Source organism: Dipodomys merriami, unplaced genomic scaffold (assembly GCF_024711535.1).
Source record: "Dipodomys merriami isolate MVZ:Mamm:240054 unplaced genomic scaffold, mDipMer1.0.p SCAF_667, whole genome shotgun sequence".
Taxonomy (NCBI): domain Eukaryota; kingdom Metazoa; phylum Chordata; class Mammalia; order Rodentia; family Heteromyidae; genus Dipodomys; species Dipodomys merriami.
Genome location: NW_027206254.1, coordinates 307,269 through 451,447, shown reverse-complemented (window position 1 = coordinate 451,447; position 144,179 = coordinate 307,269). Strand labels below are relative to the sequence as shown.

General features: G+C 41.1%; 2 long non-coding RNA genes across 3 annotated transcripts; both read right to left on the bottom strand.

The window, feature by feature from the left end:
* Positions 1 to 31,685: 31,685 nt before the first annotated feature.
* On the bottom strand, positions 31,686 to 108,615 carry LOC138815758 (uncharacterized). 2 transcript variants are annotated; one of them, XR_011368452.1, is made up of 4 exons: positions 108,543 to 108,615; positions 97,774 to 97,978; positions 83,544 to 83,846; positions 31,686 to 31,809 (listed from the first exon to the last, which is right to left on the bottom strand). It is a non-coding gene; the product is annotated as an uncharacterized lncRNA (long non-coding RNA). The 2 variants fall into 2 exon arrangements; XR_011368453.1 differs by lacking the exon at positions 31,686 to 31,809 and adding an exon at positions 56,018 to 56,127.
* Positions 78,187 to 82,308, bottom strand: LOC138815757 (uncharacterized). Its single transcript, XR_011368451.1, has 3 exons — positions 82,221 to 82,308; positions 80,846 to 80,977; positions 78,187 to 78,450 (listed from the first exon to the last, which is right to left on the bottom strand). It is a non-coding gene; the product is annotated as an uncharacterized lncRNA (long non-coding RNA).
* Positions 108,616 to 144,179: the final 35,564 nt, after the last annotated feature.

Genomic DNA, 144,179 nt, shown 5'->3' with positions numbered 1-144,179 from the left:
AATATAGAGCTCATTGTTTATGATTTGGGTGAAATTCAGCAAAATGAAAAGCATGAATAAGGGTTTGGTTTCAGGAAGATGATGAATTTCAGACTAAAAGACAAATACCTTTAAATGTATACTGAGTAAATATCAAACCTTTATATTAGTGTGGAACAATTCAGAGTGTGGAGTTTTATTTGCAATAGGAAGTCAACTTATTGAGAAGGATCAAGGGCCAGCAGTGGTGGTAAACATCTGTAATCTTAACTGCTTACGAGACAGAGATCCAGAACATCCACAGTTTAAGAGTATCTTGGGCAAAAAGCTAGCAAAACATCATCTGAACCAACAAGCTGGACATAGTGGTAAACTAATTATGATTCCAGCTATGTTGGAAATATAATTAGGAAGATTATGGTCCAAGGCCAATGGTGTCTCATAAATGAGACCCCCCTCTAAAATACAACTAAAGCAAAACACAACTGGAAGCATGGTTCAATTGATTAGACATTTAAAGATCACACTAATATTTAGGCAATGAAAAAATAAAAAATAATGAAATAGTAAAAAGGGCAAGATTGATTTGGAGGGTGTTACAATAATCCAGCCAAGAGAAGATGACAGTTTGAAAAACAAAAAATGATAAAACAAATTGTGGAAAAAAACAACAAAGGGAAAAAAATCCCATAGTTACAGTAGCCACACACAAGCAAAGAGAATATCAAGCAATATTTCTTGCCAGTAATTTTTCTACATATATGTTCTGACCTGGTTGCATTTATTTTGTATATGTAATTTAAAATGATTTGCTTAAACTTTACAATGTAGTTTTTTCTTGCTTCAAAATGCTTTTTAAACATAATCTTAAATATCTACATAATATCTTGTTAGTAGCTGGCACTGCTACTTAACTACCTTCTGATGATATTTCTGAGATGCACAAACATTTTGCTATTTAAAGCTACATTAAATTTTTATAACTACATTCTCAGGCTTGAATGCCAGAAGTGTAATTACTGGGCTAGAGGTTATGAACATTGAAAATGTTTTAAGAATGTTTCTAAATAGCTTTGAGTTTAGACAACATTGTTAAAGATAAATAATTAGATTATTTTGAGATTCAGGCAATAGTAAGTCTGGGGTATCAAACTCTTTTCAAATAAAATGCTCTTCTTTATTGCATTAATAATATTTAACATATGAATTATTTTGTTAATTAAAGTAGAATAAACTGTCTGATAGCAGAACTCTAGACATGACCATGAAGAGAAATAAATGATGGGGTCATTTACGAAGAGTAAAAGGTTTATGTAGTTCACAAGTCTGGTGGTTTGAAAGCCCAAGATCATGACTCTTGCATCTGGTTGCATCACGTGCAGAGACAGAGAAAGAGCTTTTATAACAATGCCACTCCCTGTAGCCACCTGCTGATCCACTAATCTATCAGTTTATAAATGGATTAATCTATTCACGAGAGATCTGAATTCATTGATCTATGTGTGCATCACCTCCCAAAGGTCTTTCCTCTCAACATCGCTACACTGAGGCCTACATTTCCCCATGAGATTTGGAAGGGCCAAACCACATCTAAACCATAGCACGTGATAGGTACTATGTGTAGGCTATGTGAGAATGCGCTGGGAAGGCTCTGGTAGGAAAACAGAAGTTGTGAAGTCAGTTCGGATAGGCAGAATAGACTTTATCAGTGAAAAGCTGACTTTGGAGCACAGGCAGCCATTCAGATATGTATCTAAGGGCCTCTAGTTGGAAAAAAAAGTGTCAGGGATCTAAGCAGCTCACCTGTGACGTCAAGGAAAGCCAGTAGTTTTGTGTGGCTGAAGTAGAATAGGCAGGAGGGCCAAGTGGGAGGGACTGAAATCACAGGTAAACACACAGCCCTTAAGCCATTGTAAGAATGTTGGATTTGATTCTGAACAAAATGAGGAGCTTTTTCAGGGTTTTGAGCAGAGCAATGGAATGATCTGATTTGTGTGTAGATAGAGTCACCCGAACTGATTGGTAATAGCTGGTGAACTGGAGGCAAAGGTAGAACCAGGGAGACAACAAGAGTCTACTGCAGAGAGATAACAGGAGTCTACTGCAGGGAGACAACAGGAGTCTACTGCAGTGACCAGGGCGAGAGATCAAAGTGGAGCTGACCTAAGCAGTAGAAGTGAAAGTCATGAGGGGTGGGTCAATCAGATCCTTTCCTCTGCCCCATCCCCCACGCACGTCCCTAGAAACTGAAAAATGAATTCACTCCTCCTATCAGCACAGAGCCAGGAGGAATGGAACAAAAGTTTTGATATTCTTAGGAAATGGAGGCTGTAAAGTCAGTGAAAAGTAAATGGACTTCAGAGTTGGTCATCTCTGTCAGATTGGGCATTATCGTCAGAGAACTAAGGAGAGTGAGGATACTGAGTAAAGATCTCAGGAAGAGAGAATTGAAAGGAAAAGAGGAGAAATCCATATGGAAAATCCCTAAAACTTCAGACCTTTTAGTGTGATGCAATCCACCCTCTCCCTTTTAATTCTCTGAGTTTACCCCTTAGGGACTTTTGGTAATTATGACTGTGGGAAGGAGGAATACTGATAGCTGGAAGGTATTAGAAGCCAGCGGCACTATAGTAAACATCCTACTGTGCATAGGCCAGCTCTCCACGATAAAGAATTCTATAGTTATTGTGACAAGCAGTTGGAAGATAGGTTTGATTTTCCTGCAGGCTTTACCTGGAGTCTTTCTCCTCCATTTAGGACATAGGGGGCACTAAGGAGGTAGCTGGGCAATATTCATAGTGACACAAAAGAAGGAAATTAAAGATGTGTAAGTTATACTTTGCAACAGCCAGAACGATCTTGATAGCCTGTAAAGTCTATTTTATTATGTAACAATATTACTTTAATTGCCTTAAACTATGGATGAGTACGTAAGGCAGAGGCTTAAAAATAAACCAGAGGAATAACTCAAGACTTTAAGCACCATAATATGGATATGATGGAGAAATAGATTCTACATGTAAGATGGCACCAGTGCCACATCCTCTGAGACTGAAGAAACCCATTGGGTGACAGTAACCATAATCCTTGCCAAAGGCCCATTTTCAAAATACTTTGATATCAACTACCGTTTTGTACAATGGTCTCTAAAGTAGAGTTCAGACATCTCAAGGAGTCTGAATAGAAGCACAACTTCTATTTATTTATCTGAAATAAGAAATGGAGATTAAAATTCACCATTAACATATGAACTGATACCAGGTTCTTTGTTGGTTCATCAGAGGTTTATGTAACTCACAGACCTCACAGCTTTCATAAAGTGAGGTGTCATGAGTAGCACCTTCTAGCACATTCTGACACTGTGTCAGTAAACATGTGCCTGTGACCAGAACATTGTTTTTACTCTCCAGAGTTTCCTTGGCTATGTCATGGCAAGACAATTAAAACAGCTTTTGAATTTTAAAATGAATTTATTTCTGCTATAAAAACACAAGTAGTCCTTATCATTTTTACTAGGGCAAGTGGCTAATAGTTAAGTCAGCTGCTATTTTTAAATTGCTAACATTATTTTTTCACAAGGTTGAGTGAGAAATTACTTGTTTTTGAAAGAAATGTGTGTAATGAAGAGAACTTTTAGAAAGATATTTGAAAAGGTTCCTTTGTTAAGTGGTTTCCATGAAAAAAGTAAAAAAGCTATCTGAAAAAGTCTCTTATCTGTGCAATTATAAAAATTAGAGACAGTGTTTGAATATGCTCAAAATCTTTCACACAGATAGTTTTAATAGATTTAGAGTTTCAGTAGATCCTTTTTTTTCAATAAAAAAGTGCAGCCTCTTTCAAAATTATAAGACAAAATGGTCTGATATTAGGGAAGATGAAAATGTAAGCACCAAATCTCAACAAAAAATAAACCATTTATGTAATTAGGAACAATCCTGAAAATGATGGAACTTTAGTTAGCAAATTCCCAATGGGTTGTAAGCTATCTCTTTCATTTGATGGTGATTAAAACCAACTGAATAGTTATAAGCCCAAACGTGGGATCACTGCATCATAAAGCAGAAAACCAAGATAAACAAGCAAAACAAAATACAACTATAGAATTGTAATAGGTTGTTTATAAAATGAGTACATAATTCTAGCTTGATATTTATATTCTTCTCCCATAAATGTGGACTTTGCTTATGTAACTTGCTTTAGTAAAGGGATCATTAGGAAATATGACATAAACACTCTTACACGAAGTCAATCAGCAATGAGACAATCACATATCTACTAGAATGGCTAAATTCAACACATTGGCCATTTCAAATGCTGCTGGGAACACAAAACAGTACAGTGATTTTGGAAGACAGCTTGGTAGTTTCTTACAAAAGCAAACACAATCATACCAGGTCATCCAGCAATCACCCTATTTGCTTTTTATCAAAATGAGCTGAAAATGTAGATCCACACAGAAGTCTTCATATGAAATTTGCAACTTTAAGGGAGAATCTATGCAACAGAGACAGGAAATGATCTGTATAACTTGGTGATAAGGAGGGAGGGGAAGAGGGAGAAAAATGAGGGGAGGGGTAAGAAGTTACACAAGAAATGTAATCACCTTACTTCTGTAACTGTAATCCCTCTGTACATCATCTTTGTTAGTGTTATGCTCACCTTTGGTCCTCAACTCTACCCAGACCTGGGCCCCCTCCCGTTCCTGGAGTTCCCTCCATAGAGCTGGCCCCTCCCTCTCTCCGCCCAGACCCACCTGAACTCCCATCTACCTCACTTCCATCTCAGACCCTCCTGCTACCTGGATGGTGACAGAGGCCAAGTGCTCCCTCTTGGGGGAAATATGGCTCCTCTAATAAACCTTGTAATAATCCTTCTCCTGTGCCTGCCTGGCTCTGTGTGGTGCCCTGGGATGGATGTGTGGGATCCTCCTTCATTGGTGGCCCATACGGGGATAGGCTCCCCAGTGGATTTGCTCCCCCCTCCATTTCAAAATGGGGTTCGACTAGGTGCCCTGGGACCCATCCTGAGTCACCAGAGGACCACCAAGGTAACTTTCTCCTGACCGAGCGTTTTACCTGCCCATCCAACACCGCTAATTAAGTCCTACCTCCAGGTGAGTCAACCAGTAACCGGAGTTCTGGGTTTCCAATTTCTGTAGTTCTGTCTGTAAGGCCATCTGGGCCTTCGTGGGCTTACAAAGCCCCACTCCTGCCCTCTGACCAAAATCTTGGCCAAGTGCCCAGAACTCGCTGCTAGGGCCTACTGGAAATGTGAGGACATTTCTCACTGGTGGGACCCCTTCTATTATGAGCCAAATAGCACCACAGGGGATGCTCTGTGGCAAGCACTCGGCTCTTGGTCACTATACTATGGGAAGGACACTAAATTTCTTTACATTAAGGCCACCTGGGTGTTGGAGGGTTGCTTAGCCCCCATCAGAGTCAAATTTGGCCCCAAATTTAAAACTCCACTCCTGTGAGCACTAGGGCAGGTAAAAGTCTCTCTGTCTCTCTCCTTCCCCTTACACTCTTCTGCTTGCTGTACCAAAATTAGCTGCTGGTAACCTCTCCTTTCTTCCAACTAAAGGTATTCACAAGTATTGGATATGCTAAATACCTTGGTCAAGCCCTGGAAGAATGTAGCCAGCAATAGTTTGCTTATACTCATTGAGATAAAAAGAAATGGATGAGTTTAAGTCTAAACTGTCCCCCCCCCCAAAAAAAAGTCAACAAGTTTGGATATTACCAAAAGTGAATTAAATTCTGTTAAATCTTCTCTCTAGCATTGAGCATGTGGTGGATGCACCATCTTGGCATCGTGGTGATTCAGCTGCTGTTTCGCACCAACTCAACTTGATTCTGTAACCTTCCTCCCCCCAACCTGACCTGTGGCTGCCTAGAGGCTGCATGTCTGTTCATGTCTAGTCTCCTGTTTACTAAGATTCTTGTTGTTGGCAAAGTTTTGTATTTTAAACTGACCACGTGGTTTCATCATAATTAGAAAAAGTAATAGCACTAAAATTTCAAAACTTTAAAATGGCCAATTTTAAAATCTAAGCGAGCTCTATAATTGTGCACAAACATGTCTGTCTATTTGTCTATATGTAAATAGTTAAGGTTTCAAGTTTACCAAGTATTCTGCGTACTAAAAGATCTTTGCCAATGGAAGCTGTGATTTAATCTAAATTGCCTTAAAACTTTGTGACCTGACAATAAGCCAAAAAAAAAAAAAAGGCTGTTTTAAAGGCCTTGGGAAAGGAGTTTAAAAAAAGACAGTTTCCTTTGCCAAGTAAATAAGATTGGTAATTAAGTTGGCTGTGATTTATGTCATTACTATATCCATCTATGCTAAGGGTTAAATATTGTACCTCTGACATGGCTAGTAAACTAAGGCTAAGGGTTTAATTCTCTGTTTTCTCCCCTGTGTGCCCATCAACTCTCTTTAAGATCAAGGGACCAGAGTAGCTCAAAATACAGTATGGCCTGTGAATGGGAAATGCCCAGGAAACAAAACAAACCAGTGGCACCAGCGTACAAAAGCCGGTGTAAACCAGGTCTTTAACCAATATGTATAGAATTTTACAGGTAACCAACAGGAGGTGTGACAGTCCATATACACTGGGAGATACCACAGCCTTGCCCAGACCTTGCCAACCTTGTTCCATCACACATGACCGAAAGCCTGCTGATTTGGGGTAAACATTCTGTAAACATGAATCCCCATTAGTTAGACCATAAAGGGTATAGGAGCAAAGGATATAAATTGACTTCTATACTATTTTACAATTGGTTGTATTTCTAAAAAAAAAAAAAAAAAAAAAAAAAAAAAAAAAAAAAAAAGAGATGCAACAGTGCTAGTACATTAAAGTTTCAGGCAAGAAGAAAAGGGGGTAGCCCAGTGTTTCAATGAGGCATTTAACTGCAAATTAAAAGAACTTTACAAAAAGGGATTAAAGTGGCATCCTAAAGGTTTATTTCAAGGTAAAAAAGATAAAATAGGATTATTCCAGTTTGCCATTAAAGTTTTTTGAAACAGTTTCCAGCAAGTCCACAGTAAAAGACAGGACAAGTTTGTCAAATGTAACTTAATATAGTTCCACGTAAGACCATGCTTATAAAACTACTTCCAATGACCATCTTTGTTGCTTTTAATTGGAGTAAGAGTGGCTGGCCATTTGTAAATCTCGTTCAAAGCCAGCCTGGACAGACAAAAGTACCTGTGAGATTGTCATCTCTAATCTGCCAGCAGAGTGCTCAAAAGCAGAGTTGCTTTGGAGTTCAAAGTGGCCAAGTGCAAGCCCTGAGCTGGAAAGCTGAGGGACATCACTCAAACCCTGAGTTCAAGTCCAGAAACTGACCAAAGAAAATGCCAAAGGTACATTTATCCCAACATAAAAAAGGCACCCCGGGGATCCCAACATCCAGAGGCAATTACAAGCAATTGCTTGGATGACAAAATTGGTATCAGATCTTGAGTTACTTGGCCCTCCAAAAAATTGATCAAAGCAGGAGGTCATGGAAAGATAGTTTATAAACATGCCTATCACTCATGTTTGTCTAACTGGGCAAAACTAGCCAGTCATCTGTGATAGTGGAGAGTAAAAGCTAAGGTTATAAAATATAAATCTCAAACCCCCAGTATCTGCTCAAAGTCCTAATTAGCAGTAACTTTTGAGCTGGTTAAATTCATCTGTTGAAAAGCGATCATGTCCCTACTGAGATCTGTCTAAAGGCCTACACAGTTAGGCATTGTTGGGGCCAATAGAAATCAGGTTCCTCTGCCAGCCAGAAAATGCTTTTATAAACCAGGTGTTAAACAGGCTGCTGCTGTAGCCCAAGAAAAGGCCTGCACATTTGTTAAAAGTTAAAAGTTGTATATAAGCCACAAACAGGCTGCCCAGAGGCAAAGGGCACTACTTAGAGTGCCAATCAGCTGCAGGTTAAAAACATATACTGGGTTTTATTTTAAAAAACTCTGACAAGTAAATGTTAGTCAACTGTTAATGAGTTATTGGTAAGCTCTATCTCATTGATCTCCTTGTTGGTTTAATTGGAAATAAAAAGGGCTTTTGTAACAAAGACTTCTTTTATCACAGTTCAAAGCCATCCTGGGCACAAACAATCCCTCTAAAACTCCATCTCCCAGCACAGAGCCAGGCTGGAGGCATGGCTCGAGACTTAAGTCTAAGTATCCAGATGAAGGCTGAAAGTGGCATTGTGACTCTTAAGTGGTAGAGCACTAGCCTTGAGCAGAAGTGCCCAGGGACAGTGCCCAGGCCTTGAGTCCCAACTGTAAATGCCAACTAGGACAACCTATCCCAGCAACAGATGCTGAGACACCCACCAAGACAAAGTCAGTCCTGACAATGGAAAACCATGGAGAGGAGTAAGAGGAGATGACATCCTAAATGGAGACACTTTATGCTCGCCCTTTCAAAATTAATCAGAGCTGGGAGATCAAGAGAAATAGTTGCTTGCCCACCTAATGTCCATACCTGTCTACCTTCTAACTGGACAAAAAGTTAGCAGTCTTGCCTTTGTTGCCTGATATTTATATTTATAGTAGCTTCTGACTGGTACTCCCAACCAGTCCATTATGCTACCCAGTTACTCAGAAGACCCTAGACACCCCCTTCCTGCCTTCCTGCCCCGAGTACAGTTATTCCACCTTCCCTGTAATGGGCTACAACTGGGCTTATACTCCAAATGGAACATTTCTGGCCAATGTGTGTTCTCCTATGGCATTCATGTTAACTGACCTTGTCACCTTGTCAGCTTTTTGCTTGTTTTGTCAGCTTTTCGCCTGATCTTTCCAAAAGTCTCTTTCAACAGGATAACATCTCCTGCCCAGGATAGCACTTGGGAATAAGTCAAGGCCATCCTGTTCCTACAGGCAACCAGAGACATCACTTACACTGCCCTGCCTTGCCCAGCATAGACCTAGAGATCCTAAAGATCCCCTCTCCAGGGATTCCTTGATGCTCCTAGTCCAGCAGGAAGTAGCCAAAAGAGCCCAAGACACCTGTTGGCTCTGGTACCTTTATATATCTCTGCTACCTCCTCCTCAGGCTACTGTGAACCTAATGCAGGAAAAGTCTTGCTCTTCCTCCCCCTCCTCCCCCTCCTTCTCCCCCTCCTCCCCTCCCCCTCTTCCTCCTCCTCCTCCTTCTCCTTCTCCTCCTCCTCCAGGATGCCAGGAGTCTGGTACCATGATATGTCTCCAATCTGAGACCAAAAAGATAATTTCAGGTCTTTGATAGCTCTTTCTGGAAATCAATCCCTCCATGGCACATTCCTCTCTTGGGGTACTAACATCAATTTTTGCCTTTTATTAATCGTGTCTTACATTTTAGAAAACTATTGCCATGGAAAAAGGAGGACCTTTACCAACCAAACTGTCAAACAGATGCTTCATGGACAGTACCCAGCCCAGCAACAAAACAGAGACCCCTGACTACTTCGCCCCTTAACAGTAAGAAGTGGCTCCAGAAGAAATAACTTCCACCCATTACCGTCCCCCCCCCCCCGTGCCTGGTACCCCCTATTTTTATTAAACAACAGAGAGGGGAATGTTAATGTTATCCTCACCTTTGGTCCTCAGCTCCACCCGGACCTGGGCCCCCTCCCATTCCTGGAGTTCCCTCCATACAGCTGGCCCCTCCCTGTCTCCGCCCAGACCCACCTGAACTCCCATCTACCTCACTTCCTATCCCCCAGACCCTCCTGCTACCTGAATAGGGATAGGTGCCATGTGCTCCCTCTCCGGGGAAAATATGGCTCCTCTAATAAACCTTGTAATAATCTTTTTCCTGTGCCTGCCTGGCTCTATGTGGTACCCTGGGATGGATGTGTGGGATCCTCTTTCAATCTTGACAATAAAATTTAAAAAGAAATCTCAAGTTTACTTCAGTAGGTGAATGGGTAAACAAACTATGGCCCATCATACAGTGGAATGTTCTTTTGCTGTTAAAAAATATTTTTTTAAGTGATGAAAAATATAGAAGGACCTTGAATAGGATGGCAAGTAAAAGAAACCAGTCTAAAAATGTCTAAAATATTATATGATTCTACATGAAATTCTGGGAAAGGCAAACCTATAGAAGCAATATTTAGATTGGTGATTGTTTAAGATGCTGGAGGAGGGAGAGAGGGATGAGTAGGTGAAGGATGAGTAGGCCAAGTTATGTTTGGGACAGTGGACCTACTGTGTGTAATACCATTATGGTGAAGATATAGCCAAACCCCATAGAACTACAAATCCAGGGAGAACTACAATGTAAATGATGGGCTTTTGTTAATGATAATATATTAAAATTGGTTTATGAACTATAACAAACCTGTAGTACTAATGTGAGGGGCTCATCTAGGGAAAACTATGGAGATCAGGGTGAATAGAGAGTGGTTATTTAGGAACTATGCTTTCTGACCAATCTTTTTGACAAACTTAAAAATACTGTATAACTTGCAAAGGAGGGAGCAGGGATGAGAGAAACAGATGGAGGAGGTAAGTCTGTTTATTGTATGCATTTATGGACATTGTCAACTAACTGATGCTAATAAAAAATGGGGAAAAATTAAAATCTGTTAGCTTTTTCAGTTGATCATACATTTGTATTTGCCTCTCTTAATGCTGGTAGTCTGGAGACTGTGTGAATGAATCCAAGTTAGCTTTGTAGAGAGAAAGATATGCAGGTTGCCACTTTCTACCTTACACCATCCTAGACTATGCAGCCCAGCTAAGCTGCCAGTTAATTGGAATCACATGAATGAACAGCATATGAGCTGTGTGCGGCCTAGCCTAACCCAAGTTTCTGGCACAGAATTATAAACTGCAAATGGTAGTTGTATGAAATCACTACATCTTATGGTACTTTGCTATACAGCAAAGGCTGTACAGAAATATAGTCAATAAGAGTTCTTATAGTGAGAGCAAATGGAAATATGCATTGTTAAATTTTAACTTATTTTCCCTACATTTCATCTTTTCATCTCTATCACATTGAAACATAACAGAACATAAATTTGTATCATAAAACAATTAATATACATATGATAGAAATGAATCTTCAAAACATTTGAAGGGATACCCCATGCAGGGGCCTATTGTAGTTCCTTAGAGTGCTCTTTCTGTTGACATTCTAATGGTCCTTAATATTTAACTAGGAGATAATATGACAGACGTAAATGATTTGTACTGGCTTGCAATTATTTTACCTCAAACATAACTTCAGCAAAGAAATGAAATCTAGAACTGTTTATCTCAATTAGCATTTTTATTTTTTATTTACAATTACATGGGCAAGATAATCAATTAGCATTTTTAAAAACAGGCCTGTTGACAATCCCATTGTCTTTATATTTGTAAATTTGTCACTGATTGCAACTCAGTGTGAGAATTAGAATGAAGTTCTCAAACTCAATCCCCAAAGCATCTTAATGCTTTGATGTCCAGTAATACAAGTTTTCATATCCCATTAATGTCACCGTTCTTCTAAAAGTATTTTTGTTACTTGACTATTCTTCTAGAGATACACTGATCTGAAAGAAAAAGAAAAATCTCAGTATGAAGTACCATCTTCCAACATTAGTTCAAATGGATCTAGTCGTTCCAATTTTTAAAAATGTTTTTTTCTATAAGCAAGACTACTAAATAGTATTGCTTTAATCCTAATGTGCTTCATTTAGATAAGAATCAATTTTCCTATTCTTATTTTACAGCTGAAAATACAGAAATACTCTCCCAATAAAGGATTTATGCAAACAGCCCAATGCATGGATAGTAGATTTCACAAGGGGAACCTGGCCCGACATGCTAGTCAAACTTCCTTCATGTATAACTCCCCAATCCTATAACATAGCATTACAGGATTGATATATATTATTAATTATTTTTAAGTTTTAATTTCTCTACATAGAAGGTAGATTCTTGCTTTAGAATACAGGTATAAAAAAAGCAGCAGAAAGTAGCCTCTGTCTCTTCTAAACAATGGCCGTTTTAATAACCTAGACACAGAATGTGACAAATATTATAATGAAAGTCACACTAGTTTAATTACACTTCATGTTGCTGGCATTACAAATTAGACTATTTATTTGCGGCTATTACAGTTGGGAAGTGCTGCCATCAAATTTTGAGTTAGATGGAACAGGAGGGAGTTGGTTTAATTGAAAAAGTTTCTATTTTAAAATACAACTGTTCTCTATTTACTGGGTTTAAACATGAGGCCAATATCTACTGCTCCTCCATGACTTCCTGAATACACTTGATTTAATTAAATTGGGTAATGAAGCCTATATCCGGAACAGAAAATTCAAATTATGAAGGTACATGGATATCACCTTTATTTGAAGAGGCCTAGCCATAGCAGTTATATGTCAATCCATCCTCAGATAATACAATATTCTCTGAAACCAAATATTTGCCCACATGATCTGATTGAGTTAAACTAGCTGGAGACTCTTTTTTTGTTTGTTTGTTTGTCTGTCATAGGTTTTGAACTCAAAGCCCGGGTGCTGCCCCTGTGCTGGCTGTCTACTTCTGGGCTGCTTTCACTGTCATCTTCCCTTCTTAGTGTAAAGGAAGCTGCTGTTGCTTGTATAGCCTATATCCCACATATGCTCCCCTGCTCCCCCCGTGTCATAGGTTCTTCAAGCCTCCAACAGTGGGGTGACCCCCAAGTGCGTCACAGAGTGGGAAAGCAAACAACACTGGGTTCTCACTGTCTAGGGGAGAACTGAGGAACCTAGTTCCTCTGCTTGCTGGTCTCAGTGTTCACAGACCCTCATCCAGCTGCCAATCCCCCTGTGGGGAGAGTGAGGCTGGTGAAGTTTCATAACTCACAGGATGGAGGCTTGAGGCGGTCAGTCCTGGCTATGAACAAACACACATGGGATATAGTTCCCCTGGGAACTGGCCTCAGTGCTTTCAGGTCGTCTGTGAGGGAGGAGGCTATGGGTATTAAATGATTTGGAGAGTGACAGGGCTCAGACTTGAGTGACAGTACTCTGATCCACTGAGCACTCAACACATGCATCAGGGAGACAATTCTGGAAACTTTTGCCCAACTTCCTGTGTTTTTCCTATTTTTTTTTCTCCTAGTACTTTGAAAGTTTTAGATCCTTGGTCCTACATTTAGATCCTTGATCCAGTTTCAGTTGATTTTTGTATAGAATGAGACAGAGGTCGAGTTTCAATCTTTTACATGTAGATAACCAGTTTTCTCCACACCATATGTTGAAGAGGGTATCTTCACTCTAATATATGCTTTTTGGCTTCTTTCTCAAAAAAAAAGTCAGATGTCTGTAGCTGTGGATTTTTGATCATTGGATGATGGTTTTTCTTCGATATTATTAGTGGAGATTTACAGATTCTTAAGCTACCTCTGTCTGGCTGTATATTCTTTATTAGATATGCTCTGTGTGTGTGTGTGTGTGTGTGTGTGTGTGTGTGTGTGTTGTGGGGCCTAAACTCTGGGCATGGGCGCTGTCCCTCAGCTCTTCAGCTCAAGCTATCCTCTACCACTTGAGCCACAGCAACACTTCCAGCTTTTTTTGCTTCTGTGGTTCTGAGGAATCAAACCCAGGGCCTCATGCCTGCAAGACAAGCACCAACCACTGAGCCACTTTCCCAGCCCCTAGATATGCTTTTTAATTTTTTAAATTATTTTTAAGTAGTTGTAAAAAGGAGTTGCCATTTAATGAAGCAGTTTATGAATGCAATATATCTTGATCAACATCACTCCTTTCAACATTCTTACTTCATCTTGTTGGATATACTTTGATCCAATATATGTGATATTTTTGACACACAAAATCATTGTGAATCAGATTGAAGACACAACTAAGTCAGTTTTGGGGTTTTGAATTCTCAGAATAGATAATCTGTGTCTCTGCTCAGCACCCTAGAAATGCCAGGCAAATGTCTTTGTTGTCTCTTTTGGATGATTGTTTTGTAATTGTTATATTGAAAGTGTGGCTCTTTGATGCCAGCTTTATGTTGAATATTTTCAATTGGCTACAGTTCATTATAGAATTTAATATTTACTTCTTGAATACTGCATCTCACAAATATTAGCTCAAATTTCCCAGGCTCAGCAGAAAATCTCAGAAGAATAAAGAATGAAGGCATGACAATCTCCTATTTCTCAAGGCCTTGGCTTTCTTTTTTTTTCAATACTGCGGCTTGACACGCATGCCTCTAGCACTTTTTGCTTTCAGTTACTTTGTAATATAGAGCTTTGAATTTTTGCACAGGGCTGGCTTAAAACCAAACCATAATCTTTCTCCCCATGTCTCCTGTGTACACAAAACCAGGTCTTTTCCCTTGGATTGACCAATGAGGATTCTTTCCTTGTGCACCTGTTGCTGGATTGTGTTTTCTCGAGAATTCTGATTACTTCAATTAAGGCATCATTTGAAATTATCTATAAACCATACTGCCAGAAACAGAAATATAGAATTCATACCTATTGATGAAAAACATTGAAAATAAGCTGAGGAAAATAAAAATAAGCTAAATACTAACAAAACTTTTATAATATACATATAACATAGACTAATGAAATCATGAAAGAATATGTGTCAGATGTATATGAATTAATATAGAAATACCTTCAAAACACAAATTATATGAGAAAAGCTAGTTATAAAACTGTATGTACAATATAATTTTGCAAGGACACACTTATAGAAATGTGCAGGCTAAGATCTAGATAGCTGTATCCCTAAATTTAAGGCATTTTATTTATGTATATTTTGTTTTGTTTTTGTAAAGAGTATAGCACTAATTAATTTTATTAAAAACCATCACAAGTATAAAGGAACCAATGATATAAGCAATTTCCATAAGTCAGGTGCTAGGCTCATGTCTGAAATCCTCGCTACTCAGAAGGTTGAAAGTTGAGTATCGAGGTTTGAAGCCAGTCTGGCTAGACATGTCCAATAACCTCTTATCTCCAATTAGCCCAGAAGTGGAGGTGTAGGTCAAGTGACAGAATGCCAGCCTTAAAATAAGCACAAGCATAAGGCTCTGAGTTCAAGCCCTAGTACTAGCACATAGGGTGGGGTGGGATGGGGAAGTAACTACTATAGTGTCTAATACATCACAAAGACTAAAATCATTTCACTTGTATGATTGTTTTTGTTTAAAAAACAAAAGCAATTGATGCCTAGTGGATTGTAGCATGATGTGATGATATGTTGATGGTTTGTGATATACTACTCAGACTAGAGACCATATTTGTTAATCAAAAACTCTCATCTCCCAAATTGTCATTCCTAGGTCACTTATTGTACTTGCTACTTTCAACTATTGGTAAAAGAAAAAAGTAACCTCTGATTAAATGACTTTTTAAAAGGCTGAGTTACACAAATAAAATAGTATTGCTATGATTTTGAGTTTTAGCATTTGGAGTGGTCAAAGTTGTGTTCTTCTTCATTGTGAGCCTCAAACATGAATATCTTGTATGAAAAATACTACCAACTTATTGAACTTCAGAATCTTCTCTCTCAAGTACCTCCAGGAGCTCCTATTCCATGAAACACCTTTGAGATAGCACTTCCAGAATATATAGAACAAGTACTACAATATCCACTTACTGACTCTGAAAAAACAATGTGAGTTTTGTTTCTTTTTTTTTTTTTTTTTTTGCTGGTCATGGAGTCTAAACTCTGGGCACTGTCCCTCAGCTCTTCAGCTCAAGGTTAGTGCTCTACCACTTGAGCCACAGCACCACTTCGGCTTTTTCTGATTATGTGGTGCTGAGGAATTGAACCCAGGGCCTCATGCATGCAAGGCAAACACTCTACCACTGAGCCACCTTCCCAGCCCACAATGTGAGTTTTTATAACCAGATTTTCATGATGCCTAATGGAGAGAGTGTTCTGGTTTGTTTCTTATTTGTCTAAAACAGAATCCAAGTATAAACACTAGCTTGTTTTGTGAGTGAAGGCAAGAAAACTTTCCTATCTATATCTTAGTGTACAAAATACTTCTCTGGTTCAGAATTGATTAATGGGTGGAAAATATGATGTGTCCAGAGCTGTTTCCTGGCATCAAATTACCTAAAAACCACACAACAAAGGGAAGGCATGGAAAATCAGAGAAGATGAGAACAAGACTCCTGATGTCCCTATTCCTGCTGACTTGGTTCCACACAACGAAGGAACCTGCTGATTAGGAAAAATGTACTGCCATCTGTAATTAGATAGAAAATAAATAAAATGAAAGTCTTTGTTGAAAAAGTTTGGCTTTGTGCAAAGGAAAATTCAGTGAGTTCAGAAGATAACAAAATAAAATACACAATTCATTAAGTAATGGCTATATACAAGACACTATGCATCTCCTTTCTTCACCTTCTACATCTACTGATTATGTAATGATCACAGACAACTGTTGACATTCTTCATCCTTTTGAAAATATATCAGTCAAACTTGGAAGTTTGCATCAACTATAAAACAAGACAACCCTTTATATCCTGTTCTTACTGATCATTAGCACCTTTAGATATAAACTGAGGTACATTTTTGCTGTAGATAGTACATTAGGAAGTGGACAATTATAAGCCTGAGATGTAGGATGGGGTCTTGCAATTTAGACAGACTGAAATGGCTTCCATTTACAACGTTTTTAACATTAAGGGTTAGCATAATTTTGCTCCTATATACAGACAATGCTAGACTTACCCAGGTTTAATTTACAGTTTTTTGGACCTTGTGATTGTGTACAAGTGATATGTACAAAGTAGAAACAATACTTTGAATTTTAATCCTTTTCTGGGCTACCAATAAGCAATAGGCTAGTATCTTGGAATTCTTGGTAACAATAACAAGTCATCACAACTAGGTAGCTATGTGATAATGAAGGTAAACTGTAGACTCTGTACCCTGCATTACTGCTTTGCCTCAATATTCGGATACATTTTCAACTAACAATAATTTAGATACCTTTTCAACTAACAAATATTTTTAACTTTCTTTCTTTCTTTCTTTCTTTCCTTCTTTCCTTCTTTGTCTTTCTTTCTGTCTTTCTTTTTTTGCTGGTCCTGGGGCTTGAACTCAGGGCCTGGGCACTGTCCCTGAGCTGCTTTTTTGCTCAAGGCTAGCACTCTACCACTTGAGCCACAGTGCCACTTCCAGCTTTTTCTGTTTATGTGGTGTTGAGGAATCGAACCCAGGGCCTCATGTGTGTGAGGCAAGCACTCTACCACTGAGCCACATTCCCAGCCTCCTATTTCCAACTTTCAATGGGAATTAACACAGCTATGATCAATGAGTATTTATAGGTGCAATTAGTCTTGAGCTTGACTTATTAGTCTAGATTATGGGGAAGCAGGTGACTTTGTTTCTAAGAGTTGTCAAACAATGATTTTAAAAAAAACTAGGAAGAAAAGACATCTTTGATGATATCCAAAGACTTCTTTATATAAATTGATAAATAGGTTGGATGCAAGTAAATAGAAGCTCCTCTGTTTGAAATTCTATAGTGGCAGTTTTTATCATTTGATTTGGGTTGGTTTAATTTTTTTTCTCTCCATTTTTTTTATTGTGAAAATACTGTACAGAGGAGTTACAAATACATGGGCAAGACAATGAGTACATTTCTTATCAAGCATTGTTGCTTCCTCCTTTGTTTCCCCTTCCTGTCCCTTCCCATCTCCCCCCCACACACCCCTCTGTCTTCCCCTGGTTTGATTTTTTTTTTAATTAATTTATTTTTAGTTTTTTCAGACAAGGTCTCACTTCAAACTCACTCAGTAGGCCCCTTTCTACCATGACCTTTTTCTTCTAAATTACACAGAAAGCAAGTGAGTGACGGTTTGGATTTTTAAATATGATCCTTTACATTAACTATAAAAAGGCTAACTACAATGTTTCCTGGACCTTGCTTCTGAATGGTGTGATACACTGAAGGCATTGGTGAGAAGTTAGAAGGCTTATCAGCTGTATCCAAGAAAATCTTGGCTCTAATAAGGCTGAATTTGATCATCCAATTAATAATATGTAACAGAACTTAGACTATGTGTCCTACTGTCCTATATTTGTTAAAATTGTTCATCTGTGCTCTCTTACTATCCATGAAAATGACAGTGAAATATAGCTATCCATTAACCAAAAGCAAAATGTGATACAGTAATGATGTCTGAAGCTTCCTGCAGGGCTGGAGTTTTTAGAAACCATTAACAAAAAAAAAATTAACCCTCAATGCCATCATCTGCTGATAGGTGGGCAAAAAATCGCCATTATAAAATAATAATATTAAGTCATGTGTCACAGCCTTTAGCAATTTGCTTAAAGCCATTTTCATAAGACCAGTATTACCATTGAAGTTTTCCATGGACCAAAAATAACAGGCTTTATCAACCGATGGCATCAAAGGAATTAGAATATTGAAATAGCTCACTGAGTGGATTCCAACTTTAAATTAAGGCTTCTGGCATATTTGTTAGTGTGCGAAACACTGGTAAAATCATTAGTTAATGAGTTGGAGTTGAAGTGGAGATAGGTTCTATTAATCACAAGTTCTAGGCTACTTGTTCCATCCTTCACATCTAGAACAAGCAACAATATGATGAATTATTCAAAAGCAGACTTGGGCCATATTTGTCAAAGTGTGCTTTGAGGCCACACAGAAGAATAAACCAGTATTCTCTTAGCGGAATAGAAACAAACAACAAAGCCTATCAACATGTTCAAATCTAAGACTTACATTATCAGCTTAATTGTTCAATGCTCAAGTTATCAGTGAGCAGGAAGGCATCAAACCAAGGAGGAAGTTCAGAATCCTCTGCGATGCTTCCTTCCTGTATTTCCCATAATTCTAGATCACAATTAGCCAAGAACTTGATGGCTTCCTCCTGACAGGGGTCTACACGACTCCGAAACAGATATAAATGTGGCCCGAGCACATCCAAAGGCCACAGCCCCCTGCAGAAGAAGTCACACAGGACGGTTCTTCCCAGCATTATCATCTGACACTTTCTTTTTGCAACATACCAAATCATTCAGTTAAAGTAAAGACTTGCTCATTGTCTTGGATTTTTCCTCTAAGGGGGAAAACTCATAAGAAGATGACTTCTGTGTTACAAATGATGTGATTTTTAGCAGAACACCTCTGAGTCTTTGTTTCTTTATAAGTAATGAGGTAGGAGGACTAACAGGTTAGAGTCCCCAGTCACTAGCCCTACTGTGAGCTGGGACTATGTAGTTAGTGGCAACCCATAGCAAAATGCAGTAGTGCTTTCATATTAAACAGCATTGGTAAGTCAGGCTTTATGACCCAATGCATGACAGGTTAAATATAAATATAAATATATATCCTTTCATTTTCTAAATTTCTAGCATAATAATCTTTAGAAAAAGTACAAAAGACTGAGTTCTAGAACATCTGCCACCTTCCCTCCTTTGACAGTAGAAGTATGGTTAATGACATACGAAACAGCTATAAATCATTTGTGTCTTTCTGTCATCTCATATAGTCACAAAACTCAGGATTCTGTCCCAATAGGGAAATTGATCTCTTTGGTTCTCCAACTGTTGAAACTTTAGGCAGACTCACTTGAGGAAAAAGTCATAAAATTCTCTTAAGCTTATAAGCCTAGCTACTTGGATGGAGAAGGTATGGTTCAAGCACAATCCATGCTAGCTAAGCTGGCTAGCATCTAGACCAGTGGCTAGACACAGTAGTCTGTATCTGTCACCCCAGTGATACGGAGAAGCACATATAGAAGGATCAAAGTCCAAGATGGCTGGGCATAAAAGAAGATCCTAGTTTAAAAACATAACAATTATCAAAAGGGCTGACAGAATGGCTCAAGTGTTAGAGTACCTACATAGCAAGTGTGAGGCCCTGAGTAGTGTTGAAAGGGAAAAAAAAAAACCAACAAAAACCTTCAACTCCCTTAAAAAAAACATAGTATAAAGCACATGTAATCGTATAATCCTCATTCAGACAAGATACCATACCCAAATTTCTTATCAGATTTTAATACATAGAAATCCAGTTTCTTATAAATAAGTGGGTGAAAGACTTAAAGAGAAACTTCTCTGAAGAAGAAAGAAGGATGGCCAATAGACACATGAAGAAATGTTCAACATCCCTAGACATAAAAGAAATGCAAATCAAAACAACATTATCACCTCACTCCAGTTAGAACGGCAAAAATCAAGAACTCTAACAACAACAGATGCTGGAGGGGATGTGGACAGAAAGGAACCTTACTTCATTGTTGGTGGGAATGTAAACTTGTTCAACCACTTTGGAAAGCAGTATGGAGGTTTCTCAAAAGACTTCACATAGAACTCCCCTATGACCCAGCAATCCCACTTTTGGGCATTTACCCAAATGTTTGCAAACAAGACCACACTAAAGCTACCAGCACAACTATGTTTATTGCAGCATTATTTACCATAGCTAAGATATGGAACCAACCCAGATGCCCCTCAGTAGATGAATGGATCAAGAAAATGTGGTATATATACACAGTGGAATTCTATGCCTCCATCAGAAAGAATGACATTGCCCCATTTGTTAGGAAATGGAAAGGCTTGGAAAAAATTATATTAAGTGAAGTAAGCCAGGCCCAAAGAAACATAGGTCCCATGGTTTCCCTTATTTGTAATATCTAGTATATGTATGAGTCAAGCGGAAAAGGTCAGATAATGTGATGTCAGGAAAATGAACCCTTAGATATGTATTTTAATGTTTTTTTCTTTCATGCATGTGTTTCTAACGCATTTATAAGATTATCTCTTTGTTGCTTTGTATATCTCTCCCCCACAGTATAACCCCTGCTTTCACTATATTTGATGTCAGTATAACTTGTGGAGGAGATGGGGAAAAACCAGTTGTTTAAGGATACAGGTGGACCTGTTGCAACAATGAGAAGTACAAGTTGTCATGTCCAAAACTAGCTTTACAACGTCGGTGGGGGGGGGGAAGGGGGGGAAGGAGAAGGATTGGGATTGGGGGGGAGGGGGAAGGCTGGGAAGGGATGTGAAGGGTAAACAAAGGAGGAGGCTGCAATGCTTGGTAAGAAATGTACGCATTATCCTGCCCACGTAATTGTAACTCCTCTGTACAGTATGTTCACAAATAAAATTAAATTAAATTAAAAAAATAAAAATAAAAAATAAAAAAACAAACAAACAAAAAAAGAAATCCAGTTTCTTAAGTCAAAACCCTAATAGAATAAAAGTGCATATGGTGCAGAATGTGAGGGGAAAAACATGTTCAACAGGGAGCTACATACATCCTCATAAGGTTATTGGTCAGTAACTCCCAATACAGAGAAACAGCCATGAACATACACTTGTTCCTCTCTCTCTAGATGACTGGCTGTCATCCTTACTGTGCTCTGTCTCCTGAAAAGATTTTCAAAATTACCTGCCAATAGGAACTTAACTACCCTAGAGTAGGGGAAATAGTATCTCCCTTCCAGAAGTTTTAACAGGAAATTGCCTTGGAAGAGTGGAACGGCCTCTATTTTCCTATAACACCTGGTTCACATCCTTGACAGATTGAATTTTCAATAAAGGGAGAGTTCATTAGTGCTTCTCTGAAATGGGCTATATTTTTGGGCCAATTTTCCTGGACTTGGCAGCCCATCCTTGCTCAGCATCTTCCAGAGAAGCAATCCTGCCACCTCAAGTGGCCTTTGACAACCAGTGCCAGGAAAGATTCCTGACACATTTAGACTTTGACTGGGCTCAGGGTTCTCAGCATCCTGAAGCAAACTTTCCATCTTCTCTCTTGTTTGCATTACTCCCTAGGAAGGCTCAAATTAGGCAGGCATCAATATTTTGATGTGATGATACAATAAATAGTCACAGACAGAGCTTGTAATTGCATTTTTCAAAATGTTAGGATTTGAACGGTAAAAAAACAAAGAGAACTAACCAAATACCACAGTAGAAAAATCAATAAAGGGCCTTGACAAAGATGTACCACATAACAGTCTCTAACAGAAAAAATCCTCCATTCAAGATGCCTAAAACCAGGGGCTGGGCAGGTGGCTCAGTGGTAGAGCGCTTGCCTTGCATGCCTGAGGCCCTGGGTTCGATTCCTCAGCACCGCATAAGCAAAAAGAAAAAAGCTGGAAGTGGCGCTGTGGCTCAAATGGTAGAAGACTAGCCTTGAGCTGAAAAGCTGAGGGACAGCGCCCAGGCTCAGAGTTCAGGCCCCACAATTGGACCACCCCCCCCCAAAAAAAATGATGCCTAAAACTGATTTTGCTTCCAAGGTCTGCTATGGATTTCTGATCTCAGAGAATAATATCACAGTCAGACCCATTTGCACAAATAAGGAACCAAAAAGACATCTATGCTGACTTCCTTCCCGTCAGTCATATCTTTCTCCATGTCCTGAGATTCAAAATATCTTAATGTTTAAACTACTTAAATTTGAATCCTTTCAGTTTCACCATCAACATTTTTCTCATCTCTAGATACCAGTAAAAAACTTCTAGGTTGTTGTGATAATCCACATTGCTGTCACACACACACACACACACACACACACACACACACACACACACACACACACACACACACACACACACACACACACACACACACACACACACACACACACACACACACACACACACACACACACACACACACACACACACACACACACACCCCTGATAGAAATCAACCAAGAGAGGTTTAGCTGAGTGCCAGTGGCTCATGCCTATAATCCTAGTTACTCAGGAGGCTGAGATCTGAGGATCTCAGTTTGAAGCCAGCCTGGGCTGAAACGCCCAATTAACCACCAGAAAACTGGAAGTGGTGCTGTGACTCAAAGTTGTAGAGCACTAGCCTTGAGCAAAAGAGCTTAGGGACAGTGCCCAGTCCCTGAGTTCAAGCTCATGTAACATTGATTATATACTGTTCCTAATTCATTTTTTTTCAAAATTTTTTAATTTTATTTTATTTGTGAACATACTGTACAGAGGGGTTACAATTACATGGGCAGGATAATGCGTACATTTCTTACCAAGCATTGCACCCTCCTCCTTTGGTTTACCCTTCACATCCCTTCCCAGCCTCCCCGCTCCCCCCCAATCCCAACTGTTCCTAATTCTTATACCACGAAAAGACATTGGAACACTTTGGTTTCATCTTCAATATTCCATTGAAACAATTGGGATTTGTAGCAGCCCAAATACTTCCTATCTTTATTTTCATCATTTTTCTCTTATTTTCCGTAACTTTCTTGTAAGTTCTGGTTATTTTTATTGACCCAGTTCATTATTTCTTTCTTCAACTGTCAGCAATCTGTTCCTCATTCATTTATTGAATTTTTAATGTCACTTGTTGTGTATTTTAGTTCTAGAATTTTCTTCATATTGTTTTTTACTGATAACACTTTTCTGTTGAATGTTTTCATTTTATTATTAACTTTGATTTTTTTTTTTTTTTGGTCCAGTCGTGGGGCCTGAACTCTGGGCCTGGGCACTGTCCTTCAGCTTTTCAGCTCAAGGCTAGTCTTCTACCACTTGAGTCACAGCGCCACTTCCGGCTTTTTTTCTTTTTGCTTATGTGGTGCTGAGGAATTGAACCCAGGGCCTCAGGCATGCAAGGCAAGCGCTCTACCACTGAGCCACCTTCCCAGCCCAACTTTGATATTTTTAACACAGTAGCTAAGCTATGTGTTTGACACCTCTGGTACTTACATATTATCTGTATCTTCTATAGATCAATTTCTATTGTTTTAAGTGATATTTGGTCATCTGACACTTCTTGTAAGTTATTTTTTTCATTGAATGTTAGACTTTGTTCTATGAAAAACTAGAGCTTATTTGAGGCTAGCGACAGATATTTCTTCATAAAGGATAATGCCATATAGTAAAGCCACATAAACACCTTAACTGAATTTGAGCTGTATTTGTTTGTTTGCTTATAGTTGTGGTACTGGAGATTGAACTCAGAGTTTCTCTCATGTTAGGTAATCTATATTCCCAAGCCCTATTCTTTTCATTTGTTGTTGTTTTGCCACAGTACCCGTGCTTGAATTCAGGGCCTATGCACTGTGCTTTAGCTTTTTCCACTCAAGACTAGCACTCCACCACTTGAGCCATAGCTTTGTTTTCCTGGATAATTGGAGATAAGAGTCTCAAATGACTTTTCTGCCCCAACTGGCTTCGAGCCTTGCTCCTCAGATCTCAGCCTCCTCAATAGCTAAGCTCACAGGTGTGAGCCACTAGTGCCTGGCTTTGTTTGTTTTCCTTTTTTTATTATTAATTAATGTTGAACCACATCCTAAAAGAGAACCATGGATTGTAGTCTTTATTTTTTATTACTTATTTATTTTTTAAATTATCCTTAGATAGTTATACAAAAAGGTGTCATGTAACAAAGCAGCCTATAAATACATTGCATCTTTATTTGTTCTTAATTTTGTGATATATTCAATGAATTCTTTTTTTCTTTCTGCCCTCTTTCTCCCTTCATTCTCCTTTCTCCCCTGGGTCCCACATCCCCTCTTGGATGTACTCATTTCCTGGTATTGCTCTTGTTAGGCTTTGATCTAGTCTTTCTAAAAAATTCTATTATTTGAGCTTTTCATGGAGTCTAGTATACTTCAGTTAATGAATTTGCAATCACTTGAGAATCGCCTAATATACTTACTTATAGATTTGTAGGCACATTCTAGCTACCACAAATGAGGGAACCTATGTAACCTTTTTTCCTCTGGGTTTGGCTTACTTCACTTAATATCATTTTTCCCCAAGTCTTTCTATTTTCTTACTCTAAGAGATGAGTAAAATTCTATTTTTTGAGATGCAATTTTGCTAACTTGCCTGGGCTGGCCTAGAAAATGAGAAACTCTTGCATGAGACATATGAGTAGCATTGTTTTTGTTTTTATGAGAGCTGATCTATGCCTTGTGTACTTAAATGTTTACAATGTTGTCCCCTAGGGGTCCAAGTTGGATGCCTAGTGTTCTTATCAGTCGAGTGACTACAGTATTGTCCCATGAAGGCTTAAAACTATCTTCTACCACTCATAAGCTTCAAGTACAAATGCTTTAAGGAGAAAGTAGAAATTCATTTTGGCCTTACCTCTTTGTAGCTATCTTCTGCTTACAAAGATTGCCTTGGTAGCTAATGTGTTCTTTCTGATTTATTTTTAAAAATATGTTATCTATTTTTCTAATTGTTCTTCACTGGAAGATTTCAGATAAATAATTGGTCATAATTGCAGATACATGTCTGATTTTGAATATGTACTGCTTATTTACTCAGAGGCCTTGTTAACACTCTGAGTTTTTTTTCCTTAATTACATTTTTTTTTCATTTCTTTTATGCTTTTCTTTTTTCTTTTTTGCCAGTCCTGGAGTTTGAACTTGGGACCTGGAAACTATCCCTGAGCCTCTTCGTGCTCAAGGATAATGTTCTACCATTTGAGCCTTAGCGCTATTTCCAGCTTTTTCTGAGTAGTTTATTGGAGATAGGCATCTCACAGGAACTTTCCTGCCCCAGCTGGTTTTGAACTCTGATCCTCAGATCTCAGAGCCTCCCAAGTAGCTAGGATTACAGGCATGAGCCACTGGAGCCTGGCTATACTTTCTTCCTAATCTCTCCCAGATTGTGAGCTCTGTGAGCCAGCAGGGTACTAGTTGATTCACCATTGTGTCCTTGGCATCTGGCATTCAATAAATGTTTTTAATGAATGAATATAAGTTCTTCATCTGAGCATTTTGTAAACTAATCCTTACCCTAACCCTTACCTCCACTATATGTAATATGTATCACTGCCCCAATTTTAGAGAAGATATAACAGAAATAAGAGAAGTAAGCAATTCTCAAGGACACCATATACTTAATGTCCTGTGACATCAACCCATATGCTTTTGCAAACTGTTCATGCACCCAGCTTTTAATTTTTCAAGATGCATGCCATTCCAGTATCCCTCAGTTCCTATTTTCCTGTTTCTTTTTCCTCCTTCTTTGCATGTTCCATGCCTTTTTGAGGTCTTCAGTACTCATATGCATTTTATAAGGAAGTGAACTGGAAAATTAAAGACAAGGAGGCACATTGGCTGGGCCGGGCTCTAGCACCCAGAAGAGAAGCAAGGCCTCATTTCCCTCAGGCCATTTATTATATAGCATACATAATTCTTATATAGTGAGCCAACTGTACTGATACCTGGATACATTTGTTAAGTTTTATTTCATTTCGTTTTTAATTATACTTTACATTTTAGAGCAGTTGTAGATACACAGAAAAACTGAGCAGAACTTATTGAAGGTTCTCATACCAGTGGTACATTTATTACCATCAATGAACCCACATTGACTCATTCACTTTTATCCCCCTATGTGAAACCATCTGGGTGGGATTGTGTGCTTGCCCAGGTTCAGCTACCTAGTGTTGAGTCCTCTTTTGACCTCCAGTTAAAACACAAAGTCTCTGCATCTTGGTCAGTGTTTATTCTGTTCTTACCTTGCTGGCATATAGTTCACTTACCCCTGAACTTTGGACCAGTCTAGCATATTGCAGTATTTGTATGATCAAAGTAGGCAATTAACTTTAACACTAGATTCTTAAGGGAAATCAAGGACACTCTCTGGAAGCTATAAATGCTCACATTGTCACACTGAGTGTGAAATCTATGTGATGTTGCTCTGCTCCATGCTCTTTCTTACTGCCCACCCAGCAAAAGTCTGCTCATGGCCACTGCATCTGTCAAGCCAATTGCAATAAGCTACCTCACATAATTTTCTTTTTCTCTTTGGCACCTTATCTAGTAGCAGACTGTCTCAAGTAAAGTCATTAATGCTTTCTGAACTTCAGTTCCCTCCTTTAAAATGTGTGTCAGACACTTACTGAAAAACTTACAAAGTTAAATATATCCAAAGGTGTCTATGTAAGATTCCTAGTAGATATGCAGAAAACATCAGAGATTCCCTTTCCTGCTAAGGAAAGTTGTTTGGAGGGTAGGTGTACAACGTGGGAGACAAAACTATGTAAAAATGGTCCATTGAAAAGGGAACAGTACCTCAGTGCTAAGAGAAGAAAGAGAACTAAAAGATTGCTGGAGTAGAACAGCTGGTTGATTTGGAAGCTGCCAAGGAAAAGTAATAGGAAATGTAAGCACGATGCATCATCTTGCCAAGGGATACTTTATTAATCCTGCACACTTACAGGAAAAGAGAAATGGAGCACAAAATGATTACTCAGCAGGATAGATAGACAGGTACACAGCTAAGCAGAGACTACATTTCCATCTACATTAGAAAGAAGGCAAGGCTGAAAATTTGGACAGCTATCAAGGTAGAAAGGACTGATTATTAAGAGCAGGAATTCAGCAGCCACAAAATAAAGATATGTCAGGACTCTCACTGGACAGTGAGACAGTGAATAAGCCAGTCTGAAAGGTTAGGAGTCTGATGAGTAAGGCACCATTGAATGTCTGGTGGAGGAAGATGGACTTTGTCTTCCATCAGTGATGAGCTAGTAGGAAACTTTGAATTGGCATGTCACCTGCTAACAGAGATACTTGAGCAGCACAGTCTGTAGGAGAAAAGGCTAGAAGCTATGGTACAAGACTGGAATCTTTATAGCTGTTCTGGTGTGAGCTCATAAGCCTTACTAAATGGCAGCAGCAGATAGATTTGTGTTCATGCTCTGTCTTCTACAATATTTCTGTGACCTCTGCCTCTCCTGGACTCTTAACACCATTGTATAGCAGTACACAGTTCATATGTGCGCAAATCTTTTTCTTAAACTTGATGAGCATTAAAAAAAATCTATTTTAAAAGAATATAATAAGGGGCTTCATTCTGGAGGTGTATTTTCAAACCATTGTAAGGGATTTAATTGAAAAACCTATTCATACCCCTTCCATCACTATTGAAGAGAACCCCAGATTATAATAAAATTAACTGTCAAGAATGTAACAGAACATAAAAACTGGTGCTGTTACACTCAGAAGAGTATAACTATGACATCCAGTGTGATTTCTCTTGTTCAATAAACAAGCCCAATAAAGGCAGAAAGAGGCAAATTTGTTAGTATGACTTAGTGTTCAAATGGGTGAATTAAAGGTCACAATCATACAGATATCTAGGGACATAGTCACAGTGCCAGGTATGACTCTCTGTGTAGAAGCAAAGACAACAATGGTTCTGGAAGACCTGTCCCCTTGACCTTCCCTTACAAAACAGCCATAGCCTTTCACCCTACCTGCAGTATAAACTAAACATATGTCCATGTGCCTCTAACTGAAAAGCTACAACTGGGACATTTCTGGCACAGAAAAGGACCCTGTGGTCATACACATATGAGGTATCTCCCCAAAGACTCATTTGCATTGAGGGTTCCCCATACAGCCATAGAGGGGGGACTTTTGAGAGATGACTAGATCATAAAGCTGACGTCCTCAGTGGATTATCATTTTATGGATTCATAATTTGATAGCATTTTTGGAAGTTAAGGAAATGTTAGGAGGTGGGGCCTGGTTGGAAGTCACTGAGGGTGTGTCTTGTCCTCTGCCTTTTCCTTTCAATCTCTTTCAACTTCCTGGCTACCATGAGGAGGAAAGTTTTGTTCCATCTTACCCTCTCCACTGTGGTGTTCTGCCTAGCCTTGGGCACAAAGCCACCGGTCCCATTGGCCAGGGGCTGAAACTCTGAACCCATGAGCCAAACTAAAGATGTCTTCCTTTTATATTCTTTCTCTCAAGTGTTTGTCACAGTAGCAAAAAAGTCTAACTGATCCAAAGGAAGTTCACCTACTTTGAGAGACAGGTAGGCCCAAAGGAAGTTTACCTACTTTTGGAGAAAGGTAGGCATTTATGAGAGTGAGCAGATTCCTAGGTTTAGAGACTGGTGAGAGGGCTGGAAATAGGAGGATCACTTGAAAAGTGCAGGCAGTTTCCATTGGAGTCCTCCTCCCCAAAGGTTTGTTTCTGGAAAGCTCTATTCCTTATGCTTTCTTAGAAACAGATTAGATAGCAAGCTTTTCCTTTGGCTTACCAGAGACAGGAAAGAGGGTCATGGGGACACAGATCCCCTGCTCTCTGTCCATTTCTTTAAGGCAGGAAGGGGTGCATTGGGAGAGAAACAATAGGATAGTTTGAGTTGTGTCCCCTCAAATAACACACTGAAACTCTTAACAAGAGGCTCCTGTGGAATATGAGACTTTATTTTGATTAGTAGAGGTAACCTCATTCAGATGCAATCCTGTTGGATGATGAGGAATAGTAGTCTAATGACTGGTGTCATTGTGAAAAGAAATTCAGGCAGATGGGAACCTAAGAAGTCACATGAAAATGGAATCAGAGGTTGGAGCTGTGCATCTATAAGCCAAGGGACATAGAAGAACTAATGGAAGTTGAAAAGAAACAGCTTGTATCTTCCCCCCACAGTCTTCAGACAGAGCATAGCCTAGCTGACACCTTGATATTTGGACTTCTAGCCTTCCAAACTATGAGACAACATATTTCTTTTTTTTCTCAATTAATTTTTTTTATTGTGAAAATACTGTACAGAGGGGTTACAATTACATGGGCAAGATAATGAGTACATTTCTTATCAAGCATTGTAGCCTCCTCCTTTGTTTCCCCTTCCCATCCCTTCCCAACCTCCCCTCGCACCCCCAATCCTCCCCGCGCCCCCCCCACCAAAGTTGTGAAGTTTGTTTCGACATAACGACTTATACATCTCATAGTTGCAATGGGTCCACCTGTATCCCTATTTAAATGATTTGTTTTCCTCTTCCCCTCCACAAATTATACTGACATCAAATACAGGGAAAGCAGGGGTTATACTGTGGGGGAGGGACATACAAAGCAACAGAGAAATAATCTTATAAATATGTTAGAAACAATCCCATGAAAGAAAAAAAAACATTTGAATACATATCTTAGGGTTCATTTCCCTAACATCACCTTATCTGACTTTTTCTGCTTGACTTAGACGTATACTAGATATTGCAAATAAGGGAAACCATGGGACCTATGTTTCTTTGGGCCTGGCTTACTTCACTTAATATAATTTTTTCCAAGCCTTTCCATTTCTTAACAAATGGGGCAATGTCATTCTTTCTGATGGAGGCATAGAATTCCATTGTGTATATATGCCACATTTTCTTGATCCATTCATCTACTGAGGGGCATCTGGGTTGGTTCCATATCTTAGCTATAGTAAATAATGCTGCAATAAACATAGTCATGCTGGTAGCTTTAGTGTGGTCTTGTTTGTAAACATTTGGGTAAATGCCCCAAAGTGGAATTGCTGGGTCATAGGGGAGCTCTATGTGGAACCTCCATACTACTTTCCAAAGTGGTTGAGCAAGTTTATACTCCCACCAACAATGCAGTAAGGTTCCCTTCTGTCCACATCTCCTCCAGCATCTGTTGTTATTAGAGTTCTTGATTTTAGCCATTCTAACTGGAGTGAGGTGGTATCTTAATATGAGACAACATATTTCAAAGTCATCTAGTTTGTGGGTAACAGCAAAGGATGCTAACACCCCAACATCCTTCCCTTCCCTAGAGAGACACAGGTATGAACAAGGACATTGAAGAAGACCACAGGGCTGATTATGACTTGTGCTCTTCAATACCTTGGAATGCTAATAGAGCAAGTGCAGCACTTTCTGTGTCCTAGAGGGAGATGTTTTCCTCTAAGATCTCAGTGATTTACATTCCTGTCAATCAGTACATTTTGCTGGTAGAAGGAAAGGGATCTTTGAACACCTGACCAGAACTATTATTTTTTGCCAGTCCTGGGCTTGAACTCTGGGCCTGGGTGCTGTCCCTCAGCTCTTCAGTTCAAGGCCAGCACTCTACCACTTGAGCCACAGCACCACTTCCAGCTTTTTCTGCTTCTGTGGTGCTGAGGAATTGAACCCAGAGCCTCATGCATGCAAGGCAAGCACTCTACCTCTGAGCCAACTTCCCAGCCTTGACCAGAACTATTTTTAGAAGTTCCTCAAAAATTGGTTTGGTATGGTGAAAAAATTAAGAGGTGGAGCAGATGGAATGGTAGGTGACTACAAGCCAGATTTTCATGGTTGTAGACAACTATGTAAAGATAAGGGGGAAGTAAGGAAATCCCCATAGTCAAGAAAATTCCAGAAAAAAAGAGAGGAGCTACATAATGGAGTCTGCTGATATATTTAACGCTTCCTTTCTTCTTGGGGATTTTTGTGCTTCGTGTAAATTGCCAAGGGAGAGATGGTATTACCTAGATCCCCAACTGGTATCATATTTTGGAATTGATTATGTTACTTGAGTGATTCTCAGTATAGCGTGAGATTTGAGCTCTTTTTTTTTTTTTTTTGATTAGTGGTAATGGATTTATGTTGACTTACTCTGTGGTCTGCCCCAGTATTGATGGTCAACACAATCTTTCTGGAAAGAGTGGGGGAGGGTCCCAGTTATTTATTAACTGACCCACTTGGGAGCCTTAGCTCTGATATCACTCTCTTCAGACTCAATATTAGCTCTCAAGAAAGCCTCTCAGCCACCATTTGCTGAAACCCAATCTGTTCCTAAGTGCTTCTCTATTATCTCACCTAATTGTCATCACCAAAGTGGATTATGGGATGTCCTTAATCATGTTATATGTGTATAAATCTCTGAAATGCAGAGATCTATAGTAAGTAGCTCAATAACCAGGGCTGAAATCCAGCTGTGTCCCACTGAGGGGAAAAAGACACCTTTAGCCACTGCTGTACTTTGTTCAACGTTGGCTTTATTTAACTTTTGTTGTCTGGTTCAAATGCCTCTCTCTTACTCTGCAGCTTCCTTCACTGGCTCTTGTCTTTGTGGGGAAAAGCTCTTTGGCACACCAGGCAGGCCTTCAGAATTGCATGATTCTGTTGAAGGAAAAAAAAATCTGAGTTAGGAATTAAGTTACAATCAGACTTCAGCATGAATGTGGACAAGGAAGTTGAAATCTAGAAATCTGGAGTCTCTAGAACTTAGCCAGGGTGACCTTTCACCCTAGAACACTCCCCCGCCCCTTCTATAGTGGCAAGGGACAGAGTCCCTGCTTTAGAAAACCGTCATTTCATTTAGAAAACCTTCTGAAGCTGGGTGGTCCGAAGTTCATGTCTTTAATCCTAACTACTCAGGAGGCTGAGATCTAAGGAGCGTGGTTTGAAGCCAGCCCAGGCAGGAAAGTGAGACTCTTATCTCCAATTATCCAACAAAAAAGCCAAAAGTGGAATTGTGGCTCAAGTGGTAGAGTGTAAGCCGTGAGCAAAAAATGCCCAGGGACAGTGCCCAGGACTGACCACACACACACACACACACACACACACACACACACAAACACACACACACCCCTTCCTATTCTCTACCTCTCCAACTCCTGCTGGGCATTGGGTAAATCTTGTGTCAGGAATTGCCCCTCTTGGTAACCTGCCCTCCCATTTTCTGATGGGTCCAGGGTTCTCCCTGTGATTCTACGGCCCCAGTGCCTTCTTCATTTACAATGCTTACCCTCAAGGTGATTTCCTATGAGTTATCAATGCTCAGAAGCAATCTTATGCCTCTAAGAATTTCCAGTGCTACAAAATTCTTAGTGTAGGGTAAATACATAAATGAAGATGGAGAGCCCACACCTTCATGGGGAGTGTAAATGTAGAATTTCCATCTGGAATCTAGAGAGGACCAGACAAGTTCTACTTCTGGTTCTAGAAACATGTCACACCCCCCGCACCTTGCCTTCACCTCTCAGACATTAATCCTTTCCCCGTCATTCACACCAGTGATAGCAGACTTCGGAGGAGGAGATTGGTTTTCTCTCTAGGGGGCTGACAGCCCATGACCCTGTGTCCCAGGTTCCCAGAAGCAGGAAGGCAGAACTACTTCAGAATTTCACTTGATAGGTATTTCAGGCAATAGTGACTAAGGGTGCTCATGGTTAGAGAAACAAGGACCTGAGAATGCTTCCTCCACATTCCACAGCACATTAACCTGGTTGATGTTGAGTTAACCCATCTGTCAGGAGAATAACTTGGAGGAAGTCTGAGAAACTTGTGTCAGCCCTGAGCTGATAATGCTGAGAAGATAGATACCAAGAACAGACGTCTACTCCCCACAGAGATTCAACAACGCAAAAGGTAATAGAGTGTGCATGGATGGGGCTGCTTTGCCTTGCCTGGCCATGCCCTGTTCAATCTGCTAAGGACTCATCTGTGGTATCCCGCCAGGGCTTGGATGGAAGCCAGGATCTGCTGCAAACAATGAAGTCTGTTATTTTGCCCACTTGAGGTATCCTTCTTAGCAAACCCTTACCCACAGGTCACCTCCACCCTGCACAGTTGGCCAAGGGCAGAGCTGGAACCTCCTGCACACACAGTTGCAGGCTTCTGCGGAGAGCTTCTGTCCTAGGCTCTCTTTGTTCCCTTTGTGTGCTCCCTGTTTACCTTTTACCCAAGAACCCACTACACAGTATGTGAAGCAACAATGAGGGCAGGGATTGGTGCCCAGACAGGCTGAAGGTTAAAGTCCTTGATCTTGCTCTTACCCAAGTTGTTTGTTCTCTCTGGGCTCTGTTTTCCTCATACAAGCAAGGAAGATAAAATTCCCTACCTTGCAAGTTGCTGTCATGATGAAAGCTATGATGAGTTCTAAGGAAAGTCGTAAACTTCCAGGGCCTGGGTCCCCACCTAGATCAACTAAAGCAGAATCTTGGGGGGTGGAGAGAGCAAGACCTCACTATTTAATTTTCTCTATGTCCTAGATAATATGGGTTGTGGCTGTGGGACTAGAGAGAATGTCTAACCTGGAGGACACTGCTTTCAGATTAGAACACCCTGCTAATAAATGATACCAATGTTAATATTATAGGACTGCTGTTCTTAATCTCACTTCTTCTGAGAGAGGAAGGAATATCCAAGTTGTACATCACAAGTGCATGTGAATGATAATTCGTAGTCTCTAAATTGTGTAATAATGGCATATCTTGTTCTCCTTCTCCTCTTCTTTCTTCTCCTCCTCTTTTTCTGTCTCTTCTTCTTTCTTCTTTCTTCTTTTCTTCCTCAACAGTACCAGGCCTTGAACTCAGGGCCTGGCACTTGGTCAGCTTGCTTGCTCACAGCTGGCACTCTACTACTTGAACCATACCTCCAACCCGATGCGATGACTTGATACACTCAGCTCTAAAGAGCTCAGCTCTTTAATATGTGCTGTGCTCCTCACATCCTCAGGGCATGACCTCTAGCTGGACACACTTCATCATCTTGAATCCATGCCAATGGGAACATTTCCAGTTAAAACCCAGTGCCCTCATTTCCAGTACTGATGGTCTCCTGGGAAGTATCTGTCAACTTTTGTACCCTAAGTTACCTTTGCTCTGCAATGAATAGATGAATTATAGTTGGTTCTAGCAGGTCAGCTAACAAGTAGTCCTGGGCTGGTACTTTAGGCAACGGAGGCAAATGCCCTTGGTGCAATGAAAGGGCCATAAAGTTGGGCTGGACACCCCCTAAAGTTACTTGAGGGACTGGTGTGGAGCTATTCTTGGATACTTTAGGGCCTTACGATGACAAGCTTAATTAGGGTGAAAGGAGAGGAGATTAGTGCTGATAACCGAGATAAGTACACAACCCACACACTTCTCTTTAGATATCACTTCTCTTCCTTTTCCAAACTAAATATACATGCAATGTATGCAAACACACACACACACACACACACACACACACACATACACACACACACATCAGGGCAGACTACAGATTTCTATTTCCATCTATCCTCCTTTAGGAAGTGAGGAATACTACCATCAGCTTTAAGTCAAATATTTCAAGATCTCTCAAATCTATCTACTTCTTGCCTCCTAACCACCCAGGGCTGGGTCAAAATCATTAGGGGGCTATGCATGAATGTCTGTGTCCAGGCCCCAGCTTCCTACCAGGTCCTTCACAAAGATACCAGAACAATGTGTTCTAATGCCATTCTGGCTCCCTTTACTCCACAACTTGGATGCCTTCAGTTATTTCCCATCATCCTTTGATGCACTCTCCAAGTCTGGATTATACCTGGTGGCCACCTTCTCTTCACCTCATCCTGGGCTGCCTTTGTCCTCACAGCTCCAGTCTTTTCCTTGTTCTTGTTCTGAGAACCCATTCTATCACCCTGGGGCACTTTCTGGATTATAGGTAACTCTCAGAAGCCTTTAGTTTTCAGCTTCAACTTTACTTCCTTAGGGATATTTTCCTTCCCACTCTATGGAGAGCTCCAAATTCTGGAGCTCCTGTGACACTCGAAGTTTCTGCTCCTCATACTTCTCAAACTTTGTCATAGCTCCAGAATGTGAATGCCATGAAAGAGGAACCCCTCGTATTATCCATCAATCTGGAGTCTCTGGTAATGTGTTTTGACTGAACCCCAAAAGTACTTAGCAAAGGCAAGGTAACCTTAAAACAATGAAGTTAAGCAAGGAGATTTTCAGGAGAAAGTTATAACAGACTGCCTCTTAACAAAGCAATCAGAAATCTAATAGTTACCCAAGAAACATAATAATTATGAATAAAGTCCCTGCAATGTGTAAAGTATAATAGATTTTTATAAGAAATGTGCACTTTGTTGATAATTGACATCTTTTTCAAAATAGAGAGGTGAATGACTGAGGAAGGACCTTAGAACTATTATTTAACACCTACAATGTGCCACGCATAGACACCCTTTGAGGTAGACACTGTTATTATTCCCTTTTTGTGAATAAGGAAACTGAGAGGTAGAGGAAATCAAGGAATTTCCCCTGTGGTGGAATATTGAAACCAGGCAACCATTCTGAGACAAGCACCATCTCCTTGGCACCCTGTGGTACTGCCTACCACCTACAGAAATTTAGGATTTTCCACATTTGGAAGAAAATATGACAGGCTAGGGTATACTTTATGTTTTGTCTTCCTGTGTCAACAAGTGGAGCCATTATTAATGCCTGGGGACATGGAAAGGGAGGGCTTCATTTCTTAATTCCAAGGGGCTGGTCACTAAGTAATTATGGCCAAAAGCTGATACAAAAGTATTTCAATTGAGATGGTGCAGTCTTTGACTTTATAGATTAAAAACCCTGTGTTACTTTTTCCATCCTGTGATGAAATAACTTTCAAAAACAAAAACAAAAGAGGAAAGATTTATTTCAGTTCTTGGTTTCAGAGGGTTCAGTCTATATTTGTGTAGCACATGCTCTCGAGTAAAACATCATGGTGTCACATGATGGATCACTATGATAAGAGAGGGGAGCTATTTATCTCTTGGTGGATAAGAAGCAAAGAAGAGGAAGAGGGACCAGGAACCAAGTATAACTTCCAAAGCCATTCTTCTAGTGACATTTCCTTTCCAACTAGGCCCTTCCTTCTCAAGTTTCTAGAATATTCCAAAATATTGTCACCAACTGGGGATTCAGCATTCAACTCATGAGCCTGCAATCAATACTTTACATTCATACCATAACAGACTCTGAGATCTGTAGCTCCTCAACTGATTTGTGATCCAGAATTGTGCCAGTCCGAAAGAGTTCTGTGAGTTTGGCAAGTTATTATCAAGTGACATAGCCCCAGTTTCTCTTGGCATATGGATCCAAGGAGACCCTCATCATCTGGCTGTTCCCACCCCAACCTCCTGGCCTATGAGAGTTACAGAGTGCCTGGACTCTCATCTTGAAGTGAGGAGCATAGAGGAAAGCTATTTGTAGGCCTTTCTTCTTCAGTTAAATTTCCTGTAAGAGGCATCAGCTGGTTTTTGCTAGTTTCACTGGAGCTTGTATCATCAGCTTACTAATTGTTAAAGACAAAAAGATGCTCAGAGAGCTCAGCTGTCAACAATATATGATGATTACTATTTAATGTCATGATGCTATCCTCCTGCTTTGCAGGCCTGTCCTGATTTGTTTGAAACATACTGACTTCCAGATATACAATGATTTACTCTATCTCCAAACTTGGTGACAATTCTGTCATAATTAACTCTTTTCCAACTTCTTGAACCTGAGAAAGAGTTTATTACAAATAGTTCAAAAATGCTATGGACATTTTCTTCTTTTGATAGCACACCTCTTTGAAATGTCAGACCCTTCATATGAGCTTTTTCATTTAATGCTCAACATGCTTATTTATACTTACTTTTATTGTGTCCGCTTTCTAGATAGGAATACAGAGCACACACACAAGGCTGCTTGCTTTTAATTGACCAACCTATAAAATAACTCACAACTAGTCAGGAGAACAACTGGACTGTAAGCTGACTTCAAGTTGATGACTGCATGTTTATTGAGTATGCTGTGCTTTCTAATTTACTTCCTTATATTGTTTTCAAATTTTAGTTATGGTTTTATCTACTGTAGTTTTAGCCATCAATATTTATGTGCATGCTTGTTAATATTATGGTCCTGCTTAGCTAGAACATATTTTTCAGAATCATTTAATTTCTACCACAACTATGCATACTGAATTCAGACATGTGAACTTCGGTGTGTTTTGCTTTTCATGAGATCAAATTATTCTCCTTCTCATATCAGTGCCTCAAAGTTGCTCTAGAACCAGGCTATTTTGGAAATTAAGGAGAGTTTTTGAGAAGAAGACAGTGTCCTTGATAAATATGGGATTTCAGGGGAAGGAATACACAGGGTTTGGATTGCTTGACAGATGGTACTTCTGTCTTCAAGTAAGATGAAGTAATGCCCGAAAACTCTTTGAAGTGATTTTATTTTGCTATGAAAATTAACCATATCACATGATAAATTGGACCAATCTATCCTACGCATCTCTTGGAGCAAGAGCAGTGCAGAATTTTCTTTCTAAGATGCTAGCAGGCTGTGGCAACACTCAGATGGTTGTTTATCATGTGACAAGAGATCAGCAATGGTGGTACAATACAATACCTGGGCTAGCTTTGGTTTCACTCTGACTAGTTGTGTGACACTGAGCACATTACAACTCTTTGAGTCTTCTCTTGTTTCTTAGAAATGAGTCTGACTGTACTTGCCCTCCATCCTGACTCTTCTAAGGGTTAAAGGAGACCCCATGGGAAGGTTGCAGGTGCTCAATACATGGTTCGTGCTCACCAAATGTGGAATCTAGACCTGACACATTATCAGGGATGACTTAAGAACACCCTGGTAGGATCTATTTTTCCTGTAAGACAAACCATTAATACAAGCACACAGCTAAATCATACCCCCAAATCTCTAGTTATGTAAGAGAAACACATTTTCTATCACTTCACAGAGTCACAACAAAGCAAGTAACTGGAACACCAGTGATTTGAAGATATTTAGAGACACAAGGAGACAGTCTCTAAGAATCATTGTTTTTTTCTCTAGATTTGAGGCTTGGGGAGTGAACTATTTTGAATCTTCTGTCTTTTAAAGTTAACTTAGCTGGAAGTGGCGCTGTGGCTCAAGCGGTAGAACGCTCGCTTTGAGCTGAAGAGTGCAGGGACAGTGCCCAAGCCCAGAGTTCAAGCCCCACAACTGACAATAAAATAAAATAAAATAAAATAAAGTTAACTTAGCTAAATTTTGGAAAGTTAAGCTATTTAAAATTAAAGGGAGCAGGGGCTGGGAAGGTGGCTCAGTGGTAGAGTGCTTGCCTTGCATACATGAGGCCCTGGGTTCGATTCTCCAGTACCACATAAGCAAAAAGAAAAAAAGCCGGAAGTGGTGCTGTGGCTCAAGTGGTAGAGCACTAGCCTTGAGCTGAAGAGCTGAGGGATAGCGCCCAGACCCAGAGATCAGGCCCCATGACTGGACCCCCCCCAAAAAAAAATTAAAGGGAGCAAAAAAAGAAGAGATAAAGGTGAACAATCATTTGGTAGCCGGACAAAAAGTCATAAATCACAGTAGTGATAACAAAATAAAATCTCTCTTCTTCCCTCAGGACAGTGACTATTATGTGGATAGAACCCAGAGAAAACATGTTGACAGGATTATTTGCTGAATAGAATTCCTGTAACTAAATCAAAAACTATTTTTATGGGCCCTTTACCAAGGCATAAAAATAATTTTGTTATTACAGGCTCAATTTTCTGGTAAGGATTTTGTAAGAGAGTTTTATTTATTTATTTATTTTGTTTTTTTTGAGAAAGTGTCTCCCTGTGAGCCCAGGCTAGTTTTAAACTCACCATCTTGCTGATATTCCCAAATGCTGGGATTACAGGTGTATACCATTGTGCTCAGTGTTGTGAGAGCCTTTTATAAATGGCCAATTTTGTCTTTGGAAGACAAATGTTTATAAGTACACTGAGGAATCAGTTATAATCTTCAGGGAATGCATGAGTCTCAGATTGAACGTTTCTTTGTTTTTTGAGCTGAGAAATAGGAACCACTCCTATGTGTCTTTGCTAATGTGCAGGCAATAAAAAATGCACTGTCAATGATGCTGGGTAGTGTTGTTATGGATTGTACCAGGCTTGTCCTTCCAGACATTTGCCATCTTTCTGCCTCTCAAAGCTCTGAGGCTCCCTGCAGGAACCCATAAACAAAATCCTGACCTTCAAGTCTTTTTCCCCAAGAGGTTGTTTTCATTGTCTATGGATTACAATTCAGTAGAAGATAGGGAATGATGGTTCTGTTGAGAAATATTTGTTTAAAACATAAAGCAAGACTGGAGATGGAGGTGATGGCCTATGACAGTGACAGAGACCCAAGACCACTTATTTTAAGTAGCAGACACAGTGCCAATGGGTACCACAGACCATCACCAAAGACCACTGAAACTTCTCTAAATATCATGGCAGGTACTGGGCTCTCTGTTAGGAAAAAAATGCTTAAACCTCTGCTGCTGTTCTTTTATCCATTAAGGAAGAATTAATCAAGTGCCTATTAATGAACAAGTCTTATGCTGGTTACCATGGTGATCAGAGCCAGGCTTAGGGTGAGATACTTCTCCCAGGGGACACAGAAAACACACAGAAAGTAGGATAACCCCTCAATGCAATATTTTAAGAAATCACAATTAATGCAAAACATCCAGGATGGATTTGTACAATTATTACATGCTAAGAAACCATAGTACATTGAAAGTTTTGAAAATCTGTGATGAAAAAAGGTTCAAATTTTCTAATAACAGAAGTAGTATCAGAAGCAGGTTAGGCCATATTGGAACCTGAGACAAAAAAAATAAAGGAAAAGAATTGAAAGGAATAAGTAAAGGAAAAGGGAAAGATAGTTATCTTATCTTTATTTGAAGTCTTTACATTTTTTTCCTCATAGATTTTTGTATTATAAAGTTTCACATTGAATTATTATTTTATTTGGGGATTCTCTTACATTTAGGGTATGTGGCCTGACGCTAGTCCTACCTGTTCTGTTGAGGTAGGAGGAGTGATCTTGCCCTCCAGGAGTTAAAGTAATGCATGTTGAGTAGCCCTTGTCCGAAATGTTTGAGATCATATTTCACATTTTTTTCTGGAGTTTTGAATATTTCATAGAAATGCTAAGGTGAGGATGGGACACAGGTTTAAACACAAAATTTATTTATGTGTCATATATTCCTTATGCACATAGTCAAAAGGTGATTTTATACAATTTTTATAGTTTTGTACATAAAACAGGAAGTTTTACTTATAATTTTTTTGATGGTACTGAGGTATGAACTCAGGGCTTTGTGCTTATTAGGCAGGAAATTTACCATTTGAGCCACATCTCCAGCTCTGAAACAGTTTTATGGTGTGAAATTTCCCACTATATATTTTTTAATGCTGATAACTCAGAACATCTCAGACTTTAGAACACTTCAAATTGCTGAAGGGTTTTTTGCCTTATAATGTAATAGGATTGCAAAATTCTTTATAGCAATTACTATATTACAATATAAAATATGATAACTGCAAGAGAGAGACCATGGATAAATGTCATTGGTGCTAAGACGAAGGAGAATCATTTCTACAGGGTATGGGTGGGAGGTTGGTTGGAGGAAGCCAATGAAGACTTTGTAAGAGGTTGTATTTACACACAACCTCACCATGCTCTAGCTACAGATTAACAGAGAAGAGAAAATGGTCCAGAGACCCATTCAGGCTTTTAAGTGAAGAAAGAAACATGACTATATCAGAATAAGGGAAGGGAGCACACAGGCTATAAATGGAGATGGTATGACACAAGCAGGTATTTAAATGCTGCATGTCAAGGAGTTCTTCCCATTGAGAGCAGGAGGCCTTGTAGGGATGGATTTATTTTATAAGCACCTTATAATATAAGCATGACCCTTCTTTACATTTCTGTGCATTGTGTGCAACAATTGAGTAGATCATAATAATGAATGGCAAAGGAGGTATCTTAGAGCCAACAAGACATCTTTTTTTTAGTTCACCATTGTCTCAGCTCTGGCCTTTGACTCGGCCATCAGGATTCTACAGTGGTGGGGATGTCTACACTAACGACAAAAATCTTCCTGTAGATAACTAGATTGTTAGCAACCAAATTTACACAGAAACAGAGGTGAAAGCAGGAATTCCAATTAACCAGCTTCAGAAAGAATTTTCAGGAGTTTCGGTTTGGTTCTTTGTTTGCACAAGCTAGATCATTCTTCTATGATGAATCTATAGGAAGCCAGCCTGGAGAAGCTGCGTGTGTGGCTGGAGAGAAGGTGCCCCTCCCATCAGCATGAAAAGGGGAGTGAGATGTCATTACTAGAAATCACTTCATCCATAAAAAGTCTAAACTGAACCATTTGTGAATAAACCATGTCATGGCAACCACATTTACAACATGAACAGCACAAACCCTACAGATCGTGTTTTGCTAAAATTAGTCCATAATCATATAATTTTAATTAGGAGGGCAAGAAATAAGCCACCTGCAGAGGAAGTCTATGACATTTCATGTCCCTCAAGATATTTGTGTTTCTTTTCCTGTTTTGCTGTGGTATTTACTTTTGACTGGATGAATCTGATACCTACATTCTGTAAAGATTTTTACCTTACCCAGAACTTCTACTTCCTCAGAAAATCAAATGATCAAGTTATCAGGCCAGAAAGTCTATATTTAAAAAGAAAATGGTGAAGGTATAGTAATTGACTTACACAGAATGACAAGAAATGGTTTTCCATGGAGTTGGAGGCTATGAGCTCAGAAGGAGAACATGGAAATCACTTGGTCCAGTGACTCTCAAATGTTTTCCAGACACTTGACAGCAGTGGAGTTCTCTCCCAGGAGAGGCCTCTACTCTCTCAAGTGTACAAAAAGAAGATGAAGAGAGCTACCCCAGCCTAAGTGGGGGAAGGGCCTGGAAACCTCAAATCACTGAACCCCAAATGAAGCCAAACAAAAACAAAAGGTTTAGGTGATTGGTCCTGAGCCACACAGATGTGAAGGATGGTTTAGGACACAGATCCTGACTCCAGGTTCCTAGATTTTCCCTGCTGTATCCATAGACAGATTGTCAGATTCAAATGGAACCATTTCCTATATCAGTGTGTGTGTGTGCTCATGTTTATGGAATTACCCCCAATTTGGCTAATATCAGTGCTCCCCAACAGTTTCCATAACAGGATCCTCTTTTTACATCTGGAAGAAATACCTGAATAATGGCCAGAGGAAACTGGCACCTGGGATTTGAGCCAGGTTCAGCCACTCTGAAGGGAGAAGGAATGTTGCTCTCCTTATACCTGTGACCTGTCCCTCAGAGGAAAACAGAAGAGGAAAAGACTGGTTTGATCACATTTGCACCACTCCCTCAGTGGCCCATTATTTCCCATTTTCTTTCTCTCTTTTTTTCTTTTTCTTTCTTTCTTTCTTTCTTTTTTTTTTTTTTTTTTGCCAGTCCTGGGCTTGTACTCAGGGCCTGGGTACTGTCCTTGAGCTTCTTGTGCTCAAAGCTAGCATTCTACCACTTGAGCCACAGAGCCACTTCCAGCTTTTTCTATGTATGTGGTGTTGAGGAATCGAACCCAGGACTTCATGCATGTGAGGCCAGAGCTCTACCACTGAGCCACATTCTCAGCCCCATTATTTTCCGTTTTCTAGCACTTGCTTGGGTGCAGACCCACTAACTGGAATGGCATTGTGATCTCAGTAGTCATTCGAGTTCTCTAATAGTAAGGCATGGAACTGTGTTATTTTTCACCCTACAAAATTTTCCAAGCACATTGTGGGGTGGGGGTGGGTAAGTTCCCATTCCAAAAGCTATGGTGGAAATAAAAATTAAATAAAGTTGTGAAGTGTGTATCTCATCAAGACTGTCAGAGAAAGACTAACAAGGTATAACTAGAGCACGGACAGGCTTCTTAGAGAAGGGACCTGGACTATCTCTTGAGAAATGAATATGATTTCAACCAGTAGATAGAAGGGACTTGGCTTCCAGAGGAAGCCACAGGCTGGGAAGTCACTGAGGTGAAAAGGGAAAGGTTTGCTGTGTGCTTTACACGACAATAGTGGCCATAGAAATGCTTACTTGAGAAAGAGAGGTGAGGTAGGAAGATTATAGAAGGCCTGGACCACCAGGGAGGCTAGACTTCATCCTATTTCCCATATACGATGTTAAACACACACTGGATACAAAGAAATATGGTAAGCATTAAGGATGAAAATGTAAGATTATGTTGGAGGTGGAGAAGAGATTTAAAGAATATGTCATAAGTGCTACTACATCTATGTAGTGTACACACACACATCGATACACATATATAGATACACCCTATAATATGGTGGGGATAGCATGCATGCAGGACTATGGAAGATTTATTGGATTACCCTATGTAATATAGTATTAATAGGGTAATAAATCCAATATGTAATGTACTAAACCCAGAGGGTTTCGAGGCAGAAAGCCTTATTCTCCCATCCACATAAGGAATGTGCTAAGCCTCGTGATTAAATCTTCAAATATCTGACAATTGCTATCCTACTTCTAATAAGTCTTCTTTAGAAAGATATATAGGTATATAGAAATATAGAGAGAGATATATAGATATATAAAGAATTTTCGCTAGGAAGTTCCTGCATAATCTAGGAGAGAGAATGAGGACAAAGGCAGAAGGGAAAGTAAGACATTGCTGGGTTTCTCAGGTCCACTTGCCAAGCCATTCTACTCACAATGGAGTCTACTTCACATCATTAGCCTATGAGACCAAATGTAAGTCTATTTCTGTACCATCTGTGCCAGAATCCAGCTAATGATTGATATATTCCAGATGCTTTCATGGGAACTTCTCCTATCCCTGTAATAATGAACTGTCACATTATCCTCTCAATCTTAAATAAATAAATGAGTCTTCCTTCTAAATATACTCCTTTTAATCCCACCCCTTCATATTTTCCAAAAAAGATCTTTAACCAAACCCCCTCCTCTCCATACATATTCTTTGTCTCCAAAGAACTAAATCTTTCTAAAGAAGACTTATTAGAAGTAGGATAGCAATTGTCAGATATTTGAAGATTTAATCATGAGGCTTAGCACATTCCTTATGTGGATGGCAGAATAAGGCTTTCTGCCTCGAAACCCTCTGGGTTTAGTACATAATATATTGGATTTATTACCCTATTAATACTATATTACATAGGGTAATCCAATAAATCTTCGATAGTCCTGCATGCACTCTATCCCCACACATATTATATTATAGCTCAGAGATAGAAGGAGAAGGATACTTTCAAGTAATTAACTGAAGAGTAGTCTTCAACATAAGACTGAAAGAAGACTGGATAATATTCTAAGAGTGGGGGGCTGGGAAGGTGGCTCAGTGGTAGAGTGCTTGCCTTGCATGCCTGAGGCCCTGGGTTCAATTCCTCAGCACCACATAAGGAAAAAGCCGGAAGTGGTGCTGTGGCTCAAATGGTAGAGCGCTAGCCTTGAGCTGAAGAGCTGAGGGACAGTGCCCAGGCCCAGAGTTCAGGCCCCACGACTGGAACCAAAAAAAAAAATATTCTAAGAGTGGGAAGGCTTAGGGATGCCTTTTGTTTTGGATATTAAGACAAAAGTAATTCCTGCTGACAGCATGGGAAAGGTAGGAATGTAGTTCAGATCTGGACTGGTAAATACAACTTGTGCCCAAAATCACATGTCACAAAAATAGTTCGTTAATAAATGTTTATGAAACTGAAATTTGAGGAGATTTCAGGAAAACATTCTAGCAGGATAACTAGAAAATCTACAAAGCTCTCTTTTTTCCCCTAGTCCTGGGGCTTGAACTCAGGGCCTGGGCACTGTCCTTGAGCTGTTTTGGCTCAAGCCTAGCATTCTACCACTTGAGCCACAGCACCAATTCCAGTACTAAGGAATTGAACTCAGGGCTTCATGCATGCTAGGCAAGCATGCTACCACTAAGCCACATTCCCAGCCCCTCCACAAAGCTCTCTAGCTATCTTTCCTTCCTCTTCATGCTCCTTCTCATTCATCATTGTCATCATCATCATCGTCATCATCATCATCATCATCATCAATTACATCATAAGATGATCAGTTTCCAAAAGAGATCATGTTGGAACTACAGAGCATCCGCATTTCCAGTTGCCAAAAAAATTAGTTTCCAGCTGATAAAGGTCTGGATTAACTTTTTTTTAACTTTATGATTGTGTGAAAACAATACATATTCAGAAGAAAAAAATCATACTGTGAATCTTGAATCTAATCTTTTCCTGAGCTAGGGATTTGCAATCAAATCCTCTCTGGCAATTTAGGGTGGACATATCAGGATGTAACTCCATTATAAAATAAGAAAGATGTGGATAATTTAGTGTTTGTGTGGTTTGAAAGGGGGGTAAGAGACAAGAGAATTTAGAGATGATAATAAGATAATAATAGAAATTAGGGTCATTAACAGACTTGGCACATGGACCAGGTTGCTAGATAATCATCTAGGAAGAAAATAAGGACAGCTAAAGGATGGACAAAAGGCAGCATGAGAAATGGTGAGGTTGTGAGGGAAGTCCTACTCTGGCCCAGAGAGGAGAAGCAGAGCCTGGAGAACTCAAGATGCCTTTGTTCTACAGAGGGAGTGGAGGATAGGAAGGGTCACCGCGAAATGAAGGAGGAAAATAAGTGTGTGGAACTGTATACATACCACGCCTGTTTCGTATAGGTTTTCAACACATAGGACCAACAGTTTTTCCATGTTTTAAAAACAGTTTTTTTCTAAATAACAGCACAACGTTAGCAAATAATAATATACAATTTTATACCAATGAGTAAGGATTCAAAGTTATGACTCTTAATAACCTCCCAGAACCCAGATGCATTCTGAGAGGCCTTTTAAAGTGGGAGAGAAGCGAGTTCAGATGTAGCCAATTTATCATGGCCGTGAGTACACCCCAGGGAGTGTGTCATGCATTAGAACAAAGCAAGCCTTTCATTTCACATGTGAGAAGAAAAAACAAAACAAAACATTGTCTTAAGAGATGAAGGCCTGGCCTGTGACTTTCTTTGAATATTACTACCACAGTGCATTCAGTGAATCAACAAAAACTATTTTATTGCAGGCCCTGGTTAGTTGTTCAGGCCTAAGAGCCATTTGTTTGTCTGTCTGGCAATGATTTGAACATACCTGAACTCCAACCTTTAAAAAAACAAAAACCTGTAAATAAATGATTGGAGTCTTCTAACAACTCACCATGATGTGGAATTTGATTTAATCTAGGTCTTTCTTCAAGTATCCAATAGAAAAATGGACTTTGGAATCCGTCTTGAAGGTTGGTGTCCTACTTGGCAGAGAGGAACATATCAGCAAGTCAATTAACTTCTCTGTGCTCCAGTTTCCCGATCTCCAAAATAAGATATGAATATCACCCTCAGAAAGTGGGTTTTGGGGATTGAAAGGGATGATGGAGGCCATCGATGAAGAATCAGTTTCTCCTACCTCTCAGTCCATCCCAGAACAGTGACCAATAAGAGACTCCAAGCTGCAAAGGGTTCATGAGAGCTCACTTCTAATAAACCAGGCTTGCCAAACTCCTTAGGAGTAATAAGAACCCTCAACTTAGACCTAGCTTTAAGAAGAAAAATAATTTCTCTTTCAACTAATGTGAATATATTTAATATTTTAGATAGTGATTAGATTCACTTTTAGAATTGTTTTAGAAAAATCAAATGGTAAGAGTCAAAATGGTGACATGTGGGCTTTTGGCACACATGATCCCATACCATTTTCCGAATGTTCTTTCTTCTCAGAGACAAACAAGAACCGTTTCATTTCATCTCACACTTTCCCATGTAAAACGAGCTGTGTGACGGAGCTAATGGACTCCACAGAGCTATTTCCTGTTTGGTTTTCCATTTCTACTTCAGTGCTGCCTAAGACATTACATTATTCCCGGTGTGAGCTCTAACCAGTACTTACAATTTTGTTATGTAAACTTACATAACCAATGACCCACATAGGCATCTGCTTCCAGCCAGTTGTGTGACCTAAGGCAATTTAATTATTTTCTTTGCTCTTCAGTTGAGAAAATAGGTTGAATAAGTGCCCCCACTGTTTTGAAAATTAATTGGTGGGAATGCTGTGCACAAATCAACTAATTAAAATTAATTGTTGGGAGGATGATGTATACAGATTTCCTAGTGGACAGTCCCCTTCCCAGTTTCCTATAGTGATACAACATAGTAATAATTCAGATTCCAAATATGCAACAGCTCACATAAGTGCTTTCTGCACAGTAACCAGATATTCTCATGGACTTAAAGAACACTGAACTCTGACGATCCCCATTTGCAGAAGAGAAAGCTGATGTACAAACAGGTGAGGAAACTTTCATAAGGACACTTAGATGCAAATAGCATCAAGTCCATAGTTCTTGAGGATGGACTTATTTGTTCTATGGCATTTTGGATGATTTCTTATATCAATTTTTGATTTGTAAATTTTCATTAAAGAAAAGATCTCTTTCAATAGAATCAAAACCCAAGACATTTTAAAACTTCTTTTGGTTTGGTCTCTTCCCAGATAATAAATACCAGATTGAAACGGATCACCTTATCCAATCACCTTACACCACTTTAATGAATCTCCTTTTAATTTAAACAAGGTTTCAGAGAAAAAATAAACAAAATAAAATAAATCTGTGAGTCTCAAATGAGTTGTCCTTCATTCCTAGAGAGCCTACTTCTTCTTCCTCAAAGTTTTCCTTCCTTTCCTAAGGCCTTCCTACTCTACTTCTCATATCAAGGTAGGAAAAATTCTGAAGCAAAGTACTCAGGTTATTCATCTCATTGTATTGCATTCAGATTGTCCCACAAGCGGAACAAGCAAGCCAAGCAAATGTGAGGCCCTGAGTTCAAGCCCCAGTAAAGCACAAAAAGAAAAAAGAACATTGCCTCCAAGTCAAATGAATAATGCATCTCTGTGAACAGGCAACCTTGACACTCAGTAACAACTTCTAACAGCCCACCTTGCTTCTCCCTCTTACAGCTTTTATTTTATTCACAAGCTGTGTGAAGGATTCATTAATCTTTTACTGCCTTTTTGTCCCAGGGCTTGCCTACTTCATAGTGAGGAAGGTGGTTTTAATTTCCCTTCACTGGAGGCCATAGTCTGAGGTAGGAGTGGTTACCTGGGAAGGCTCTCAGCACCATGGGGGTGGAAAAGAATGGACGTGGTGGAGGGACAAATGGGCAGAACTTAGATGTCACTGCTGGAGGTAAATCAGAGAAAGTATTGTGCCAGAGAAAGACTTGGAGCTCTGCTAGACTGGGAGTCCTTCAAGAATAACTTAGAGATTTACTGAAAATTAAAAGTTAGGCCAGCCATGGTGGCACACACTGGCAATAAGGAGGATGAGGCTATACCTTTTAAGCCAGGCACTGGTGCCTCACACCTGTAATTCCAGCTACTCAGGAGACTGAGATCTGAGGATCAAGGTTTGAAGTCAGCCCAAGCAGGAAAGTCTATGAGACTCTTATCTCCAATTAACCACCCAAACCAAACCAAACCAAACACACACACACACACACACACACACACACACACACACACACACACACACACACACACACACACACACACACACCTCAGGAACAGTGTTCAGGCTCTGAGTTCAAGCCCCAAGACAGGCACAAGAAAAAAAATAATATGTCAGGACTACTGGAAAACCATCCTTGTTTGATTCTTTGCTGTTGTACGACAAGCTGCTATTTTTATCTCCTCTCCTTTATTCATTTACCTTATGATCAACATTTCTTTCTCTTTTTTTGGAGGGGGGGGTCCAGTGATGGGGCCTGAACTCTGGGCCTGGGCACTGTCCCTCAGCTCTTCAGCTCAAGGCTAGCACGCTACCACTTGAGCCATAGCATCACTTCTGGCTTTTATTTTTTTCCTACTTATGTGGTGCTGAGGAATCGAATCCAGGGCCTCATGCATGCAAGGCAAGTGGTCTACCACTGAGCCACCTTCCCAGCCCTTATGATCAACATTTCTAATTGATATTCTTTAACAACAATATCCAACTGATACTTATTTAACATTAAGGATGGGATAGGTATTTGGAGAAGAGACTGAAAAAGATCTGGGGTTGTAGCTTAGTGGCAGAGTTTATGTTTACCATACACAAAGTACTAGATTTAATCCTCAGAATACTCTAAAAAAAAAGAATAGACTGGGAAGCTTGAACACTTCCCTAGAGACCTTGAGGCTCTTTCCTGGAGGTGCTGAGTTCTCCTAGAACTGCCCTACTGGGTAACTTAAAAGCAAGTGTGAGCCCCACTTAGTCCAACTAGCTTCCAACTGAGGAGACACAGAACACAAGAAGAGTTAGTGAAATCTCCAGCTACAGCAAAATTCATGAATTTGGAGAGATTGAAATGCCTTAAGAAAGTATACATTTACAAAAAAGGAAAGAGTTGGGCCCCAGTACAGCCTGGCCCGGGAATGTAAAGAGCCTGTGCTTGAAGCGGGTAACTGGTCACTGTCAAGTCTTCCAGTGACACTTTAGAGGAGACATCATGAGCCAGGCTCTCCTCATGGAAAGCAGGCTGTCATCAAAGAAAAATTACATTTCCCCCCTCATTTAATTATGTGGGTTTTTGCTAAGTTAAATGCACTAAAAGGCTGAGAGCCAACATCTACAAAGGAGAAATCCCAGGCTCCTCTGTTTTCTGCCAGTCCATGCTTCCTTGAAAACAGACACTGGGCAATGGAAAATGTGGTAAAAGTTTTAATGTGCATGCTAGAAAGAAAGATACCTTTCCTTTACATTGGCCAGACATGCCTGGCAAGGCCAAGACCAGCTGAGTGACAAGTCATTTGTGCCGAAGCCAGGCAAGCTGTCCAGTTTAGCAAGTAGTGACTTGGAAACAGAAAGGAGGAAAGAAACCTTGTTGAAGATATCTTTGTTTCTGGGGTTAGAACAGACAGATTGATGTGTGTATGTTTTTTCTTGTTTGGTTTTATTTTAGTTTTTGAACTGACAGGAAGTAGGTCATCCACCTGCAAAGAAATGTTCTGAAGTAAATATCCTAAAGCATGCACTCTATTTCATATTAATGCCTGGCTCACAATGGGAGAAAACAGAAAGTAGTAAAAAAAAACATTCTCCATCAAGTAGGAAATATTTGCTCTAAAATTTCCAAGGGGATGCCAGTTCTTTGTGAAGCTGACTAGAGAGGGAAGCAGGAAATCAGGCGGCCTAAGACTTTCTCTAAGTTTTGGTCAGGCTTTTTTTTTTCCTCCCTAATTCAGCAAGAAAGGAATTTATACATTGTCCTTCCCTTGATACCAAAACTGTGTCTCCAAGTGGGAAACGTGGTTGTAGGTAAAGGAGGGCATTCTACTCTTAGCTTTTGGGGAAACAATTTCTCTATGTGGAGATTAGAAACTCAGGTGTTCCCTAACAGATTGTGAGTAGCATACATGCTGAGAGTACATTCAGAAAAGTGAATTAGGTAGACATGTTTGCATCTGCTTGCTGGTGAGTGGTGTGTTACCATAAAGTTCCTGTCTTAATATCTGGAAAACTCAAGGTATTTCAGAGTTTTTACAAATGTTAAAGGATCTGAAAAAGACTTCTCCAACATTAAATTCCCTCTTCAACTCTTAGGCCCCTTTAAATGTGAACAAGACGACCCTTGTTCTGGGGGAAAAAAAAATCTATCCATTCCTGCCAACACACACACACACACACACACACACACACACAACTGTTGGGCAAATAAATCTTTCCAGAGAAAATAGATTCCTTTCCAATTCAGTTAACTATACTGAGCTAGAAAGCAAGAAATGTTATTTTTCCAAGATGAAGGGAAAACAAGATCTTTCCTTGTTTATCCTGTCTAGCCCATTTCAAAAGAAGATCAGTTTAATGCCTCCATTAAAAAAATAATCTCAAGTGTTGTTTATCAGAAGATGCTTGGTTCCTTGCAGTATTAGAATCAACACATTTGAGCTCTGGTCTTTTCCCATTGACTTGCAATGTGCATGGCAGGGCTGAATTCCCTGCTGTTCTGGAGATGGTCCAGAGGTAAGAATTGGGAAGGGCAGAGAGAGGGGACAGAGTCTGGCAAGTTGGATTCTTTGCTATTAGTCAGACTCGCCGTTGTTAGTCTATGTTCTTCCAAGTCATTGAGCACGAAAGATTGAGCTTACAAATTGATTCACACTTCACTCAAAGCCATAGACATTATCCAGGTATACTTCCGTCATAGTCCCTGTGATTTGAGGACCTGGATCATCCCCTTGAATAGTAAGAAAACATGGAGTCATGAAGGGGTTGGCTGAGGAGACTCTATAGAATCTACATTGGATGCCATGTTTGTCTCTTCTCTGGCACCTCCTTTAGAGAGTATTGGAGTCTCAAGTCCAGACCACAGCTACAAAATCTAAGGTGTGAAAATTTTACCTTTCTAGCTCTTCAGTATGAAAACAAGCTGCACATTTATAGGATGAAGATGTACTTGCTGCTCAGTAAAAATCAAATGTTTCTTCATGGTAAATCTGAGACTAAATTTCTTTTCAAAAACCTTCTAAAATATTCCCTATATAATTACTTCAAAGAGATGCATATATTTCAAATGAACCTGAAGAGAAGGCATCAGGTCATACTCCTGCCGAAAACAGGAATCCCTTATCATGTGGGTGGAATACTCTACATACAAGCTATTTTAGAGAAAGAAAACAAGTGTTACTGCTACTTGTCTTGCCCAATGTGTGGGTGCCATAGCTTGTTTTTCTTTCTTCTCAACCTCCTTCCAAATGGATCTCAAAGAGAACATTCTAATAGATAGCTGCTGGGTCACAGGGTCACCTGAATAGAGCCAGATGGAAAAGTTGGCTCACTTTCTCCCATCTGTTATGTGGCTAGTACAGTTTGGATCTTCCCAGGTGCTTGGAGGGGGTGTGATGTAGTTCAGAATTAATATTGTGAACCCCAAGCAGCAGAGGCAGGAGACCTGCAAGCCCATCATTAAAACTCTTCCATGAACTCTTGGGCTCAAAGGACTTTAAGGCTTTATTTAGCCTGTCTCTAAATTTTTCCAAGGTAGAAACTATTGCTATTACTAGTGATATCTTGCTTTTGCATAACATTTTACAAGTTGTTTGCTGTTCAAAAGACTTTTATAATTTGACCATCTCTAAACCAAACCCTTATAGTTTACCTGTGGAAATTTTTGTTCTCAGAACTTAGGCTTATTAACTACAAAATCTGATCATTTGTTTCTTATTTCTCTTTCTTTTCTTCCACATGGGCTAGGATTCCTAACACTGAAGTATTAGCTGTGATTTACAGTGGCTTCTAACAGTGAGAACACTTGATCTATTTCCTACTTAACAAGAATGCACTTAAAGATTCTCCATTAAATATGTTTACTGTGGGGGTTAGAATACAGCCATCATCCATTTAAGAGAATTAAAGAATCTTTTTCTTCTTTCATTTGCTAAGTGTGTTTTAAAAAAATTTAAAAACAAAGAATGTATCAGATCTTTTTCTGCATCAATTGGAAGTATTATGAGTTTTAAAAAAATTAATTTACTAATGTTCTGAATTCCGTTGGCAGAATCCTTAAAGATGAATCATTCACTAATCAAGTTAAATAATTTTATACCATACTGTTGGATTCAATTAGCCAATATTTTAACAGATATTTTTTCATTGACTTGCATAAGAGAAAGGAGGTTATATTTTTTTCTTTGAAAATACAGTGTTCATTTGAGTGTGTCAGCATCATTAAATGAGCTTGGCAGTGCCCTTTGTCTCTTTTGGAAATTATTGTTGCTAAAGTACTGCACAGAACTTACCTGAAAGCCAATTTAGGCCGATTATGTTCTGAGAACAGAAATGACTGGTTGTACTTGAATCTCTTTAAAAATTATTGGGCTAGTCAAGATCTCTATTTTCTTTGCTACTTTTGACATTTTCCATTTTGTCTGGCCTTCAAAACTGTTAGCTTAGTATTTTAATATCTTATAAAAATCAGATTTGTTAGAAAGAGAGAGAGAGAGAGTCTCAAACCAATCAAATATCCATTTGTTATTATGTTTGTTAATAATCCTTTATCCCCCAAACACAAATGGCTGGCTTCTGCTCTAGTATATGAATAGGCAGAAAAGGAGTACAAGAAAATATGATTGGTGTTCAGAAGCCACCTTTATAAAAGTGAGAATAGACACGCATGGAGGGATGGGGGAGGAGACAGCCCTCTACTTTAACTGAGACCTAGCAAGGGAAGTGATAAACAGAAGGACTCTGTGTAAAGCGACAGAAATATCCCTGCTTAGAAAATGGCCTGCAATTTGGGACCACCAATTAAGAAAAAGGCCTTCCCTTCTTAAGCTGACTGCATGGTAGGGTAGCTGAGAAGAGGAAGTTTCTGGCCCCACCCCCACCCCTTTGCTGGCTTGGCAGGGTACCCTGTCAGAGCCAAGCTATACCATCACCATTCCAAAAGAGGAGGGGTAGGGCTCGGCACAGCTCCTTTTATTTAAGGTCACTTTAACAAGTCATTAGAACAGATCCTGCTTGGTTTTAGGACATCTGCTATGTAAAATTAACAAAGATGTCAATCAAAAGGATTATAATCCAGAAAGAGAAGGAAGACAGCTTAGGTTATTTTCTGGTGACTTGCATATTACCAAAGTCCCAATTAAGCATTTCTGATGTCCTAACATTGTTTTCAAATATCACTAGTTCCCCAAGAACATTATGTACTCTGAAAAAGGGCGTGTTTGAAAAATAAAAACAAAAACCACACGTAACATTTTGGTACCGTGTTCCTGTCCTACTTTTAATTGCAAAGTTTTGTTTAAGTATAACATACATGTAGAAAAGTGCACAAAAGGAAGTGGCACTGTGGCTCAAGCGGCAGAGTGTTCTCCTTGAGCTGAAGAGCCGAGAGACCGTGCAAGCCCAGAGTTCAAGCCCCATGCCTGACAAAAAAAAAAGTGCACAAATTCTAAGTTTATAGCACTGTGTAATTTCACAATACGAATATACTCAAATAAGTAGCATCCAAGTGAAGAAAGAGAAACATAGGTAGCACTTGAGAACTCTTTCCTGTCTTCCTCCAGCCACAGGTAGATACAGCTTTGCCTCTGGTGAACTCTTCATACGTGGAACCACTCAATGGGAGCTTTTTTTTTTTTTCACCTATCTGAGTTCTTTTCAAGTCTCCTGTTTGTACATATTCTTGCTGTGCAAGAAAATCCTTGTACATTGACCCTTGTAAGAAGGTATGGCAAATTATTTAATTCATTCTGGACATTTGGGTCACTTTCCATTGAGACCTGGTATGAACAATTGACAACTTATTTGGTTATCATAGACCTATTTCCGTTAAATGCTACACCAAGTGTAAAAGTGAAAATCAAGGACTTATAAATTTTCATGGCTACAGGGAACAAAAAATAACGTTAAAAATTTATTTTCTTGCTTGGAAAACAAAGATGCTGAATAAGTCAATTAGAGGCCATTGAATACATCATACTAAATCACTAGTCAGTGAAAAATAAATAAGATTGATGAATGTATGGGTAAAGAATTTGGGTCTATGCGATTCCAGAAACAGCTGGTTCATTTTACTCTCTGCCTTTAGTAAAGCTTAACAACTTCTCAATGAATGACAAGGTGATACTCCAAGGATGTACCATCTAATAAATTGGCATGATTGACTTCAAACTGTGGCAGGTGATACGGCTCACATTTTCCAGAAAAGGGAATTCAAGAGAGTTGCCATCCCCACCAGCTCAGTACTCAGAACACTGAGTGCTGTCAAAGCTGAGGAACACGAACACGTGTGGCTCCTGACTGAGCTGAGGCTGTTTCCAACTGGCCTCCCACAGGGCCTCACAGGAGGCCTGACACGTGACCAGGAAGGCCGTGGGAGGAACTGCAGCCTTGAGGTGGGAGGGATTCTATTAATACCTTTGCATTTTGACGTCCTTAGTCTCTAGAGTACTTGGAAGAGCTGATTCACGTGCATGCTGGCTTACTGGGAAATGTTGTTTTGAAGATGCCCCTTCACTTGTTTCTTGTGACTCCCAATGCTCCTTATAGAAGGCAACTTATAGATTTCTCACCTCTGATGATTTAAGAAATTGATGCATTGGTGAAGGGGGTAACCCTCTTTTCTCCTCTATACATCACACACACACACACACACACACACACACACACACACACACACACACACACACACACACACACACACACACACACACTCTAAACAGGCTGCCTCCATCCCGGTGGCTCGTAGTCTTCTATGCCATGGATCCCCTTGTAGAATCGTCTTCTCAGAATACTGGTCTAATGTGTTCAACAAAGCCAGGCACCTGTGGCTTGCACCTGTAATCCTAGCTACCCAGGAGGCTGAGATCAGAGTTTAAGGCCAGCCTGGGGAGGAAAGTCTTTGAGACTCTTACCTCCAGTTAATCACCAAAAAGTCAGAAGTGGAGCTGTGGCTTAAGGGATAGAACACCAACCTTAAGCAAAAACAGCGAGAGAGCAAGATGACCTGTGTTCAAGCTCCAATAACAAAAACAAAACAAAACAAAAAAAGTGTTGAACAAAATACAAAGGAGATCAGAGAAAATTGAGCATATAAAATATAGTTATTCAAATTGTGAAAATGAAAACAAAATTAAATATGTGATATAGTCCATAGCCAGTTCTCAACATAGGCCAATAATTAACATAACTTCAAAGTTATGATAGTATTCACAATATTGGAAGATATCTCAAATGATGTAATGTGATATTAAAACATTTTCTTTTCCAAGGGGATACTGCTGAGTCTTCTGTGATTTGTTGCTTACATTCATAGCTGAAATAAATTGAAAGTTTCCCATTAGAAGTTAATAAAAGCCTAGATGTCCCTTCTTTTTCCATTTTCAATTCACGTCCTCCCACAATTCCATCTCAAGCCTCTGAAATCTAGTCATGCTTTGATGACTCAAAGATGGCACCTGTGCTAGGAATGCACATGTACGTAGTCATTCCTACTTCTTGGGTCCCTGAAGTTCTTTTTATCTTCTATCTTTGCATTATCATGTTGTATTTTACTATTTCTGATATGTGCTTTTGTAAGCGTGCTTGCAAGCTTTATACAAGTAAAAAGTGCCTGGCATGGTTGGAAGTGAAGTGCACCAAAAAAGAAAAAAAGTCTAGTAAAAACATAACACATGGAATTCTAGCCCCAGTACCAGCACACACACACATGGGGGGTGGGGAGACTTTGTTGAATAAATACTTGAATAAATGTCTATTTCACTATTATCAAGGAGCTAACAGCAGTTTTAGATAGCTGCCCACTTTTTACGTCTCCATGACCCATTTAGATGAAGCCATTTAAATGGCTTCAATCAGAAGCATTAGTCCTAGGATGTCTGTACTGACATGGATATGTCATCCCTGAGCTTGGCAGAGTGGTTCCAGCTATTCTGATTGATATGTAAGTCACATATCCCCACCAGCCACAAGCTGAGTAGGCTGGGTGGGCAGGTGTGGCCTCTGAGTCACTGGGAAGATTCTGGGATGCTTACTGACCCCACAGCTCCCACGTTGAACTTCCTATTTCCTGACACGGTGTCCAAAATTCTGCCATCGTTATGTAATCATGACCTTGGGTTTTTCTGAGATTCCAGGTAGTGAATACTTTCTTAATTTGGTATCTATGTATGGCTTCGGGAAATGGAGCTAGAGGAGATAGGTGATAAGGACAGAGACAAAAAGAAATGGAAGGAAGACACAGCTAGGATTTCTACCTGCTGTGGTTCCTTTTGCAAAATAACACCTTCTAGAAATAATGCCTCAGCTCTTTCAAGGGTGCCCAGATAGCATGGAGAAGCTGAGGGTCCGGACTTACCACACATATTCCTTTTCTTTGGCGACTTGGAGATGTATGCATAAGATTACTATACTGAAAGAAATTAATACATCCATCATCTCATAGAGTTACCTATTTATTGTTTGTGTCACATTTGTGAGTATGTGTGTGATGGTCACAGGGCTTGATCTCAGGGCCTGGGCTCTATCCCTGAGCTTTTTTTTGCTTAAGGGTAGCAGCACTCTACCACTTGAGTCACAACTCTATTTCTGGCTTTGAGGTGGCTAATTGGAGATAAAATCTCATGGATTTTCCTGCCTGGGCTGGCTTCGAAACATGAATCTCAGGTCTCAGCCTCTTGAAAAGCTAGAATTACAGGTGTGAGCCATTGAGATCTAGCACCACACATATTTTTTAACTAATACTTTCTCTCCTAGCCATACAACCCCTGAAGACTGAAGAACCAGGAAAGGAGATCAGGGCAGAGTGTACTGGACAACAAAGGCTCTGTAGTCTTGGCCCAGTGCCCCCAGCCCTCACTGCTAGACTCTGTCCTTCATCTGAGGAAGACCTAGGATCTGAGGAAAAATCTTCTAGATGAGACTTAGAGACTTCAAAAGAAAGACAGTACTATATTTTCCTGATCCCAAATTAGAATGTAGTTTCAAACATATCTGTACATTTCTTTACCTGTACAGTCTTAAAGAAAAATTGCTTTGGTTTATACAGAATAAATCCTTACTAATTAGTGGAGTAGCTTCAGTGGTCCTGGTTCAGTAGAAAACGGTCAATCAACTCATCTTCCTTGTCAAGACCACTTTGGGTGATGCTGCTCCTGACCACTTACCCCATGGCCACATGCACAGGCTGGTCCCAGGAATCTGCATTTCATTTGCCTTCTATGATCAGCTTGAATGAGTGATTTGTTGTGTTTCCTCTTTTCTTTCTTATTAAATACTGGCTTTTCTACCTGCTGTGGTTTGTCCCCTAAGGGTTCTTGAGTTGGGAGCTTAGTCCTTGGTATGATGATGGTGGGAGGGGGTGGAACTTGTAAGAGGAGCTTGGTAGGAGCTGATTGGCTATTTGGGATATTGCTCTTAAAGGAATTGAGTTCTCCTAAGACCCTGGTTATAACATCCTCTGAAGAATGGGCTGCTTTTAAAAGACCAAGACGGGTCCTGCCCTATTCTGTGGCTTTCTGCCTTGCTGTGTGTGTTCAGAGTACTGTGATGCCTCACCAGAGCCCCACAGAGACTTGTAACATGCTCTTGAACCTCTAGAACTGTGAGTTAAGTAACCTCTTCCCTTCATATAGTGGTACAGCAATGAAAACAGATCAATGTACTACCTAATATTACACTTATGATTTTGTGTTCCTTTTCATCAAAAGGACCCTCATACTATGTACATTTCATTTTCACATAGTTGTATGCACAGGTTCTTTGTGCACATAATTATATAGAAGCGCTCAATTTGTGGGTTTCTTCATAACCATAATTCTTAACAAACCAAAATGTTCTCTGCATGATGTCCTTAGAAGCAAGTAATGAGATTAGAAGAAAGAAAGCAAGTTAGCAGGGATTTCTATTTCAGAAAGATGGTACATATTCTGACAGATTCCTTAATCTCTCTAGCACTTCACTGAGAAATGACCTGACATAGAATTGTAACCTCTTTGTACAACTACTTAGTAATAAGTTTTAAAGAGTGGGGGGGGCTAAGAAATGTATGATAGCAGCTTACACATTCATTAGAGTTTTTGAAAGCTTCTTCTCATTGGCTCTTCATAGATACCTGCTTAGGTTGTACCATAGCTCATTTTATAGATTGAAAAACCCAAGCATAGATACATTAAGCAAAGTTCCCAGGGTTACATCTAATCTAAGCTTATTGACACAGGCCCTCTGGCTGTGCCCACAGTTTGTGCCTCTCTGCTCCATCGTCTGTGCAGGATCATCATTTACGCTTGCAGACGGCCCAGCAGCATAGACACAGATCGTTATTTTGTTTTCTATTGCCAAATGCTCCCTAGGCCTCCCAGAATTTTTGTTTAATAAAATCAGGCTGGCTTCTCTTTCCATTTCTCCCTTTTTCAATCAGGAAAGAGAGACAAATATCCTTAGGAGTCCAGAGTCATCTGTCATCTCATAAAGGATGTGGTGGGCTGCTGACTGGTGTTCCCAGAGACATTGGTTCTAAAACCCTAGAATTTTTAGAGAGGTGACTAAATTAAAGACCTCAAGATAAGATCATCCTGAGTGATCTGGTTGGGCCCTAAATAACCACCAAAAGAATCCTTATAAGAGAATGACAGAGATGGATTATACAGACACAGAAGAAGACAACATGAAGACAAAGGCAGAGATGGGAGGGAGGCAAGCCAAGAAATGCCAAAGAATTCTAGTAGCCTCCAGAAGCTAGAAGAGGAAAGGAACTGATCAGCCGCCCAGGCTCTGCAGCAAATATGGTTCTATTGATCATTGGAGTTCCAATTTCTGGCTTCTGGAAATATTTGTACATTTGTGGTTTTATTTTGGTTTTTTAAGGTATCAAAGTTACAGTAGTTTCAGTAGAAATAGGAAATAGGGGTCAATAGATAGCAGTTGATAGGTTAGGTGTAGCCATGATCATAACTGCCATATGTTATACATTTGCTGTGTATTGGGTATACTGTGTGCTTCCTGTTTTATTCCAATGAATGGAGAAATTGAGGTGCACAGACATTAAGAGACAGACAGAGGATTTAAGACCAGGTCTAACTCAAGCTTCATTAACCTAAAATGATAGTTGAACCCAACGATTCTCAATGATTAAGATTCACTTCTTAAACTTTCCCTCTTTGCTCACATGCCCTCTGACATTCAGTTATTTCTTGATTTACTATTACCACTTTAAAATATAGGATACAAACTATTTCTAGCCCATTTTCCCAGGGAAGAAACTGAGCCCGGGAGAGATCAAGTCACTAGCTGGAATTTGTCCTGCAGAGTTAGGCCCTGGAAATTGCTTTTCCACTCTGCTTAGGTGAATGTCGCATCTTAGTCTCTATTCAATAAAGAAAAACAGATGACTTTCTCTTTTTCTTAAAATGGCTTTTAGTTCCTAGACGAGATGCACAATTTTCTGTGCACAAAGGTTTATTAAACCACTATAAAATGCAGCGGCAGCCAGTGCTCTGTCTCAGAGGTAATAAAACCATAAATGATTCCTGTTCAAGATGAAGCTTGTAATATTCTGTTGCCAGTGAGTTGCCTGCATCTTCTTGCTTTAAAAATGTACTTCTCTCTCCACGGAAACACCAGGTCACAAAAGCCAGTCTCATCTACATTTTTACAATGCTGTTTATCATCTTCCTGCATGCAGGAGATAGAAGTGGTAATGAAGCAACTAAATTGGATTCCACTGAGGATTTGTCCCGACTCAGAATACTTTCATAATCCATTCAGAACGCCTCTGATTTATCATTAAGCCCTCTGAAGCCATTTGGGGGGTACCAGCTTTGCAGGGATAGGACATCTTTTGTGTGCCAGTTACTAGGAATTATAACACAGTTGATGAAGCATGACAACACAGAGACCGTTGGATTTGCAACAGATTAAAAGAGAGTGTTATGGAAGTCAACAGCTATTAAGTCAAAAATGGCTATGAGCAGAAAGAGCCAGCAGGAAAACAAGGAAATGTGTTCAATCCTACTGCAGACACCTATCCTGCAGTCTCTGGGTACAGATGACATTAGTTCCTACACCACAATTCCCTTTACCTAACCCTTCAGGTTTTAACATCTGTTTCCACCCACTCCCTCTATACAGAGCAAAGAGTAGGGGTGGAAGGAAGATTGGTGGACAATGATGGGTGGTTAATTTAGCCACATGATGGACAGAGTTATGTGAAGAAAAGGGCAGACAGCATGTTATTTAATAAGGTTTCAGCTGAACTATAAACTATGAATCATAAGCTTGTTGTACTCAGAGATGCACTTGAAGGTGTTCTAGGTCAGCCTGTCCCCTTTTCACAGTTACATAATGTGCCCAGGGAAAGCGGGTGAAGAGGGCACGGTAGATTGTTGCAGCATCTTTGGCAATGTTTTCTAAAATGACCAATGTGCTCACCTTGTGATCCAACCATTACACTTGAATGCTTCTATCCTAAGAAGAAAGGAAAAAAAATTCTAGCATATAAGAACTATTTGCAAAGATATTCATTGCAAAATAGTGTACTTTTTAAAAAAAATCTGTATTTGCAGTAATAAGCAATGTTTAAAGAAAGTGTGGAATGTGTATGTTATGGGATGATATGCAGTTATAAAACTGAATTGCGGGGCTGGGAAGGTGGCTCAGTGGTAGAGGGCTTGCCTTGCATGCATGAGGCCCTGGGTTCCATTCCTCAGCACCACATAAGCAAAAAAAGCCAGAAGTGGCACTGTGGCTTAAGTGGTAGAGCGCTAGCCTTGAGCTAAAGAGCCGAGGGACAGCACCCAGGCCCAGAGTTCAGGCCCATGACCAACAAAACAAAACAAAACAACAAACAAACAAACAAACAAACCTGAGTTGCTCCAGGCACCAATGGCTCACACCTGTAATCCTAGCTACTGAGGAGGCCGAGATCTGAGGATCATGGTTCAAAACCAACCTGGGCAGGAAAGACCATGAGATTCTTACCTCCAAGCAACCAACAAAGAGCCAGACGTGGAGGTGTGGCTCAAGTGTTAAAAGGCCAGCTTTGAGTGAAAAGCTAAGGGACAACACCCAGACCCAAAGTTCAAACCTGAGTACTAGCACAGAGAGATTTACATTTTTTTCACTTAATAAACTGACCCTACAGATTAGTAAGTGAAAAAAAATCAATTGTAAGAAATGCATGCAATACTGTATAGTCAAATCTTTAATTACTAGGCCTTAGTGGCTCCAGAAAGAGTGTCACCATAAAAGTATAGCTATAATGTAGAAGGAAAGGAAGTGGGTGCCATAAATTGGGTTGGTTTCACATCACAACTCTGTAGAGATGAGAAGGACTTTGTGTGTACATATCCTGCCCAAGATTCTACTGCCCTGGGAATCCTCATGGAAGTAAAAATTCCTGCTAGTTTCCAGAGAAACCATTGAAAATTGCAGTTACTTTGATCTGTTAGAATTAGGGATAGGATGAAGGAAGTACTTCAGAGCTGATCTTTCAAAACCCACATGCCATGTTTCACCCCTACAGAAACTTAATTTCACCTACAGAAACTTAATTTCCAGAAGGCCAGGATAGGAGATGAAGAGGAATCTAGGAAGTACATAAAGGCACCTCAAGACATCTGTCCACTCTCTTCCTTCTTAAAAATGGATTTGAAAGTTATTGACATAAAAATATATGTTCCACTTCAATAACCAAGAAGCAACTGTAGTGGCCATGCAGACTTAACATTTAGTACCAGCCACTGATCCATAATAGGATACATTTAATTTTAATCACAACCTACCTGGGAGGTCTTATTATTGCTATTTCAGGAAATATTATAAAAAATCACCACAGAGCTAGTTAGTGATAGAGCCTAGATTCAAAAACCTGGACAGTCTAAGTTTCCTTGTCCGTATGGGTAAATAAGAGATAGAGCTAGCCATGAAAGGCCACACTCAAGAACTCAAGGGAATTCTTTGCCTGTCTGAATTTCTCATTTATCTAGTTGTTCTACTTCTCAGAGCTCACCCACCTTTGTGCCGTGGTTATTGAATTGGCCATTCCCTTTGGGTTGTTCCATGTATTTGGAGAAATGATTCTGAGAAATGGCTCTATCATCTTTTTGTAAATTTCCTCATTCAGTTCCTTTCCTGCCCATAGAAACAAGTTCCTTTCATAAGTACAGAACTGTGCTGACCGTTTCCTTAGAAGACTATATGAAAGTGGCAGAAATCTCATTCTCCTTGACTATCTTCTTAGCAAGTACCACTTTCCAGAACTGTCTGTACAATTGGCTTGCCTCTGAAATCGCTTGCCTGGAGAAAGAGGAGATAAAGGAGACAGGCGTGTAAATATTCTTTTCTCAAAGACAACTTGTTCTCTGTCTAAAACCTGGTAATTAAGTCTTTCTTCCCTTCAAGAGTTTGGATGTTAAGGGGGAAAAAATTCTAAAATGCAAGGGTCAGTTCTGACACTCTGTAATAGTGTCTTGAACTAAGTCCCTCAACTTTCTAAACGTCAGTTTGATCATTTGGAAAACGGGATCATGAATGGCGGCCTAATTTTGCTTCATAAGTGTGTTGTACTAATCCAATGAAGAACACGTCTAGCTTCACACACACATACACACACACACACACACACACACACACACACACACACACACACGTTAAAGGCTGGGACAGAATGGAAGAGAAGCACCCCAGATTGAGAAAGAAAATTAGGTAACTAACATAGCATGAAAAACATGTTATGAGCAGGAACCTACAGCATCCTACAACCTCTCATTCTAATATTTTACAAGACAGTCAAATTCCTCTGTGGGATTAATTTTCAAGGCTTTCTTAAAGACAGAGCCATCTTTATTTTATGGCGTCTGGGATCCTTAACTGATAACCTTTTCTTACCTATCTCTAGGTCCTTCACCTCTCTATTTGGAAAAAAAAAAAAAAAAAAAAAACAGAAGTGGACAAGGGTTCAAACCAGCCCTATAGGTCAGATCCACAGAGTGCATTTATGCAGGACTTTAAATCTACACCTGATGAGATTAACCTTATGTATCATGCATTGCATATAAAATGCAGGTTCTACATGGCCCCCTTTAAATATAAATTTGTGATGTGCATCTTGGCTTAAGAGACTTACTGATGCTTTGAATTTGTAAAGTGCTAGGAATTTGCAAAATGTAATGTTGGATTTATCTTTCAAGCCTCTGGAAAATGTAAAACTATGAGAAGAGAAAATAACCACTGTCCCTGTTTGGAGACAGAAACAGAAGAATCCTATTAAAATATGAGTAATACATGGAAGATTACTCAGTGAAAATCAGTGACTAAGCAAAGATTGAACTTCAGGTTCCCTGAATCCCAGGGTAAACTTGTCTTCTCCTTCCAAAGAGAGAGAGGACTGAGCAATTGATTTTCTGAGCACAACAGATTTTCTTTATTGTTGACATTGTAGAGAATTTCTTCTATTCAGGCAATACTCCTGGTGATGCTAGAAATAACTTCTTCATGGATCTGTTAATCTCACAAGCCTGAATAGGGGAAATCAAGTAGAAAATATATGAACATGAGGATGAAACTGTAACCAGGAGGCCAGAACCTCCTTGTCATTGACTTGAAAGCCAAGCTCAGTTTCAGGCCTTTAGCCTGAGGTGACAGGAGATCTCATAAGCATCTTAAGTGTGTGATTAGACTTGTACTTGAATGTTGCCTTAGTGGTCTGACAAGAAAGAGGAGGGACACAGTAGCTCATGCCTATAATCCTAACTATTCAAGAGATCTGAGGATCAAGATTTCAAGCCAGCCCAGGCAGGAAAGTCTGTTAGATAATTATCTCCTGTTAACCAGCAAAAAACTGAAAGTGGAGGGTGGTTCAAGTGGTACAGCACCAACCTTGAACGAAAATGCTGAGGGACAGCTCAGGCAAGGACAAGGAGAAGGATTTCATTGAGTTGGAACTCCAATTAATTGCATGGTGATAAAGCAAGTAGCAGGAGCCTATCTAGATGTGAGAATTGCAGTGTCATTCTTTCCCAAATCTGGGTGTCTAGATTTCTCTTTCTAGGAAGCTAGCTAATATATTTTCTGTAGGAAAACCCTTCCCTGCTCCTTCCCAAGCCTTCCTCTGTTGCTAGCCCTGTCCTCCCCCAGTACCAGCCAGGAATGAGAAAGGAAACAGAAGGCCTGGTCCCTAGTGTCTTTGTCACAGGCAGTAATTGTCCCAATGTTGGGATTCCAGAGCCCCAGGGCCTGGCTGAAGCCAAAAGGGACAAGGAAATTGCCACCACGTGGCTATCCTGCTGTCTTCACAAACCGAGATTTCGCCAGGCTACTTGGACCAAGGCCAGGCATCTCTGAGCTCACCACTAGCACTGTGGGATCTAATGACATGCAGGCCAGAAGCATTAGCCACCGCTCCCTTGACTCCTTGGGCATAGCTGCACCAGAGGAAGGCCCGGAGGAAGCCTCACCCCTGCTGCCTCCCGCAGTCCTGTTCACCAATGTGCCTGCCACTCAGCTGAACCCCTCCTCCTCCTCCTTTCTCCCCCTCTTCACCCCCAACCTCCTTAGTGGGTCTGGGAGGCAGGTTTGCCAGGGTTTCCCTGGTCTCCTCCTGGCTGGGCTTCGCTTGCTATTGCATGTGTGTCCCTCTGCAACCCACAGCGGACTTGCAGTGACCCTTGCTTACGGGAGGCCCACCCTATTAAGGGGACAGACAGGAAGATGCCAGTTTTACCTGCAGGAGAAGAGTCAAAGGAGTTAATGACTCTATGGAACTGTAAGGTCTGCTCCTAGATGGCCAGCAGACTCCACCCTCCTCGCAGCAAAGTCTCCACCCAGTACCTGAGTTACCTAGGCAACTGGCACACCTGGAAGAGGTCACATCTGCATCACTGAGGTCACATCTGAATTTGATGTGGCCACACCTTTCTCCGCCCATACCCTAGATAAGGCCGAGCCCAGGCCCAGAGGCTCTCTCTCCCTGCTCTTTTCTAGCTCTCTCTGTTCTCTCTCTGCTCTCTCTGCTCTTTTCTAGCTCTTTCCTCTCTCTTTCCTCTCTTTCCCAGCTCTCTCTCTTTCCTAGGCCTTTCCCAGCCTCGTGGAGTGCCAACCTTGCCTAGTCCCAGCAGGTCTACCGAATAAACCTACCCCTTACCTGAATACCACGTGAGTGCTGCTGTTCTTACTCGGCTACCTCTCTCTCTGCTCTTGTCTAGCTCTTCTCAAGCTCTTTTCTCTCTTTCCTCTCTTTCCCAGCTCTCTCTCTTTCTTAGGCCTTTCCCAGCCACGTGGAGTGCCAACCTTGCCTAGGCCCAGCAGGTCTACTAAATAAACCTACCCCTTACCTGAATACCACGTGTGTGGTGCTGTTCTTACTCGGCTACCTCTTTTTAAAAACCTAACAGGAACCACGTGCTGGGATTTTAAGAGTGTTTTAATAGTGGCACCAGATAGACTCAAAATGTTTAGTTGTTGCTCCATAGCATTAATTCATGCCCGCCGTTCTGTTTATTTCCTCATCTGTGAGGTGGAGATAATAGCAGTCACTTTGCAGAACTGGTGTGAAGAAGTCATAAATGAACAGAGGAACCTGCTTAAGGGCTGGGCTGCTGTCCTCGCTGGCCATGAATACCTGTGTACAGCTGCAAACATTGTTAGATCTTCCAAGCACTTCCAAGCTTTCTGCTCAACTAGTGACTCTCAGAGGTCCCGAAACTTCCAGGGACTGGGAATGTATTCAAGGGATTTGGTGAATTCTCACATAGGAAGACACTCCAAAAACGCATGGTTTTCACTACTATTACTACTATCCAGGACATAGGGTGATTCTGTCAAGCATTTGTTAGCCTTTTTTATTTTCTATTTAAGAATAACCTATATTCAGATAGAAATTGTACCAAATTAGGATGTAATCGCAGTACTTTTGAATTTTTTTAAAAAGTGGGTAAATGGATATGAACTTTTTATTTTATTTATTTATTTTTGGGTCCGGTTGTGGGGCCTGAACTCTGGGCCTGGGCGCTGTCCCTCAGCTCAAGGCTATCGCTCTACTACTTGAGCCACAGCACCACTTCCGGCTTTTTTCTTTTTGCTTATGTGGTGCTGAGGAATTGAACCCAGGGCCTCATGCATGCAAGGCAAGCGCTCTACCACTGAGCCACCTTCCCAGCCCCCGACATGAACTTTTTAAGTTAGCATTCATTCGTACTACTGTACAAGGGGGTTTCATTATGATAAGTTGATAGATGCATACAGTGTATGTTAATCAAATTCACCTCCTCATTGCATTCCCTTTGCATTTCCCCTTTGCCTCAAACAGCATTTAGTGAGGTTCTTTATGCTACTTCCAAGTGATTTAATGTGATTTAGTGTGAAATGCATCCTATTACGTAAAGCTCATTTAACTGATGGGAAAACTGTGGTTTAGAAAGGTTAAATAACTTAGGTAAATTAAGACAGCTAAAAAGTTCGAGAGCTGATCTTTCTATCTAGGCTGATAAAGCCACACACATTTAATATCTGTGCTATAAACCATAGCAAAATATGTGTTTTGTGTAAGAGCTCTCTTTGGTAATAATGCCTGTATTGCCATCTATAAGATGCTTCTGCTTTTGAAAAAATTCCCAAAGCCTGTAGATGAAAATGTTTAAATAATAATAATATAACTACATGTTGGTGGCTCATGCCTGCAATCCTAGCTACTCAGAAGACTAAAACTTGGAGGATTTTGATTCGAAACCATCCTAGGCAGAAAAGTTTGCAAGATTCTATCCCCAATTAACCAGCAAAATGCCAGACTAGAGGTGTGATTCAGATGATAGAGTATCAACCATGAGCAAACAAATCAAGTAAGAGCAAACAGCCCTCAGTTCAAATCTCAGTAAAAGTGTGTGCATGCACAAATACATACACACACACACACACACACACACATACACACACACACACACACACACACACACACACACACACACACATTAGAGGGCTAGGCCCCCATGGCTAATGCCTATAATCCTAGCTAATTGCGGGGGGGGGGGGGCCTGAGATGGGGAGGACCTCAATTCAAGTCGAGACTGGACAAAAAAGTTGCAAGACACCTTTTTCAATAAAGAGCTGGCACCGTAGAATATGTCTGTTATACTAGTTACATGGGAAGTCTAACATAGGTGTATCAAGCCAAGGCACACATTTGGGCAGGGAGTAAGACCCTATCTGAAAAGTAACCAGAAAAGATCAATGATTAGGGGCAAGGTTAAGAAGGCCTGTCTAGCAAGCACAAACCAGAGTCCAAAGCCCAATACTGATAGGGACAAGAAAGAGGAAAGAAAGAAGAAAGAAAGAAAAAAAGAAAGAAAGAAAAAAGAAAGAGAGAGAGAAAGGAAGGAAGGAAGGAAGAAAGGAAGGAAGGAAAGGCTTGATAGACACAGATTATTAGAAACACTAGTTGTGGATGCTATGTTTGGAATTCCATTTTAGCTAAGAGCTCAGGAATGTCACTCCCTCAGTGGCTCCATGGAACCATGCACTTACTGGAGAGTGATTGAATGACAGTGCTAAAATGGAATGTTGCAGTCATCTTATCTGACCACACAGACAGCTACCAATAGATGCATGTCTTACCTCCTCAGGATAATTTTAAAGACTTTCCGAGAAAGATAATATCCACTTACCTCATAGTCACAAGGAGCACAGTGGCTATGATCCCTTTATGCCAGAGGTGTCACAGAATATGAAAGAAGAAAGGTTGGGAGGGAGTTAGAGCTAGAAGACAAGCAAAGATCAAGGACCTAAAACAGAAGTTAAGCCATGTAAAATGTGCATGGGGATCTATTTCCTCAAGGCAAGGAAAAAGGTAATACCTAGAGGAGAAAGTTGGAAGCAATTCTTCTGAGATCCAGGTTAGCATACCTGCTAAGGAGGTCTGTAGCTGCGGAGACTATACCAATAGCAGTCCTCACCATTGCCTGAGAAGTATACCCAGGGTCTTAAATTTGATCCTCCCTTTCTGCCTTCTATTTCTTCATCTTTCTCCATAGGCCTGGGATGTGAGGACTATGAGCTGAATAAAGACTGAATTTCATGATATTTGAAGATGACTGTTGGCACAAGGAAAAGCCTATGGAAGACAGTCCTGTGTTCCTGTGTTCCCGTGTTTCTGCTGTTTTTGAACCAGAACAGTTTGGCAGATGGGGATGGGGTGGGGTAAACGCAAAGAAAGGCAGACAAATAAGAGTAGTGATGGGGCTCTTAAATGCTCTCCCCACAGCCTAAAATGATACTTTGAGAGACTGGAGAAAACACAGTTTCCATATGGATGAAAAACATAGATGATTGTGCAGTAGAGAAGTCCTGATTGTCAGATTTATTGAGTGAGAAATGCAGAACTAGGCAGGAGGTGAGACAAGAGGCTGGAAGCCAGAGATAATATTTGCTCTGGATATGGAGCAAAGCCTCTGGCATAGGTTATAGATTTGGCAATTCACAAGAGCTTGATCCTGAAGTGTTGGCCTCATGGGAAAAGAGCAGGACAGCAAACTGAAGGCCCAGGGATGAGCAGTGTGACCTTCTTTGCAGAAAAAAAAGGGATTTTATGTAACTACTACCCCCTCTATTCAGCCTGCTGTATATTATCTTTATGGCATGAATTACAGCTGTGGTCCTGCTTTGTATTCAAGTCTTTACTATCTATATACTGTGTGCTGGGCCTTTGCTAATTGGCCATAAATGCCAATCTTTCTACTTGACCACAAAAAGTATTATTTCTTCCCAGCAGTTCAAGTATTTAAGGGTCTAGTAGGAAGCATGAGAAAAGCAGTAGGCTTAGTAGACCCTTCTTGGAAACTATAGAGACATAAGCTAGGGAGATCCAGAATGAAATAAAGAAGCGAGTTGTGTCATCTGGAGCCTGGAGCACTTGAATTTGGCATCACCATCAGTAGCAGATTTGCTGAGCATTGGGTTGAACCGTAGGTGTTAATATTCAACCATTTTCCATACACAAAAATGGTAATTTCACATGGCTGAACATAATCAAATCCTGACATCAATAAACATACATTTAATTAGTCTATGGGTGGTATTTAACTTAGTCTATTGGTAGGAGGGAGCTAAGGAATTTCTGAGGCCTAGGTTTCCAGCACAAGTATCCCATATGTAAACAATCCATTAGAAAGTCCTACAAGGCCTCTAGTTAAAAACTGATGTATTTACTCATTTGTTGTAACAGCAACCAAAACCAATGGGTATCTCCTATGCCAGTAACCATACTAAATACAGCATACAATGATGGCTTCATGAAGGCGCTCATGACCAGGGGTAAAGGAGTGAGATGAGTAATAAGCAGTTTAGAGGGAGGGACTCAGAGGAAGAAGAGGAGTGTGAAGAGAAGGAAAGGAGGAAGAAAAGAAGGGAAGGAGGGGTGTGGTTTTAGCTAGAGAAGGTTTGATGTGGGAAAGCTAAGTAATAATTAACTAAATGATCAAGGCAGGAAGGAAGTTCTAGGCAGATCCAAGCAGAAATGACCATATGATTTACAGAAACAAGTTGTATTTAGAGTGAATATAGGTTTATTAAGTTTGCAAAACAGCATTTCTCAAGCCTCTCAAAGTTGGAGATCATATCATGTTCACATTCATTTAGCCAGTGTTGAGATGAGGACAGTTTCTGACGCATGGCATGAGCTCAGCACATGTTCAATTAAATTAAAGTCCAAAATTGAAATAGACTTCAAAAAATTGAAAAGCTCTCTCTTCTCTCCTATTCTTTTAATCTCAATGGGCAAAGCTTCAAGGTATTGTCCAGAAATCTTATACCAAAACACACACACCCTTTCTGCCTATCTCTTGAAAGACATGTAGTTATGTAATCTTTTTATCTGTGTGGTTATGTAGATGTTGAAAGGATGTCTTGCTTTGAGGACTTTTGCAATTCCTGAATTTGAATATTTATTGTGTGCTTGATATTAGATAGTTGATGTAACAGGCCTGGAAGTGACAAATAAGATAGCCATTGCCTTCATTTACTAGTGAAACAGTTATCTCATCATCTATCTATCTATATCTATATATGTATATACACATATATATCCTAATGATATATAGAATACATTATTAATATGTCAATGTTACATATTATGTATGTAACAATTACCTATCAATAATATGTAACATATAATATATAACATGTATTATATATCACTAGAAAATGCTTTCTAATGATAATTGGGATAAGTAAGTGGAAGCTCTTATTGAGCTTCTTCAAGGATTATACACATCCACATAAATTGGAATTATATGAAGAGGAAGGAAGAGTGTTACAAAAGAGGAGGGGTCATCTTATGTGAGCACATTGAAAAGAAGGGGACTGGACTTAGCAGCAGTGATTATAAAACTGTGACTCTATGTTGATTGAAAACCACTGCCTGTGATCCTCATAAAATGCAGTTGATGTATCAAATTAATTTACAAGATCCTGGCACATGAGGGGGAAACCCACTTTATTCATCTTTTCACCACATGTTAAATTGATGTCATGTGCCTGACACGGAGCCAGGTCCTGGAAACTGAAAAGCAAACCTCCTGAGCTACCAGCAGCTTCAAGTTTTGTCAAGCAGCAGATAAGGCAGTGTGATATTTATTATCCTACAGTGGCTGATGTCCTGGGGGAAGAGTTACAAGTGACATCCATGGACCTATTGGGAAGGAGAAGGGGATTTGTAAGGAGATTCAGTTTAAAAGGTTCAATGGAGAAGTGTCTGGAGAAGAAGTTATGTTGTTTTTTCTGCAGTCAATGGGGAGTTATGGGAGAGTTTTGAATCAAGAACGGATAGCAAGCCGGGCGCTGGGGGTTCACACTTGTCATCCTAGTTACTAAAGAGGCTGCAATCTGAAGATTATGGTTCAAAACCAGCCCGGGCAAGAAAGTCTGTGAGACTCTTATCTCCAATAAACTACCAGAAAACTGGTAGTGGCATTGTGGCTCATGTGGTCGAGCATTCGCCTTGAGCTAAAGAACTCAGGGACAGTGCCCAGCCCCAGAGTTCAAGCCCCACAACCAACCAAAAAAAAAAATCCCAAAAACCTGATAGCATTGAGGGTTTGGACTGGTCTGAGATGAAAGGTAGTGATTACCTTACCAGTAGTACAGTGGGAGATAGCATGCACTGAGCCCAGATTGAAAGGAAGGAAAACAGAGAGGCTCAGAGGCGATGTTGATGGGTACCAAGAGTGCATGGAGGTAGACCCGGGAGCATAATGGAGGTGAGGAGATTTCCATTGGCCCCAAGGCCTCCTATTCAAGGTAGCAGGTGGCATGTGGCATGTGGAGGAAACAAGAACATGCCTTGTCTTTCAGACTCCAACACACAATTGCCAACCGAACTTAGGTTTCTTGAATCACTAAACCACTGCTACTTAGGATTTTACATTTTACATTTCTGAAGCCCAAGAGAACCCTGTGCAAGGAGAAAATAAATCTCAAGAAAAACAAACTATTGCTTAGGTGCTGGTGGCTCATACCTGTAATCTTAGCTAAGATGTGAGGAACACAGTTCCAAGCCAGCTCAGGCAGAAAAGTCCATGAGATTCTTACCTCCAATTAACCACCCAAAAGCCTAGAAGTGGAATTGTGATTCAAGTGGTAGAGTGTCAGCTTTGAGCAAAAGCTAAGGTAAGATAGTGCCAAGGTCCTGAGTTTTAGTCAGAACCAGTACAAAAAGAAAAAGAAAGGTAGGAAGGAAGGAAGGAAGGAAGGAAAGAAGGAAGGTAGGAAGGAAGAAAGGAAAGGAGAGAGAGATTTACAGATTCTGCCACTCTCAAACACTTGCTCCTTTTCCCACTCCTCCCAGTTGTACAATGGAAACAATAATAGCCCTTGTAATAAATCATTACAGAGTATAGCCAAGTGACTACATAACCACAAGAGGGCAATGAAAATATCCATAAAGGCACAGAGTAATAATTATTTTCCCATTAGCACCAACTCCACTAATATGAACAAAGAACAATTAGCATTCCTAAACTTATAGTTAGACCCTAAATCTCTCCGGGTATTGCAGGAGTGGAGAGATGGACAGCATGGGAAGCTTAAGCAACAATAAGGCAGTGCTCCATGAGCCTGTTGCAATCCTGACCCTCTTGGTGGGCCATCACCATGCTATGGAGTGAAAAGACAGAGAAAATGATTTTGATTGCCACTAAACTAGCCAAGTCCTGAGCCCAACAACCGCTGAATTCAGCTGTTCTTTTCTTTGGGCTCCCAGGAAGTAAGTGCTGGAGTGGGAGAAAAGCTGCAGCAGTAATAACACAGCAGGCACAGTCTTTGCATTTATATCTCTCTATTCTGCTCATCACTAGGCAACGATCTTTGTGCTTAAACCTACACATCTTTGTACATTGTTATACCTGATTCTTTGAAGTAACAACTCTGGTTTGCAGTACCCTGTGTATGGGGGGGGGGGTGGATAGCTATTCTATTTCTGTTTAGATAAAGCACAATGAAGAACAATCCATTTTGACTTCCATCTTGATTTAAAGGCAGCTGCTCTTTTTCTCAACAGCTTCGTTTTACAGCGTGGATCACAAACTCTATTGCAATTGCCTATTAACTCATGCCTTTCTCCCTCCAAACTATGAGTTTCTCGAGGGTGGTATAGGATCTTAGCTCTTTATAGCCATATCCCAAGCACCTCTCATAAGCACTGCTGTCGGTATCTATTGGATATGGATGATTGAATGAATGAAAGAATGAGTGAATGTTTTCCTTGGAATGCCAGGCTTTAGTAGTTGAGAGTGTGATTATTTGCTTTTTAGAACAGGTTGTACTAGTGGAATGGGCTTGGCCAGGCAGAGTGAGGTAACATGTGGTACAGCCTCAGTGCCCCAACTTCTCTGATGACAGAGTCCTGTTTTGGATGGGCCATGTGCCCAGTGCAGTTGCAGATTCAGGGTGAGTTTCTTCCTCTAGTTAGAGACATGACAAGGCAGAAGCCTTCAGTCAATGATGTTGGCTCATCATCTCTGCACATGCTCAGTTAATAGATGTGAGCTATCTTGGAGCCAGGAGCCATAACCTTCTAGGGAACTCAATCTAATTTCAGCAAGATCTCTGGCAGAGTAGACAGCTGTGAGCTGTCAGCACTCAACATCCAGAACTAGGGGATGTGGCCTGGGCATGGTATGACAGCATCTCTCAAGTTGGATAGTAAAAAGAATGTTTATTGCAACAATTGCTACCATTCATTGAGGACTTACTATATGCAACATGTTGTGCTAAATTTTATATTTATGTATGTATGAATGTATGTATGTATGTAGTTACTTTGCTGGTCGTGGGGCCTAAACTCTGGGCCTGGTCACTGTCCCTCAGCTCTTCAGCTCAAGGCTAGAACTCTATACCACTTGGGCCACAGTGCCACTTCTGGCTTTTTTTCTGCTTATGTGGTGCTAAAGAATCAAACCCAGGACCTCATGCATGCAAGGCAAGCACTCTACCACTGAGCCACCTTCCCGGCCCCCGTGATAAATTTTAAATAGGTACGCAGTGTATTTGCTCATATATGCCCTCGATTATGCCTTGTTTAGTTTGAAACATTGGATGGACAAAGAAACTCAGAACTAACTCCATACTTCCTGCTTTGGATATTTCCTTTCTGCACCTATATTCTTATGGTAGAATCACAACATTCCAATCTGCTGGGCCTGAATCCCATGCATTTGTTTATTTATTGAATTCCACCAGTGGTTTTGAGCACCTGTGATATGCAATGACTAGGTTAGGACCCAGGACCAATCAACAGATAGGTTTTGACCTGGTGCTCAATAAAAAGGACTCAGCCGGGGTTGGGAAGGTGGCTTAGTGGTAGAGTGCTTGCCTTGCATGCCTGAGGCCCTGGGTTCGATTCCTTACCACCACATAAGCAAAAAGAAAAAAGCTGGAAGTGGCACTGTGGCTCAAGTGGTAGAGCGCTAGGCTTGAGCTGAAGAGCTGAAGGACAGCACCCAGGCCCATTTCAGGCCCCACGACCAGACCCCCCAAAAAAGGACTCAGCCTTATGCTGAGAGCTACTATCCATGGAATCCAATTAAAAAAACATTGCTTAGACACCTTTTATGTAGATTCTGATTCATCCAGCCTTGATCAAAACAGAATCCAGACCCCCTTCTGCTATGAAAATCTTTTTGAATCACTCACCCAGAACAAGCCATTGGGCTGGGGAAAATAGCTCTTTGTACTTGGATAGCCCAAGCTACTGCAGGCCCATTGGATACAGGACATTGAACTTGGTGATCTTTATATTCCTTTCCAACAATATCATCCTAAGATTCTTACTTCTGACTATCTACATCTTTATTAGGGGTTGGGATGGTAAGTTTTATGTGTCAACTTGACTAGGCTATGGCTGGTTTTCTAATCAAATACTAATCTAAGCATTACTGTGAAGATATGATTTGACTTTAAGCAAGATTATTCTCAATAATTTTGGTGGACCCCATGCAATCAGTGAAAAGCCTTAGAAGCAGAATCTAGGTTCCTCTGAGGGAGAAGAAATTCTACCTCTGCTGTAAAACTTCAGCTCTGGCCTGTGAGTTGCCAGCCTGCCAGCCTGACTTCTCATTTCAGATCTACAGCCACCCGCACAATTCACCATCACTTACACCAGTTCTTGAAATAAATCTGTGTTAGTGTCTGTGTCTCTTGAAACTTCAGTCTATATATGTATATGTATGTATCTATGTAAAATGGATATAAATATAGCTATATCTATCTATGTAAGGACAGATATAGATACAAATATAAATATAATCTATCTATAAATATAGACACTGACTTAGATACCTCCTCCTGATTCTGTTTCTCTGGGGGACCCTGAATGACACAAGGCTCTCAGTTTATACTGTCCTCCTTTGTGGTATCTCTGAAGATAGACAAAGCCCATACTTAAAGTATCAACAAAACAAGGGCAGTAAAAGATGAAAAAAAGGTCATCTTCAATTCAATAAACATATCCAGAATTTTGAAATTGGAGGGTTTGTAACTTTTACATACAGATTGGTTCTATGTTCTTCATTGTGGTCTGTGTATGTGTGGAAAGGACAATACTTTTCTCAGGCTAGGGCTTCTAAAGGCACTAAATCGAACTTGATGCATCCCCAGTAGAAGATAAGTCCCTTAAGGTCAGAGGTTAAGTCTTGGTTTCTGTGACTATCAAGTCTCCAGGATGATACTTAACACAGAATTACATCTGTGGGAGGTGCTGAATCAACCTATCTTTCTCCAGAATATGTTTCATTATCTTTGAGAAATGGAAAACAGGCTTAAGGAAATGTAAATATGTTTGCTCAGAGCAAATGCATTTACAATCTCCCAGGGAGTGGCAACTTTGTCAGAGTGGCTGGAGATTTATTACACGGAAAACATTCCAGAGAAAAGCCCTTCTCTTGTTTTAGTCCATCCATAGGTTGCTGGGAGCTTAGAAGACAGATGCATGTCATGCTTTACAAGCATTTTGAGAGATTCATTTTCACAACAGCATGTAGGCAGATTGTCCTATGCAAATTTTGTTAGCAGTGGGTGGGGCAAAATGGACTTGTGCTGACACTTAGAATCTAGACTCAGATAGAACCTAGAACATGACATGATGTGGAGATACAGATATTTAGTAAATCTGGCTCATGGGCAGCCTGACCCTCAACCTCTGGATTATTAATACCCTTATGGAGAAAGTAGAGAGATCCAAGTCTCCAGACAAATCACTCCAACTTCAGGTGAGAATCTAAACTTGCAGAGAGAAAGCATCAGTGGAGCTCATAAAGGAGGGACTTTGGGTTGAGTGTAGCCTGTGATAAGACCCTTCCACTGATGGAAGTTAACCTGGCACCCTGCATCTCCAACCACAGAAACAAGCAAACAAACAAAAAAGGCTGCACAATCTGATATATGAGAGAAGACGGAACTCAGAGTCCAACAGACAAAGAACAAATATGAAAAAATTAAAAAAATTTCAATATACAAACTAAAAGGCACTGAAGAAAGAGAAGCAAGAAATAAAGCCTACATCATTCAGAACACATGCAGAACCTTCCAGAAGAAAACCTACCCTCTTTGCAGTCATCTCCTCTTACTATGTCTTCTTCCATATGTATACTTATCAAAAAGAATTATTTAATACCCTTTTAACTGCTCAATGCCCTTCCAGTTTTAGACCTAAATGGCTCCCCAAAATGTTACAAAGTTCATCAGCCCTTCCAGGCAGTTCAAGCCTGGCACTATCTCCTCAGGATGAGTTATTCAATTTTCTCAATACTATTCTACAGAAGCATTGCATTCTATTTGCTGAATGCTCAGACTTCAGTTCTCACCATCACTTCAACACCATGACTTGTTCTTTTTTTTTATTATTATATATTAGTGCTTGGTTTGGCACTTGTCATTTAGTAATAAACAGTTAACTAAAACAAGCAATCTGTTGAGACTTTTATATCCATCCTGGCCTCCCACTCACTCTAAAATATTGTTCTACCTTGTTCTCCATATTATGTTATCTAAATTAATCTATATTCATTAGTAAGTTCTATACCACTGCCTCATAATACTACCTACATATGTGCCTTGCACATCAAATCAGCCCACATGCTATATGGTTTTCTCATAGACCATGTAGCATTTAGCACTAAACAATGAATACAGGATATGCAATAAGTACCATTCAAGTATGTTGAGGACCTATGATGACTTACCTAACATTCAGGTCTATGTGTTGGAAGAAGAGATAATAGCGCCTAGGGTGAAGGTTGATCTGGATCCCAGGGAAATCCACTGTACAGTGATGGACCCCCTCCTGCAGTCACCTCCATCCACAGTCACCTGCTGGTAGGTAGCTCAAAGATCCATGCCTGAGGACCACTGTCTCTGGCTCTGTTTTGGAGAGGGACTGGCTATTGACCACCCCAGTGCAACCCTCAGTCCAAGAAAGAAGCAAAGAACCTGCTGTGATGCCCCTTCCCAGGCCTCCAAAGACTCTGGCCTCCTTGTGGGGGTAGACTATGGGAGGACGCTGCTCTGCATACGGTAGTCATGCATACAACTAAGGGATAATTCCACTCAAATCAGCATTCAGAACAAACAATAACACAAGACAGCTTTTCGTTGTGGCAGTAGCTCCCTAAGCAAGATGTCTGCACAATTACAGGACAATTACTGTCTGCAGTCAGGAAGGGAGAAGTGTCAGAATGAGGTCAGCAGAAGCGGTGACCTATCTGATAATTTATTAGATGTTGAGTGGCTGTTTTTCTCTCTCTAAGCCCCTGTGAGAGAAACACGAAAATGACACAGGGAGCCACAGGGTAACAGGAACCCAGGATGCAAGAGACATAATTGCCTTTTATCTCCTCTGGTTTAAGCTTTATCAAACCTTTCTGCTCCCTGGGCATTCTGCAGTAGCAGTGTGCACAGATCCAGCAGGAGAACCTGCTTTGGCATACACTGCAGGGCGAGGCCTGAGGGTGTGCAGAGCCTTCCCACCCCCCACCCCAACTCCTCCCTGTCCTCCAGCCTCTGATGGCCCAGCTTCCCACTCAGTGCTGATTGGCATTCTCCCTATGCTCTTGGGGTGCTTCAAGCTTGTCTCTTTAGGCTGAATTTCTTCTGAGTTCTGCACCTGTGAGAGATTTTTTAAGACAGGATACGTAAGGTAAAATTAATGTAAAATAAATAGATAAATTTCATCTTCTTAGAGAACAATGAGGCTCAAAGGCTTTTGTAGGATTCTGAACATCCATCCACCTATCCACCTACCCACACATCTATCTAGCCATCCATCTATCCACTTACACATCTGTGCACGTATGCATGCATGCATGTATCCAGCCAGCCAGCCAGCCGGCCAGGAAGGTTTTGCCCTGAATTATAGACAAGTCCATAAAACTCAATCCTCTATACTGGCCCTTTTTTTTCAGTCTTGGGGTTTGAACTCATGGCCTGGGCATTGTCCCTGAGCTCTTTCGCTCAATGCTAGCTCAATACTACTTCGATCTACAGGACCACTTCTAGTTTTCTGGTGGTTAATTGGAGATAAGAGTCTCACAGATTTTCCTGACCGGGCTGGCTTTCAACCATGATCCTCAGATCTCAGCCTCTTGAGTAGCTAGGATTAAAGGCTTGAGCCACCTGCACCTGGCCCAGCATAACATTTTAAAGTCATTGTTAGTGTTTTTGTATTAAAATGTCTTTCTTTATATCTGTCTCATATTCATTCACTTATTCAGTTTCAGACATTTATTGAGCACCTACTACTTGTCTGCTGTGATGTTCAACCCAACTGCCACAGTTGACTTCCTTAAGAAGCTGCTAAACTAGCCTCAGAAAGCTACTCTTGGAGGTCATGCTAGTAATGTGTATTGGAATCTTAGGGTGAATAGGAGGAAAATGCCATCTCATATTTACACGAATGATCTATTTGTTATAAAAAACCCTTTGGTCACGATCTCTCCTGATACAGTAAGTAGGTCGTGCTTGTTTCTATTCAAGAGGACAAAAGCATAGCTGTGTGTCTTCATTGGATCCTATAAAATACATTTACCAGCCCCTGATACCAATTCATAGCAGGGGTGGGTGGTGAATAGAGTCAGTGCCTCTCAGAGTTGCAGGTGGCACTCAGCCATTTCTCTCTGTAACTTCTCCTCTCTGCATGCATTTTCCTCTGTCCCCTTTTCCCTCGCTCCATTTGCTATCTCTCCCTCCCTTTCCCCTTGCCCTCTTTCTATTGACTTTGCCCTCCTTTACAAACACAGCATTGGACACTGCTCAACGGCTGCCACCTGGCTCTAGAAGGCTTTGCTTCCTCTCTGCTCCCTGCCTAGACCAACTCCCACATACAGAGTGTAGCAGGGAGTGGAGGAGCAGAATTGGAGAGACAGAATTGGCCCAGCCTCTGTGCTCTTCAAGCTGGCGACTCTCCATCCCACACCAGACCCTATGGGATAAGATTGCTGAACCAGCCAGGAGCAAGAAAGAACCCTGCACAGAGACACCCTTGTCTTTTCTGGTTTGAGCAGAGAAAACCAGTCATACACTCTGATTCATGCAGGTCTCATAAAAGGCCTGGACTCCTACTGGGGTTTCTTCTATACTGAGGCAAAAACCAGGGACTGGAAGTAGAAAGGCAGTGTTGGCTTTTTACCCTTCCTCAGTCTCCCCGAGTCATGCCCAGCAGGCAGAGAATCCTGACTGACATTGATTTATTGGAGCAGAAGAGGAAAAAGCAACAGCAGGCTAACCGTGAAAGCAGGAGTGAGGCCTGGCTGGAGAGGGAACTGACTTATTCTCTGGGCAGCACACGTGACTGAGAATCTCAGGCCCAGAGGGACTAAGAGCCAATTCAAGTGGGAGGTGTCAGAAATGTAAAAGCAAAGTCGGCTGTATACGCACCACGTTAAAAATGTCAAGAACAAGGCAGGGAAGAAGGCGAGGGGAAGGGTGCCTTCTGGTTTGTGGGAGGTGGGTTATGAAATGTTAGAAGCGCACGTTTGCTTTCATGTGTCTGCCTGTGGTGAGTCCAATCTGCAGGCGGCTGAGACCCAGGAGAACTGAGAGGAGCGCAGCATTCAGGAGCGCTACCTCCTCAGTCCTGTGCTGTGGCTGCACCAACAGACATTGGGAGACAGGCCTGATGCAAGTGAGCTCTCAAAGTCAGGGCTCAATCTATGCCCACTCAGCAGCTGGCGTGAAAGATCCAAGCTGGCTTTGATCTTGGCATTATTGATAAAGATGCTAGTTTCTCAACCTCTATTCCTTACCCAGGTTGCTCTTCAAGAGGTGAGATTCTTCCCACCTGAAAAATGTTAAGTGGTTTCTACCAGGCCCATTGTTTTCCTGACCAATGTGGGCAGTGCTCGACCTGGAAAGACATTCTGTCAGTCTGAGCAGGAACCTGACTATATTAAAAACCCATTTTATAAAAGGTACTTCCAGAGGCAGAAACTGGACCATTTGCCTTCGCTTTGATTCCTAAGATGAGAAGCTGGATACATGTTAGATGACTTAGTCCAGTATACCTGGTGTCTTACTGATAGGCAGGAAAGGTGAAATCATTTTCATGAACTTCTTCCCTCAGTGGTTAAGAGTTGCTTCTGCCCCTTTAACTGGGTTGCCTCCTGCCTTCTTCCTTGCAAAGGCTCAAGAAATGCCTGTTGGCAGAGAGAATCACTAGACTGAAATGTAGAAGTTTGAGATAAGAAGCCAAGGTATGGCTAGGCACCAATGGCTTTTGTCTGCAAGCCTGGCTTACTCAGGAGGATGAGATCCTAAAGATCACCATTCAAAGCCAGTCCAGGCAGGAAAGTCCATGAGACTCTCATGTTCAATAAACCACCAAAAAGCCAGTAGTGGAGGAATGGCTCAAGTAGTAGACTGCTAGGTAGCCTTGAGCAAAAACCAGCTCAGGGACATTGCTGGGGTCCTGAGTTCAAGCCCTAGGACTGGCGTGCATGCACACACACACACACACACACACACACACACACACACACACACACACACACACACACACACACACACACACACACACACACACACACCACAAAAGAAGACATGATGTGTCCTTAAAGCTGTAGATGACCTCCCAGGAGACCTGCTCTGTCCATCTGTGATAGGCATTAAGGCAACCACAACTCCTGACCCCCAATTCGTATGTCAAGTGTAAGTGTACACACTCAAATCCTGTCCTACCACCCCTTCATTTGCGACCTCACAAACAATGGGCTTCCAAGCAGTTTCTGCCCTGCTGAGCTACTCAGACTTGCCTTCATTGGTGTACAAGCAAGTGGAAATAGCCCAGCCAAGTGGAAATATGCAACGGTTCTTTTGTAACTCCACCCAGCTTGGGCTTGTGCTGGCTGTTGGGCTTAAGAGTAATGTAGGGTAAAAAAAAAAAAAAAAAAAAAGCGTTATGTAGGGTAATGGAAAACACTGGAAGAGATGCCAAGAGCTGAGGGTTTGGTGATTTTTTTTTCGTCTCAAGCCCACCAATAAGTTACTTAGCTGACACCCAAAACACTAAACTTTCTGGAACTAAACCTTCCCCATTGATTTTTATAACATCTGCCCTATTTACCTCCAAGTTGTAGGAAGACTTAGAGGAGCCAATTAATACACAGAAAGCAGATCCACCATAAACAACGTCCCTTGGAAAACCTTATCCTGCTCAGCCTTGGTCTAACTATAGCGGTTTGTGGCCATAAAACAGAGGTCCTTTTGGCTCATCCCTCAAACTCCTTTCCTCTGACCACAGGTTCGTACCCTCCCTGGTCCCTGCCAGTATTTGGAAGAAGTGTTATAGCGCATCCATCATCTTACTCTGAGACACAGGCTGGCCTTTGGTCCAGCAGATACAAGGCCACTCCTGGAGACACACAGGGAGTCCTCTCTCACCTGGAACAGGCTGGCTTGCTGCCTGGGGCGTGCTGTCTCCCCTAGCCTCTTCCTTTGCTCTTTGTTAAGCAATACATTGCTGAATCACAAACCAAAGTGGTGGTGAGTGAGGAAATGCACCTTACCCCACATATTAGTAGAGACTATTGAGGGCACCAACTATGTGTCATTAAGCCCTATGTGATGTCAACAGAGAAGCAAGCTCTGGCTGGTCCCTTCCTCCCCAGTATACTGTAGCTATGTGGGCTGATGGTTACTTTGGAGAGCTGAAGGGTAAACTCTACACAGAAGAGTTGAAAAAAACAAATACTCATTCTGAAAGAAGACTCAGAGTTGATGGCACAGCACAATGAGATATTGTGGAAGATACTCAAGTCTATCCATCATAACGGCGACAACACTCACTATGATGTCCTCTGGGGGCCCAGCCAAGGTCTTCGGGGAGCAATGGTGGAGGAGGGTTGCTGTGTATTTCTACCCTGGCTCAGAATGAAATGCCACCATCCTCATCCAGTTAGACACAAAGGAAGCAGAGTGATTCTCTGGGACAGAAGTGTGGAGTAGGTGGCAGTTCCAGGAGGATGCTAAATGGTTCCCAAAGCAAATTCCCAGGTAAATTCAAAGGCCACTAAGGGTGAGAAGCTGTTGCCACTGGCCAGGGCCTCCCTTTGAGCCAAAGGCCTCTCGCTCAATCCAAACACTAGCCTTTTGCTGGAACTGAGTTGTTCTTGGTGCTTAGTAGTTGGCGCTTAGAAAGGGATGCGTGGCAGACACAAAGATGGCTTTTAGGCTCTTAAAATTGGCACAAGCAAAGTCAGAAGTAGTCTAGGTCATGTGGTCTGTGCCTGCACTCTGAGGGCTTAAAGGAAGGTCTATGTCCGGCTGTCTGGTGGCCCCAGGATGGGCCTTGACCTTAAGCTAAGGCCCCAGGCCTACTGCTTCTTTGCATGAATATTAGAAGAATACCACATCCAAATCAGCATGGCTTCCTCTTGCAAGGCAAAAGCTCCCCTCTTAAGAACAATCCACTAGATCATTGTGAAAACTGGTAGAGAGAATATGTTTTCCCTTCTACCTTTAATTACACCGAAACCGCCTCCAGGGTACTTTGGCAAGTCTGAGAAATGGCAGCAGAGTGTTGCTAGGTTTCTTCACTGGCAAAGGGGTGCAGTTGAGTAGATGCAGTACAAACATTCTGTGGCCACTCAGTACAGTGAGGCTCTCACAGGACAGACTGAAGTGATGGGTCTCTTTCCATGTTTCCAGTCTCATCCCCCCAGCGCATGCGCCTCACTCTAGAACAGTTGTAAAACCAACACTCACTTTTCTGATGTTGCTGGAACAAGGTCCTCACACACATCATCAGCCCCAGCCGAGGGCACCACTTTGTATGTCCACATGAGTCACCAGGCTGGCACAGCCACACTTGCTCCACTCCAAAATCCTTGACTCATGGAGGGACTCATCTGTTATCACACCCACCATTGATGCAAGCACCTTTCTCCAGGTGGCCCGGAGCAGTTTACGAGCTACTGGCTCATTCTTCATCATGTCACTTGGAGGAAGAATAAAAGGTGGGGAGCAGCGGCATCTGGATTTTATCAGGAAACTGAGGCACAACAAGCCCTAGAGCAAAATATATAGTCATGAATGAGTCAGACACTACTGTGGGTCAATGGAGAGCCAAACTGAGCTGCTCTAGATTCTGAATTTGTTTTCTTGCCCCTAAATGTCATGCAGCGGTTTGGATACAGCAGACTCAAGCCAGGTGAGCTTAAAGAAATACTGTGTTGGTATAACCAATTTCACATCTCTCATTCCATCACTGACTCTTGCCCAGTTGATAAATTTGATTGACTTCCCTCTTATTTTTTACTTTAGAGGTCCCCAAAGCTCTTGTACTCCTGACTGCTCCCAATTCTGATGATTACCTCATTAAGTGACTCTCTATCCTTGTTTCCTCATTTTTGATGCCTATATATGAGGCTTTTGATGGGATATTAAATGTCTAATATATATATGCATACACACATATATATGTGTATATATATACACATTATATATTATATATATATATATATATATATATATTCTGGGGTACTGGGGTTGAATTCAACATCATGCTTACTGAGTCATGCCTCCAATTCCATTTATTTAATGGCTCTTTTGAGATCATGAGATAGGGTCACACTTTCTGCCTGGACATGCATACACCTAGGCACAATCTGCCTATATTAGACTTCCTATTATAACTAATATAAAAGGCACATGCCACCATGTGCTTTAACTCTTTGTGGGGAAGGGGTCTTATGAGCTGCCCAGATTATAATCCTGCCAATCTCAGCCTCCCAAATAGCTAGGATTATAGGTGTGAGTCATCACTCACGGTTTCATGGCTGAAGATCCTCAGCTAAGTTTGGGGGCCAAATCAAAATATCTACATGTCTAAGTAGCTGCAGTAAAGTAGCTCTATTAAAATAACTGCCCCTGATGAATAGAAAGTAGAGATGTCACCTGCCTGGGGCACCTGACTTCAGTTCTCTTTTGTGTGGCTTTGCCTTCTGTTCTGCTATATTTTGTGCATGGCTCATCAGAAGACGCACACACACCAGGACTGCTTTTTGTCCTGCTGTTCCAAGCAGGGGCTCTGTAGGTGTCACAGATGAAGCACACAGAAGCCAAGCAGGACGTTAATGGCATGACCACATGTTTTCACCTCCCCATAAGGCAACCTGGCTAGCATCCATCCTTTCCCCAACCTCTTTTCTACCCCCATCCACCCACCAGCTCTTGTTGGGTCAGAAAATGTAATTCTTTGATGGTGCCAGACAGACAGATGATGCTGGAAAGAAGAAAGAAAAAAAAAGCAAAAGCAGAATTCTAAATTAAGCATCAGGCTCATTTATAAAAATAAATAGCCACTGCCTAGCAACATGCTCACAGCTCAGCTCATCCTCCATGGTGAAATTTTTGTGTCTGGAGTGAAGGACATCACTGCATTCAGGAGGCCCCATCCCTGAGCCCCTCCCAGGCGTAGTACCCTGGAGAAGGCTGACAGTAGACTTTGCTCCTCATTTAACACCAACCAAAGGCCGTCCCCAAGGAGCAGAAGAGCTAGAGCTTCCCAAACTTCAATGAAGCCCTTGAACACCCACAGGCTCTTGGACATAACTACCTACCTAGGCCAACACAGCTGAAATTTCTAGAGTTGCTCTGTTAAACCTTAAAGAATGAAATAACTACACCAAAGAATAGTCCAGTAAACATGTTCTTCTCCTTAACACCATGTTCACCATTGGATGCCCAGTAGTCATCTTAGCATACAGCATGCAGCTAGCTCTCAAGAACTACATGAAGGAAGAAAACTGGAGGGAAGAATGGATGTGTGAATGGATGGATGGATGGATGGATGGATGGATGGATGGATGGATGGATGCTGTTGCATCCCATTATATAGTGTCCCAACTTGCCACCTCAAATGGAATGAGCTCCAGACTCCAAAGAGACAGATTCTTTTTTCTCTTTATTATGATATGTACTAAAAAGATTATGTCATCTGGGTTGGATTCTTAAATCTGAATCTGCAGCTAAGAATACAGATTCAAGAATACAGATTCTTATTTCCCAGAATGTGTGGGCTGACAATCCCAATGTGGAGAGCAAAGGACATTGGATATGCTTTTGGTAACAATTGTTAGTGATCCTGACCCTTCTCTTCTTTTCTAGACACTTCTTTTTTTTAGGGGGGGATCCGGTTGTGGAGCCTGAATTCTGGGCCTGGGCGCTGTCCCTCAGCTCTTCAGCTCATGGCTAAAGCTCTACCACATGAGCCACAGTGCCACTTCTAGCTTTTTGCTTTTTGCTTATGTGGTGCTGAGGAATTGAACCCAGGGCCTCATGCATGCAAGGTAAGCACTCTACCACTGAGCCACCTTCCTAGCCCCTTTCTGGACACTTCTAATAATAAGGTGTTGCTAAACAGAAATAGTACAGGACAAAAGAGCATATGATCTTTTGATCTTAGTCTTGTGGATGGGACACACAAGAAGTGGAGCCCATGGTGTTCCACAGACGCTCAACAGGAGACATATATCAAGAATGGGCCATGGTATAGAAGACTCAGTCCAGCCATCAGCCCTCCAAGGTATTAAACAATCACGAAAGGTTGAAGTGATGCTAAACAGCCCTTAGAATACTGCCAGTATGATCATTTTGAAACCTATTAGGTTCCTAATGAGGACAGAGGAGACATTGTGACTCCTAGGAACAGTTGCTCCTGTGGAATCCCATATGTTCCCTAGGGATCAAAGAGTGGTCACGGATAGCATGTCAAAATCATTTTAGAGCCAGATCCTTTTGGCTACAACATTAAATACATCTGAGAAATTGGCCTGCATTTAAAAGTCTGTATTCAAGCATCCTTGTCTGGCCTGTGCAGGCCAAAAACCATAAAACTACATTTGTGTCCATGAAAAGATAATTAAACTCAAATGTACAAGAATATATTGCAGGTTTATTTTTGGAATTAATAATGTGTAGGGGACAAATACCACTAAATAACAGCAACAAAACAATAATAATAATAATAAAACAATAGCATCCAGCTTCATCTAATACTTGAGAGAAATGAGTTCTTCTAGATTTCTTGTTTATTCCCATCCATAGCCTCCCACTGCACCAAAGCCTGGTGTTGGAACTTTTTAGGAAGAGACTTGATTTAGTATACAACCCAGTGGAGTCAACATGATCAAGCCACTTCCAAATGCAGTGATAACTCCTTGGTGTAGCTAAGAAAGCCTTCCCCAGAGAAGGCAAACAGGGAATACAACTGTAGGCCTCTGCTCCAACCTGGTGAGGATGCACTATACTCCATGGGTTCCCTAATGCTCCCCACCCAAGACTTCCTTCTACTTTGGGCGTGGCTGCTCTGTGAGGGCCTTCAAAGAGAAGTTACAGGGAGATTTTTTTGGGGGGAGGGGGGTCTGGTAGTGGGGCCTGAAATCTGGGCCTGGGCGCTGTCCCTCAGCTCTTCAGCTCAAGGCTAGTGCTCTACCACTTGAGTCACAGTGCCACTTCCAGCTTTTTTCTTTTTGCTTATGTGGTGCTGAGGAATCGAACCCAGGGCCTCATGCATGCAAGGCAAGCGCTCTACCACTGAGCCACCTTCCCAGCCCCTACAGGGAGATTTTGAAAGTAAAGTCCAAGACTCACTTCTGTGATCTTAACTGCTTCAACACTCAGTTCCCTTGTCCATAAAACAAGGAGAATGGAAGACACACTTCCTGTCCTTCAAGATTATGTCAGTACCAAGGGGGAAACAAACCTCTTAATCTGCAAGCTGTTGTTCTATGTAACAATGTTTTATAAATTATAAAGGCATGCAGTGAGAATTTTGCTTCAGATGTCAAAAATCTTCATGATGCCTGGTTCTCAGTTCTATAGGTTTTATTTTATGTTAGATATAATCCTAATTTTTTTGTGGAGACTTCTAGCCAGTTACTTAGCTCTGAATATCAATACTTCTAAGATTATCAATGCTATTTCTAGAAATGATTCTCCCTCAAAAAGAACTAGAATTTGAGAATGTACAAAGAACCTTTGGGTTCATCCCTTCTTTTTGCACATGCAGGCACAGAGGCAAGAAGATTATTCATGTGTCTACTTGTCAATTTTCGCTCACCTGTCCTTAATTCTTCTTATAGCTTGGCCTTGTACCTTCTCCAGTGGGTCTTTGAGCTTCATAGCTCAATCCAAATTCTGAAACTGGAACTTCACCTTCTACTGGACATCATCACTCCAGTATTAAGGCCTTTAGACTCTAGGGTTTATACCAACCACTGCCCCACCCCTACCCTTAGCTTCTCAACTCTTGTTTTCGGCTTAAATTATGGCATTATTTCCTTGGTTCACCAGCTTTCAGACAATACACTGTGGGACTTCTCAGCCTCCATCATTATATAAGCCAATGCCCTCATATTTCTAGATATTTGTATATAAATTGATTTAATGGTTAAACAATCAATTGGCAGATGATATATAGTTATCTAGGTAGGGAGGTAGATAGATAGATAGATAGATAGATAGATAGATAGATAGATAGATAGATAGATAGATAGATAGATAGATAATTGACCCTCTTTGCTTCCCTCCTTCCACATTTCCCCATATCTGAGTGAATATCACTTGAGCTAGGAATTTTATTTAAGATGTGGGGAATAGGGGAATCGTAGATAATTGAGGGCAAATGGCTATTAAAGAAGGGTGGTTATAGGAATGGGAATTCCAAAGGGATCAGAAAGCCTCAATTCAGTAGTTTATAACTTTAGAATTTGCCTTTTAGTTCTGAAATCTATCTATCTATCTATCTATCTATCTATCTATCTATCTATCTATCTATCTATACTTCACTTTATAGTTGTATTCATTTTCATGGCCAAAAATGACATTATATTCACGCAAAGATTTACACACCTAATGTAGGTTATCCAGTTGTTTTAGAGGAATGTGTCAGGAAGGGAACTAGGATTCTTTGAATGGACAGTCCTCTTATAGTCGTTCTGCTTCCTTTCAGGAAATGACCTTACATTTACTCCTGGAGATAATTCCCTGTTCTTACCACCACACATACCTACCCACATGAAGCCAAGGGTATCTTACCTCTCTCGTTTCAACATGAACAACCCAGATGAAGAAGGGCCTTTCATTTTACCTGTGCTAGGTAAACCCTACCTGTGCTAAGCCATAGGTAACACCCATCCTGGTTTGTTTAGACTCAAACTTGGTTTGTTCCTGGGACACAAGACTTTCAATGCAGAAAGGCTGAGTCAAATTGGTCATGCAAGCAAGTAACAACAAATCATGATTGAGATCAAAATAGTACCAAATTGCTATGTGAGCTTGGGGATCAGGAAAAAAACTGCAATGAATGGATGAATGAAATGGTGTGATTTGTCTTTAATGGAAAAAAAAATATCCATGAATAAAGTGGGAAAACCTGAGGGGAGGATCTTCTAGTACCTAGGTGAGCTAAAGAGCAGAAAAGCCACATTAAGCAGTGATTTAATCATTAAATGCAACAGATGCAATTGTTGACCTCAAGTGACTTTTAAAAAAATTAAAGATATTGACAACAATGTAATAACTCAAAATTTCCAGTTGAAAATTTAGCTGAACTTGGACTGGTGGTGTAGCTCAAGTGGTAAAGTGCCAACTGTGAGTGAAGACTCAAGTGAGAATATGAGGCCATGAGTACTAGTCCTGGTATGAACATACATACACATACACATGCTCGCTCGCACACACGTGCACACACACACACACATACACACACACACACACACACACACACACACACACACACCACACCACACCACACAACAAAATTGAGTTTTCTTTAAATAATGGAAGAGCTTAAGCCAACATAGACCGTAATTCTCCATGGATATAGTGATGTGGGTTGTAAGGCCTTGGTTGGTAATGAAATGGATGGGTGTGTTGGTGGCTGGGGTTTAAATACAATCCCTGCTACTTATAGGTAACAGTATTCATTAACTTAATCTCTCCTTAGTTTCTCATCTTTATAGCCAGTGTTAAATTCATACTATCAGTTTTTATATGTAAAAATTGCTTTGAAAGAGTGATGAGCTCATAACAATCATTTAAAAATGTCAATGTCTGCCGCTCCCCTTCTAACATAGGTAGCTTTGCTATTTTTCTTATGTAACATAACTTCTAGTTGAGATAGTTGAACTAAATGAATTTGGCAACTGTGATACGTCGAGTCACTAATAGCTCAAGTCAGCATCCTTTCCTGAGCTGATTAGACCCCTTGAGCAATAGCTCAAGTCTACATTTTTTCCTGAGTCGATTGTCCTGTATCCCCAGCCTGACACATGTTCCGATATTTTCCCTGGGCTACTCTCTCATCCTATTGGGTGACCATCACGAAACCTGACAGGAGGACAAATGACACACAGCCAAGCCAAGCAAAGCCTATCTCTTTTTCTTTCTTTCTTTCTTTCTTTCTTTCTTTCTTTCTTTCTTTCTTTCTTTCTTTCTTTCTTTCTTTCTTTCTTTCTTTTCTTTCTTTCTTTCTTTCTTTTTCTTTCTTTCTTTTTCTTTCTTTCTTTCTTTTCTTTTCTTTCTTTCTTTTCTTTTTCTTTCTTTCTTTCTTTCTTTCTTTCTTTCTTTCTTTCTTTCTTTCTTTCTTTCTTTCTTTTTCTTTCTTCCTTTCCTTTCCTTCTTCTTTCCCTCTCTCCCTTCCTCTGTCTCTTTCTTCCTTTCTTTCTTTCCTTCCTTTCTCCCTCCCTCCCTCCCTCCCTCCCTCCCTTCCTTCCTTCCTTCCTTCCTTCCTTCCTCTCTCTTTTTTTCTTTTTTTCTTTCTTTCTTGCTTGCTTGCTTTCTTCCTTCCTTCCTTCCTTCCTTTCTTTCTTTCTTTCTTTCTTTCTTTCTTTCTTTCTTTCTTTCTTTCTTTCTTTCTTTCTTTCTTTCTTTCTTTCTTTCTTTCCTTCCTTCCTTCCTTCCTTCCTTCCTTCCTTCTTTTTTCCTTCTTGTAGTATTGGGTTTGAACTCAGAGCCCTGTGATTGCTCAGTTTGCTTGCTCACAGTTGGTACTCTATCACTTGAGCTGTGATTCCAGTCCTGCTTAGTGCTGATTGTTTTAGAGACAAAAATCTCATAGACTATTCTGCCCAGGATAGCTTCAAACTAATACCCTCTGGATCCTGGCTTCCTGAGCAGCTAGGATTATAAGCACAAACGCACAGCTGAGCCTCCCATTTTCTAATCACAGAACCCTGGACAGCAGAAACATGATCCCCCAGTTGCTTAAAAAGATGTCTCATCCACTCTTTAACACCAAGTATTTTCCTGTCACTTTGTACCCTTGTTCCTCCCATGAGTATAAGGAAAAAGTCTGTGTAACTCAGTTAACAAGTCAATCAATCAGAAGACATGAATTGTTAGGAAAACAAGGAGTGCCTTCTTTACAGAAAGCTGTTTGTAATAAACTACTTTCTGCTGCTAAGCAACTCTGATGCTGCCTCTTCCACAAGTACAGCCAAACAGAACCCCTGATTGTCTACGGATATTAAGAAGAGGCTCTGATGAGTCAGAAAGTTCCAGAGAAAGTTTTACTCAGCTTCGGGTGAGTGTAGAATATTGCATAAGGACTGGGGCCAGGCCCGGATTGTGTTGTATGATACACGTAGTGTTTTACTCATGCTTGGGGATTTGACACTTGTTTGGGGAGCTAGCCATAAAGAACTGGGTTGTTCATTCATTGCTGAAGGAGTCATGGTGTGGGAGACTGTCTCCCTGGCTCACTGGAGTAGACTAGTAATTAAACTTATGGTTAGATGTTAACACCAAGCTAAGGGAGGTACAGTGGAACTCCCTAGAAGTGAGAGGCGGATTAGATGTTGCAACTGTCAAATCCCATAGCACAGTCATGCTGAGGAAATGAAGTGAATTGTGAGCCAGCCAATGAGAACAGCTGGAGAGTGGGGCTACTTACCACTACCCAATCTCCTGACTCTGTCTGAAGAAGGAGGGCAGGAACAAAGCCAGCCACATAATTCCTTTCACCAAGTTTACCACACTGGGCTACACCTCCTACTGTTGAAAGCAAGGGGGGGGGAGCAGGAGGGAAACTCTTTGGTGTAATTTTCCTAACCTCTAATTATATATTCCCCTTAATAAGTAAAGGTTGCTATTTCAGCAAAGCCTATCAGCTCACTTTGCAATGTTTGGAAGGAAAATGGGGAGATTTCCCAGAAGAGTGAATGTTTTCTTTATAACTTTTGCATTCTTATCCTTTTGATACTGAAAAAAAATCCATTTAATTTAAAATGCCAATCTCTGGGTTGACATAAATCTGTATTCCTAATTTGTTGAGAGGCAGTGATCAGGAGGATCATGATTCAAGAGTGGCCTGGGCAAAATGCTCATGAGACCTCCACTTCAAACCGAACAAATAAAAGTTGGTCATGGTGGTACATGCCAATCATCCAACCTGCATGAGAAGCCTAAATTGGAAGTTCTCCATCCAAGAAAGCCTAAACATAAACATAAGACCCTATTTTTTTTAATAACAAAAGTGAAAAAGAGCTTGGGGTATGGTTTGACTAAACATAAAGCCCATAGTTATCTCCCCAAAAAGATAAAGGGGAGAAAAGGAGTGGGGTGGGGGAGGGGTGGAAAGCTAGGTCTGAAATTGGGACTCAAACTCTGTACCTGATATGCTTTTCTTATTTGCTAGTGCTCTGCCAACTGAGCCATGCCTCCAATCCCTCAATTTATACTTCTATTTTCACTGAGAAATTAAGGTAGTGTTTTATGGAAGGCTTTATTTAAGTAAGCTGTGTTTCACAAGTTTATAGTGCCAGATTTTGTCACCCTTCCCATCTTTTCATGTTCCATCAATAGAGTGTTGGCTTGGCCCATACGACTTCCTCCCCCTCTGAAGAGATTTTATCTTGCCAATCTGAGCTCCTGGTTCACATGTTCAGAGTTACCTTCAGAGTAACCTGAAAATCCCCTGAGTCCCAGAAGTTAGACCCAGGTAATGTAAATTTTCTGCTAGTTGGTCCTAGGAGGGTAGAGATCACTCACTTATTTACTAATTTGTCTAATAATCTCTTTTGGATCAACTAACATGTGACTTTGATTCTAATAATATCCCTTATCTAAACAGCTAGGATCTAAAGGAAGCAAATACACAAGAAAGGTTACCAAACTCAACCAGCAAACAATAATGATGTAATTAGCAAATATCATTAAGATTTAGAGCCAGACACCAGTGGCTCATGCCTGTAATCCTAGCTACTCAGGAAGCTGAGATGTGAGATCATGATTTGAAGTTAGCCCAGGAAGTCCATGAAACTCTATCTCTAAAACACCCAGCAAGAATCTAGAGGAATTGCTCAAGAGCCTCAGCTGTAAGCAAGCAAGCAAATTGAGACAGTGCAAGATCCTGAGTTCAAACACCAGCACTGCCAATTTAAAAAAAAAAAAAAGGATATTAGGTGGTAAGGGTTGACATGGAGGTGCATACTTATTATTCCAGGTACTCAGGAGTCAGTGATTGGGAAGATATCAGTTCAAGGCCAGTTCTGGCAACAAAGTATAAGATCCTATCTGAAAAATAGCTAAAAAACAAAGCAACAGCCATTTTAAAAAAGTTAGGGGTGTCCCTCAATTGTCAGAGCACCTAGCAGGCTTGCGTTCAAATCCCAGAACTGTTCTTCCCTTACCTCCCCCGCAAAAAAGAAAGAAAAAGAATAAAAATTGATAGATACTGATAAATAAAGCATGAACTTTGATCAAGGATTGGCAAGGATGGCTTGCTACCTGCTTCTGTAAATTAACTTTTATTAAAACATAAAACACATTCATCTGCCCATGGCTGTTTTCACACCAACAGCAGAGTTAAAGAGCTACTATAGAAACTACCTCACATACATCCCCTAAAATATTTACTGTGTGATCCTTTATAGATTCATAATGTCAATCTACAATCAATTAAACTTTGAAGTTACTAAAACTTAGAAGAAACTGCAAGAAATGTGGAAGTAAAACCATAAGATGTTTGAATATTACTGTTTGGACAATGTTTTGATTCCCTTTGGCTTTTTGCTTTCTTCCCTGCTTCTAATCGCAGAACACATCACTGAGACCTAAGCTGCCTCTTACAATTCTGCCAGGTCCCTTCCTGCTGTATGGTCTTACTCTCCACCTTCACTTCCTCACCTGGACTACAGAGGACTCTCCAGCAGGGTTGGAACAATGGAGAAGTTTAAGAATAGCAAAAATCACTTTTGCAAGCTCACCATACTCTCTCTCCTACTGGAGGACAAAATCTCCTCAAACCCATAAGATAAACTGGGTTACGTAACTGTGTTGGTGTCAGCCTTGTTACCTAGAAAACCACTGAACTTCATTTTGCTTCATGGTTTCCATCTGCAAACACAAATCACATGACCTGGGACTGTGCTAGGAAGAGATGCCCAAAGGTGAAGCAGAGCTTCTGGTGGGAGCTCTTTGCAAGCTGATTGTGAGAAAGGTTTCTTTGAAACTAGTAAAGCAACAGCAAACCACTAGAAGAAAAAGATGGAAATACCCTTTATCTAGCACAATGGAAGAAATTACCTCCAAACTGATGCAAATGTTGGAGAGGAAAGGAGCAATGAACCTCAGTAGGGCAGTTGCTAGAAGCAATGGCCATAGATGGACCCCATCCCCCACTCCAGCAGCCCAGAAGCTCTACCCTGAAGCTGTGCTTGATCCTGGAAAGGCAGAAATAGAGTTTCTGTTTTCCCAATGTTCTACATATTCAGCAATACACTACTTACACAGGGATATACAGTTTTCAATATCTACCCTATCATGTATTTAATGCAATATAAGTTTTATCTTCATTTAAATGTCTAACTATCTAATCCCCTTCTAATCAATGGGTTCCCTACTGTACCCATGAGCAACTATACTCTCATTACCAATTATATAACAGTCCTCATATTTATATGCAATAAGATTAATGTATGCAAATATGGATATTCATGTACATCATAATCATAAATACAGCCAAATTAAAACTGGCTTTATCTATCATTCTCTAGTAACTGTTATCTCTACATATTTATAAGGCACAGATAATCACTCAATGCCACATGTCTTTGGAATCACTAAAAATAGGATTAAATTGTATGTGTCAGACTTTTCATGTTAAATATATTTTACTACTTTAGGATTCATTAAAAAATGGTAAAGCAGGTATAGAAAAGTGACAACAGTTACTTATCAGAATATTGGATAACCAAATAATCTTATATTCTAAGTTTAATAACAGAGTTTATGATATTGTGGTTTATCCTTTAGGAACAATTAGCAATGGTTATTACTGAATTCATGAATTCATTGTGCAGTTGGAAGTTGTGCCATTAAAAATATTAGCATTTCTTATCTAAGTGCTGGTGGCTCACGCCTGTAATCCAAGCTACTCAGGAGGCTGAGATCTGAGGATCACAGTTCAGAGACAGTCTGGGCAGGAAAGTCTCTGAGACTCTTATCTCCAATTAACCACCAGAAAACTAGAAGTGGTGCTATGGCTCAAGTGGTAGAGTGCTATCTTTGAGCAAAAGAGTTCAGGGACAGCACCCAGGCTCTGAGTTCAAGCCCCACAACTGACAAAAAATACAAATAAAAAATTAGTATTTCCATTGAGGAAAACACTGGGTGGAGAAACATGGTTATTGGTATTGTTTTGTCCCACAGTTCTGAAGGCAAGGAAGTTCAAAGCACAGTATCAGCATTCGCTTTGCTTCTGGTAAGGGCCTCATCCACTCTCAGAAGACCTGACTTTGTCTCTTAAGGGAGACATTCATCTGCTGATGAAGTGGAGCCATGACATAATTAGCTCTTAAAGGTCCCATCAGCTCTTAGGATGTTGCACAGGGAATCAAATTTCAACATGAGTTTTTGTGGGGACATACCATAGACAAACCAAAGCAATGGTTCTCCTGTCTTCTCCCAGAGCTGCAGCAGGTGTTGGGAAGATTATGTAACGGCTGGGACATAACCAACACTCTGAAGACAGCAGCTATTCTATTACTCTTCTGTGAGAGCACCTGTCATTCTGACTTGGACACCACACACCTTCTGCCTGAGACTGGCTTTTTATTGGCACACCAAGGAGTATACAATAGATGCTTCACAAATATGTGTTGACAACAATAAAAACTTTAGTGACATAACTAAGCAAACATGGGTGGAATGATGTAGGAAAGGGGCAAGGGAAGAAGGTACATGAGATTCCCTTGCAATACAACAAAATCAATATTAGTCTCTACCAGAAGCTGAGGCCAAGCCTCCCCCTTCATTGGATATCATACTCATGACTGTAGGCAAAGGGGAGGGATCAGGCCTGCTGGCAGAAAAGCCTTAAAGCCCTGGCTCCCAGAAGAGCCAGGACTGGAAGGAACCATCATGGAAGCAGAACTGATGTTCACAGCATGAGTCATTCCTTATTTACTTGAGTGCAGCTTACAAAATGAACATAGGGTTTGAGATCAGATCTACCTGCATTCACAGACTTATTCTTCAACCAAAAGCCTGTGGTGGGGGGCGGGGGGAGAGGGGAGAGATCAAGAGCAAAATCTTCCAGGCAAAACTTCCTGGACTTGAATCCCAGCACCCCTATTTCCTGGCTGTGTAATATTAGGTATAGCAAAGAATCTGTCTGTGCCTGAGTTTTCTCATCTGTGAGGTAGAGATTATAATTCCTATTCCACAGGGCTTTATGAAGATTAATGAGATAATAATTGTAAAGTTCTTAGTACAGGGCATGGCATATTACTAAGCAGTTCATATAGGTATCCTGGATCATTCTGAGCCTAGATTATCTTGATAAGAAAATAGACCTATGTGGAATTTCTTGGAATAGCATCTTATACATGAAATATTTAAATTGTTTTCTTATTATTTCTAACACTTTTATTTCTCTAGTTTAAGCAAGATTCTTTCTTGAGGTGGACTTAAGCCTTTCTATGGATATTTTTGTCTCTGATGACAAGTTTGGAAGACAAGAACTATTTCTGTGTAGTTCTGGGCCAGTCTTTTCTTTTTCTTTCTCCTCAGGATAAGTACACCTTCTTTGTGGATCAAAACATTCCATTGTACACCAATTTCTCTGGTCGATGAGCAAAGGAGAAGTGCACTGGTTTTCTGGAGCTACCATGACAGAGTCACATAAACTTGATGGCTTTAAACAACAGAAATGCACTCTGTCACAGTCTGGGACATGAAGACTGAAATCAAAGTGTCCTTATGGACAAGGGGGAACCAATGCAACAGTTATATGCACAAGACAATACGTTGGAAATGATCTGTACAACTTGGGGTTAGGGGATTGGGAGAAGGAATGTAGGAGGAAAATGAGGGAAGGGGTAACAAGTTAGAAAAGAAATGTACTTATTACCCTCTGTATAGCACCTTGACCAAAAAAGACTATACAACAACAACAATAAAAAAGTGTCCTTATGGCTATGTCCCTCTGAAGGATCTCAGAGAGAATCTTCCCTTGCCACTTGGTGTTCCTGATTACTCTAGGTGTTCTTTGCCTTTTACTAGTATAACTCTAGGGTCTGAGTTTTGTCTTCCCTCTGTGTTCCTCTATCCCAAATCTTCCTTTGCCTTTATTCTTATAAGGATTCCTGTCAGGCTTAGGATGTACTTTAAATTCTGGATACTTTCACCTCAACTTAATTATATCTGCAAAGGTATCATTTCCAGATAGATCTACACTTTCAATTACCAGGAAATTAGGACATGGTTGTATCATTTGGGACCAACTATTGAACCCACTATTAGGAATGACAATACCCTAATCAAGTCTATATAGAATGCATCCCTTTACCTCATTTACATCTACCTACACCTTTTTTCTTCTTTTCCTTGAACACTTAGTCCAGTCTTATTCATCCCCCTAAGACAGGATACTGACAGAAGAACAGCAAACAGCATGATCAGCCCATCTGCATTCTACTTTTACCCGTACCTGTAACTGCTTCCTGTTTGGAGACTTGCTGTGGGGAGTCCATCAGACATTTGATCCTGCCCTCTTCTAAATGCCTGCTCTTCATGGCACTGGGAACACTACTCTGGAAACATGTAGAAGAATCAGATGTCACCCTGGAGCTCAGCAGTGGCAGCCTGTCCCGTCTGGCTCTTCCCCAGTGTTGCTTGGACACACATCAGGTTTCCTAGATGAAGCCAAAACAAGAGACCCTGGTAAGCTGGAGCAAGTAGAGACAGTAATCTGGGTCAGTGCAGGAATGATGTTTACAGTTGGACCAAGCAAATAGGCTTAGAATGGAATCTGGGTCGCAAGTTTGGCAGACGGGCAGGAACATGAAGCTTGATGCACAAATAAAACCCAGACCAGCCTTGGATGGGCACAAGCCTGTCCTTGGCTGATTGGGTGGATCCTTGATGTGCCACAGCAGATTGCAAGAGTATTTACTGAAGATCAACAGATCAAGATATAAGACAATGTTTGTTGTCCAGCAGAGGAAAATATACCAAAGGCCATGGACATATAACAAACTATCAGAACTGTGATAACTGAAAGGATGGGGACTGGAACCAGATGGACAACATTCAAGCTCTTCTTTCCTGGCATTCCTAAAAGCAAGTACAAAAGGAGAGGGGCAGTAGTGAGCTCACCTGGAAAAGGAGTCTGAAGTAGCCTGACTTTTCTTTAAATGGGTTTTATGGAGATACAATTACTTTAAGTAATTGGATTGTCCATAAGAACTTAAGTATTACACATGCAGTATTTCTTCTCTCCAAAAAGAGGCTCTTCAGTGTGTTTTGGGTGAAATGGATCCCAAGATTCTGAGCAGTTAAACTGGATTCTCTATTTCATTAAAATAACAGGGTACTTTCAAATGTATGTAAAATACCAACATAGCTATACAGGAGACTTTCTAGATACCATAATCATCTTCCCAGTATTTATTAACTTTGTTTCTGTTATTATCTACCAAGATGTATGGATTGGTTTTCTGTAGCTGCCATTACAAAATATTCCACACAGGATACCTTAAGCAACAAGACTTGGAATTCACCCCCCCCCCACACACACACACACACTATGCTGGAGGTTGGAATTGAGATCAAGGTAATGGCCTGGGTTTTCTTCTTAGGTCTCCCTCCTTGACTTGTAGCTGATCCCTTTTTTCCTGTGTCATTAAATGGTCTTCTTGCTATATGTGGCTGTGTCCTAACCTTGTTTTACAAAAACATCAGTCATATAGTATTAGAATTACCTAATGACTTCATTTTAACTCAATTACCTCTTCAAAGCTTTTAAAGCCCTATCACATTCTGAGATATCAGGGACTTGAGCTTCAAAACAGGAATGGGATGGGAGGAGGCACAATTCAGACCATGGAAGCCTGCTTCCTACTCCTTTCATTCCTCACCATATACTTCTTTCCTATTCTAGCCTCCTTCCCACCATACTGCCTCACTCAACATATAACTTTCCCCATATTTTTCACCTAGACTATCTTCACATTAACTTGGTGACATTTAGTTTCTTCCAGGGAGAAATAGAAGCTGACAAGTTAAGATACCCTAAGGATATCAGGTCACTAGGCAGGCCCAAGTAGAGAAGCATGTCTTTTGATATTTTTGCTTATTTCTTTCATTCGGCATAGTCCCACAGATCCTTTCCTGGCAAGGTTTTGTAGAGCAGCTTTGCATATATCAAATATGTTCCTAGGATCTTCTGTACTGCCCACAGTATATATAGCCACTTCTAGCCACTGCTAGGCACTCCAGTTATAAAGGGAATGGTTGAACAGCAAATGTTTGGAAAGGAAACAATTGTCCGCATTTTAACACTAGCTTCTGCAGCTAGCATGAATAATTAATGGTAAGTTGGATTCCTACAGTAATTTAACTCTGAGCAGCATGATCATTTTAAGCTGAAATGCCTTCTCCTGCTGAAAGGCAGAGATTTGCCGAGTAGAAGGAGATGGTTCTTCCTCCTCTACTAACACAGTATTCTAAGGGAGCCTTGGAATACCTGAAAGCAAGTCCTTCCACCAGTATTTGCACAGTCTCATTGAGCAGGAAATGGAAACTAACTCAGCCTGATGTAAAAAAGACCACAGAAGCCTGCAGACTGTACTTAGACGTGTGTGTGTGTGTGTGTGTGTGTGTGTGTGTGTGTGTGTGTGTGTGTGTGTGTGTGTGTGTGTGTGTGTGTGTGTAATACTGGAGATTGAACTCAGAACCTCATACTTACTAAAAACCTCTCACTTTCCAGCCCTATTAGTGTTTCAGATACAGTTTCATGCTAACTTTGCCCCCGCTGTATTTGAACTGTAATCCTTCTAGCTCAGCCTTGCAAATAGCTGGGACCACAGGCATGCACTACCATACCTGGTTAAGTTCAACTCTGAGCAAACAAATTATGTCGAACTATGTAATTGGTACTAGGCCTAAGAAGTGATGAGCTGTCATGGTTAGAGGGGAGGCATGGTTGAGTTGGTTAACCACACCAGATCACAATGGCAATGAGTAAAGGGAACTAGGTAAGAAAGAAGGCAGGAATGTTTTGGGTTAGGGCACTATAAACTGAAAGTAAGGGCATGGAACAGCAATCTCTGTGCTGACTTTTGTAGACTTGGAGTCTCTTTCTGTGCAAGGACTGTGCTCTGCATAAATTGGGTCTAGTGTCAGAACAGCACTGCCATTTGCCTCTATGATCACTGACTTGCAGATCAGGATAGTAAAACTCTAGAAGATCTAACAGAATTAGAATCCAAGTCCCAAACTTTCCCTACACACAACTACCTCTGTTCCTTCCACCATACATTATTTTTATATGGGAATTCAATCATAAGAAACAGAGAAGCCATATTTTGAGAGGTTGAATTGGGAGTCTTTATTAGAAAGCCAGCCACTGCAAGTGGACTCCTGCTCCAAAGACATGCAGGCCAGAATGCTGTTAGCACAAAGCTTTTAGAAGTCAAAGCCCACACATTTGGGGTGGGAGCCCAAGCTCAACAAAAGCAGACCCTATAGGGGAATATTCAGGGGCAAGCAAAGCAAACCATAAAGAGAAACAATCAGGGGTGAGAAAATCAAACTATCTAGGGAAATAACCAAGGGTGAGCATTCTCTACAGCAAAGCTTTCCAGGGGGCTAAACAGCATGACATCTGGCCTGTCTTACCTCTAAAGTCCCCACCACTTACGGCAGTGAGAACAAGGCATTGTTACTTAGACCCAATATCCTTATTTAGGACCTTATAAAGGTCCTAAACTGTGGCTTAATGTATGTTACTCATAATGTATCATATTGAATAAGAAGAATAGACTTTGAGTAAACCAAAGTTTGTTTCTAAGTGTGGTTTCACTTCTAAGTTACTTATTTTTTTATTGACTTCATAAAGTTCAAAGAAAATTTATCATGCAGATCCTGCTGAGAGAGAGAGAGAGAGACAGAGAGAGAGAGGTGGTTCAAGCAGGACAACATACTTGGTTTTTGCAATTGAGGTTTTGATGTCTACAGTAGGCTGGCTTTGTCCAAAAGTGTAGCCCTGTTACTAAAAGCAGTGGGACAGCATCTGCTTCTGCTCAGCTGACAGCTTCCAAGAAGGGTAGTCTCTTCACAGGTAAGGTTGCTGTCTACTGGGAGATAGGACAAGTCAAATTTCCTAACAGGCACTACACAAGAAGGATACATTTGATCAACATATCCCCCAGACTGATCAAGGGGGTTGCTGTAATGCTTGGTATAAATCAGCATAGTAAGTACTACTGAGAAGAGTTGAAAGGGAGAAAATACCCAATAAAAGAAAATGAGTGCACCCAGCACTGGTGGCTCACACCTGTAATCCTAGATACTCAGGAGGCTGAGAACTGAGGATACCGGTTTGAAGCCAGCCTGAGCAGACAAATTTGAGACATTTTTATTAGCAATTAACCGTAACAAAAAGCCAGAAGTGGAGGTATGGCTCAAATGGTAGAGTGCCAGCCTTAAGAGAAACACTTAATCCAGAGCCTGGGGCCCAGAGTTCAAGCCCCAGTATAGCACATACAATGAAGAAGAAAGAAAAAAGGAGGAAGAGAAGGAGGAGGAATAGAAGGAGGAGGAGGAAGAGGAGGAGGAGAAGGAGGTGGAGGGAGGGGAGGAGGAGGAAGGGGAGGAAGAGGAGCAACAGCAGCAGCAAGATGGGCTTTTGAGTTTGCATGGCTCTCACTCAGATCTGGTATTTTCTCAGATTGGGGGATGGGAGGGGTGTTGGGCAAGTTATTATGTCAGAAAAGAAAAGATGACTGGTGACCATTATACCTGCAACCTCATGAAAGAGGATCCTGCCTGCCCCATCCTACCTTGCTCTCTAACTCATCCCCTTACCATCATAGGACCTTTGACTCATCCAGCCTAGGATTCAAGAACCAACTTCAGTACCTCCAGCTGCTTCACACTAACAGCTGGTACCCAACACACGAAGGGATTTTTAACCCCAGGTTGCTGTCAGAACCCAATCCCAGCTCTCTCCCTCTCTCCTTGCTTTGAACCAAGCCCCTGTCCTCTGTTATCTGGAGCAGTTGGAACCTCCCTGCTGGCCTCTCTTCCTCCTGTCGATTCAGTCCTGTCCCTTCTGAGACAGCAACTGGTGGATCTTTCTGAGTAATAGACTGAGCCCGCCATTCCTCTGTGAGAGTGATAGTTCTAATTGGAGACTTCCTGAACTCTAAGAATCCAGGGGTGAAACTGCACATTTATGCCATGAGAAAGAGACACATAGTGGATAACAGCTATTTACCTATTCCACTATGTAGCTATAACCCCCTGTGCAGTCAGATTGGGGAAGGTGTCAAGTTTTATTCTAATGAGGTAATGGGCCACATCTCATGCTTACCCATGGCTCTGATGAAAAGTTATGGAGATCAAAAGGGTAACAAATTAGTTACTTCTTAAGAATTTCAATTCTGGGGGAATTAAAAAGAAATCAGTGAAAGTATGTGATCCATAAGAAAGGAAGCCTCACAAGGAAGTCCTGGAAATGATGAAAGAGGTGACATTGAGGGGCTGGGAAGGTGGCTCAGTGGTAGAGCGCTTGCCTTGCATGCATGAGGCCCTGGGTTAAATTCCTCAGCACCACATAAGCAGAAAAAGCCAGAGTGGTGCTGTGGCTCAAATGGTAGAGCGCTAGACTTGAGCTGAAGAGCTGAGGGACAGCACCCAGGCCCAGAGTTCAGGCCCCACAACCGGACCCAAAAAAAAAAATTTAAAAAAAAGAGGTGATATTGATCAAGATGCCTTGTATTAATAAATTGCTTTGTTGAATGGTAAGTCCTTTGTACAACTAAAGATAATAAAAATACATTTTTAAAGGGTGTCTTCGAACATGAATGCTGAAGTCACTGACCTTCAAGGTAAGATCTAAACAGTGAGGTTCATGTCAAAGCAGAAGATACTCAAAGGCCTTCGTGGTTTTGTTGAATGACTTCTTATTGACCTGTGCTTTCTAACCTGGGTCTTGTTACCTCTCAGTTGGCAGGTTCATGTGGCCTTGCCCTCACAAATATTGCTACCTCATCTTTAGGAAGTCCAAGGCTTCCTTACCCTGCAAGATCTAGCTGAAGCATCACCTTTCCTGTTGAACTCTTCGTGGCCTTCAGCCATAACTCTAGTCCCAGGACCTCTTGCGTAATATGAGTCTTTCATATGTGTGACTCTGGCTGCTCATAATCATGTGCACTTTCCCCTCAGAAGTAATGTCCCTTCCTAACTCTGTGTCCCCTCACCTTAGGTTAGGGCCTAGGTCACAAGAGACATTTGTCATCTGCAGGGTCCGTGGGGCTGCCCTTCCAGGCTTCTCATCTGTGCTGGCTATTGATGATGATGAATGAACTATTTATCTAAGGGGCTTCCTTGCTAAAGTATGGGGATCTCACTCTCTCCCCAGAGCCAGCCCACTGCAGCTGCCCCTCCCCGGTACTGTGTCCTAAATTTCAGGCAGCTCTTCCCTCCTATCGTCTTCAGATCTCCCTCCTCTCCTCTTCCTCTTCCTCTGTTTCATGTCTTCATAACGCTTATCAGCTAACTTTTTTTTTAGTATTCATTTTTTGTTTATTTAGTGTATTGTGTGAGTCATCCTCCCTCCCCACTCCAGAGACTATGATTTCTGCAAGGTCAGGGATTTTGTCTTGGTTACTGCACAAGACTAGCTTCTGATATATTGGGGTACTCTCAAAACTATTCCTAAATAGAGAAGTAATGAAATAATCAAGCTTTAAGTAACCAGTGCCTCATAGTCTCATATACTCTCATAGTAAAGCCATCAAACTTGAGAATGAAATGAAAAGTAATTCAGGTTAGCTTTAGTTCAGTATTGTGGTTCAATTAAGGAGAGAGGAAGAAGAAGAGTCACCCCACCCAGGGAGGATTGGAACCCTGTGCAGAAGCAAGACCCCTGTGAAATCCTTGGGTCTTGACTCATAGTCACCCACAGTACCTGGCAGGTGGTGAACGCTGAGTTTATTAACACACGTCAAGGTCAACTAAAACCCAGAAACAGTTTGCTGTGTGTTTGCACAGATTTCTGCCCTGAAATAAACAGGACTAAAAAGTCATAGGGCTCTTAAGAGTGTCTGTGGAGAAAGCAGAAATGGAGCAGCTGGGATCAAGTTCACCTTAACAAACGATGGTAGAATTAACCACTAATCACACTACTACCAGAATCTCTGGACTCAGATCTTTGTTGGCATTGTTTGATGATCACTAAAGATGTTAAGGGTCAAAAGAGAAGAGAAACTCTCTTTTGACTAGAAACACTGAGAAGGTATAGTTTGAATAAATATCTCCCAAAAGTACATGTATTCATTCTTTGTCACCAGCCTTTGTGCTATTGGAAGGGGATAGAACCTCTAAGAGGGGGAACTAGTAGAAGGAAGTTAGGATCATTGGTGATATGCCCTTGAAGGAGTCCACTCTTCTGTCTTTGTCTCTGTCTCTGCCTCTCTGTCTGTCTCTCTCTCCCTCCTTCCTTATGAGATAAATAGCTTTATTCCATAGTATGCTTACTACAGGTCCAAAGCAATGTGACTAACCAACATTGGACTGAAACTTCTAGGACAAAGAAACCTTCCCCCCCCCCCTTTAAGTTGATTATCTTTTTCAGTATTTTGTTACAACAGCAGCGAGTTAACTAAGGCACTGGGTGATGTATACAGGAAAACAAGAGCAACCATGATAATTTTGTGTAGAAGGTACTGGTGGAAGAGTTGATCCTTTTCTTACCTTGGCACGCTGGGCCAGTGACTGCGATTGTCTAGAGTTCCATTTATAGAATAACTCAGAACGCATCGCCAAGTTCTTGGCTCTGAGTCATAAACTACATATGATAGTGGTGCAAGTTGCCAATTAAACAGTGCCCTCCACAAGGTCAATAGAGACATGAGGGAACCATGTTTCTCCCTCCCTTGGAGAAATATAGATGTCTTTGCTTAAGTACTCATTAAACAAGCTAGGAGATTTCATACTTGATACACGTCCAATACATCCTGCCTCTGCCTTCTCCCACAGCCATGACTGACAGCCTTCAATGACCACAGAGTTTCAGTTTGGGGGTCAATCTCACAATGTTATCTTCTAGAGAGCTTACAGGTGGAGCTGGTACTTCAAAAAGAAAATATTTACTATAAAACTGGGACCAAAATGCGTAAACAATGTCAAATCTTTTATCTCCCTCTGAGTCATGTATTCCCATTTCCTAATGAAAAAAATGGTTGCCTGTTCTCTCAAGATTTTTATTCCTTCTTATAGTTTTTTTTCTCATTTTTTTTCTTAGCCCATACAAGTCCTAGGATGAAATCCTAGCACCATTTTTTTAAAAGAAAAAGAAAGAAAAAAAACTAGTAGTATTGGTATCCTGCCTACCACACAGGTTACAGAAATGAACTATTATTTCTCAGTGAACTAAATAGCCAACTATAACAAGGTATAAATTTCCAACTCCTCCGTGATCCACTGTGTTTCCTTTTCTTTTTCAAATAACAGCAAAAGAATCCTTGGCACAGTCTTCATAGGTCATGTCCTAACCGAAATGTAACATGGTGGTGCAAGTTGCAATGTTTTGGTGCACCACTAGGTGGCGTTCAATCGAGGCACTTCAAGCTTTGAGAGCGCACCACAGTTCTCCATGTTGGCTGCCATTGTCTGGTGGGTGTGTTGGAGTTAATCCATTGCCATCTGTCTTTATTTTGCTAACTTAGTCGGATGCCACACAATTGAGTACTGCAAATGTCGGCTCTCCAGTGCAGCAATTACTGAGTCTCTTTCTAAACAGTATGGCCACAAGGCATTCTTCCTGCCTTGCACAGAGCATAAAGTATTTGGGCTCCTTCCTTTTGACTTGTTTTGTCATCGTCAAAAACTAAGAAAAATTGGTCTGAATCTGAAGCCACAATACGACCTAGATTAGGCCAGTTGGCACGTTCCTATTACATAAAATCTTCATGCCACACAGCAGAGGACCTGGCTTTGTTTCTGAGTCCGGCCCAGGCACCTCCGACTCCTCCAAGGTGCAGAACTTCAGCGTGTATTTCTGTGTTGTTGAAGATGTTGTTTTAATATGAAGGACCGGTAAGAGGGGTGAAGCATGTGAAAATATTTTTTAAAGCAAAAGATAAAAGGAATGAGAGAGAGGAGTGTGTGTTGGTATTTGAATCACCTGCTTTTTACTGCTGTTCTGGAAGTGAGATGTATTCATCATCTCAGTGGCCTGGAGTGGGTGTGATTTCTCTCATTGGTTGCTCTTTCATTCATTTCCTTCTTTCACTCATTTAAGTTCCAAACAATTTTCTCTCTGTGCTACTCTTCTGTAGCTGAGTTCAGTACAAGACATTCCAGGTACAAGTCATAAGGTCACTGCAATTTTATGGGGAGTTAGATATTAACTGAGTAAACACAAGAGCTTGATGACCATTTTGATAGAGACACATGGGATGTCACACAAGCTCTGGTGGTGCCCTCACCGAGTGCGGGTGTGAGGAAAGGGTATCTGAGGTAGGTGAAGATGAAAAGAGTTTATACAGTGGCATTCTACATAACACCGTTAAATGCTAAATGTTCTGTTTGCAATAGACAAATTGGTATTTAATGATCAACTAGTAAGTTTTATTGAGTTTGGAGTGAGGAAGCTTTCAGAACCAGAATGAAAAATATAACCAAGACCCCTACAAAAAGCAAGATTTTTCTCTCATGGGCACTCAGCTTTCAGCCTTTTTTTACTTTTTGTTAGTTTAGCTAAATCTTGTCTTTCTTACACCTTACTTCTACCTTAATTACTTGCTTTTGTCTATATTTCCCCTCATCAAAATAATATAAAGATCTCTATCCATGTTGTATGTTTTAGTCTATTTTATTCAAAATGTTCAAATACTCATAAACCAAAAACTGAATTGAGCATCAACATCTTACTTTATGTGGTCACTGTCTAGGATAGCTCTTCAGATTTGATGCACTGTTTCATCTTTAGAAAATATGAGGCAATTTGGAAGCAAAGATGAAAAAAAAAGTGGGGGGAGAGCCAGCACCAGTGGTTCTGGCTCATACCTATAATCTTAGCTACACTGGAGGCTGAGATCTGAGGATCAAGATTTGAAGCCAGCTGGGCAGCAAAGTCTGTGAAACTCATCTCCAATTAGCCACCAAAAATCTAGAAGTGGAGCTGTGGCCTAAGTGGTAACCTGTTAACCTTCAGCAAAAAAAAGTGAAGGGTGAGTGACCGCCTCAATACTGTTATTAAAAAGGAAAAAGAAAGAAAGCAATGTCCTGCCATGTTTGTCTTCTGTTCTTTCAGGTAGATCTTTTTTATCTTCACAATTTATAATTAATACAGTAGAGAGAAATGAGCACAGTCTTTCAAGCTAATCCTAGTTACTTGAGAAGAAGCGATCATGGTGGGGTGAGGAGGAATCATGGTTAGAGACCAAGCCAGGCATAAAAGTTTTCAAGACAACGTCTTGGGTGGGGTGGTAAGACACCTCTTATCCCAGCTATGGAGGAAGCCCAATGGCTGGGTACAGTAACACCTGTCTGTCACCTGCAGGTACATCTGGGGATGTACATGCAGAAGAACCATGGCCTAGGCTAAGCCAGCCATGAAGTGAGACTACTTCAAAAATAACCAGTACATAAAGGGCTAATTGGTAAGGGGCCTGCCTAGCAAGCCAAGAGGCCCTAAGTTCCATCCCCAGTACCAACAAAAAAATAAAAAAATAAAACAACTATTAGAGAGAACCCATGTCTAGTTGCACTGGAGCACATATAAACTGTATGCTCCTGGGGGATCTCACCAGAGGCTACAATAGACAGAAAACGTAGGGCTTTATATGTTCTCACTAATTCCCTGTGCATTTGGAAATGACCTAATCTTGAAGGACTTTAGTCTAACAACTGAGTGTGTTTGTCATTAAATATTTGAGGTCTGAGTCCTTTAAGGTCATTTCCTGGGAGAATTGTACCACAGTTCTGATATTGTAGTGACAATGGCAATCCCAGCTCCAGACTTTGTTTTTGCTTTATTTGTGTCTTACCAAATTCCTTTATGAGGCCAAACGCTGAGTGTGAGCAGCATGACAGTGGAATCTACCTGCTGAAGCTACAACCCATCAATAGCTTCGTGTGTGTGTGTGTGTGTGTGTGTGTGTGTGTGTGTGTGTGTGTGTGACCAGAGGAGTCTGTAGATCTATAAAGATGGCTCAAGGGTAGAGCTGCATGCCCCCTTCCCCCTACCTCAGGGACCTTCCATCACCATGATGCTGGCTGTCTGGGACACAAAGAACAAATGAGATGCCAGGGGATGAAGAAATGCTGCCTGAGCTGCTGTAGTCATTGGGAAGCCAGACCTTGCCCCACAGCCACTGCTGTTACCATGGACACCTCTGAGAAGAATGCCAAGGCCACTGGAAGCAGCCCTAACAATGTTCTATTTGTGATCTCATTACATTTGACTTGACTGACCAAACTCATTCTTGAGACATTGTTTTTTTTTTTCACTTGTGTGCCAGTACTGGGGTTTGAACTTAGGGCCTGTGCACTGTCCTTGAGCTATTTTGCTCAAGGCTGGTACTCTACCACCTGAGCCATACCTCTACTTCTGGCTTTTTCGGTGGTTCGTTGGAGATAAGAGCCTCACAGACTTTCCTTCTTGAGCTGGCTTTATACCACAATCCTCAGATCTCAGCCTCTTGGGTACTTAAGATTACAGGCATGAGCCACTGATGTTCAACTAATATGGAAACCTTCTCTTCCTCACTATATGTAACCCCAAAACTCTTGTCTCTGCCCTTGTGGCCCTTAGTGACCTCCACCAGCCTTCTCCTCTACAGATGCTGTCTTTTCTCTCTCCATTCACTCATTAACCCATGGTTATGAAAACCTGGGTCTTAGAAGCCCTGCTTCTTCTCTTGCCTTATCTTTTATGAGGCTCTCTTCCATTTTCTTGATTTGACTACTTGTGGTCTAAGGAAGGTATCACTGGAAGCCAAGAGAGAGAGAATGCTCGTTTGCTGACTCCTGGAACAGTCTGTGAGCCTCAGTTCATCCCCAGCCGAACACTGTGAGAGAGCTGTGTTACAGCTCTTCATCCTGTGTGCGTGCTTTCCTTTTGTCTGAAGTCATTTTTCCTTCCTTTTCTACCTTCCAAATTTCTACTTCATTTCAAAGCTCAGTTCAATTACCATTTCTTTTGTGACATTTCCCTGAACTCCCCAAATCCTTTTAATTCTTTTATCTGAATTCCATGGTGCTAACATCAACCTTCTATTAGATCTTTGACCACATTGGATTATACCTCCTAGTTTACAAACTCCCCTGCTCCTGGCTCCCAGATTGTCTTTGGAGTACTAGAAGATTGAATGAGGTCTTGACTGTCTTGATTCTCCATCACAGTGCTTGATGCACTGTGCTTAGACATTATTATCCACCTTCTTGGTATATTTTGAGGACTGGATAATATAGGTCATATAGATAATTCAATATTTATATCATATTATCTAGAATGGCTAATCTTATTAGATACATATCTTATTATATAATACCTAATATAATATCATAATATTGTGTTATCTCATGCAGTCCTCAAAATATACCAAGCAGGTAGATAACTATCAATGAGAACAGTGAGGTTTTAACAAAAACAAAAACACGTGACCCAAAGCCAGGTGCCTAGGGCTCAAGCTTGTAACCCTAGCTACTCAGGAGGCTCAGATCTGAGGATTGTAGTTCAAAGCCAACCTAGGAAATTAATCAGCAAAAAGCTGAAAGTAGAGGTATGGCTCAAATGGTAGAGGACCAGTCTAAAGTGAAAAAGCTTAAGAGATAGCATCTAGACCCTAAGTTCAAGCGCCAGTATTACACACACACACACACACACACACACACACACACACACACACACACACACACACACACACACACCACAATCCAGTACTGAAGGAATCTAGAAATCTAGAGCCCACATTTCCTGCATGCTCACTCTCTGATAGTGGTGTCTCATATAGTTTCCATCTGGCAGATGATAGAGAAGAGCACTTAATGTGTGCATAGGCTCTGCCCAGTGTTGCCTCTAAAGCAAACATGAGTTTAAGAATTAAAAAGACAGAAAAACAAATGAATGAATCCACTCTAATAAAACATTGTCATAGACTCCAGCCTTCATTTCTGCTTATTTGCTCACTTCCTTAACACCCCTTTATTTCAACCCCAAGTGTTCCTTCAGCCCCTTCCTACTCCAGGGAGGCTGAATGACTGTAGCATCTTAGTAAATCCCTCAGCCCAAGGCCTCTTTCCTCCCTCCCACTCCTTGCCTACACAGAATTTCTCAGAACAAATTCTCAAATACTGTGGTTGGACCTACACTGAAGGACTGATTGGGACTTCAGATTCACAGTGCAGTCAAATCTAAACACCCAGTGCTGTCAGGTTATCACCCTCGGTTGCCAAAGATGTCTCCCTCCACATGAATATCACTTTAAACCAAGCAATTTTGTTTACTGCTCCAGGCTCCCAATTGACCTGTGTGGCTTCCAGATTCCCCCCTCCCTCCACCCCAGGCCATTCTTCTGTGTTTTGAACACCTGGAACTGAGCTGGGTTCTGGGAATACAGATTAAAGCTTCCAACTCTGAAGCTCACAAATTAGAGAGAGAGAGAGAGAGAGAGAGAGAGAGAGAGAGAGAGAGAGAGAGAGAGAGAGAGAGAGAGAGAGAGGCTGGGTTGCTATGGAGACACACTGGTTTCCCCACCTCTACCAATCCTACAGTCCTTACCCCTGGGCTCTCTCTCTCTTAGGCCAGCTTGACTCACCTGCCCCAGGAGATTTCTGTATCTAATGCTTCATCTGCTCCTTTGAATTGATACAGATTGCTCTACCTTTACCTGTATTTATTGATCCCTGCATCTGCAAAATAGTATTTCCTTGACCTTTGCCTCCTTACCTAGTGAACGATAATGGAGGATAGGTTAAAAGCAAGCAGACAGAAAGGAAAGTTGTATCTCCTCGGGAAGATTACAATCTAGAGAAGAAAGACAAAGGGAGGGGAAAGCCTGGCATTTGTAGGACTCCTCTCAGACTAGCCATTTTGGAGGTAGAGGGGTATGTCCTAAAGAGAAAAGGTTACATATAATTTAAACTTAACTCTCTTAAGCTTCTCTCTTCTGAACATCTTTAGGACCCCAAAAAGAGCATATTTCTGAAATTGGATGCTCTCTACATCCTGCTGAACTGAGCACAGGGCATCAGGAGCCGCAGCCCTGGAGCTCTCAGAGATCAGAAATGGGGTCCAGACTGTGGAAGAAGAATGGAGGTGCTATGGAGAGACACAGGTGAGCAAGCAAAATCCAGTCCTGTGTTATCACTCTCATTTGCCTCAGGTTAAAGAAATGTGGAGAACATTCTCACACAGTCCAATTGTAGTTCTGTGAGGATTTACCAACTGCCTATAGGGAAATAGGCTCCTCAAAAGAAAATCAGAACAGCTGTCAGAATTCACCCAACTGGTCCTGTAACTTCCTTCCATCCTGCCAGAGTTTGGCTCTAAAACCTTGTTGACATGTTTCCTCATTTTGTCTTCTCCCCTCCCTTGCCTGAATTCTACACTTGTCACCTTTAGATTCAAACAACACTTTCCAATGGGATTCTGGTAGGATCAACAGCTATTCTTCTGCTTTGTTGCCCTCAGGTCAAGCGTGTGCCTCTTGTGTTCCAAAATGTTTACTAGCCTTCCCAGGCCACATTTGCCCACGCAGGTCCCCCAGCCAATGCTCTGGGCTGAGGAAATCTCTGCTTTCCTTACAACTCCAAGAAGCAGGTGCTGGGGGCCTGGTCGTAGTGGTTCTTGCCTGTCATTCTTGGGACAGGCCTACATTGGGCAAGGTCTTCCATGACCTTAAACTGGGATTTCATTTTATGTGATCAGTTTCACAGGTGAAGAAGGGGATTGAGATAACAAAAACAGAGAGAAAAGAAAACATGCCACAAATCAATGAACTCAGCGTTGGTTTGGCAAAGATCCTGAAATTTAAAGGATGGATATGCTTACTAAGTTTGCCTGTGCTTTGAGCTTAAGCAAACAGATCCCCCGTCTCCAGGGCAACCACAATACAAACATGTCTTCCTGGCATTATCCACTCTCTTTGTGAAAGCCAGTGAATAATTAGTGGGGAGAAAATGCAGGTGCCAGGTGAAAGAGTCCACATGTCTTAAACAGATCTTACCCCCTCGTGGCTCTCTGGTGGAGAGTTTGCCTCTCAACCTCAGAAACCTCTTGTCTTTTCAGCCAGAATTCTGACTTCCTGGTAGAAAGCTAAAACAGCCTTACCTTTCTCAGTCAGCATCATGAAGCAGACTGATAGCAAAATTTGCTAGGAAGGTTTTGCTGGAAAGTTCTATTTATAGAGACACACCTAAGTGACAATAGACACTAACTATAAATAACTTCCTTTGTATGTAAGGGCAAAGATGGGCCCTTCTTCCTGTTTGCTCTGTGTGTCATGATATGTCCTATCAGTTAGTGTTTGGTGTGAACTGAACCCAGGGAATTGGACCATCTCAAAGATAATGGGAAGCAGCAGCCTCTAAATTCTTTCAGATTTCAAGGGTAGAGTCTCCTGAGATAAACAGTAAGTAAAAGGTTAAGTCCCAGGGAGAGAGAATCTCAGCCCTCAACCTGGAATGATCCTTTTCCTGTGACTCTTGTCACTGCCGCAGCCTCAGGCTGGTGGGACGGGCTATGAGTGTCAGTGGAGTTGCAAGCCTGCCCAAGCAAATCATCACTTGGAAGGCATACCTGAGCCCTCACAATAGAGCTTTCCCAGGAGTGGAGAAGGATAGGGTGGAAGCCAAATGGGGTGAGAGGAAGAAAATGAAAAGCAGGGCAGGGACCCCAACCTTTCAAGGCAAGTATGAGGCAAACATGATGAGAGAATGTAAGCAATTGCTTCCCCCACTCTTCACCTCCTTCACCTCCTCCTTTAGGCCAGATGTTTTCAGGTTAAGTTTGAAATCCTGTAGAAAGGAGGAGGTGCTCATGAATGTGTGTATGAGTGCATGCACTCACAAATGGAATGCATGTACCACCTTCTGTAGATCTGTATGCATGTGCTGGTGCCTCTGGGCATGCATGTGGAAATCCATATAAGACTGTAAACAGCCAAAGCACTACACATGTCAGCCTAACCACAGAACACTCGCCAAACTCAACTCTGAAGGGAAAAGCCCCCTATTTCCCAAGAATTGACAAGTACCCTCTTCTCATTCCAACTTACCTTCCAGAAATCACTTAGCAAAGTTGGAAAGAAGGAGGAAGGTAAGATAATGAATGAGATGGACAGGAACAAAGAAGAATGTCTATCGGAGATCATAACTAATATCCTGACAAGGGTCCACTCAGTATGAAAAATGTAGAAGCTATGAGTTGAAACTAGATCCCAGGTATACCCTTAGGAAAGGTCTTGTGCCCAGAAGCAGAGACTAGAAATAGTCTGGTTGTATGGCTGGCCTCTGCCCTTGCCAAGCATGGCTGAGTATGAGGTGCAGGACAATTTGTTGACAGAAATATATTTCTTGGAAGTTACAGCAGATTTATGGTAAGTGATTGCACAATAATATCTGGCCTGAAAAGAGTTCTTGTGTTATTACACAAGCTACACTTATTATTATTTTATGTAACAAATGTTTTGTCCCTACTTAGATCAAGTACTTCCTCATATCTATAACTTAATTTCTACAAGAACCCTATGAAGAAGGTAGTGTGTTATCTCTATTTTACAGAGGAGGAAACTGATGTATTCAGCTTCCCTGAGGTCTTTCACTGAATGGAAGATCCAGAATTTGAACACAAGAAGTTTTACACCAAATCCCATATTCTCATTCACTAAACATATCTATTTCCTCTATTTACTGATGTTTCTTATACTTAGTATTACACTCTATACTGGTCAGTTGAAAAAGGCTAAACAAAATGTCCTGGTCCTTACTTTTCAAATGTATTTTATTTATTGATTTATTCATTCATGTATTTATTTTTTTGTCAGTTGGGGGGCTTGAACTTGAAGCCTTGGTGCTACCCCTGAGCTTCTTTTGTTCAAGTCTAGTACTCTATCGCTTTGAGCCATAGCTACACTTCTGGTTTTCTGGTGGTTCATTGGAGTTAAGAGTCTCACGGGGGGCCGGGAAGGTGGCTCAGTGGTAGAGTGCTTGCCTCAGCACCACATAAGCAGAAAAAGCTAGAAGTGTCACTCTGGCTCGAGTGGTAGAGTGCTAGCCTTGAGCTGAAGAGCTGAGAGACAGTGGCTCAGGCCCAGAGTTCAGGTCTCATGACCAGCAAAAAAACACACACACAAAAAATCAACAAAAAGAGTCTCACGGATTTTCCTGTCCTGGCTGGCTTTCAACGGTGATCCTCAGACTTTAGCCTCCTGAGTAGCTAGGATTACAGGTATGAGCCACTAGCAGCTGGCTAAAGGAGTTTATTATAGTCTGAAGGAGAAATGGAAAAAACTACTTTGTGATTTTGGAAAAATTTGGTCTGCTAGAAAATATCAGATTCTTTAGGTGACTCTTAATAGCTTCTATTAAGTCCCTCCCCTGTGACCTCAAAAATATTCAACTAAACCCTAGTACATTGTCAGACATATAGACCTACACTGGCAAGAATGCACAAAATAGTCATTGACTTGCATAGCAGTTCTAGAGGAGACCCCTTACCTGCTTGTCCAGCTGTCCAGCTAGTAGAATGTGCTTGAAAGACTGGAGCTACAACATCTATCATGGTATTCTTAGGATAGTACTGGGAAGTTCTGGTCAGACTAGGCAACAGGGTCTAGAGGCACAAGTCTCAGCCTTCTAAGTGGCTAGGATTAGAAGCCTGAGCCACCAGTGCCAAGCTCTCATCACAATATTATGTCAGTCATTCAGATAGGTGCATAGTTGTTATCTTAGTATGGCTTTAATTTCCATATATCCTTACTGGCTACAGATAGTGCACATTTGTTCAAGGGGTTATTGTGATTTCTGTATTTTCCTTGATGAAACACCTCTTTATATCTTTTGTCCATTTTGACTAGCCTGTTTAGATTTTGTACTGTTCCTTTTTTGAGAACTGTTTGTCCATTCAGATAGTATTCCTTTGTCAGATATGTGGTTTGAAAATACATTCTTCCATTGTGTGGCTTCTCTTTCCTTTCTCTTAAAAGAATCTCTACAGAACAAGTTTTTATATTTGTAATTGATGATTTTTTTTTCTTTTATAGTTTTCTCTTTATGGTGTCAAGCCTTCTCCTAACTCTTGGTCCTGTGTGGCAGCCAACAGAGCAGTTGCTCAACATGGAAAATGGCTTCCTCCAAAGCAAGTGATCTAAAAAAGAAAGAAATAGCACGTGTTAAGATGGAGGCCTCAGTGTCTTTTGTAACTCAGTGATGTATCATTCCATTTCTATAGAATGGTTGATGGTCACACCAGCCAATTATGGCCTCATATGGGAGGGGATAACACAGAGGTATGGATATCAAGAGGCAAGGATCATTGGGGACATCTTGGGGACCATAGATGTGAAACCTTGTCATGGAAATGAATGTGCATAAATGAATGTGCACACCTTGGAGACTGCCTGTCTTTTGCTGTGAGCACAGGAATACACCTTTGGACATTTTACTCTTACTCTAGACTGCAAATACAGTAGAGGGAGGAATAATGCTTTTTTGGTGACTCTGTTTCCCTACAGCATTACAGTACTGATTCAGCCAGAACTGAGCTTCATCCATGCTTGACATCAATCAAGAAAGCAATAGAATGCTCACATCTGTCTGTAGCAATTTTTTTTGCAGTGCCAGAGATTTGCAATCACCTGTGATCACTATTAACATATATATTGTTTAAATGTCTTATTAGCATTCAGCTTTTCCCATTGAGAAGCTGAGACTTTATATCTCCTAATTCTCTGAGAGAATTCAGAAAAATGTGAAAACAAAAAACTACCATCAATTATGTAGGCAGGTACAAGACCAGGGCCTAAAATCTAGCAGGTATGGTCAAGCTTCAGGACCTATTTCAGCTTAGATATTAGTGGCCCTTGGACTTAAGAGATGCTCATTTACTTACAACCTGGTAGTTAGTAAAGAGGACCATCAGAACCTGAAATCCAACCCATAGCAACACAGAGGAAAATTTCCTCCAAAATAAAATAAAATTTGCATTGTTTAGGCAAATGTCATTGCCAGATGGCATTTCCATTGGAGTCTGCTCTGCTTAATGCTTTCAGTTTCTAGGCTGAACGACTAAATCACCCTCCCCTCCCATAGGTTCCTGCTCAGTCTCTTGACAGGCAGAGTTGCCATTTTCAGCTTCAAGAGAGAAACAAATCATGTCATTGTCAGGGCTGTGACTGAGAACATCGTGCTCTTAGCCCTACTGGCTTGGCAATATCAAAAGACTCAGACAAAGCTGTTTGCCATGAATCCATCATTCTGGCTTGCCCAGCTGGGTCCTCCCCCAACCCTCATTCTAATCCCACTCACAATTCAAATACCCTAGAATTTGTTCCAGGAACAGTTAAGATTCCTGCTAATTTCAAATTTAGCAGCACTGCAGATCTTTTCTTTTGTGCCAGTCTTAGGGCTCAAATTCAGGGTCTGGCCATGATCCCTTAGCAATTTTTTACTCAACATTGGCACTCTACTACTTAAGCCATACCTCCACTTCTGGATTTTCGCTGGTTACTTGATGAAAAGTCTCACGGACCTTCCTGTCTAGGCTGGCTTTGAACCTTGATCCTCAGAGCTCAGCTTCCTGAGACTTAGGTGTGGGCTATGGGGATCCGGTATCCTTTTCTTTTTGTTAATGAAAGGAAATTCTGGTTGCTGGAAGTTCAGCAGACACCTCTCCTATCCAAAGCCCCCAGGAGAAGAGGGAGATGGAATGATCAATTTGCAAGACTGCAGAATACACACAAAGTGTCGACTACTGAGCAAATACCTAATTGTCTCTCAGGACGCAGAGGCCCTGGGGCCCCATGCTTGGCTGTGACACCTGTCACAGTTCTTGAGTGGATCCAAGGGAACTGATCAAAAAGAAAAAAGCATTCGGGTTCTCCCTGTTAATCTCTTGCTTTAGTCCCTCAGTCAGTAAACTGCCAACTTCTTCACCTTGGAGGTAGAATGGGAATACAATAATTGTCACATGGAATGGGGAAAACAAAAAGAATAATATGTGTAAACAATATGGTCTGACAGTTCACTGGTTGGCGAAATAACACTGGTGCATTTATTACATTGGTTTTGAGCAGATATTTGCATGTATACCTGTGTGCATCTTGACTATGTGAGGGGGAGGAATCTTTTTATTTTTCATTTAAAGTTGGTATTTTTATTAAAGTTTTCTCTGGAAATATCCCTTTACTAGAACATTCTTTCTAGAAACAGCCTAAAGAAAATTCTTGGATCAGTACAAAGTAAGAGAAGTTTCTAAAACAATGTCTTTGGAGGCAGAATGAGACTGAATTGTTGGGGAAAGAGGTAGAAGGCATTTACTGGGTCTTGAACTCAGGGCCTTGGCTTTCTTCTCAAGACTGGTACTTTCACCACACATGCCACACCTTCACTTCTAGCATTTGGGTGGTTAATTGTAGATAAGAATCATAAAGCCTTTTCTGCTGAGGCTGGCTTTGAATTTCCATGCTCAAATCGCTCAAATTGCAGTCTCCTGAGTAGCTAGGATTACAGGCATGAGTCACTAGTGCCTGGATGATTTTTTACACACTCTTGGCTGATTTGAACTTTATGCTACCTTTGGGAACTGGCTTATAAATGGTAATAAAGCCTACCTGACAGGGTGGCTATGAACATAAAATAGAATAGAAAAAGAAGTACACTATGAAGAGCTTGGTGAGTAGTAGCTGCTTAAGAACAGAATTAGCCAACATTCACTTTGCTTTTATATGACAAAAGTTGGCATCCATATTCCATCTAAAGATCACCATCAAATTCCCTACCTTCTTCATGGCATGTAGATACTATTATTCCTACTAGAAGAAAGATAAGGGTTGGAAAGATGGTCTGCCTCAGGACCATAACTGGAAGAGACAGAGGCAGGATTTGAATCCAACTCAAACTCTATCCACTGCATGCTGTATATGCCATCTACAAGCTGATGCCATAAGCCAGAACTGGCCCATGAGCATGTTTGCTTTGGCTCAGAGTATTTATTTATTTTTAATTCTTTATTTTAATGTAGTTTTCAGCACTAAAATTTTGGGAACAATCTCACAGTTCTGGGTCTGAAGTTTCTTTCTTAAAAGCTGACCTTGGTCACCCTGCACTTGCATTCTCACGCGGCTGTGGTAAGCTAAGGCTGTGTGATGGTTGACATCTTCGGTGGGGTAGAGGGGCTGGTCGTGGTCTTCATCCTCACACATTCCCATGCTACCAGGGTCTGAGCTCTTTCCATTGCCGTTCATCCGTGTCCCTCATCAACCCCATAAAGTTGTTAGGCATGAGGGCCTTTGGGAAGCAAACTGCCTGTGCTCACTCCCATCTCTGGTGAATTCTAGTCATTCCTGCCTGGTGTGGATAAATGTCCATGACACCTTGGTGTGCCTGGATTCCTCCAGGGCCTTCCTTACCACATGCCTCCCCAGCTGAGGAGTCTGGGAGGCGTCAGCAGCATCCTCGAGTCTAAGCACATATGGCCAGTTAGGGTCCTTCAGCCTCCCTTTGTACGGCACTCCCGTAGAGCTATCTCATCCCAGACTCTGCACTTGGATTCTTCCTCCTCCATGGATTCTTGCAGTCACCTCCCACCCTGTCCTCATGCTAACCATTCAACACTTGGCAAAGTCATATCTATCTTTAGCAAATATTTGTTCATGGTCAGGGTGTGAGGCCTGTGAAGTCACCCAGAATCCCTGCTTAGAAGGGCCCCTCGCTTGGCTTAATGCTCTATTACTCCATTTCGACATTCCTAATGTGTTTTTAACTACCAGCTACCTTTTTATTTTGTAGTGGGACCAATAAGTACATAGCTGTTCCTATTCACCTTTCAATTCAAGAAGCTTCCATGACCCCTGACCTCAGTAGTATTTTCTGAACGATGACACATAAAGAATATGTAATATTTGTATGTGACAGTGGGAGGCTGTAAAGCTCCAATTCTGGGCTAGGTATGTGAAAGAAAAAAAAAGTCATGACAAATAAGGACCTCACAAAAATGTTGCTCAGGACAGCTGTAAGAAAAATTCTGCCTTGCAGGAAAAAGTACCTTTAGTTCACTTTAGTACTAATCAACATTACTCCAGACCTTCTGTAATCAGGCTAATATTTTTGAGTTTACATATCATACCCATTGTCATTTCCAGGTCCTCATTAATATAACCTCCAGTTGTTGAAAATAGTTACTCTTCTTAATATTACCCAAGTGCTACCATTTTATCAGACTAGCTTAAGTCCACCTTCTCCATAAAACTTACCTTATGCTTATCAGTCAATAGTATTTCATTCTTAAGTCAAACAGTTGATGATTGCTTAATCAGTAGTAGGTACTGAGCCAGTATTGGGACATAATTATAAGTAACACATGCATGTACCTGTCCTTACAAAGATTTTTAATGAAGTATGATCAGAGTTATCACAGAAGTAAAGTAAATTACCACAAGCTTGGTGGCTCATAACATCAGAAATTTATTGTCTCACAGTTCTGAAAAATAGCAGTCCAAAATCAAAGACTCAGTAGGACCACATTCCTTTTGCCTTATAGGAAGAGTCATGCTTTACCTCTTGCAGCTTCTGACATCACTTGGCATCTCTTGACTTTCTGTGAGAGATTATTTATCTTGATTGGTTCCATTTATCCTTTCACCTTTTGTCCATCCACTTTCTGTATGACTCTTATACAGACACTTATCTTTTTATTTAGGACCCACTGGGTGATCCAAAATGATTTAATCTCAACATCCTAATTATGTCTTTCAGCACCTTTTCCAACTAAGAATCCCACAGTAAGAGAAGTGGGTAGAGTTATTAAAAGGGCCAAATTTTAAAAAAAATCTGCAAACATCTTGGACCCTCTAACATGGGGAGGTATTGAAGGGCATTAAGAATTAAAAGAACATTATCAGATTTAGGAGGATTATATGGTTGGCATTCAAGGAATAGTCTGGGGCAGGCCAGACTCAGACTTTCCTGCCCAGGCTACCTTCAAATTGAGTTCCTCAGATCTCAGACTTTTGAGTAGCTACCTAGGACTATAAGCTTGAGCCATAGGAGCCCAGCTGCTACGTAGTTGTTATACTGTGTTATACTGAGTACTAATGTCAAAATACAATATCTACACATGGTCAGTATATTTTTTTTCTGAATTTTTTTTGTCTGTGTTTGATAGAATCCCATGGATACAGAGGGATGACTATATTTAGCTATGTATGATTTTTTTCACCATATAATTAGAAACTTATTGTTAATTGTTCTATTCTCTGTCCCTCGTTTTATATTTTGCTGGACGTCATTGTTCTGTGTTATGCTGTCTCAGTCTCTAACTATACTTGGGAACCTAAGCAGAAGTTCAGATCAGGGGTCCATCTGGGAATAATTTCTGAACAAATGTCTAAGTGTTAACTGCCCAGAGCTTGAGCCAGAAAACAGGAGCAGGGGATGTTCTCCATTTCCTCTTGAACTTCACCAAATTCCTTCATCCAGTGTCACCATCAACTGTCAGGCAAACAACTTTATTTTTCTAAAGTAAGCAACATCTTTTTGCTTTGTTTTTGCTCAAGGAGCTTCCTTCCCTCACAAGAGCTTCTTTACAGCTGACAGAAGCCTCCCTAACAGTACTATGTAGTGGTGCAGCCAGCAGTGGTGGATGCTGAGATGTAACATGGTAGCCACTTGATGCAGGTGGCTTTGAGCACTTGGATGTGGCTAGTGCACCTGAGAAACTCAACTTTTCATTTCCATTTTAACGAATTCAAATTTAAATACCTGCTTTGTGGTTAGTGGTTACCACATCAGAAAAAAATAGCTATATAAACTTTTATGAACTCAAAATTCACTGCTTTAAGTAATTTCCCCGGAATTCTCCTCACACCAGGCCTGCCTTTCCTGCACTGTGCAGTCTAGAATCTTATACAGTCATTATGCTGTGGAGACTATGGAGGAATAATTTTCCATTGACTAATTTAATATCTACCGCTCCTGATAGAATGAGCTCTGGTAAGACGGGCATACGTCAATCTCCATTCCTACTGTTTCCAGCATCTAGCACAAGATGTGACTCTTATTTTTTTAATATATAGTTTTTTATTGTAAAGATACTATACAGAGGGGTTACAGTTACATGAGTAAGGTAATGAGTACATTTCCTATCAAGCATTGTTACCCCCTCCTTTGATTTTCCCCTACCACTGTGGCTCTTATTTACTAAACAAATCCTTGCAAGGATGAACACATTCTCAGATAGTGATCATATAAAACATAATCTTGGAGTGACCATATAAAGCATAATCTCAATGGATGATCACCTCTATAACCAACAGAAATTGGGACCAGTGGGAAAGTACAATTTTGCCATGCTCATTTTGAGATATGTGAAAGATAAGGCATCACATCTTGAGTTTTGTCTCAACTTAAGTCTTGAAGTGTGTCCTGACTGCTGATGGCATCCACATCTCCTCTCCTCAGATACAGTTAATGGTTTAAAAAACAAAAAACAGAGAAACATTCACTCTTCTCCCTCTTCCCTGGAGGTTACTTATGTCATTGCTCCACCTCTAGAAGTTGCTCTAAATCCTGAGTTTGCACTGGTATCTACTCTGTATCCTCTCTGAAGTCATTTACCATAATCCCAAAGCCTTAACTCAGTTAATTTTTAAACATTGGCTATGTTAGGCATGGTGGCACAGCACTGAGCTGGTTATCCCGACATAGAAATGTAGAAGTCAGTAGTCTCTGGGTATGCCCTTGTAGTTAAATACATTTTTCACTCGGATGAAACTCAGATTAATCAGAGTTCTAATTTCACTGCAACATTTGAGGCTCCCTTGTAAGCTTGTTAATGATCTTAAGCTCTAGCATTTTAGCTGGATAGAATCCTATGGACATAGAGCTAATCTGCTAAATCTAACAGGTAAGTAGACTCTGGAAGGCTCTGTGGATCCAACTGAGTCTGGCTGGCATAGGGCTAGGAGCCTATGTCCAAGTCTCATTGCAAATCCTTCAAAGGCAGTTTCAAAATCAGTGGACTAAAAGTCACTCCATTGTGGAGCCAAGGTCAACAGTCTAAGCCAGTTGCTGGTCCAATTGAGATTAGGCAAAGCTGGTAGCCCCTGTGGGAAGCTACAGGGAGCTGGGGAAGCCAGAGAAGGGAGTTCAAATGGGGTTAGTCAAGAGGGAGGCTTTGCCAGTTCTTGGTCCCCTCTGCCATGAAGGTGGGCTCTGGAAGCTCAAAAGGGAAATGCTGCTGATGAGAGTTGAGAAATTGGCCACCTGTGGGTGGATTTGATTCACAATAGGCACAAGAGGTTTTCATCCTGACTTCAAAGCCATTTAACCAAACCCAGTGAAGATGCTAAAGGGAAAGGAGTCAGCCTATATCACAGGATCTCAGGCCATGGACAGATGCCTCCCAGCACACTCCCAAGCCTTGGGGAATGAGGGAGTGGCTGCTGCCAGCTCCAACGTCATGAGAAGAGGCACCAGCAGCATCCAACCCTGGAGCTGCACCTCCTGCATTCCCAGCTTCCAGGAGTGGAGTGATAACAATCCTCCTATTGCCACAAGGTAAGATGACTCCTCCCATCCACAGCATAGAAACCAGCTTTCTTCTTTCCCCTGCCTATTACATCACTGCTGCTTTCCTGGGTCTTTTCAGAAGCTTCAAAGCCTCCAGCAAACAGGAAATGGATAACCTGGTGTTGGGAGCATCTCATTTACAGTAAACAGGAGAGTGTGGTCCTGCTGGAAGAGTGGGTAGAAGAGATGACAAGTTCAATAACTGATAGAATCGGGGTACATGTTGGGCTGAAGCTGAGGCAAGAGTAAGACCCTGCACAGGTCTTACAGTGCCCACAGCCTGTTCTGTCCTGTTGTTGAATTTCTGCATCACCAGTGGAGTCAGTCGACATTGATTGGGTGCAGCCAAGGAGCAGCCTGTGGAGGGGCCTGGAACTCACTGGACAGCTTTGCTCTGTTCTGCTTAGCCTCATCTCAAAGACAAATATGCATTGAACAAATATCAAAAGGTCACGACAGTTCCTGAGAGAGTCTGTGGCCTTTGCAAAATGCATCAATCATTGTCAATGCCCAAATCTTAATAAGAAGCATTGCCATCTATTGCCTACTGTAGGCCAGGTGTTGACCATACATCATTTTGCTTAATCCAATTCCAAAAACTCTCTCCATTTCTCATCCTCAGAGGTCAACTGTGCTTGTTCAAGTCATGCTTTCTGCCTGGACCTCTGACAAGATTTCCCTGCTCACCCACAGAGAGGCCTGAATGAACTTGCAAATATACCAATCTGAGCAAGTCAGTCCCTTTCTTAAAACGTTGATTCCTGTGCTTTATGGTTAAGGTTTACTTCTCAGATCACACCTTTTTGATCTTGTGTGGCTGCACCACAAGGGGTAGATGCTTCCTACCAACCCCTTGTGACCATCTGTATCCTGCTTTTCTCTCCAAGTCTTTCCTAACTTTGCCATTGTAGGTATTACACCCATGGTGAAACAAACTTAGCACTTTGTACCTTTTTCCTATTGACCTGGCTGCCCTCCTCTGTAAGCATTGACTTTGCTCCCTCTCTGTGGGAGAGATCTCCTCCACAGGAGCCAGGAGTGACTCTTGGCAAAAGGAAACCGGAAAAATTGTTTTTGTTCTCTTTGGTATAAGGAACAGATATGCATCAATACACAAGCAAATACAGTGTGGCTTTAGTATTAAAATTTCATGGGTGGGGAGGAAAATTATGGAGAGAGAAAATAACTCCCTAAGAGCCAATAGTAAAAAAAACAAAAAACCAAGATTGAGAAATACTGAGTGGATTTTCCTTACCAATTTTATGTAGAGCTTTTGTTAGTTCCTTTAGCTGATCGAGGGTCTATTCAAACAAAATGCTAAAGACACATTAAATGTTGAAAGCTGAATGAGTGCATGCACATGTGAGTCCTCCCAACACTCCTGAGAGGAGACAGTACCATATCTCACTGGAGGAGAAAAGGGAAAGTGGTCAGTTCCTACCCACCCCTAATACCATCAAAGTGCCAAAATTATTAAGTGCTCAAGTAGAAGTGTTTTAAATTCAAGATTTGTAAGCTACAAGTCCAATCCTAACATTATTTTAGTAAAATACATACAATAGATATAAAAAGAATATATACTATATATTCATATATATATATATATATATATATATATATATATATGGGGGGAGGGAGATTGATTTGCCCTCAACATTCTAGGATGTTCTGGCTGGAATACCCTTATCCAGAAACAAATCTAGTAAATCAAGCTTGTGATGCTGCAGCTTTACACAAAAACACCTCAACGCTGTGATGGTAGGAATGGTGGGCGGGCTGCTATCCCCACTCACAGAGGGGAGAATCCAAGGAAAGACCAAGTGTCACTTTGTTCAAAACTAGAGATACCCACTTAGCTTGGCAGTCTGAGTCTTGAAATTGATCCAATTAAACTTTTAAAATCTAGCCTTGAGCTTCTTTCGTGTTCTCAGCTAAGAAGCACAGGGTTGTCTTGAAGGCGCAGATATTGGGATAAAAAGAAGATGTACCCAATTATGATGCAAATTTCAATAAGATTATAGTCACGAGATTTATGAAATGCTAAGCCAGGAGAAGTGCTACCATGGGGAGAAAATGAGGACAGGAATGTCATTAATAAAAATGCTTTTCTTGTTGAAAGCAAAACTAAGTGACATCTATAAAATGGTTTTATGAGTCAGTTTATTGAAGCAGGAAGTGCTGAGGAGCTCAGACCAGTGCTTAAGCCTTTTCAAGGTCAAGATGAGGTTTGAAATCTGATTTATTAGTCTGTTTGTCAATCATGCTTCGCTCATTTTCCACTGCTGAACTTATCGGCAGGAGTGAAGCAGAGGAAAAAGTCCCTGCTGGGTGCAGTTCATCCTCCTGGGACACAACATTTTCCTTTCAAACATAAAACTTCCTATATACAGAAAAAAATCATTAACCATTCACATGAAATTCAATATGGTTGTACAAATAAAACCCAAAAACGCTGTAATCACTACCCAGAGGAAGGACAGTCTTCACCACTCAAACCCTCCTGGTGATCCTCTTAGTTTCTATGTCCCTTTTCAGGTTACCAGAGAGTACTTCTTTTGGGATTATAAAGAAAAGCAGTGATACAGAATGTACTCTTTGTGTCTGACATTCTTTGTTCAAGAAACAATGTGTCTGAGAGATCCATCTACATGGCTGCATGGAACAATTCCACACTCATTCTTTCCCTGAAAGGATTTCATTGTATAGACCTATTTCTTTTATTTTCCCAGTTGTTGGACATTGAGATTGCTTTTGCTTTTGGTTATTATTCATAGTGTACCTTGAATTTTCTTTCTCCATGTCTTTTGGTAAATGTGTGTATTCACATATTCCACTGGGAATACAATCAAGTTGACAATCAACATTAGTCCTAACGTCTAATACATTTTATAAACTCTTTGCCCTTCCCAATGCAGATGCCATACCTCTGGTCTGCTTTAGTAGGTCCTATTAGGTAGATTTAGCATATCCTTGTAAATAGGAGTTCCAAATAGTCTAAATCCTCCTCAACACTTGATACTTGATAGTGAATGCTTTTCTCCTCTTAGCCATTCTGGTGGCTAGGTGTTCAAACTTCTAGGCTAGGTGTTTTTGTTAGTTGCTTCTTGCTGTGAGAAACATCCGAGGAAAATAACTGAAAGGAGGAAGAATTTATTCTTGCTCATGGTTTCAGAACATGTGATGAGGCAAAACGTCATTGTGGAAGAGTATGGTAGAACCAAGTTCTCACTTTAGGGTCTCCAGGAAGCAAAGGGAGAATATGTGTGTTGATACTAGCTGGCTTCCTCCTTCTTCCCTTGTGTCCTGTCTGGAGCCCTAGTCTATAGAGTGGAGCTGTCCATATTCAGGACAGGTCTTCCCCATTTAATTCCTTGTGGGAACAGTCCTCACACCAGCACCCAGAAGTGTACTTTACCAATATTCTAGGCACTTTTCAATCCAATCAAGTTGACAATCAACATTAATCCTTATAACGTCTAATACATTTTATAAACTCTTTGTTCTTCCCACTCTTACTAAGATACCCTTTGTAGTATAGCATTTAGCAGTATACTTTTGTCTTTTTTCCCCAGTTGACAAATAAAAATATTATATACTCAGGATAAACAATGTGATATCTGGACATGTGTATACATTGTAAAATTACTGCCACAATCAGGTTAATGAATGTATCTGTAACCTTACATGGTTCCCTTGTGCATGTATGGGTATGTGTGTGAGTATGTATGCATGTGTGTATGTGTTGTATGCACATGTGTGAGATGAGAATACTTAAGATCCACTTAGGTTCTCTTCAATTTATCTCAATAAACTTCTCCAAATTTGAGTAAACAGATTTTGTACATGGTTTGTTAAGTTACACTAAACTTGAAATAAATGCCAAGTGCCTACCTCTCAAGAAAGTCTGGAATATATGATCTAACTTCAAGAGCTTTAATATTAATGAAGTAGTCATTTTTGTAATGGAGAGACTGGGAAAAAAGAAAAACAAACTGTGGACATGGATACTCTAAAATTTAGAGAGGGAAGGGAAACATTCCAAGAGGAAAAAGTAAAATGAGGGAGCCAAAACTTTGAAGCTAAAGTGAATAGAACATGTTAAGGAACTAAGACAATGTTCAACTAAGACATTGACTTTAGTGTCTCCATTCTGATTCATGAATAGAGAAAATGTAGGTAAAATGTGGTAAAATGAAGCCCTATGCACTTCAAGTCCCTATTGTTAATACAGTTTGATATCCTGGTACCTGAAATGGGTAACACAGCAATTTTTTTTTACCTATTCTTGCTTCAGACTAATTAGCAATCAGTAAAAGAACTGCTCTTAAAAACTTTCTGGGACTAGGAATGTGGCTTAGTGGTCGGTCGAGTGCTTGCCTAGTATCACATAAGAAAAAAACAAAACAAAACTTTCCTGATAGACATTTCTTTATTTACACTGGAACTAGAGTACCTATCCCAAAAGGTTTCTAATCTGGAAATGAATGATGTTTAAAGAATATATAGTACAGGTTGTCTTTCACAGTAATCCAGACTTCAATCCAGACTAACCAAAAAGAGATTAGACATAGCAACTAACCCCAAATGCTACTAAAAGGGTTACAGGTAACATCAAACTACCATGATTACTATCAATGCCCAAATAGAGCAGCAACATCTGGGCTTCTTAGAAGAAACAGGGCTGGAAATGGGCCTTTAAACCTTAGATCACTGACTGAGGTTTTGATGTCCTATTTCCATCCTAACTGGGGCACAGTCTTGCCAATAGCAAAGGAAAACTCAGCAGTCTTGGGACAGCTCCAAAAACACATGGAGAAAGGTCCTCAGGCCTCCTGGGAGCTACTGGAATCAGTAAGGCATGGAAATAGTCAGAATATAGTTCAAATGATAAGATTCCTAATGGGATGTGAGTATGCATTTTGCCAAGATTTATTCCAATTTTGGAACTCAATTGGAAACTTCTGAACGTCATGTTCTATTTGGCTTGGGCAAAACATAACTCTGCATTGCTTTGTGTTTATTTTATCCCTCAAGATCAGAGCATAATTTACTTGTCGCTAGATTTTTGTGTTTAGCACAAACTTTCATTTATTAAAATAAAAGTTGATTTTTTTCCCCTTCTAGGTCCCCTGGGAGGAAAAAGATGTACACAGTGAAGAAAGTATCCACTGGAAAAAAAAAACATGCATACCCAATATAGAAAATTTATGCAAACAGGAATGCCCAGAGGAGAAATAGTTTAGAAAACCCAAAGTATCCTAAGTCCTCAAACTTCACATAAGACAGTAGAGATGAGATGCAGAAATTCCTCAGGATTCTCCTCCACTTAAGCAGGGCATCATCTTTTATAGCATCTCCACTTGAGAAGGTTTCTTCCTGTATTTAAACAAATACTTTAAGAAGAAAGATTAGAGTTTCCCTTTGAACTAGTGTCCTCTAGCAGTTACACTGAAGATGTTTCTTAGTCATACCATGTCCATCTTCACTGCAATTTTAGTTTACTCTCAAACAAACATCTTGGTATTTGTCGGTACCAAACTGTAAGGTTTGCCAAAAGGAGACAGTCACATGGTTCAGGCAGAAGAGTTTATTGGGGGGAGGGGCAACGGAGGCAGGCAGAGAGTGAGAACTAATGGCAGAGAGGTTGTATAAGGAAAGGTGGGAGGAGGTGTGACCACAGTGGATGCAGAAGTGATCTCAGAGCCTGTGGTCCTTTGCTGACTCCCAGTCAGGTGATTGACAGTTACAAATTATTTCTGGTAAGGCTATGTGCTGTCCTTCTTGAAGAAGAAGTGGGGGGAGGGGGCTGTTCTCCCAGGCAGACCTAACAAAAGTTCTCCTCTAGTTAAAGTATATTTCTAGCATCTATAATAAAAGAAAAATGGAGAAGAATTAGTGATCAATTTACATTACCCAGTATTGTTTTTTCAAAAGAACAACCTGAAGTAACTGAAGCCAACCCCAAACAACAAACAATAACAAAATAATTTATTGGCTCATCTAATTCACTTTTCCCTCCAGGTGGAGAGGTGACTAAATTCTGATAGGCTCAGCCAGATTTGGTGCTTAAGTCTGAGAATTGGCACTGTGACTAGATCTAGGTCACATCATAGATGATTTATGATCAAGCAAAGTGGATTTACTTCCAGAGATGGTTCATTAAGACACATTATAAACTAATAAATTTTAGGGAAGCAAAAAGAAATGTCTTCACAGTGTAACAGAGCCTTCCCTGTAAGATTTTACGTGGAAAAAAGGCATTATTTCTCAAAATCCAAGGTTTCAGCCAAAGTGGATCCCATCACCATTCATTGGCACATTAACATCATTACCCATTACCTGTTCTAGAATGTCACAGGTACTTCTGTGAGAACCCTTTGTGGCCATCAAGCAGACAGCCCAGAATGACTTAGAATATGGTTCTGACACAAGTTCAAGTTCTCTACTCTAGCATTTAGACAAGTTACTTACCTTCTTTTTTGGGGGGGGGGGAGGTGGGAGGAGCGGTCCAGTCGTGGGTCTGAACTCTGGGCCTGGGCGCTGTCCCTCAGCTCTTCAGCTCAAGGCTAGCGCTCTACCACTTGAGCCACAGTGCCACTTCTGGCTTTTTTTCCTGCTTATGTGGTACTGAGGAATCGAACCCAGGGCCTCATTCATGCAAGGCAAGCGTTCTACCACTGAGCCACCTTCCCAGCCCCGTTACTTGCCTTCTTTAAACTTACTTACGTATTTATTTAGTTATTTTACAAAATGAATATAATAAGTAACATTTTTCTCTTAGATTATTATGAAGATTAAATGAAATAATACTCAAAGTGCTTGCTTTGGTGTTGAGCACTTAAAGATAATTAGATATTCACTACAGCTATTGTTATTGTAATATCATCACCAGCAAGAGAATTCTAGGAAGGGTGATAATGATGATGCTCCATTCCATTATCTTTCTGGAACAAGTAATACCCTATTGCACATCACCTTTGCTAGGCAGCCCTTTCTTTCCCCTTAGATCAGTTTCAGATCTCCCTTCTCCCTCTCTTGCTTCCCATAATTCTCTTTCTTCTCACTAAGGTGTGAGTCACTAATGTACCTGAATAGAAAAAAGCAATGTAATGGTACCCTTGACACTTGGTTTAGCCTTTGCAAAAGAGATTTCACAGGCAATTGAAATCCAGAAAATTGCTATCTTCGGGAGGTGTGTATGCTGTGAACAACAAAATACAACTCCTCGGAGCGATATCAAAACTGTTCACCAATATCTGGCACCAAATGGCAAAGTAATATATAACCCCATCAGACTTTATCAGAAAGGAAGCAATTGTGAAGAGCTGGAGGAAAAAAAAATGAGTCTTCACAAAGAGTACACTTCTACCTTCTTATTTGCTCTATTATATCTTACTTTTCATGAAACTTTCCACTGAAGTTTCCAGAAACAAGGACATTTTAACAGGTTCCTTCACTTCTAGCACCTCTGCCAAGAGTCCTTCTCTCCTGTAAATTTAGGATGGGCTTTTACCCAGGAAAGAAATGAGTTTGGGACAGGAAACATTACTTTTAGAATTTGTCCTGTGTGTTCTGGTGAATGCTATGGGAGCCAGTCACTCAGATTGAAAGTCCTATTAAAAAAAAAGTGTCATAATATATTTTCTTTCTAATTTGGAAAGGTAAGTAGCATAATACTCTATATTTATAAAGAACGGGCCCTTGGAAAGTGCTGCAAATAATATTCTTTTCTTCCCCATAGAATTCCTGATGGAAACAATGTATTTTCTTCTCACTCCTTTTTATAGATTATACAGTCTGTCAGATGCATTGTGGAAGCCAGACCTGAGTTTTCTTTGGATTCAAAATGCAGTATTAGGTTTCCTTTTTATTAGGAAAACATTTCTAAGCAAAAATGAAGTTTCATGCACAGTGTTCGAAGTAACTACCATGAGAAAGAATTCAGTTAAGATTTCTCGCTTTTCAACACAATAAAATTCATCGCTCTCCCATTTTTCTTTCCCATTCTTTACACCCTTAAGTATAGTGGAGGTGTTGTATCCTGTGGACATCAGATTCACATGCTTATAATAATACTAGTCATTGTTCTGTAAAGTGAATACATGTCCTTAGTCACAATGCATTTCTTCCTGTGCTTTGCAATCTTAAAAGTCTGGGGCCACACATTGCCTTTGTTTCAGAGTAGAAAACATGAAGGCTCAGAGAATGCTTTACCTAGAATTACACAACTAATTAGTGGCACTGAAGAGGCCAGAAGGTTGTAATTTTAAGGTTTTGCTGAGCTTTGAAATTTTCATAGTGTTGGACTACTTAGAATAACATAGTTGCTGTAACAAATAAGTCCCTAAAGGTCAGTAACATAATAGAACAAGCACTGATTTATCACTTATGAGGTATACAATGGGTTTCCGTAGGAAGCCAATGATGGCTGCCTTCCTTGCAGTGTTTCAGGAACCCATTTTTTTCTGTTTTATAGCTTCATCATCCTAGGAGTACTTTATCTTTCTGGAGGACATTTGGCATTGACTGAAGATGCTCTTGATGATTGAGACTGAGAAGTACTTTAACCATCTATTAGGTTGAGGCTAGGGATGTTGCTAGACATTCTGTAAAACAATAGAGACAATGGTCAATAGCGTCCAATGTGTTAATAGTACAAAGATTGAGAAACATTGCCAAAAGAATTTATTATCATCCACATCTAGGCAGCCAAACAAGGAAGAGAGGGTATTGATAAGATATAATCACGCCACTGAGGTCTTGGCCTGGAAGTGACATTTGTTAGAAGACTTCCATTTAAATGCAAGTGAGGCTGAGAAATGAGTCTTCCTCAAGAAAGTGGCTGCTTCTAGCAACAACTCATCTTTGGGATACCAAAATTTTTGTGATGTCTAAGCAGTGTATTAGGTATTATAAGTATTATAGTATTGCAAGGAAAATCTCAGACATGAAAAAACAAAGCCGCTATATTTTGAGAGGCCAGATTGGGAGTCTTTATTGGAGAGCCAGTGGCTATTGGTAGACTCCTGTCTCAAAGACCAGCAGCCCAGTACAGAGCGTGAACCAAGCTTTTAATGACAAAAACCACATGTTTAGGGTTAGATTAAGTGTTAATAAAAGCAGACCATAAACACAGCAAAAGGAGCAGGGCTTTTGCTGGGGTAGAGCAGCATGATGTATCTGCATATTCTCCTTGCACTAAGCATCTGCAATTCAAAGGATGGCTTGTCTCACCTCTAGGCCTTTGAAGCTGGGTGGAAAGCCCCCATCACCCAACTAGGCACCAAGATGGCTTTGTGAAAACAAGATGATATTACTTAGACCCGTCAATAGGCTCTTACTTACCTACTTCAGTAGGTTATCTAGAGATAATTTAAGTCTATGCAATGCATTTTATATAAAGGAGTTGAGCATTCTTAGATTTGGATATTCACAAAAAGTCCTAGGACCAATGCCCTGGAGGATTCCAAGGAACCACTGCAAGAGAGCAAATATGCTATGAAGTTAATGAAGTACAAGCTCCAAGCCCCTGGTCACATAACTTTGCAAACTTTGCAAAAGCAACTGTGGTGAAGAAAGACTCTCTTCTACTCTCACTTCCCCTTCACTGCATGTGTGACCACCTTGTGCTGGGAGTTGCCACATTATTTTGGGGACTTGGCAGAGGTGCACTTGAGTTGGATATACATTTAGTATAATGGGTTTAATGGATATAAGTGTAATTGATTTACAGTTACTGCTATGCATAATTAAGTTAGTACTATTTGTCATGGGGTAGAAATTGCATCTAGAAATACTCTTACAATTCAAGTGCCAACATATGAAGCATCTGACGTGAAGGCACAGAAAGAGAAGTCTACCACGATGCAAAAGTACAGTGCAGAATCTGAGTCTGGAAATGTGTGGGAGATAGAAGATCATCAAGATTTGAGAACATAAAGGCAGTCGGGTGGGCTGTGGAAATCATCATTATGCAAAATTCTAAATGAAAATGTCAATCCCTCTGGCCATCGAGTGAGAAAGGAAATTCTACTTGTCTCTTTAAATTTATAAGAGGCAAAATATGTCCTGCCATGAGACAAAGTTTATGCATCAAAACTTTTTTACAAATTGGGTCTGTCATGTTGATGAAAGACTGCATTATCTTTCTGTTGCTTTTCCTGAACAATTATTGTCATAGAAAGAGGCCACAAAGAGTATGTAGTCAAAAACGTATGGGGGAAAAACAGTATTGTAAGTATGGTAGATAGTTACTGTTAGGTTTTTAAAAAGAGGTAGCCGAGTAAGAACAGCACCAGCACGCACGTGGTATTCAGATAAGGGGTAGGTTTATTCAGTAGACCTGCTGGGACCAGGCAAGGGTGGCACTCCACGTGGCTGGGAAAGGCCTGGGAATGAGAGAGAGCTGGGAAGAGAGGAAAGAGAGAGAAAAGAGCAGAGAGAGGGGTAAGAACAGTAGCACTCACGTGGTATTCAGGTAAGGGGTAGACCTGCTGGGACCAGGCAAGGTTGGCACTCCACGTGGCTGGGAAAGAGAGAGAGCAAGAGAGCAAGAAAAGAGCAGCAAGAGCTAGAAACGAACAGAGAGAAAAAAGAGAGAGAGAGAAAAAGAGAGAGAGGGGTCTGGGCCTGGGCTAGCCCTTATCTAGGGTATGGGCGGGGAAAGGTGTGGCCAGGTAAGGGAAGTAGGATCAGGTGGGAGAAAGGTGTGGCCACATCAGGTTAGGATGTGACCTCAGCAGATGCGGACGTGACCTCTTCCAGGTGTCCCAGTTGCCTAGGTAACGCAGGTACTGGGTGGAGACTTCTCTGCGATGAGGGTGGAGTCTGCTCGCCATCCAGGAGTGGACCTTACATTCCAGCCTTTTAATAATCATGAAATAGGGCGAGGATTCTCTCTGGCTACTTCTTGCTGACAAGGGGCGTCGACAATAGGGGTAAAAGGCTGGAATTTGGTCTCCTCCCAGAGAAGGCAGTGAACAGCAGCTGTCCCTTGGTTGCGTGAGTCCTTAGATGAAATCTGGAGAAGTCTCATGAGCATTGAGGGGCTGGAAAAAAATACTAGAGAGCAAATAAATGGCAAGAGGAAGGACTTGGGGCTGAAAATGTTGGTAGAAATGTCCCTAGTTACTTCTGACATCTGGCGACTAGGTAGAGAAGTCAGGTGACAAAGGCAAGAATATAAATTCCTGTTCAGTTAATAGGTAGACAGGTATAGACATTGGATGGGCAGGCTTCTTACTTCTACCGACCTCCCGGCTCAGGTTAATTTTGAAAGGGCAGGCACAAAATAGCTGATGTGACATCATCTCCTCTTACTCCTTTCCACGTTCCCTTGTTCCCCAGACTGGCTGAGTCTAGGTGCTCGTTGCTGGGATGGCTTGTCCCAGTTGGTATTCAAGATTTGAACTCAAGGCCTGGGCACTGTCCCTGAGCGCTTCCGCTCAAGGCTAGCACTGAACCACTTTGAGTTATAGTACCACTAGTATTCAAGGAGGTTTGAACTCAAGGTCTGGGCACTGTCCCTGAGCACTTCTGCTCAAGGCTAGCACTCTGCCACACTGAGTTATAGAACCACTTGCAGAGTTTAGCTGGGAGACGGAGTCTTAGGGATTTTTTAGCCCGAGCTGGCTTTGAACTGAAATCTTTGCCACAAAAGCCCTTTATTATTTCCAATTAAAGCAACAAGGAGATCAAGTAGAATAAGTAGAGCTTACCTGGTTCTTATCAAGAATTGCCAACAAATATTCTGAAATGACAAAACTCATTAGATGTGATGAAAATTTTAGCATAGATATGCCCAGTATTTTAGAACCATGTAGTCAGTAGTAGAATACACAACACAAAACAAAAAAGGCAAAACTCAAAACCTAAAATTTTGACAACATTTAGACATCTTTGCTAACAAAGCACATCAGATGGTTGGGCCTCAGTTACTAGGGCCTGTGAAAAGAGCAACTTGTTAGCAAGGCACCTTAGAATAGATGGAGTAGTAAACTTAGTGGAAGGTTAAGGGTCAGATGGGGCCAAACCCTTAACCCACCACGTGGCCAAGATGGCGAATTCAAGATGGCGAATTTCTGAAAGAATGCAAAGAAAGCCTGAATAGATTAAGCCTACATTGGCTAGCCTTTGAGAGGGAACCTAGAGGGGGGTCCCTGGGACCCAGCCTGCGTCGCACTCTTCAAGGCACAAGCCAAAAAGTTGTAGAAAAAAAGGGTAGAAAGTTGCCCATGAATGGCAGAGAGAGCAAAGAGCCTGAAATTAAACTTCTGACCATTTACCATTGCAGTAGCAAAAACTGTGCTTCTGAGAATGGCATAAAAATGAGGCTCTCTGGCTTTCCAGGGAGCGCGGGAGACATTTCAAAGGGGTTTCACGGCTCAGGCGTGATTCGTAGCACCCCATTAAATGAGTAGAGTCAGTCTGGTGAGTGAAGGAGAGCTGACCAGGCAGAAGCGGCATCCCGAATTCCCCCAGAGCCCTCTAGAGAGAAATGGCCAAGCCCCCAAAGCCAAGCATCCTCAGCTTCAGAGGTGACCGCCTTTCAGCTAAAGGCCGTAGGAGCTCTCTGGCGTGGCGCCACGTCTGGACAGAGACTGAGTGACAGAGAGCCGTAGAGTAGTTTCACTCACCAGAGTAGAGATGTGGTGTGGACGTGGATGTGAAGGCAGCAATGGTATCGATGCGTTGATTCCGCCGCAGACAGACTGGTTCGCAAAAGGCCGTCAGAACTGCGGGTATTCCTCAGAGCAAAAAGGGAAGAACAAAAAAAAAGAAAAAAGAGGAAAAAAACAGAGAAATCCCAGCTATCCTGACTTTAAGCCTTTATCCGAGTCACGGCACCATTTATGTTAGGTTTTTAAAAAGAGGTAGCCGAGTAAGAACAGCACCAGCACGCACGTGGTATTCAGATAAGGGGTAGGTTTATTCAGTAGACCTGCTGGGACCAGGCAAGGGTGGCACTCCACGTGGCTGGGAAAGGCCTGGGAATGAGAGAGAGCTGGGAAGAGAGGAAAGAGAGAGAAAAGAGCAGAGAGAGGGGTAAGAACAGTAGCACTCACGTGGTATTCAGGTAAGGGGTAGACCTGCTGGGACCAGGCAAGGTTGGCACTCCACGTGGCTGGGAAAGAGAGAGAGCAAGAGAGCAAGAAAAGAGCAGCAAGAGCTAGAAACGAACAGAGAGAAAAAAGAGAGAGAGAGAAAAAGAGAGAGAGGGGTCTGGGCCTGGGCTAGCCCTTATCTAGGGTATGGGCGGGGAAAGGTGTGGCCAGGTAAGGGAAGTAGGATCAGGTGGGAGAAAGGTGTGGCCACATCAGGTTAGGATGTGACCTCAGCAGATGCGGACGTGACCTCTTCCAGGTGTCCCAGTTGCCTAGGTAACGCAGGTACTGGGTGGAGACTTCTCTGCGATGAGGGTGGAGTCTGCTCGCCATCCAGGAGTGGACCTTACAGTTACCAAAAAGAATATGCTACTTTTCTTTTTTCATTTAATATATTTTTTATTGTAAAGATGCTGTACAGAGGGGTTACAGTTACATGAGTAAGGTAATGAGTACATTTCCTATCGAGCATTGTTACCCCCTCCTTTGGTTTTCCCCTACCATCCCTTCCGTCCCCCTACTTTTCTTACATTTTGTGTGTGATGCTTGTGATGTTTGTTGGCATTTTAAAAAATATTTAATTTTCCTAAATAAGGCTTCCACACTTGTATGCTTCAGGCCCCAGGAGACTAGGTTGGATTCTGGATATAGGTACTGGTGATGTGTTGCTACAGTTTGGATCTTCAATGTCTCTCAAAGCCTCCTAAATTGGAATCTTTACTCCAGGGTGGTGGTATTAGAGTATGGTCAAAGCTTGAGGATGTGGAATCTAATGGGAATTCTTTAGGTTATTGGAGATGTGGCTTTGCCTTCTTCTCATTAGCTTTTGCTTCTTGGTCATAGTTTTGCTCTACATGTGTTTCCACTATAATATGCTGCTTTGCTACAGGCCCAGAGCAACTGGGCCACTTGATCATGGACTAGAATCTCCAAATCAGTGAGCCAAAACAATATTTCTTTCTTTCCTTCTTTTTCTTTCTCTTTCTCCTTTTTTTCTTTCTCTCTTTCTTTCTTTCTTTCTTTCTTTCTTTCTTTCTTTTGTTCTTCCTTTCTTTCTTCCTTTCTTTTTTCTTTTTTCTTTCTTTCTTCCTTCCTTTCTTCCTTTCTTCCTTCCTTTCTTCCTTTCTTCCTTCCTTTCTTTCTTCTGGTCCTGAGGTTTGAACTCTGGACCTGGATGCTGTCCCTAAGGCTCCTTTTGCTCAAGACTACCACTCTATCATTTGCAGCTTTTTCTGTGATTAATTGGAAATTAAATCTCACAGACTTTCTTGCCCAGGCTGGCTTTGCACTATGATCCTCAGATGTCAGCCTCTTGAGTAGCTAGGATTACAGTACAGGTGTGAGCTACAAGTGCCTAGCTCCTTTTTCCTCTTTTTCCTGTCTTGAGTATTTCATTCTATTGATGGAGAGCTGTTTCTGGCTATAAAAGGTGTTATACTAGCTATTAAATGACTTGCATACAGAAAGAAATGCTTAAGAAGCAGATGAAGAAATTATCAGAATGCATTTGACACTTCTATCTACTGGTATTCCAGACCTCCCATTCTTCCTCAAAACAATCTCACACAAATTGATCTCTTATATTTTATTCTCTTCAGGATAATGAAGAGGTTGAGTTATGGTGAGTTGCAGACCAATTTTGACAAACTCTTCTTAGTCATTTGCCATAACACTAAAGGAAGATAGCCAACAAGTATGGTGGGACTGAGAAGGTCTCTTAGCTAAGGTAGGTCCTCAGGAAGCAGCTCCTAAGTAGGTTCCACATGACCTTCCTGAGTCAGTCTGTTTGAGGGCTCAAACTGGAAGCTGGAAGGGCATGAACATCGTCACAGCGTTGAGCAGATCAAGATGTTCTCTTTAGAGCCACAGTGCTGACCTCTTTTCTTCCTACCCCACTCGGGCCACAGAGATTATTCCATTGATTCGCATTCATTCCATGAGCCTTTGACGTAGATAATCACCTATGCCAGAATTTGAGCTACAAATTGTTTCTCTACTGCCCAGTGAGTCTTGTCTTCCACACTGTTTACATACCTTCCCACTGAAGCCAGCAATTGACCATTGACTCTGTTGACCATTTTATAAAGCACAAACAAAGCATACCACAGTTTCCCTAGGAATTTTTAAAAATGTAAAAGAATCAGAATCAGAACAGTAAGTGAAGCAGCCAGCAAAGAATCCTTTACTGCAGAGTTGTTACCTTTTTTCATTGTAGGTAAAAGGCATTATTAAATAGCCCCTTGCAGAGAGGGTGTTGAAACTGAAATTCTCCAGGCTTGACTCATGGCTTTTCCACCTCCTTCCTGGCTCCTCTCACCTTGGTGGGGAGAACAGGTTGTCTACCATAACAAACCCAACTCCCAGGAAATCCCTGCCTCAGGGAACAGTACACCAGGGTTTGCTTTTGTCAGTGTAAGCTTGTTTGTGTGCTGGGTCTGTAGAAGGCCACAGACAGGCAGGTACTTGATTGAACTGGGTGGAAGGAAATTTGAAGGGATCAAATAACACCTTAAACTCATGGCCAAGGCCAAGGGGAGGGACAGAGCCGAATCCCAGAGGGCTGCTGCAGTTACTCTCTGAGGCTGTCATTATTATTATCATTATTTTCTTTACTGGAACCCTCGAAGTGTTTCCTATCGGCACTTCTGTAAGTGTACCACTCAGAGAAATGATTATGGACAATAATGTCACCATCACCATGCAGTGGTCTGCCCTTGTTTTGTTGTTTTTCATTGGGATTTTCCTGTTTTGGCATGTTTGCTCTGCAAATCCGTCCTGCCTGTAGGTATCTTTTCATCCCTCCCTTGCCTCCCTCCAGCCCCACTTCTGCTTCCCATGGGAAACCAGAGACTTAAAGATGACCAGGTTCATGACAGTGTTTAATTCAGACTCAATGTCTCTCCTAAGTCTACAGGCCTTTGACTCTGGTGGGAGAGGAGAAGGAAGTGAAACTGGATAGTCTAAATAATGTGTGGTTAAACCTGAGATTTCAGAGGAGATCTGCCAAGGAGAGTTTGGATTTTGGTCATGTTTTTGGCTCCTGGGAGCCAAATCCCCCCCCCCCCACCCATGTGTCTCTCATCACTCTGCTAGCACCACGAAGCAGCTGGCCTCCACCCTTCCAGGATGTGTGATGGAGAATAAGGATCCCAGGAGATGGGGGCCTGCACCCCAGAGAACAAAGGGAGGTAGGAGTGTGGCTTCAGAAAGTAATTAGCATGTTGGTCTTCACTATTACAAAAACAAAAAAGATGTTACAGTAACTGGGAGAATCCAGGAGAGGAGCCACAGATTCAGAGAGACCCAAGAGACTAGGTTTGAGTGGACCCAATTTGGGCCTCAGACCCTTGATTCTTTTCTCCCTGCAGACCTGAGAGTGGAGTTGTTTTTGGAGTTACCTATAAGATTCAAATGCTATTTAGGTCAGGCCTTATGAAAATTCATTTAGGAAAGTTCAAAGATTGTAACAACAGAAAACTGAGATTCTAGCATCTTTTGTCTCATATATTTCATCCTTTGCTTTAAGGAGATACAGGATAAACTAAATTAACATCACATATTTAAAATGGTTTCTGACACAGAGCAGATGCTATATAGAAGCACTAGTTGATTCTCAACGAGAAGTGAATTTTAAAAAATTACTACTATCACCTGGAACTTTTCTTGTTGTGTACGTGAAGCTGGTGTTTGAACGCAGTGACTTGAGCTCTAGACAGGTGCTCTACCACTTGAGCCATACAACAAGCTGTTCTTTGTCTTAGTTATTTTTCTGGATCAGATCTCTTCTTTTTTTCAATGCTGGCCTGGATCATGATCTTCCTACCTATACCTGCAGCATAACTAGGATTACAGGTATGTGCCACCATGCCAAGACCTTTAATGTTTTCAAGTAGCTTATTTTAATATGAAAAGTAGACAAATGGGGCTAAGTTAGGTTTCACATTCCTGTAATCCCAGCTATACAGGAGATAGAGATAAGAGGATCATAGTTTTTTGGCCAGCTGCAGCAAAATTGTTAGTGGAATCCTTACTCAAAAACAGGGAGTGAAGGAAGTGAATATAGTTGGGGGACAGACATGGTATGGCATGCTTGTAATTCCAGTTACACAGGAGATGGAAGTGGGAAGATCACTGAACGAGACCAGCCCTGGGGTAAGTGGTAAGATCATTGAACAAGACCAGCCCTGGGCATGAGACTCTATATGAAAGCAAAAAAAAAAAAAAGACTAAGGGTGTGGCTGGAGTAGTAGAATGCCTGCCTAGCCAGTTCAAAGCACTGAATTTAAGCCCTGGTACTACAGACAATCAAAACAAAACAAAACAAACAAATAAATTATAGACCATATCCTTGCTTTTCTAAGTAGGAAAGGAGATAAGCAAGAAGAGACAGTGTAGCTGAGACTTAGACCCTGGTGGAGAGCTGTTGTTTCTGGCAGGGCAGTGAGAGGCTCACTGAAAATAGGACTGAGTTTGTCTTGTCAGTGGGCCTGCTGTTTGCCTAGAGTCCCAGTGGTAGACATTCCACACCACAGAAAGAGACAGGGAGATCTGAATTCTGTCCTTGTGTATCATCAAGCTGTGAAAATTACCAAATATCTCTGAGCCATCATTTCTCCTTTTACAGATAGATATGATTAAACCACCTCCCAAGGAAGAAGACTCCATGTGCTTAGAGGATGAGTGGTAGACTACTGTCTTCCACAGTATATAAAGGGGTATGTGTGTGGCTGGGATTACCAGGATCAGATGTTTGTGAATGTAAACCAATTCTCCATGACTGAAGCCAAGAGTTTAATGATCACTGTTTTTACTTGTACAACCAGGGCAGGTCCAAATCCATTTCCTCTTTCTAAAATGAAAATAATCTCGTAGGGTTGTGAAAAACAATACTTTAAACCAATTAGCATAATGCCTGCCAATTACCTAGCAAAAACATTTAGTGTTAGCTATCATCATTATCATGTAATCCTTTTGTGCTGACCTCTACAGTGGTTCCTAAAAGATGCCTTTTGGGATCTCCCCAGGCAGCTTCTCTGTGTATCATGAATAGAAGATGGTTTTATGAATCAATTGGACAAACTTTCAAGATGACAACTTTCAAGTGGAGGGTTAACAAACAAAACAAAGCACCAATTCCCTGGAGATGTATGTGATTCCTGCTTCTTCAGTCTCACTTATTCCAGTGTAGTCTCTTGGCTTAATGATTTAACGTCATCCAGATAGGCTATTAATTTACCTCCAAGGGGCCAGCCTGGTGTCTTTCCTCTAAAGATATTAACACCCTGCTCCTTTTTGGAGCTCCGTAAAGCCTAAATTTGGGGGGTATGGAGGGGCCTGGATCCAGTTTATGTTCTGATGTAGAAACAAGTGGAGATCAACTATCCTGGTATGGATGATGCAGCATTTTCAGAACTGCTTTGTAAAGAAGATACTGCTAGGATGTTGTCTGGATGTTGTCTGGAATTGCATTCCAGTCTAAGATGCAACAACATAAAGAAAAGGGACAGCCTACTCGGTTGTCCTGTAACTAGCTGACATGAGGTGGCCAGAGGAGATCTGCAAAGGAGGATTGTGCATGGGAGAAAGACCCTGTGTGCAGCAGCCAGGACTTCAGTGACCACCTGCAAGATGAGCCTGAAGCAGAGGCATGAATTCCCAGGGTCTGCCTGAATGGAGTCGACATCTCCCTGGAGATTTTGCAATTAGTTTTGTTTTGATTCTCTGCTCACTGAGCAACCTCCTGAATCTTATTTTAGTCATTGCAGACACTGCAATACCCCAAAGAGATGCTCTAAATTACTGGAAGTTAAGCATCTCAGTTACTGGAATGGTAGTGCCTATCTGGTCTAGGAATATATTTGTTTTAATAGCCAATACATCAACTATCTGTAAGTTTAACATGATTCAGACTCTGAATATCTAACAAGCTCCAAGTAGACTGGAAAAATAGAGCAGCTGAGAATCAAACTCTAAGTCAATTATCCCCCTGCGATTTGTGGTGCTTCAGTTTCCTTATTTAGTATGATTGCTGTGAGACTAATGACTTAATGGATGCCAATTATTTACCTAGTATATGAAACAATTCAACCTATAGCAAATACTTAGCTGTTATATAGTTAGCTGTTGTTCGGTGATGCAGGAGGAGCTGCTTCCTTACAAAGAATGTCCTGCTAGCAGTCATTAGCTGGTATCTCCAAATACTTACCTCTTCTGACCTCTCCACTCTGAAAACTTGTCATTAAATACAAGCTACAGTCTGGGAGACATCACAAGCCTGTGACCTTTACAGTGGCATGAGTCTTACACTGCTTTCATACCCACCTGCTGTTGTCTGGGAATTCTTAATATTTCAACAAGTCCCTCATCTTTACTTTAAACTGGATTCTTTCTACATTGTCACCTCCCATAAAAGTCCCATGTGTTAAAATATACGGTCCCAGCCTGTGGTGAGCCTTTAGGAAATGGAGATTCAGAGGAAGTTTTAAGTCACTGAGCCTTTTGTACCCTCAAAGAGGATTGTGGGAGGCTGGACTTTCCTTTCTTTTTGGCCAGCCACCACAAGGTGAGTAGCTTGCTACGCCATGAGCTGCTTGTTGCAATATGATGTCACAGGTCTAAAGCCTCAGAACCAACGAACTACACACTGAAACCTCTAAATCTGTGAACCAAAATAAAACTTTCCTCTCTTTAAACTGCTTATCCATAGTGTTATTTATCCATCTGTTTATTTATTTAGTGCTTGGACTTGCACTCAGGACCTGGGTGCTGTCCTTGAGCTTCTTTGCCAAAGACTAGTACTCTACTACCGGGGCCACATCTCCACTCAAAGCTTTTTGGTGGTTAAATGGAGATAAAAGACTCTTGAATTTGGCTGCTTGGGCTGGTTTCAAACTATGATCCCAAGATATCAGTTTCCTGAGTAGCTAGGATCACAAGTGTGAGCCACAGCACTCATCATAGGGTTGTTTTTTGTTGTTGTTTTGTTTTATTTCTACAGTAACAGAAAGCTGACTAATACAGACACATAGATTATGTAGGCAGTCCTAGATACATGTAACAAGAGGACTAGCCAAGTAAACCCAGACAACTACTTCCTCTCTCCTCATTCCATTACTTGGAGACATTAAACCAGTGTAGGCCCAGTGCAACTGTACTGGCCATGAACTCGCAATGCTGACTGTAGTTTTATTTCAAGTTGAATTTCCACAGTGCAGTGACAAGAAGTAAGCCCTTTGAAAGCTGAGCAGAAAAGGTAGGATTCATAGAGCCATAGCCCCCAGATTTGCCAAGAGGCAGAGTGGTGGCTTCTTGGGCATATAGCAGTATTTCCAGGGTATAGGCAATCATTTTCTTCTAGGGGGTTTTGGTGGACTCATGGACAATCAAAAGAAACTCTGCACGTACTTCCTGTCCCCACCTCTACCATAACAAGCTCACTTAGTAGTTCCTTGACTTGTATTATTTAGGCGTAGAGAACTCAGTGTGGCCTTCAGCCCAGGGAACCCCCCAGAACTGCAGCCACTGAAGGAGTCCTGAGAGCTGAAGGCCTTTCTGGTGGGGTCTCACAGAGGAAGGGAGAGAGGACATCTGCTTCAGAAAAAGCTGCTGCGGCTGCCAGATGGCTCCCCCAGGCAGCTGCCATGGGAGTGACAGCTTGACTCCCAGGAGCTCCCCCACCCCTTTCACCCCTTATTAAACTAGGAGACTACTCTGTCTTAGCATCTCTGTGAGACCCCCTTCCCCCAGGAACTATTTGCCCACATGGGAAGAAGTGTGGTTGGATTTCTACTAAACCCAATCATGAGAGTTAGGGGCAGAATGCTTCGAGGCTGCTCCTATAAATCGTTCCTCCTTTGCAATTCCAAGATGGAGAAATCCAAGGCAAAAATAGATTCTACAAATGAATGGTCCCATTGTGTTTATGTGATTTGTGAGTCTGCCTTTGGTGCAAGGAGATCTTCATTTCAGGTTAGATCTTGTCATCTGCTGA